General features: G+C 48.0%; 2 protein-coding genes across 2 annotated transcripts; both read left to right on the forward strand.

Annotated features, from left to right (window-relative positions):
• Positions 1-24,616: 24,616 nt before the first annotated feature.
• Positions 24,617-69,562, forward strand: SLC38A5 (solute carrier family 38 member 5). The gene is made up of 15 exons (XM_060252745.1): positions 24,617-24,817; positions 27,260-27,344; positions 29,594-29,709; positions 33,644-33,717; positions 35,523-35,615; positions 36,074-36,155; positions 44,933-45,015; positions 49,835-49,893; positions 51,521-51,664; positions 53,164-53,243; positions 53,875-53,975; positions 57,574-57,698; positions 62,356-62,500; positions 66,353-66,456; positions 67,929-69,562. The coding sequence occupies exons 1-15, from the start codon at positions 24,726-24,728 to the stop codon at positions 68,031-68,033; spliced, it is 1,488 nt and encodes a 495-aa protein (XP_060108728.1). The 5' UTR covers positions 24,617-24,725; the 3' UTR covers positions 68,034-69,562.
• A 7,596-nt stretch (positions 69,563-77,158) lies between these two features.
• On the forward strand, positions 77,159-104,167 carry WAS (WASP actin nucleation promoting factor). Its single transcript, XM_060252455.1, has 12 exons — positions 77,159-77,341; positions 81,086-81,226; positions 87,044-87,130; positions 87,678-87,774; positions 88,607-88,648; positions 89,440-89,490; positions 92,727-92,904; positions 93,076-93,118; positions 94,750-94,903; positions 96,478-96,908; positions 101,839-101,947; positions 104,003-104,167. The coding sequence occupies exons 1-12, from the start codon at positions 77,228-77,230 to the stop codon at positions 104,053-104,055; spliced, it is 1,500 nt and encodes a 499-aa protein (XP_060108438.1). The 5' UTR covers positions 77,159-77,227; the 3' UTR covers positions 104,056-104,167.
• Positions 104,168-112,431: the final 8,264 nt, after the last annotated feature.

Below are 112,431 nucleotides of genomic sequence, written 5' to 3' on the forward strand. Positions count from 1 at the left end.
TGCTGGCTGTGTGTGCAGGCTGGGAAAACCAGGAAGGAAAGCCAGCCTGGGGCCCCTAAAGGCATGGGGGCCCATAGGCCAGTGCCTACTTGGCCTAATTGTTCATCCAGCCCTGGGTTTACGTTGTTGGTGCACCTGGAAGTTGGCAACCCCAGTTGCTTGGCGGAGACTTCCCTCCCCTAGTCGTTTTACTGACTCCAGTTTTTCTGCCTCTTCCACAAAGAGGTGGGGCTGCAGAGCGAAGCCCACCCCAAACAGTCCAGAAAAGAAACCAAAGAGACCTTCCAAGGCCCCAAAGCGTATTTGCATTGGGGGGGGGGAACGGAAGGGCAAACGGGGTTGTGGCCGGCTGCAGCTGGAAGCACTCAGAGCGTTTTCCATGACGAGAATAGTTGCAGCCGCTTCTGGGTTGGCTTGGCAGATGTTTTGCATCCTGGAGCTACAGAAGAGATCCAGGACTCAGCCGCTAAGACCCACAAGAGCTGCTGTTGCCAGGTTAGGACAGTGGATATGTGCTGAGCTTCAGAACAGAAAATGAAAGATTCTAGGTTGAGGTCATCCAGATTCTGAGACCTGCTACAACTTATGCAGATCTGCATGTTTTGCGTGTTTCGTTATGCTCGTTAGGAGGAGAGGCAGGATACCGAAACGTCGCGCAAAAATAATTTGGTATTCTCCAAATGCTGTCAAACTTGCCCTCGCAACCTTAAGGCCTAGAATCTTTCCTCTCTTTTTAAGCACTTTTAATGATTTTGTGCTGACATGGATAGCTCAGACTAGACCAGGAGCCACCTGTGGCTCTTTTGTGTGGCTCTTGAAGCCCCCACCACCCTGTCAGTCAGCTTGGAGAAGGCATTAGTCTCTTTAAAACACTTCTCTGAGCCAAACCAGCCAACAGCTTGGAGAATGCATTTAAAGTTGCTTTCTTTCCACCTCTCCTTCCTTCCGTTCCTTCCTTCCCTCCTTCCTTCCTTCCTACATTTGACATGGATATCTTGTGGCTCTCAAACATCTGACATGTATTCTATGTGGCTCTTGCATTAAGCAAGTTTGGCCACCCCTGGGCTAGACCAATCTTGTCAGGTCTTGGCAGCTAAGCAGGGTCTGCCCTGGCTAGCATTTGGATGGGAGCCCTCCTAGGAATACCAGGGGGGTAACGCAGAGGCAGGCAATGGCAAACCACCTCTGTTCCTCTCTTGGTTTGACCCGCATAGCCCAAACTTCAGTTAAGACAGGGGTGTCGAACTCATTTTTTATGACGGCCAGATCTGACATAAATCAGACCTTGTTGGGCTGGGCCATGTGTGTTTTAAGATTAGGTAGCAGAGTTATAAACTTTATAAAGGACACGAACATACACAATTAAAGATTTTTAAAAAATAAAACATGCTTAAAACATTGGCACTTGTTGGTCAAAGGTGTTTTCTTTTTATTTCTCCCGTGGGATCCAGGGAAGTGGGCAAAGGAAGTCCTGTCTCTTTCCTTCTTTCCCCAGGGGAGCAGGAGGCGGAGGAGCCTCAGCCAATGGAAGGAAGAGAGGCTTGGCTCAGTTCCTCTGCTGTGCGATTGAGAGAGTCTGGCAAAGCCAGCTCTCCCTGTCCCCCTTTCCTCCCCAAGGGAGGAGCCTCAACCAAAGGAGAAAATAGAGCTTTTGCTCTGTAACTCCTGTGTGACTGAGCAAGCCCTGCAAAGCAAACTGTTATGCAGAAAAAAGAAAGAGAAAGGGAGAAGGAAGCAGATAACATCCGGTTGCTCAGGGGCCTGATGGGAGCCCTACAGGGGCCTGATTCAGCCCCTAGGCTGCAGGTTTAACACCCTTGAGTTAATACAAGAAGAGGAAAGTTCCTGTGTCAGGGTGTAGTAATTTGGGAAGAATATGGATGGAGAGACCTGCAGTTCAGCCCCTAAACTGGTCTTATCTGCACATTACAGAATCCTCACAGCTACCACTAGAACTTTGAATCAGACATATGCTTGGTGTTCCATGTTCAGAGCTGAATTCCTGGGTGCATGCTGTTTTTAATTAAAGATGGGCTTAGGCCAGGGGTGTCAAACTCATTTGTTACGAGGGCCGGATCTGACATAAATGAGACCTTGTTGGGCAGGGCCACGTATGTCATAAAATGTAATGCCAGGTAACAGAGATATAAATGACATAAATTTGAAAAAGGTGCTTTCTTTGTATCTCTCTTGTGAGATCCAGGGGACTGGCAAAGGAAGCTCTGGCTCTTTTCCTCCCTCCACAGTGGATGAGGAGGTGGAGGAGCCTCAGAGGCTTGGCTTAGTAGCTCTGCTGTGTGATTGAGAGACCCTGGCAAAGCAAGCTCTCCCTCCCCCCTTCTTCCCCAAGGGAAGACCCTCAGCCAATGGAAAATAGAGGCTTTGCTCTGTAGGATTTTGGGCTATATTAACAATTATGTTAATATAGCCCAAAATTGTATTAATATAGCCCAAAATTGCACTTTCATTTTTGCAAATGCAAAATATTTGGGGGCAGAGCCTGAGAGAGGCTAGGTTTAGGAAGGGGAGGGATCTCCGCAGAGCCTGCCCTTCCAAGCAGCCATAATGTCTGGGAGAACTGATAGTATGTAGATCAATTGTAATGCTGGGGAATCTCCAGGCCTTACCTGGAGGTTGGCATCTTTACTAGATGCCAGCCTGAAACAGTACGTGATGAATGGTACTGAGAGGTCCTGGAGAGCTATGAAGATGGCACTCCTCCCGCCTTCCCCATTGAAGGTTATCAGCAGGACTTTTTTGTAGCAGGAACTCATTTGCATATTAGGCCACACACCCCTGATGGAGCCAATAAGAACATAAGAGAAGCCATGTTGGATCAGGCCAATGGCCAATCCAGCCCAATACTCTGTGTCACACAGTAGCCAAAAAACCAGGTGCCATCAGGAGGTCCATCAGTGGGGCCAGGACACTAGAAGCTCCTGGAGCTAACAGTAGGCCCTGTACTAAGAACCTTGTAAGCTCTTGGAGGATTGGCTACATCAGGGTGTGTGGCCTAATATGCAAAGGAGCTCTTGCTACAAAAAAAAAAAGCCCTGGTTATCAGTCAAAGCAACCAAGATGGACTCCATTCCAACTAGAAGAAGAAGAAGAAGATATTGGATTTATATCCTGCCCTCCACTCCGAAGAGTCTCAGAGTGGCTCACAATCTCCTTTACCTTCCTCCCCCACAGCAAACACCCTGTGAGGTGGGTGGGGCTGGAGAGGGCTCTCACAGCAGCTGCCCTTTCAAGGACAACCTCTGCCAGAGCTATGGCTGACCCAAGGCCATGCTAGCAGGTGCAAGTGGAGGAGTGGGGAATCAAACCCGGTTCTCCCAGATAAGAGTCCGCACACTTAACCATTACACCAAACTGGCTCTCCTAGATTGAAAGAAGTGTAGAAAATTAGCCAGAACTCAATTTTCTTTCCCTGAAGTCGGAACGGTGCCCCCTTCCCGGCCCACTTGGTGCGGGAAGGCGTGAAGTTTGCAGACTTGCCTGGCAAGGTTGTGTCAACAGGTAAAAGCAAATACTTGCAGGCCCCGGCATGACGTGGCCCCGCATTCCGGCACTGGCTTCTTTCTTTTCAAGATTTTGTGAATGATACCAGCCCACGTGACGCCCCCCCCCCCCCCCCCAGCCACACAGGCTTCCCAGTCAGCAGCTAGAAGCCGGGACACCTTACTTGAGTGCATGATCGATGCGTGTTCCAGTTCTGAGAGGAGGAGCTGTGGCTGAGTGGCAGAGCTTCTGCTTGGCGTGCAGGAGTTCCCAGGTTCAATCCCTGCCATCTCCTGCTGAAAAGGACCAGGCAGCAGGGACTGTGGAAGACTTCTGAGATCTTGGAGAGCTGCTGTCTGAGTAGACAATTCTGTCCTTCATGGACCACTGATCCGATTCAGCAGAGGACAGCTTTATGTGTATTTGTGAGTCCATTAAGAGCCCCATGGCGCAGAGTGGTGAAGTTGCAGCACTGCAGTCCAAGCTCTGCTCACAACCTGAGTTCGATCCTGGGAGAAGCTGGGTTCAGGTCACCGGCTCAAGGTTGACTCAGCCTTCCATTCTTCCAAAGTCGGTTAAATGAGGACCCAGTTTGCTGGGGGGAAAGTGTAGATGACTGGGGAAGGCAATGGCAAACCACCCCGTAGAAAGTCTTTCAAGAAAACGTCATGTTGTGACGTCACTCCATGGGTCTTTAACAACCTGGTGCTTGCACAGGGGACTACCTTTACCTTTTCCTACCTAAGATACAGTGCCTGGTTCACATGAAACTCTGGGGGTGAAATATGCCAACTATCTCACTGAAGCACGCCAACTTTCCCTGGCCACCTCGAATATGCAAAACTGCCTAATACTGAATCAGAGCCTTGGTCCATTGAAGTCAGTGTCGTCTACTCAGACTGGCAGTAGCTCTCCAGGGTCTCAGGCTGAGGTCTTTCCCATCACCTTTCCCTATGAAGAAAGGTTAAAACGCTTGGGGCTCTATAGCTTGGAGAAACGTCGACTGAGGGGTGATATGATAGAGGTTTTTACAAGATTATGCACGGGATAGAGAAAGAAGTGCTTTTCTCCCTTTCTCACAATACGAGAACTCGTGGACGTTCCATGAAATTGCTGAGCAGTCGGGTTAGAACGGATAAAAGGAAGTCCTTCTTCACCCAAAGGGTGATTAAAATGTGGAATTCACTGCCACTGGAGGTTGTGGCAGCTGCAAGCATAGCCAGCTTCAAGAGGGGATTGGATAAACATACGTTGTTAGCTGCCCTGAGCCTGTTAGGGGAGCGCAGGATATAAATTTGATCTCTCTCTCGGCTTGGCTTCGCGAACGAAGATTTAAGAAGGGTGCAATAGTCCACGTTTGCTGCAGGCTCGCTGGTGGCTGACAAGACCAATGTGGGACAGGCAGGTCCGGCCACAGCGGCTGCAGGGAAAAGTCTGATTTAGGGTTGGTCCTGTAGCAGTGCGATTCTTCCTCAATCTCCTTTTGTCCTCAAGACCAGCTATGCGTGTGCTCTCAAAGGAAGAGACAGCCTGGTGGATGGTGTGCCTCCATGCTTTGCGATCTGAGGCTAGGTCAGACCACTGGTGATGGTTGATGTGACAGGTGCTAAGGGATTTCTTCAAGGAGTCCTTGTACCTCTTCTTTGGTGCCCCTCTATTTCGATGGCCGGTGGAGAGTTCGCCATACAGGGCAATCTTGGGAAGGCGGTGGTTTTCCATCCTAGAAATATGCCCTGCCCAACGCAGCTGCGTCTTCAACAGCAGTGCCTCGATGCTGGTAACCTCTGCCCGCTTGAGGACTTCAGTGTTGGTCACAAAGTCACTCCAGTGGATGTTGAGGATGGTGCGAAGGCAGCGCTGATGAAAGCGCTCAAGGAGTCGCAGGTGATGACGGTATAAAACCCACGATTCGGAGCCATAGATGAGGGTTGTCATCACAACCGCTTTGTAAACATTGATCTTTGTGCCTTTTTTCAGATGCTTGTTGCTCCACACTCTTTTGTGCAGTCGGCCAAATGCACGGTTTGCCTTTGCCAGCCTGTTGTCAATCTCCTTGTCGATCTTGGCATCTGAGGAGATGATGCACCCCAGGTAGCTGAACTGCTGGACTGTCTTCAGAACTGATTCACCCACAGTGATGCAGGGAGGGTGATAATCTTCCTGGGGTGCAGGCTGGTGGAGAACTTCTGTCTTCTTCAGACTAACTTCTAGGCCGAATAGCTTGGCAGCCTCTGCAAAGCAGGACGTCATATGCTGCAGAGCTGATACCGAGTGGGAGACAAGTGCAGCATCATCAGCAAACAGTAGCTCTCGGATGAGTTTTTCCATTGTCTTGGAGTGTGCCTTTAGTCGCCTCAGGTTGAACAGGCTGCCATCGGTGCGATAGCAGATGTAGACACCATCGTCCTCATCTAGATCTACTGCGGCTCTTTGAAGCATCATGCTAAAGAAGATCGTAAAGAGAGTTGGCGCGAGAACGCAGCCTTGCTTTACACCTGTGCCTATTGGGAAGGGCTCCGAGAGGTCGTTGCAGTGTCTGACTTGGCCTCGCTGGTCTTCGTGTAGCTGGATGATCATGCTGAGGAACCTTGGGGGACATCCTAAACGTTCCAAGATTTGCCACAGGCCTTTCCTGCTAACGGTATCGAAAGCTTTGGTAAGGTCGACAAAAGTCACATACAGAGCCTTGTTCTGTTCCCTGCATTTCTCTTGGAGCTGCCTGAGAACAAATACCATGTCGGTGGTGCTCCTGTTAGCTCTGAAGCCGCACTGGCTCTCTGGGAGGAGTTCTTCTGCAATGGTGGGCACCAGTCTGTTCAGGAGTATTCTGGCAAGGATTTTGCCTGCGATGGAGAGCAGGGTTATCCCCCGGTAGTTGGAGCAGTCTGACTTTTCCCCTTTGTTCTTGTATAGGGTGATGATGATTGCATCGCGAAAGTCCTGTGGTAATTTGCCTTGTTCCCAGCAGGTGACAAGTACTTTGTGAAGTGAGCTATGTAGTACTGTGCCCCCATGCTTCCAGATCTCTGGTGGAATTCCATCAACTCCTGCTGCCTTGCCACTTTTCAGTTGCTTGATGGCTTTAACAGTCTCTTCTAGGGTGGGGATCTCATCCAACTCTGTTTTCACCGGTTGAAGTGGGGTGAGGTGGATTGCTGAATCTTGAACTACGCGGTTGGCACTGAAGAGAACCTGAAAATACTCCGACCACCGGTTCAGTATGGATGCCTTGTCTGTGAGGAGCACTTGGCCGTCTGCACTATGCAAGGGACTCTGAGCCTGATATGATGGGCCATATACTGCCTTCAGGGCTTCGTAGAACCCTCTTAAATCACCAGTGTCTGCACACAGCTGGGTTCTCTCTGCAAGCTTGGTCCACCACTCGTTCTGAATGTCTCGAAGCTTGCGCTGGAGGTTGCTACATGCAGCGCGAAATGTTGCTTTTTTCCCAGGGCAGGAGGGCTGAGCAAGATGTGCTTGGTAGGCAGATCTCTTTTTTGCCAGTAATTCTTGGATCTCTTGATTGTTCTCATCAAACCAGTCCTTGTTCTTCCTTGTGGAGAACCCGAGGACTTCTTCAGAGATCTGCAGGACGGTAGTTTTTAGGTGTTCCCAGAGTGCTTCTGGAGAAGGGTCTGTGGGGCAACTGAGGTCCTCAATTCTTGACTGGAGTTTTGCCTGGAAGGCAGCTTTAGCTTCGGCTGACTGGAGGCTGCCAACCTGAAACTTCCTCCGAGGGATACCTCCTCTCCTGGGTGTGGGTTTAAAGTGAAGACGGAGATTGCAGCGTACAAGACGATGATCCGTATGACATTCTGCGCTGGGCATTACTCGGGTGTGTAAGACATCTCGAAGGTCTCTCTGGCGCACCAGAATGTAGTCGATAAGGTGCCAATGCTTGGACCGTGGGTGCATCCAGGTTGTCTTCAGACTGTTCTTCTGCTGGAAGATAGTGTTGGTGATGGTGAGCTGGTGCTCCATGCAGAATTCTAGCAGGAGGCGCCCGTTGTCATTGCAGTTGCCAATGCCGTGTTTGCCAAGTACTCCTTTCCAGGCTTCCGAGTCTTTACCTACTCTGGCATTGAAGTCGCCAAGGATGATCACCTTGTCCTCTGTAGGGGTCTTCCGTACGAGGTTGCGTAGATCAGCATAGAACTTGTTCTTTTCTGCAGGATCTGCTTGAAGGGTTGGGGCATACACACTGAAGAGTGTTGCATGCTGCTTGTTTTGAAGTGGGAGGCGCATGGACATGATACGATCTGAGTGACCTGTTGGAAGGTTTTCGAGTTTGGAGGCAATGGAGTTCCTGACCATGAAGCCAACGCCAGAAAGGCGGCTCTCAGCCTTTGACTTACCCGACCAGTAGAGGGTATAGCCAGCACCGTGTTCTTGAAGACTACCTTCCTCAGGGAAACGGACCTCACTGAGAGCTGCTATGTCGATATTCAACCTGAGAAGTTCGTGGGCAACTAGAGCAGAGCGTCGTTCAGGGCGTCCACTGCCTACTGTGTCAAGCATGGTTCTGATGTTCCAACACGCAAGCTTTAGTCTTTGCACACTTTGTGAGGCAGGTGCATGCCTTTTCTTTGTTGTTATTTTTCGACCTCAAGTAAGGATGCCCGTTGACCGCGGCTAGCCAACTGGGGTGGGGGAGACGAGCTTTGTTTAGGCCACCTTTTCTAGGCCCCTCTCCGTGTGGAGCAAGCAGTGCTGTCCCTAGATAAGGCTGCTTGGTCGTTCAGGGTGCTGCCGAAAGATGCTTTCGTCTCCGGGTTAGCATCAGGCGACCAATATCCTGAACCGCCTACATGCAGGATCGGGACTGCGGCTTCCAGTGGCACCTTCCACCTGCCGTTTCGCCCCTTGCCTATCGCTGCAGGACTTGATGCGTTGTGGGTTGTGTGTGTGGATATGCCCTTCAGGCCTGCGCAGAGGAATTTTTTAGGTGAAGCGCAGTGTGCGCGGTACTGGCTCCACCCTTTCACCTGGGGGTCATCTGCCATGGCCCAGTAAGCTGGGACGCCGGCAGCGAGTCCTCCAGGTGGTAGGTGTTACATTAACGAGCTCTATCTGCCCGGGTTTGATGTTAGAGTTTTCCTTCTCTTAGGCTGACGAGGTTGGTGGGCCCAGCCTGCCCATCCGGTTATACCGCCGGACAATTCGGTCGCACCATGACGTAGCAAACTCTGTGAAAACGGGGGGGACCAGCGAGAAGGTGTTGGGGGGGTGGGCTCCCTCTGGGAATCCTACCCCCCCCCAGGGAAAGTGCATGCGCAATACATAGCCTCTCCTCTCCCGGTGTAGTGAACGCCGCGTGGTCACTGTCTGGCTATGCCTGGCAGATGGTCACTGCAATGGCCTCTCCTGCATTACTGCATAAATTTGATAAAAATAAATAAAATATGGAGCAGAGGTCCATCCGTGGCTTTTAGCCACAGTGTATTGTTGGAACTCTCTGTCTGGGGCAAGTGATGTTCTATATTCTTGGTGCCTGAAAGGGGCAACAGTGGGAGGGGTTCTAGCGTCCTGGCCCCACTGATGGACCTCCTGATGGCACCTGGTTTTTTTTACTACTGGGTGACACAAAGTGTTGGACTGGATGGGCCATTGGCCTGATCCAACATGGCTTCTTTTATGTTCTTATCACCTACTGCTTGATCCTTTTAATTGGAGATGCTGGAGATTGAACCTGGAACCTTCTGGATGCCAAGCAGACACTCTACCACTGAGCCATGACAATTTTGAAAGCCACAGGAATCCTGCCAGAGAAGAACCTGGGCCTACCCCAATAGAATGATAATACTGACCTACCATACAGGGCCGTTGGAAAGATTTCTGAGATAGGAAGTGTTTCAAACACTATCAGACATGTTGTGCAAATGTCTTACCGTCATGTTCCATTGCTCTCTCAACAATGGGGGAATTTCACCTCTGCTTATTTAAATGTATCACCGTTTCCTATCTCTAAGGCTCAGGAATTGGTATTTTGTTAAATACTGTTTGTTCTCTACGGCCAGTTTGGGAACTGGTGTTTAAGGGCATGTTTGCTTAGCATTTTTCCCAACTGGGGCACATTTGGGAGCACTTTCTCCCAGAATCCTCTACTTAGTCAGCACTTCTTAGTGACAGTGTGGCTAAAGTTGCCAACTCCTGCTTGGAAAATTCCAGGAGATTTGGGGGTGGAGTCTGAAGATGGCAGGGTTTGGGGAAGGGCAGGACATCAGTGGGGTGCAATGCCATAGAATTCACCCTCCCAAGCAGCCATTTTCCCCAGGGGAAGTGATCTCTACAGATTGGAGATGAGATCTCCAGGCTACACCTGGCAGTTGGCATCCCTAGTACATTTGTATGGGAATTGCCGGCCCTTCAGGTATGCTGGCCTCAAGCCATATAGGTCTTGAAAGGTCTTGTGGCTGTTTCTGAGAGAACAGAACCCCCAACATATTTTGTTTGCTCCTTATTTTTTTTAAAAAATACTTCTTTTTAGGGAACTCCCAACAGCCTGTAGCAGTGAGTTCCATCGTCTAATTGAGTGCTGTGTGAGGAAAGTACTTCCTTTTGCTGATTGTAGATCTGAGGCCTAGCGATTTCCTCATATGAGCCTGATGTTTGTTTTTTGTTATTTCAGGGGGTGATTTGACCCTCCCTATGCCAATCAAGATTTTGGAAACTTTAGGGGTTGCCATGTGGGACTATTGCCCAGCAGAGCTTCTGATTGACCACTGGGGATCGGATTGTGCTGGGGTGGCCAAACTGTGGCTCTTTCACACATCTTGTGCGGCTCTTGAAGCCCCCACTGACCCATCAGCCAGCTTGGAGAAGTCATTTGTTTCTTTGAATCACTTCCCCAAGCCAAGCCAGCTGGCAGCAAGAAGGCATTGGTCTCTCTGAATCACTTCCCCAAGCCAACCTGGTTGGCAGCTTGGAGAATGCATTTAAAGTTAAAGTTGCTTTCTTTTCACTTCTCTCCTGCCTCCCACCATCTATTTCCTTCCTTCCTTCCTTCCTTCCTTCCTTCCTTCCTTCCTTCCTTCCTTCCTTCCTTCCTTCCTTCCTTCCTTCCTTCCTTCCTTCCTTCCTTCCTTCCTTCCTTCCTTCCTTCCTCCCTCCCTCCCTCCCTCCCTCCCGTCTTGCAGCTCTCATACATCTAACATTTATTGTATGTGGCTCTTGCATTAATCAAGTTTGGCCACCCCTGGTCTGTGCCAGTTAAAATGCATCCTGTTAAACAGCACTTCTGCCTGAAATGTTGAAGAGTTTCTATTCTATTTATATGTAACCTTGCTCCCTGACATTTTGTGGTTGGCTCCACTTCCCATGGCAGCCATTTTGTGGTTGCACCTACTACTGTGTTAGAATTCCAGATGTCCACAGGTTTAGAAAGGTTGTGGACTTCTGCCCTACAGGAACAAATTCTGACTCTGGTGCCACCTTTAAGACCCACAAACGTTTATTCAAGGGATGAGCTTTCGTGTGCAGGCATGCTTCAATCTTTTGCTGGTCTTAAAGGTGCCACCGGACTCAAAATTTATTCTACTGCTTCAGACCAATGTGGCTGCTCACTTGGATCTATCTGTTCTAGAGGGACCTAGCACTGAAAGGATCGAGCCCCCTCCAGCTGTGTAACACTGTGGGGGAGGAGGGGTGGCCAAACCTGCTTAATGTAAGAACCATATGGAATAAACGGCAGATGTTTGAGAGCCACAAGACATGAAAGTCAGATGTTTGAGAACTGGGAAGAAGAAAGAAAGAAAGAAAGAAAGAAAGAAGAAAGAAAGAAAGAAAGAAAGAAAGAAAGAAAGAAAGAAAGAAAGAAAGAAAGAAAGAAAGAAAGAAAGAAAGAAAGAAAGAAAGAAAGATGAGGAAGGAGAGCTGGAAAGAAATCAACTTTTAATTTTAATGCATTCTCCAAGCTGCCAGCTGGTTTGGCTTGCAGAAGTGGTTGAAAGAGACAAATAAATGCCTTCTCCAAGACAGCTGATAGGGCCGTGGGGCTTCAAGAGCCAAAGAATATGTGTGAAAGAACCACATGTGGCTCCTGAGCTGCAGTTTGGCCACCCCTGATCTAGACATTTGTGGGAGTGCACCCTTACTTGCATCATTCACATGTTGCTGTGTATGTGTTTTTAATTGGGTGTCCTTACCCGAAGAGCAAACAGTAATATCTGAACCGGTCTTTGGCAGTTTGCCCTTTGAGCTTCACGACGGGTCTGAGTGTCGTTTCCTGCTTCCAGGGCCCAAAGTGTCAGCCAGATGGACTCTGACAGACAGCAACAGCCCTCTTGACTGGTTCAGAGGCCCCCAGCACCTGAGGTACAGCAGGGCTTCAATCCAGCCTTGGTTTTCAGTATCTGGGCTCAATGCTGGAAGAACGCTGAAAGGCGTAGCAGAGCAAACAGCATCTCTTACCATGTGCTGGATGCTTTCTCCTCAGTACCAAAAGAGCCACTGCCAAAGCTAATCACTGAGCTGGGATTCCCAGCTGCTCTGGAGGAAAATGTTCCTTTGACAGAGATGTAATCAGTGTTCCCTCTAAGCTGAGTTAGTGTGAGCTGGCTCACAGATTTTTTTGCCTCCAGCTCACACATTTTTATCTTCGCGCAGGAAAAATGGCCCCAGAGCAAGCTAATTTATGCAGTGGCTCACAACTCTAATGTCAGTACCTAACAACTTTAATACCAGTAGCTCACAAAGCAGATTTTTGTGAGGGAACATTGGATGTAATGTGTAGAAATGAAGAAGAGAGGAGAAGATGGGATGTATACCCCGCCTTTCGCTAGCCAAAGGCGTCTCAGTGGCTTACAGTCTCCTTTCTCTTCCCCTCCCCACAACAGACACCCTGTGAGGTAGGTGGGGCTGAAAGAGCTCTGACAGGAACTGCTCTTGAGCAGAACAGCCTTGTGAGAAGTGGCTGACCCAAGGTCACACCAGCAGGTGCATGCGGAGGAGTGGGGAATCAAACCCGTTTCTCCCAGATAAGAGTCCGTACGCTTAACCACTACACCAAACTGGCCCTTTTCCTGGCATGGAAGTAAAGAACATCTCTTGGAAATGTTGTGTGCATAAAGATGTTATCACAGTTTAGTCACATTATAAGACAAGAGTCACTAGAAAAGGAATTCCAGAAACAGTTGAAGGTAGCAGGAAAAGCAAAGACCCAACATGAGTTGGATTGACTCAAGAAAGGAAGCCAGGACCCTCAAGGCTGTGAACGATTAGATGTTTTGAAGGCCATTCATTCATAGGGTTGCCATAAATTGGAAGCTACTTGATGGCACTTCACACACACACACACACAACAGTGTTTTCAACTTGCAGTCGTCTTATGGTGACCAGGTTTTCAAGGCAAGAGACGGACAGAGGTGGTTTGCCATTGCCTGCCTCTGTGTAGCAACCCCAAAATTCCTTGGTGGTCTCTCCTCCAAGTACTAACTGGGGTCAACCCTGCCTAGCTTCTGTGATATGATCACCATCTTCAAATAGTTGAAGGGCTGTCGTATAGAGGATGGTGTGGAATTGTTTTCTGTGGCCCCAGAAGGTTGGAGGACCAGAACCAACGGGTTGAAAAATTAAATCAGAAGAGTTTCTGGCTCAACATTAGGAAGAACTTCCTGACAGTTAGAGCAGTTCCTCAGTGGAACAGGCTTCCTCAGGAGGTGGTGGGCTCTCCTTCCTTGGAGGTTTTTCAACAGAGGCTAGATGGCCATCTGTTGTGTATGTGGACTTCATATTTCATGTTTGTGGGAAGTTCCTGCCTGGTTCATTGGAATCTTAAGAAGAAGAACAAGATATTGGATTTATATCCTTCCCTCCACTCTGAATCTCAGAGTCTCAGAGCGGCTCACAATCTCCTTTACCTTCCTCCCCCACAACAGACACCCTGTGAGGTGGGTGGGGCTGAGAGGACTCTCACAGCAGCTGCCCTTTCAAGGACAACCTCTGCCAGAGCTATGGCTGACCCAAGGCCATTCCAGCAGCTGCAAGTGGAGGAGTGGGGAATCAAACCCGGTTCTCCCAGATAAGAGTCTGCGCACTTAACCACTACACCAAACTGGCTCTCATCATTAGGTCATCATTAGTCATTAAGGACCAAGCTTGGGGACTTGGGAACAATGGGAAGTAGGATCCAAATCCCGCACCCCACCCCCCAGCTGCCAGCCGCCTGCTGGTTCAAATGACCTATATAGTTGGCCTAGTACTGCAGTCTTAGTTTAACCGTTACCATGCTGTAACTGAATAAAGAGCTTTGATTCACTGCAACCGAGCCTCTTCATATATCGAACCCACTATTTAACGCCATCTGACAGCAATGCTAATCCTGTGAATTTAGGGGGAGGTATTTGAATTTCCTGCATTGTGCAGGGGGTTGGATTAGATGACCCTGGAGGTCCCTTCCAACTCTCTGATTCTATATGATGAGATCCCTTTAAGCCACTGTTAGAGAAAGGACATTTTTCTCTAGACCAGTTGATTTATGTACTTAATTTATAACCCATCTGCCTTCCTCAGTGGGGGCCCAACATTGCTTTTGGCCTTCTCCTCTCCTCCATTGGGGAGAGACGGTGGCTCAGTGGTAGAGCATCTGCTTGGTAAGCAGAAAGCCCCAGGTTCAATCCCTGGCATCTCCATCTAAAAAGGGTCCAGGCAAGTAGGCGTGAAAAACCTCCGCTTGAGACCCTGGAGAGTCGCTGCCAGAGTAGACAATACTGACTGATGGACTGAGCATCTGATTCTGTAGAAGGCAGCTTCATATGTTCATTTTATCTTCACAACAACCATGTCAGGTGGCTTAGGCTGAGAGTGCGTGACTGGCCAAAGTCCACCCAACCAACTTCCATGGCAGAGTGGGGGTTTGAACCTGCCTCTCCTAGCCGAACCACCGGCCTACCTCACGCTGGCTTCTCACATTTGGCAAGCCTGATTGTGGGGATGTGCCATGTCTGCCCAGGCTCCCCATTGGAAGGTGTGACATTCTGATTTAGGAGCCTTCGACAGCATGTGGAAAGAAAACGGAGCACGCCATCTGGGTAGCTGGAGGTCTCCCAGGATTAGAACTGTTCTCCCAACAACAGTTCCCCTAGAGAAAATGGCTGCTTTGGAGGGTGGACTCTGCGGCATTATGCCCTGTTGACAGGGCCAGCCCTGCCATTTGGCAAACTAGGCTATTGCCTAGGGTGCCTGCCTTCTGTGGGCGCCGAATTGGGAACCCCCGTGTGACTGTTGATGTTATCAGTGTGGGGGGTGTGTGCGTGTGCCAGAAGTTAGCTTTGCATAGGGTGCCAGACAGTCTAGGAGAGGGGTAGCCAAACTTGCTTAACATAAGAGCCGCACAGAATAAACTTCAGATGTTTGAGAGCCGCAAAACACGAACATCAGATGTCTGAGAGCCGGGAGGCAGGAAGGAAGGAAGGAAAATAGATGGGGGAGGGAGAAGAAGGTAGAAACAAAGCAACTTTAAATGCATTCTCCAAACCACTGTCTGGGTTGGCTTGGATAAATGATTTAAGAGAGAAATCCAAGCAGGCTGATGGGGCGGTGGGGGCTTCAAGAGCCACACAATATGTGTGAAAGAGTCACATGTGGCTCCCGAGCCGCAGTTTGGCCACCCCTGGTCTAGGATCTGGCTGAGGTACCTCCTCTCCCTAAACCCCACCTTTCCCAAGCATTGCCCCCAAATCTCCAGGAGTTTCCCAGCCTGGAGTTGGTAATGTCAGACTAGCAATGGAGGTTCATACTCTTGGCCTTTGTTTCTTCCCAAGTGCTCCTCCTGCGGGAGTGTCTTGGGAACAGATTCCCTGAGACCGCAGCAGCAGCCGGCCAGCCGGCCTCACCTTTTCACCACCTCCCGCAGACACGCCTGAGCTCGGACCACGCCCTTTCCAGCGTGGCAAAAATAGAAACGCTGGGCAGAAGAAGCGGCGAAAGAAATAGGCCAGGAGTCATGGCTGCCTTCGTCTCGAATTATCTCTAGATCTTACTTTCTTTCCGGAGACTGCAGGAGGACTGGGAAGTCCTGGCTCCCGGCCCACCTTCCCAAGCCCAGCGAGTTTCATTCAGCTGCCAGAGCCGGGGTGTTTGCCATTGTCTGTGGGAACTTAACTTTGAGCAAAGGATGTGGTTACAGATCAAGGCACTAACCTGGCTTCTCCGGCTGCGCCCAGCCCTAGGAATTTTTTCCCAGGTGCATGTAAACGGGTTAACCCTTCTGTTTTTAAGTTCCAGGGATTCCAGTTTTGTTTCTAGAAAAACAAAAGAGTGTTCCCTTTTTGCAGGAGGATTCCTGTACTTTTACCAGCAGTATTTTTATCTAATTCATTGTGAGTTTTTTTATTTAAAAAAAAAAAGAAAAGATGAGGAAAAGGGGAAAATATAAGGGAGGGGGGAAATATAAATTCATCAATCATTTTCAAATATTATTAGTAGTTACATACAACAAGTAAAACCAACTGTTCTAGCAAAAATACATATTTCAAATGCGAGAGCAGATAGTAAAACATTATTACAATATTCTGAGGTAAATTCTCTCTTTAAAAGAATAAACAAGAACATTCTGAGTTGCAATATTCTATCAAAAATAAAAATGACATCTTTTTCTGTCAGACGAATTCCTGTACTAAATTTAAACCGTCCTAAAAACCTAAATATTGTCTTAATCATTTAACAATTTCAAATGTAAGAGCAGATAGTAAAACATCATTATTACAGTATTTTGAGGTGAATTTACTGATTTAATTCATTTATACTCTGTCTTTCTCCCCAGCGGAGAACCAAAGCGACTTAACGTCATTTCCTTCTCCTCCATTTTATCCTTACAACAGCCTAGGGTTGCCAGGTCCGAACTGGCTGCCAGTGCGGGAAGCATCTTGTGCACACAAAGTGCACGCAGCATGATGATGTCACTCAGAAACAATGTCCTTGCATCAGGCACATTGCGTGTGGGACACTCTAGCAATTGGGGGGAAACTCTATGTTACCACTGAGGGGTTTTTTACCTAATTGCTAGAGCGTCCCATGTGCAACCTGCCCAATGTGATGATGTCACTTCTGTCACGTTGAACCCCAACAGCCCCACAGGAGGCTGGCAACCCTACCTGGGGACAGGACTCCCAGGAAGAGCAGCAGGGTGGAGTCAGAGAATAAAATCCCCCCATCCCATTTGTCTATAAAAATTTCCTATGCGATCCAGCTCTAGGACTTTCCAGTATGGAGCTCAAATATATGTGAGACCAGCCCAACCTTTTCTGGCATTGCCAGCTGACTGATTTAACACCTGCTGTATGAGCAGAAAATACTAATTTATACAGAGAGTGATTAAAATGCAGAATTCGCTGCCAGGGGATGTAGTGATCGCCTTTAAAAGGGGATTAGATAGATTAGTGGAGGATATCTCTCAATAGCTACTAGCCGTGGTGTGACTAAAGGGAACCTCCACATTCAGAAGTATCCCAGAGTCAGGAGGTAATATCAGGGGAAGGCCTCGTCCTCTATGCTCTGATGTTGGCCCTCCAGAGGAACTGGTTGGCCACTGTGAGAGAGGATGCTGGACATGATGGACTATTTGTCTGATCCAAAGGGTTCTTCTGATGTTCTTATAAAGACCTCGGCCTCTCTGCCCTGTTGTTGGCCCTCCGGAGAAACTGACTGGCCACTGTGTGAGACAGGATGCTGGATTGGATTGACCACTGGTCTGCTCCAGCAGGGCTCTTCTGATGTTCTTATGAAGGCCTCAGCCTCTGTGCTTTGTCGTTGGCCCTTCAGAAGAACTGGTTGGCCACTGTGTGAGAAAGGATGCTGGACTAGATGGACCACTGATCCGATCCAGCAGGGTTCTTTTGGTGTTCTTATGAAGGCCTCAGCCTCTGTGCTTTGTTGTTGGCCCTTCAGAAGAACTGGCTGGTCCCTGTGTGAGACAGGATGCTGGACTAAATGGACCACGGGTCTGATCCAGCTGGGCTCTTCTGATGTTCTTAACTGTTTTTCTGATGCTGATCTAAATGAACAGAATTGAGATTCCTTATTCCTAATTCAGCAATTTCATGGAGCAAGGACTTAGGGTTGCCAGCCTCCAGGTGGGGCCTGGCGATCTCCCCCTTTTACAGCTGATCTCCATATGCTTTGAAGGGTGGACTTTGTGGCATTGTACCATGCTGAGGCCCCTCCCCTCCCCAAACCCCACTCTCTCCCAGATCCTCTCCCAAAGTCTCCAGGTATTTTCCAACACAGACCTGCCAACTCTATAGGGCATCTCTCATTAAAGCCTCTTTATCAGGGAATTTCTTCAACAAAAACTTCAAAGGGAGACTCCAGCCTAACCGGGCTAAAATGAGAACTTATCAGTCATCTTGATTCTGTTCGTTTAGGCCTCCGTCCAACCTACATCCAAACAATCAGTTCCTATCACATGGCAACTATTAGTGTGACATTTGTCGGAGGATTGTTTTAAATTATCACCGGCTGCTGTTAATGGTGGATGATCAGTTAGCTTTGAAGTTGCAGTTAGCTTTTAAGTAGTAATCACAAGTTAGGATTGCCTTACTTAACCTTGTCCCTTTCGCTGACTCTTTAATACCAGTTTGAGTGGCTGCAATTTTCGGGGTGGGAGGGTGGGTGGATTTTTATTTTTATTTATTTACTTTAGATTTATATGCCACCCACTCCGCGAATGGACTCTGGGCGGCTAACAATCATGGCAAAAACAATTCCTATTACAATTATAAAAGAATAAAAAAACATATACAAACTATTTGAAAACGACATTATTAGGGGCTATAAAAAGATTTCATAACAAAGGCGGTTTCGCCATATCTCAGTTCTCTGTTCCTTTGCTACTCTATTAGCGGTCTTACAGATGATATTGTTCAGCGACGTGACAGTGGCATCCTCCTCCCACGTTAGTTGTTGTAGGCTGTCAAAAAAGTTCGGTTTTGCAGGCCCTGTGGAATTGGGAGAGGTCCCGCAGGGCTCTCATGGTCTCTGGGAGAGCATTCCATAACATCGGTGCTGCCACTGAGAAGGCCCTAGCCTGAGTAGAGCTTAGTCTGGCCTCTCTTGGTCTAGGGATGGATAACAGATTTTGACCTGCTGAACGCAGTACTCTCTGGGGTATATATGGGGAAAGGCCGTCCCTTAGATAGGAAGGTCCTCGGCCATATAGGTCTACAGTCTGTAGAATTGTTGTAATTCCAGGAGATCCCCAGGCCCCACCTGGAGACTTTCAATTCCTTGGAGAATGAGTGTGTGTGTAAAAGATAGATGCAGGTGGGTTACCATATTGATCTGAAGCGACAGAACAGGATGGCCAAACTTGCTGAATGTGAGAGCCACATAGAATAAAAGTCAGATGTTGAAGAGCTGCAGGACATGAACATCAGATGTTTGAGAGCCATAGGACAAGGAAGGCAGGAAGATAAGGAGGAGGGAGGGAGGGAGAGGTGGAAAGAAAGCAACTTTAACTTTAAATGCCTTCTCCAAGCTGCCAGCTGGCTTGGCTCGGAGAAGTGATTTAAAGAGACAGATGCCTTCTCCAAGCCAGCCAACAGGGCAGTGTGTGAAAGAGCCACATGCGGCTCCTGAGCTCCCGTTTGGCCACCCCTGCAGCAGAACAAAGTTTGAGTCCAGCGGTACCTTTAAGACCACCACAGATTAATTCTGGGTATAAGCTTTTGTGTGCATGCACCCAAAAGCTTGTAGCCAGAATTAGACCTTGTTGGACTTAAAGGTGCCGCTGGACTCAAACTTTGTGCATGGAAAAAAATCTTATTAAATCTAATTATACTCCTGTAGGGAAAATGAAAGCCCTACTCAAGGAAACATGGGTCTATAAGGGCAGAGCTTAGGGTTGCCAATCCCCAGGTGAAGGCAGAGGATCCCCCGGGTTGGAGACCCTCTCCCCCATTTCAGGGTCATCAGAAAGTGGAGGGAGGAGGGAAATGTCTCCTGGGCACTCCATTATTCCCTATGAAGACTGATTCCCATAGGGTATAATGGGAAATTGATTTGTGGGTATTTGGGGCTCTGGGGAGGCTGTTTTTTGAGGTAGAGGCACCAAAGCTGAAGCTTAGCCTCCCCCCAGGATGCCCTTCAAGTTTCAGAAGGATTAAACTAGGGGGTTTATGAGTCCCAAAAGAAGGTGCCCCTATCCTTCATTATTTCCAATGGAGGGAAGGCATTCAAAAGGAGTGCGATCCCTTGAAATGTGATGGCCAGAACTCCCTTTGGAGTTCAATTATGCTTGTCACAATCTTGCTCCTGGCTCCACCCCTAAAGTCCTCAGATATTTCTTGAATTGGACTTGGCAACCCTAGCAGAACGTGTCTAATTATTCCGGGCACTGGGTATCCAAATGCAGCTTCAGTGCATTGGCCGGGGGGCGGGGTGGGGGCGGAGACATTCCTTACATCTTAAGTAACCAATGAGAAGGGATAGGTGTGGAAAAAAAGCAGGTTCAACCTTGCTCAGCTGGAGGCAATAGCTTCAATTGCAGATGACAGTAGAGGAGCAAGGTTAAGAGAAGGACTGCTCTCTCCTCATCAGGGCTTTTTTTGTAGCAGGAACTCCTTTGAATATTAGGCCACACCCTTCTAATGTAGCCAATCCTCCAAGAGCTGACAGGGCTCTTAGTGCAGGGCCTACTGTAAGCTCCAAGAGGATAGGCTATTTCAGAGGGGTGTGACCTAATATGCAAAGGAGTTCCTGCTACAAAAAAAGCCCTGCTTGTCCAAGAAAGAATTGCCCACTGACCGTTACATCCCTACCCAGTCTTTGCCAATGTTCTATTAACAGCCGTTTGATCTGCGGCCATCTGGGAAGGGAAATGTTTTTTACGGCATGAAGACGAGCATTATCACCTTCTACAGTTTGTGCATTAAGTGACTGTTAAAGGCAGCTGGGTTGAGAAGCTGGCAACTTTAGATATGCCCAGCTTGGGGGCATTGCAGAATGTAGATATGCCTAGTGTTACCAGCGCTAGGTTGGGAAGTGCCTGGAAATTTTGGGGGTGGAGCATGGAGAGGGAGGATTTGGGGAGGGGCAGGACCTCATAGAGTCCAGGGTGGAATTCTAGCACGAGTTCTTTTGCATATTAGGCCACACACCCCTGATGTGGCCAATCCCCCAAGAGCTTACAAGGCTCTTTTTTGTAAGCTCTTGGTGGATTGGCTACATCAGGCAGGTGTGGCCTAAAATGCAAAGGAGCTCCCGCTAGAATTCCACCCCTGCATAGAGACCATGTTCCAGAGTAGCCATTGTCTTTAGGGGAATCTGTTGTCTTGAGATTAGGTCTAATGCTGGGAAATCTCCAGCTGCCCAAACTAGAGGCTGTGTAAATATGCTCACTCTTCACCATTCCAGTAGCAGTCTTCAGCAACCCTGTATTAGATTTGAATCATGGAAATTTAGGCTCATTTTTGTTATTCCCTGGGCGTCAATTTCTGTTATTTCCTTTTTCTACTCCAAGTGTTGTCAGCTTCCATTGCAGTGTTGTCAATCTTTGCATTGCTTGCCTTTCCCCTTATATCTCCACAATGAGAGTGGGCTACAGGGCCTTTTTTAAATGCCTGAAAAAGCCCTCCATTTGCTTGGATAGGAGGAATGATGGTTTGGGAGTGAGTAAGTCAATAAGGAAGGAAGTAAAATTCAGGGAAATCTGTTGTGTGAATGCTCCATCGTCACTACAATTGCAGCCCCCAGTGTCAATGAAAGCTACATGGAGAATGTTGTGTCTAAGCTGCCCAGATATACCTTGGGAGCAATGTTTCCTCTAAGGTGCAGAGTCTTGTGAGCGAATATTCTACTTTGTGATCTACCGGTATTAAAGTTGTGAGCTACCGGCATAAAAGTTGTGAGCTGCTGCATAAATTAGTGGGCTCTGGGGTCGTCCTTCCTGAGCCATGATGAAAATGTGTGAGCTAGAGCTAAAAATCTGTGAGCTAGCTCACGTTAACTCAGCTTAGCGGGAACATAGGGAGCTCCCAGAGATATTTTCCACTTAATTCTCAGCAGGCCCGGGGCTAGGGATGCCTGCGCCCCTAGGCCTAACCCTAGGCTTCCCAACCCCCCCGCCCTGCCGGGGGCCCCTGGATTAGCAGCCTCATCCCCCGCTCTCCAAAAATGTGGAAGCGGGGGAGGGTGGGGGGTGGGGGTGGGGAAATGGCGTGGCGTCTCTTTCCTTTCCTGCCTTTCTCCCTTGCAGGCTTTAGGCTTCTCCCTTCCTACGGGTTGCAAAGACCCGCCCACCGCCGGCCTACTATTCGCTCCAGTCCGGCCTCCCTTCGCGAGGTGCATGCTGGGACTCGTAGTCCTTGCGTCCTCTCCGGCTGCCACAGGCGTCTCCTTGGGGAGTCTGGCCAGCGAAGGGGGGGGGGAGCTCCGCCCCCAGAGGACCATGTGCGTTTCTACCTCCGGAGGCTTCAGTCACTGATTGAAAGGCTTCCTCTTGGGATGGGGTGTCTGTGTTACTTTGAAGAAGTTGGCAGCAACTCATGAGTAGAGAGGCCAATCCCCCTTCAGTGTTGCCAGAAATGGGGTTGCCAGAAAGTACTCTGCTGAGTACTTCATTATTCTCTATGTGGAGATCGATTCTCATAGGGTATAATGGGGAATTGATCTGGAGGTTTTGGGGGCTCTGGGGATGCTGTTTTTTGAGTTAGAGGCACCAAATTTTCAGTATAGTATCTAGTGACTCTCCCCAAAGTATCCCCCAAGTTTCAAAATGATTGGACCATGGGGTCCAATTCTATGAGCCCCAAAAGAAGGTGCCCCTATCCTTCATTATTTCCTATGGAAGGGAGACATTTAAAAAGGTGTGCGGTCCCTTTAAATGTGATGGCCAGAACTCCCTTGGAGTTCAATTATGCTTGCCACACCCCGATGTCTCCTGGCTCCACCCCCAAAGTCTCCTGGCTCCACCCCCAAAGTCTCCTGGCTCCACCCCCAAAGTCCCAGGTATTTCTTGAATTGGACTTGGCAACCCTACCTAACCCGCTTCTCCGCCTGCCATTGGTATTTGTGTCCATGTGCACCGATGACATCACAATGACGTCACTGTCACCCCACCCCCCAACTTTGCCAAGGCCTCCCGAGCCTCAGGAGACCCTGGCAAAGTCCGGCAAGGCAGCAGGTGCGCTTGCAGTGTGCTCGCTGCTCCGCCCCCCACTTTGCCACAGCCTCCCGAACTCGGCAAAAGATGGCAGTGGCGCAGGGCGTGGTAAGAGGGAGTGTCTCGTGGCACCCTAAGCAGCTGTCTACTTGGCCTACTCCCACACGTCAGCCCTGATTCTCAGGCATTGTCTGCATCAGGACTGAAGTGTGCAAGGAAAAGGGATTGAAGCCCCCTTCCGGAGCTGAGGGAGGGAAAGCAGCATAGTACGGCCCGATCTTATAAAATCTTGGAAGCTAAGTAGAGCCAATGGTTTGTATTTGGAGGGGAGCCCTCCAAGTAAGACTGCAGAGGAAGGCAAGGGCCAGCCACCTCTTCTTTCTCACTTGCCTTGAAAGCCCTTGCTGGGATCAGTCAACACTAGTTTGACAGTACTTAACACACACACACCCTGAGCTGACCTGAAATGGCCCCAGGTAGCCCTTATATCCCTCATGGGGAAAACTTCCAGGTGTGCTAAGTAGACTACGTGTAAGTTTCTGTCAGTTCACTTCTGATTTCAAAGCCTGTTTGGGCAAAATAAGAAGATGTTTTTGAATGACATAGAGCAGAGATGTCAGACATGCCGAATCAGGCCCCAAGAAGGCTCCTATCAGGCCCGCAAGCAACTGGTTGTCGTCTGCTTCCTTCTCGCTCTCGCTTGCTTCCTTCTTTGTAACAGCTTGCTTTGCAAGGCTTGCTCAATCGCACAGGAGCTACCGAGCAAAACCTTTATTTTCTCCATTGGCTGAGGCTCCTCCCTTGGGGAGGAAGAGCGGGAGGCAGAGCTTGCTTTGCCAGGCTCTCTCAATCACACAGTAGAGCTACTCAGCTAAGCCTCTCTTCCTTCTATTGGCTCAGGCTCCCCTCCCTCTGGTCCCCTGGGGAAGGAAGGAAAGAGCTTCCTTTGCCCACTTCCCTGGATCCCATGGGAGAAATACAAAGAAAACACCTTTTAAGTCCGAGTGCTAATGTTTTAAGGTTTTTTTTTTATGTTTGTGCCTTTTATAAAGTTTATATCTCTGCTACCTAATTTTAAATAGGTATATGGCCCGGCCCAGTATGGCCCAGCCTGACAAGGTCTCATTTATGTCAGATCCATCCCTCATAACAAATGAGTTTGACACCCCTGACATAGAGATTGGGTATATAACCTAAGCTGGAAACTCAGGAGGCTGATGGGGGACTTCAAAGGGTAAAATCTAAGGGTGGGGAAAGGGTAACACCTGCCTGCTGATTTTCCCTGAACCCCCCCCCCTCTCCTGTGGAAAGATAGGACTGAGTGACAGAATAGGCTGTACTGGACTAGATGTACTGAAGGATCGGGTGTCAAGATGACTGAAATGTTAGGGTTTGTGCTTTCTGTGCAGACAAAAAACCCGACCTGTTTTGTCCCCATTCCCTCACTTCTCCCCTCGCTATTGGCTCTGGGCCACCCAGGTACTGAACTCCACCCTCTCCCACCCTTAATTTTTTAAAAAGCCTGAATTTAGAAAACGGGATAATTTATGCAAAGTGAATAGAACCGATTGGCGCCTTCGGTTGAATGCCATTTTGGCTTTTCCTTGTGGCACCGTTTCAGTGTAGAGGGGTAGGCCGAGAGGTTCTCAAGGAGTTCCATGCGGAGCACGTGCTGGGATGTTAGACTGTGCGAAAACTCCAGACAGGGTAACATGCTCGCTCTTGTGTGGAGGGCGGGTGGGAGGGTGGACCGGGTAACATCCGTCCTCACCCATGTTCTGTCAGGACAGACTTTCCCTCAGGCATGAGGTAGGAATCACTGCCAGTTCCTTGGCATGCACTGAACTCAACTAAATTCGGGAGCAGTGCAGTGCAGTACCGTGCAGCCCCCCTCCCCCCAAGTCCACACCCAACCCCAGCTGGGAGTCAAACGTGCGGGTTTCTCGATTCCAAGAACCACCCTCGTTTCAGCCTTCTGTGATTCTTTGCAAACGACTTTTTCTACTCTGTGTCCTCCAGGTGCGCCACTGATCCAAGCGCCTCGCTGTTGCCGCCGCTTGCCACGTGATTTGAACCCCCCTGCGGTTGCGTACACACAGACCCAACGAGCAAACCCCACGCCCCCAAGATGGAGATGCAGAAAATGGGAGAAGAGGATTGCACTGAGCGCCTCAATGGGACCATACCTGAGAGCGAAAAGGCAGTCACGCTGGAAGATGGGTGAGTCTCGGAGGATAACGATGGGAATGGGAATGGGCGGCGTGGGAAAAAGAGGCGTGCCCGTCTAAGGAGCGGCGAGGGGAGGATGCAAAAGAGGAATTTGGTTTAGGAAGTCTGAAAGTTGTTGGATGGTCTCCATTTCTCCAAGAAGAGGACAGTTTTGGGACAGCCTTTAAGGCAGGGGTGTCGAACTCATTTGTTATGAGGGCCGGATCTGACATAAATGAGGCCTTGTCGGGCCGGGCCATGTCGGGTTGGACTGAGCCATGTTTGGCCGGGCTATGTGTGTACCTATTTAAGATTAGGTAGCAGAGATATAAATTTTATAAAGAACACAGACAAACACAAATATATATACATTTCAGTAACTTAAAACATGCTTAAAATGTTCGCACTTATTGGTCTTAAAGATGCTTTCTTTGTATTTCTCCCATCGGATCCAGGGAACTGGGCAAAGGAAACTCTGGCTCTTTCCTTCCTTCCCCAGGGGGCTGGGGCGGGGGAGGAGCCTCAGCCAAAATAAGGAAGAGAGGCTTCGCTCAGTAGCTCTGCTGTGCAATTGAGGGAGCCTGAGAAAGCAAGCTATTCCTTCCTCCCCAAGGGAGGAGCCTCAGCCAGTGGAGAAAACAGAGGTTTTGCTCTGCAGCTCTTGTGTGATTGAGCAAGCCTTGCAAAGCAAGCTGTGATGCAGAAGGAAGCAAGCGAGAGGGAGAAGGATTGGAGACCTCCTGGGGCCTGATTCGGCTCCCGAACTGCATGTTTGACACCCCTGCTTTAAGGGGTTGGCATCCTTGTGAGGATGGAGCACTGGAGGCCCCAAGATGCTCTGAAAATCGAAATTCGAGTCCAGTAGAACCTTAAAAAGCCGCAGCGTTTTCCAGGGTGGAAGCTTTCCTGAGTGAAAGCTCGCTGCCATAAACTTTGTTTTACTAATTGACCAAATTTTGTTCTAGTGCTGCAGACTAACAGCGACGGCCCAGGCTAGCCCGATCAAATTAGATTTCGTCAGCTAAGCAGGGTCGGCCCTAGGTTAGTACTTGGAGGGGAGACCACCAAGGACGTCCAGGGTCGCTCCGAAAACGAAGGCAAGGGCAAACCACCTCTGCTCGTCTCTTGCCTTGAAAACCTTAGCAGGGATGTCAAACTCATTTGTTTTGAGGGCCAGATCAGACATAAATGAGACCTTGTCAGGCCAGGCTATGTGTGTACAATTGAAGATTTAAAAAAAAAAAACACCTTAAAATAAAAAATGCATAAAACTAGAGATGATTACAATGCAATTTTAACAACTATTAGACTCGGCTGAATACAATTCGTCGTTTGTAACAGCATGCATCTAAGCACCTAAATTCTCAGCTAAAGTGCTTAGTGCAACAAAGTGCTTGCAGGATAAAGTGCCTGTGCAATTTCGTGCAATATCTTACAACAAAGTTTCTTTTTTCTGAAGACTCCTCCACGTCCCTCTGACGGAGCCCGGAGCCGGCAGGACGCTTGTCGCACCGTTTCCAATCTCTTTATCAAAGAGGGATAGCCAAAGTTTTTATCTCATGACAACACTCTTGACAAGAACTAGAGCATGTACAAGCGCACACAAATCTTTCCAGTGGCACAAACTGGTTCATGAGCAAAAATTTGATGCAAACTTGGGCTGGTTCAGATTCTGAACCAATGTTCGGGGAAGGTGCCTTCCCTGAAAATTTACCAGAATTTTGTCCAGTTTGGCTTTCGGGCCTTTTAAACCTGACAGCTGAGTAGTGCGGGTCTGCAATTCACCTATTAGGTTTAAATGGCTGTGAGTCATTTCAGCGCTCCATTTTGCTTTCCCCCTCTTCAAAGTGGGGGGAAGTGAAACGAACCACTAAAATGGCTCACAGCCATTTAAACCTAACAGTGCAGCAAGTCCTAACAGCTGATGGGCGGAATTGCTGCACAGTTAGGAGAAGAAGATAATGGATTTATATCCCACCTTATATTCTAAATCTCAAAGTGGCTGACAATCTCCTTTACCTTCTTTCCCCACAACAGACACCCTGTGAGGTGAGTGGGGCTGAGAGAGCTCTTACAGCAGCTGCCCTTTCAAGAGCAAAGCTTGCGAGAGCTATGGCTAACCCAAGGCCATTCCAGCAGCTGCAAGTGGAGGAGTGGGGAATCAAAACCCGGTTCTCCCAGATAAGAGTCTGCGCACTTAACCACTACACCAAACTGGCTTGCATGGTGCTGATTGGTTGACGGTTAGGTTTAAATGGCTGTGAGCTTGCCACAGCCTGGAGAAAGGGGGATCTGATTTGGTTGGTTCGGTTTCAGGCATTTTTTGCTCAATTCAGGATTCAGTTTGGGAATCACCCCGAACTGAATTTTTTGGGTTCATGCCCATTCCTAAGAGTAACGGTTGTGACTGAGGAGGAGCTGTGTCTGCCACGCTGACCCCGTTTCTCTTTTCAGCTACGAGGGAGAGGAGTCTGCCATGATGGAACAGGAAGAGTTCCTGCCCCACATTGCCGCCAAGAAACTGAGCCAGTTCACTGATGTAAGTGGTCATGGAGTCCAGATTTCCCCATCCTCTCCTGGATAGAATCCTTGGCTCCCAAACGTCTCTGGGGGATTTGCTTTCCTGGAACTCCAGCAGACAGCGGTTCGCTATCCCCTTCTTGGTTGTATACAGCCCAGCCTCCAGTTTTATGGGGTTGGCAAAGACCTAGTATGGAGCAACAGAGGTATCACTGCCTCTATCTTCTATTCCTGTCTTGTTGTGGTGCCACAGCTTCCATTTGGCCTCATTCTGATGATCTTGGGTACTAAGCGCTAGAGCATGCGGTCGACAGATGGTCACTGAAAGTGTCTTCTGTTGGACACTGTCATTTGGGTTGCAGACTGGGGAAGAGGGGAAGCTGTCCTGGATTTTCTCCCATTTCAAATGCAGAAACTAGTATGCCATGAAAAGTTTCCAGGGAGTAGCCGTTTTGGTCTGCAGTAGAAAAGCTAGATTCAAATCCAATAGCACCTTAGAGCTGTACACGATTTTTGGGGTAGGAGCTTTTGAGAGTCAACACTCCCTTCATCAGATGTCATGGAAGAAGCTTAAATTCATATCCTTCTGTTTGATAGGACAGCTTTATATTGTCAAGGGATTTTATTGTACCAGAGAGCAGGGGTGGAATTCTAGCAGGAGCTCCTTTGCATATTAGGCCACACATCCCTGATGTAGCCAATCCTCCAAGAGGTTACAAAAAAGAACCTTGTAAGCTCTTGGAAGATTGTCTACATCAGGGGTGTGTGGCCTAATATGCAACGGAGCTCCTGCTAGAATTCCACCCCTGCCAGGAGAGTATTCAAATATGTGCCTACCTGCCCCACAATCTTTAAATGGTTCGTCCATTCTCCTTCTAGTGGACTTCAGTCCCTTAAGTCAAGCTGTAACTCTCTGCCTTTCGCTTTTGTGATTGTGATTTGATTTTTGTTTGCAATTTCTCCTGAAATCTTTGATAATTTCTCCTTTCTCCTCCATGCCTTTCTTGTTAATCTCCGCCTTTTGCATGCTGACTGTTTCCCCTTTTGCTCTTTCCGCATTCTTATATCGGCTTGTGTTTTCCTTTTGTTTTGGGGCTTCTATCTCCAGTTCTGCCTCTGTTTTGCTCCCTCTAGGGGTCAACTCGATATTATATCTGTTTATGCCCAGCATCTCTCCCTGCAGGTCTAAACTTGTAGTTTTTTATGCTGGACATAAGGCGGTGTAATATCGAAGTGGCCACTAGAGGGAGCAAAACAGGCGCAGAACAGAAAAAAAAACACCCCCAAAGCAACAGGAACACACAAGCCAGGAAAATGAGATTGTGGAAAAGCCCACAGACTGCTGTAGTGCTTTAGATGGTGGAATCAGCTCCCTATGGAGATCCGGGCCCTACCTGAGTTACTACCATTTTTTAGGGTCTGCAAGATGGAGCTATTCCACTGGGCTTCTGGTTGAGGCAGCGGATGCCCTGCTCCAGCCACTATTCCATCAGTTGGCCTCCCTTTTTGTGACATCATGCTTTACAGCCTTATTATGGTGCTGAATTTTATTATTAGTACCATCACTTTTCTTGGGCCCAAAACTGCTGTATGTTGTGAAATGTGCCCTTCATGCTGCTGATGCACTTTATTTCATTCTATTGCTCTATTGTTTTGGTTTTTATTGTATTGTTTTACATTTAAATTGTAGGTTTTTATGGTTCAATTTATGTTGTAATCCGCACTGAGCCTGTTATGGGAAAGGGCGGAATATTTATTTTGTACTTTCTCCCCCCCTCCCCAATATTGTGCAGCAATTACAAGTCTGCTGCAGAATGTAATTGCAGGAGCATTGCAGGGTCCTATTGGACAGCGCCTGTGAGGCAGATAAAAACCCAGCTGCCTGCTCCCGTGACCTTTTTCCAAGTGTCCCTTTATTTCAGGGTGTTGAACTCCAACTCTATCTATCTATCTATCTATCTATCTATCTATCTATCTATCTATCTATCTATCTATCTATCTATCTATCTATCTATCTATCAATCATCTATCTATCTATCTATCTATCTATCTACCTACCTACCTACCTACCTACCTACCTACCTACCTACCTATCTCAGTTGGACCTAGTTTGACATCACCATTCCTCCTCAGGTTAATGCTTCAGATTTCCCTCCTTCCTCCCATGCCTCCCAATTCCCGCCCCTTTTTCTTTCCTGCTGATGCTCCTCCCCCCTCACTGTGTTCCCTGACCTGTCTTTTGTCTCTTCCCCATGCCCTGGCTTGCAGTTCGAAGGGAAGACTTCGTTTGGGATGTCCGTCTTCAACCTGAGCAATGCCATCATGGGCAGCGGCATCCTAGGCTTGGCTTATGCCATGAGCACCACCGGGATCGTCCTCTTTGTGTGAGTGTCATGCCCAGGAACCTCTTCCTGGGAGAGCCAGTTTCAAAGCGTTGGGCTGCCTTGGATCGGATTTGAGGTTGGGGCCTGGAGAATCCAAACATCTAAATGAGGCGTCCCTAACCCTCGTGAGCCTGTGGGCACCTTTGGGATTCTGAAAAGGGGCAGTGGGCACTTTTGCAAAGTGTCTTCCACAGGGTGCGAACCCAACCACAAAATGTCGGGGAGTGAGGTTATGCATAAATCCAGGCCACATTTTGGGCAGGAGCTCACAGGAGCAGAGCTCCGGAACCTCTAAATTTGATGGTGCTCTTTCTTTCTTACCCCCCCCCCCCACCCACACAATACTTGCTTCTGGGCTCTATTGTTCAAACCCCCTGTGAGAATTTTGCTGAACTCTTAAGACTGGACAAACTTTCTAATATTCTCCCCCACAAAAAAGGGAATATAACCAAAACATAGAAAGCAGAGAGATGGAAATCTTCATCATGCCACTGTGGCTACATGGGAGAAAGTAATTTAAAAAGTATGATGGGAGGAAGGTTTTCTGATGACAATTCTAAATCAAGAAGCATTTTAAGGTAGATGCTGAACTGATATCTGTGAATAAACAATTTTATTAGTAACATATGGTAGTAGAACTATAACTACAACTTATAAAAAGCTTAATATATATTAAGAAAAAGACCATCATTCTACCCCACATCTTACTTTCTCCCACCCCTCCCCCAATTACTTGACCCCCGCCAGTGTTATTTTCTTTAAAAAAACAGATATTAAAGGTACCCTTAACTATCAAGAAAAAAAAACGAAACAAAAAAGAAACATAGGGAAGAAGAACCCCCTTCAAGAATTGTATTGTTATCTTAAAAATCTTAATCCTCAAAAATTGTCCAATGTCCTTTTATTTTCCACTCTTTCTCTACATATCTTCTGAATTTCTTCCACTCTTGGTTAAAAAGTTCTAAATCACAGTCTCTTAATTTTCTTGTTAATTTGTCCATTTCACTCCATGACATAACTTTCATAATCCAGTCCCATTTTTCTGGTATTTTTTCTTGCTTCCACAACTGCGCATACAATGTCCTAGCAGCTGAGAGCAAGTACCATATTAATGTTCTATCTTCTTTTGGAAATTTTTCCATTTGTAATCCCAGCAGAAAAGTCTCTGCCTCTTTATTGAATTCATATCCCAGGATCTTAGATATCTCTTGTTGAATCATTTGCCAAAACATTTTAGCTCTTTCACAAGTCCACCACATATGGTAGAAAGAACCTTCATGCTTTTTACATTTCCAGCACCTATCTGGCATCTTATTGTTCATCTTTGCTAATTTTTTTGGAGTCATATACCATCTATACATCATCTTAAAACAGTTCTCTTTAATACTATGACATGTTGCGAGTTTCATGGAATTTTTCCACAGATATTCCCAAGATTCCATCTTTATTTCTTTATTTACATTAATTGCCCATTTTATCATTTGAGATTTCACTACTTCATCTTCTGTAGCCCATTGTAAAAGTAATTTGTACACTTTTGAAATTAATTTCTCATTATCTCCAAGCAGAACTCTTTCCATTTCTGTTTGTTCTTTCCTTATTCCTTCAGCTTTGATATCATTCTCCATCAAACTTTTTATTTGTTGCATTTGAAACCAATCATATTTATAGTTTAGTTCTTCTGCAGTTTTCAATTCTATTTTCCCGCTTTGTATTTTTAGTAACTGGTTGTATGATAGTTGTTTTTCCTTGACTGTTTTGGCCGTTAACTTTATCACTTCAGCCGGCACTATCCATAAAGGTCTCCTCTCATCACCATATTTCTTGTACTTTATCCACACATTTAATAAGCTACTCCTTATATAATGGTGAGAGAAAAGACCGTCCATCTTCTTTTTTCCATAGTACAAATATGCATGCCAGCCGAATTTTTTTCCATGGCCTTCTAACATTAGAAGTTTTTTATTTAATAACGTTATCCATTCTTTTAACCATACTAAACAAATTGCTTCATGATACAGTTTCAAATCTGGTAATTGGAATCCACCTCTCTCTTTCGCATCTATCAGGACTTTCATTTTAATTCTAGGTTTCCTCCCGGCCCACACGAATTCCGAAATTTTTCTTCGCCATTTATCAAATTGCTTAGCATCTTTCACAATGGGGATGGTTTGAAACAGATACATAATCCTTGGTAAAATATTCATTTTTACTGCAGCTATTCTACCCAACAGTGACAAATTGAGCTTGTTCCACTTTAGCATATCTTCTTCTATTTTACGCCATAGCTTTTCATAATTGTTCTTAAACAAATCAATATTTTTCATTGTTATCTCTACCCCTAGGTATTTTACCTTAGAGGTAACTTCACAACCCGTTAGTCTTTGTAGTTCTTGTTGTCTATTTTTCTGCATATTCTTACATAAGATTTTTGATTTTTCTTTGTTTATATAAAGTCCCGCCAACTCCCCAAACTCTTGTATTCTCATTAACAACAAAGGTGTAACTTGTAAAGGATTTTCATTTATAAACATTATATCATCTGCAAATGCTCTGTATTTATAGGTAAATCCTTTTATTTGTAGTCCTTCTAAATCTTTTTCTTCTTGAATCTGCATTAGTAAAATTTCAAGAGTCATTATAAACAGCAATGGCGAAAGCGGGCAGCCTTGTCTGGTACCTTTACTAATTTTCATTTCATCTGTAAGATCTGCGTTGATGCACAGCCTTGCACTTTGTTCAGAATATATTGCCTTTATCATTCTTATAAAACTTTCTCCAAGCTCCATTTTTTCCATCACTGCAAACATAAAGTCCCAATTTAAATTGTCAAATGCTTTTTCTGCATCCGCAAAGAATAGCGCTACTTCCTTTTCTGGATGTCTTTCATAATATTCTACAATATTTACAACAGTTCTAATATTGTCTCTTATTTGTCTTTTGGGAAGAAAACCGGCTTGGTCCTCTTTTATAAAATTTATCAAATATTGCTTAAGACGTTCTGCCAGAATTCTTGTAAATATTTTATAATCATTGTTCAAGATGCTGAACTGATATCATTCAATGAAATTGCTGAGCAGTCAGGTTAAAACGGATAAAAGGAAGTACTTCTTCACCCAAAGGGTGATTAACATGTGGAATTCACTGCCACAGGAGGTGGTGGTGGCTACAGGCATAGCCAGCTTCAAGAGGGGATTGGATAAAAATATGGAGCAGAGGTCTATCAGTGGCTATTAGCCACAGTGTGTATATATATAAATGTGTGTGTGTGTATATGTACACACACACACATATATTGACCACTGTGTGACACAGAGTGTTGGACTGGATGAGCCATTGGCCTGATCCAACATGGCTTCTCTTATGTTCTTATGTTCTTAGTACACCTTCCGGTGATGTCAGGGGTGTGTGGCATATGCAAATGAGTTGTGCTAATGAACTCTGACATCTCTTTTTCTGCGAAATGACTGCTGCATAAGTCTCATAGTAACCCTCAAACATTTCAGGCAGAAGCTCGGTTTAGCCTTTTCATCTGCACCGCCAGTCAGAAGCCTAACTGGGGAGGGACAGTGGCTTAGTGGTAGAACATCTACTTGGTAAGCAGAAGTTCCCAGGTTCAATCCCCGGCATCTCCAACTAAAAAGGGTCCAGGCAAGTAGATGTGAAAAACTTCAGCTTGAGACCTTGGAGAGCCGCTGCCAGTCCGAGTAGACAGTACTGACTTTGATGGACTGAAGGTCTGATTCAGTAGAAGGCGGCTTCATATGTTCAAAAACCCTACATAGCCCCGCCCATTTTCTAAAAGCCCTTTGGAAGCACTAGGAAACGTGTTGGCGCTCACGGGCACCACGCTGGGGACTCCTGCTCTAGACTACGGGCCTGTTTCTGGCAGAGGGGTTCGGGGCTGATGCCACATTTGTCCTCCTTTCCCCAGGGTGCTTCTGATCAGCATCGCTTTGCTCTCCGCCTATTCCATTCACCTGCTGCTGGCGTGCGCCGGAGTCGTGGGTAAGTCGGGAACTCCAATTTGTGAATGGCTCTCGGCATCGCCACAGCGGGTGGCGTGAAGCCCAAATGATATATTCTGGTTGTGGGGAGTGGGAGCAGGAGCAGGAGCAGGAGAAGTTTACTGCTGGGCAATGCATATATTTTATATTTTATTGTATATGTATATGTATGTGTGTGTGTGTGTGTGTGTGTGTATGTATATATATATATGGAGAGAGAGAGAGAGATTAGATAGATGATAGATAGATAGATGATAGATAGATAGATAGATAGATAGATAGATAGATAGATAGATAGATAGGAGGTAGGTAGGTAGGTAGATAGGTAGGTAGGTAGGTAGGTAGGTAGGTAGATAGATAGATAGATGATTGATAGATAGATAGATAGATAGATAGATAGATAGATAGATAGATAGGAGGTAGGTAGGTAGGTAGGTAGATAGATAGATAGATAGATAGATAGATAGATAGATAGATAGATAGATAGATAGATGATTGATAGATAGATAGATAGATAGATAGATAGATTGATAGATGATTGATAGAGATAGATAGATAGATAGATAGATAGATAGATAGATAGATAGATAGATAGATAGATAGATAGATAGATAGATAGATTATAGATAGATAGATTGATTATAGATAGATAGATGATAGATAGATGATAGATAGATAGATAGATAGATAGATAGATAGATAGATAGATAGATAGATAGATAGATAGATAGATGATAGATAGATGATAGATAGATAGATAGATGATAGATAGATAGATAGATAGATAGATAGATAGATAGATAGATAGATAGATAGATAGATAGATAGATAGATAGATAGATAGATAGATAGATAGATATGGTCCAGTAAAGGCTGCAGATCAGGGTTGGTAGCTGTGTTCAGTGCTGGATTAAACCCTGTGGAGGCCCCTAGGCAATTGAAATCTTGGGGGCCTCGGTGCAGATTATCTCCTAATGCATGCAGGCTGGGAGGGCTACAAGCAGGGGGGAAACCGGGGGGGGGCCCCTAAAGACTTGGGGGCCCATAGTTCGGTGGCCTGTTTGTTAATCCGGCCCTGCCCGTGTTTGTCTGTAGCAGTAGAAAAGAGCACCAGAAAAGACTAAAGAAATTGCTGGCAGGGATGAGCTTTCGTGAGTCACTGCTCACTTCTTCAGATATCTAGATTTCTGTTCTCTGTGGCCAAATGTGTTGCCTTCACGGAGACAGATCAAGAGGGGTAGCCGAGTTAGTCATTCTGCAGCAGGAGAAAAGAGTGAGAGTCCAGGAGCAACTTAAAGACTTAACAATATTTGTGGCAGGGGAGAGGATCTTTTGAGAGCCACTGTGCTCTGTTGCACTATAGTAAAGGGATATGCTTTGTATGGTATGCACAGACTTTTTGTGGGTTTCGTTGTTCTAGTGTTGCCAGTGGCGAAAAAAGGGGGGTTTCAAAATCTCCTTTCCCAGAGACCAAACTGGGATGAAGGCACACACCATGTGTGGCAATCCCTCTTTTGAGCCACGTCAGATTCTCTATATACGCAAGAAGAGCCCCTCCTGCCTTACAGGGTGTCTGTTGTGGGGAAGGGAAGGTGATTGTAGGCCACTCCGAGATTCCTTTGAGTAGCGAAGGGCGGGGTATAAAACGAACTCTTCTTATTCTACTAGCCGGGGCCACCCCCAGCTCAGCTTCTGAGATTCGACAAGACCAGGCTAGGCTGAACTGTCCACGTCAAGGCCAAGAATTCATAGGTGATGATTGAAATGACTTCCAAGATAACATTGCGTTCTCTCTGTCTCATCTAGGAATCAGAGCTTATGAACAGCTGGGATTCAGGGCGTTCGGCCACGGGGGCAAGGTGGTGGCTGCTGTAATCATCTCAGTGCACAACATCGGAGGCAAGGAATTTTTCTTTTTACTGACAGATCGCTTTTCTCTGCCGCGTCCAAGAGGGGGAAAAGGCGGGGCTGCTGTCCTTTGAAGTTTAAAAAAATATATTGCAAGGCAGGGGTGGAATTCTAGCAGGAGCTAGAAGTGGAATTCCAACAGAAGCTCCTTTGCGTATTAGGCCACACACCCCTGATGTAGCCAGTCCTCCAAGAGCTTACAAAAAAGAGCCTTGTAAGCTCTTGGAGGATTGGCTACATCAGGGGTGTGTGGCCTAATATGCAAAGGAGCTTCTGTTGGAATTCCACTTCTGTTTCAAGGTAGCAAACTGCGCCTATGAAGTTTACTTGCACAGACGAGCTTTCCTTGGCAGAATGTACTGTAGTCCCATTCATCCATCTCTCCACACCGACAGCCCAAAAAAGGGAATTTGGACAATCCTAACAGCTTTCTTTTTTTTCTCCCACAGCCATGTCCAGTTACTTATTCATTGTTAAATCTGAGCTGCCTCTTGTGATTCAAACATTCTTAGGACTGAAGGAGCGCACCGGGTAAGCAGAACTTCTTCCGTTTCGATTCCTGGCTTCCCATAGATTTTTTTTATAAAAGAAACAATAACGCCAAAAGAAAGGAAACCACCAGTGTTGCCGACCTCCAGGGCTTTTTTTGTAGCAGGAACTCCTTTGCGTATTAGGCCACACACCCCTGATGTAGCCAATCCTCCAAGACAGGGGTGGCCAAACTTGCTTAACATAAGAACCACACAGAATAAACATCAGATGTTTGAGAGCCACAAGACATGGAGGGAGGGAGAGAAGCAAATAGATACTGTGAAGGGAGAGGTGGAAAGAAAGCAACTTTAACTTTAAATGAATTCTCTAAGACACCAGATGATTTGACTGGGAGAAGTGATTTACCAAGAGAAATGCCTTCTCAGCCAGCCGACAGAGTGGTGGGGGCTTCGAAAGCCCCCGCAGTTCCACAGGTCCTGTAAAACTGAGTTATTTAAACTTGCCTTTAGAGGCTGAAGGGAGGCAGCTATTACCCCACAGCACTGATAATCCCACTGAACCACCATAAGTGAAGCAAGATCATTCAGAGCAATTAGAAACGCACATCTTGGTCTTAAATGATTGTAAACTGTATTGGTTGATTTTATTGCGTAATCTGTTTTTAATGTTTTTATGGTTAATCTGCTGTTGTTAGCCGTCCTGAGCCCGTCCGGGGAGGGCAGGATATAAATTTGATAAAATAAAATAAATAAAATGTGTGAAAGAGCCACATGTGGCTTCCAAGCCGCAGTTTGGCCACCCCTGCTCCAAGACTTAAGGGGCTCTTCGTTCAGGACCTACTGTAAACTCCAGGAGGATTGGCTACATCGGGGGGGGCGTGGCCTAATAGGCAAAGGAGCTCTTGCTACAAAAAAGGATTACTGAAGGAGGATAGGGAAATGGCTGAAAAGCTAAATGAATTTTTTGCCTCCGTCTTCACTGTAGAAGACGAGAACTTTTTGCCCGCCCCAGAACCACTAATTTTGGAAGGGGTGTTGAAAGACCTGAGTCAGATTGAGGTGACAAATGAGGAGGTCCTACAACTGATAGACAAATTAAAAACTAATAAGTCACCGGGTCCGGATGGCATACATCCGAGAGTTCTGAAGGAACTCAAAGTTGAACTTGTGGATCTTCTAACAAAAATCTGTAATCTTTCATTGAAATCTGCCTCCGTTCCTGAGGACTGGAAGGTAGCAAATGTCACCCCCATCTTTAAAAAAGGTTCCAGAGGAGATCCGGGAAACTACAGGCCAGTCAGTCTGACTTCAATACCGGGAAAGTTGGTAGAAACCATTATCAAGGACAGAATGAGTAGGCACATTGATGAACACGGGTTATTGAGGAAGACTCAGCATGGGTTCTGCAAGGGAAGATCTTGCCTCACTAACCTGTTGCATTTCTTTGAGGGGGTGAACAAACATGTGGACAAAGGAGACCCGATAGATGTTGTTTACCTTGACTTCCAGAAAGCTTTTGATAAAGTTCCTCATCAAAGGCTCCTTAGAAAGCTTGAGAATCATGGAGTAAAAGGACAGGTCCTCTTGTGGATCAAAAACTGGCTGAGTAATAGGAAGCAGAGAGTGAGTATAAATGGGCAGTCTTCGCAGTGGAGGACGGTAAGCAGTGGGGTGCCGCAGGGCTCGGTACTCGGTCCCATGCTTTTTAACTTGTTCATAAATGATTTAGAGTTCGGAGTGAGCAGTGAAGTGGCCAAGTTTGCGGATGACACTAAATTGTTCAGGGTGGTGAGAACCAGAGAGGATTGTGAGGAACTCCAAAGGGATCTGTTGAGGCTGGGTGAGTGGGCGTCAACGTGGCAGATGCGGTTCAATGTGGCCAAGTGCAAAGTAATGCACATTGGGGCTAAGAATCCCAGCTACAAATACAAGTTGATGGGGTGTGAACTGGCAGAGACTGATCAAGAGAGAGATCTTGGGGTCATGATAGATAACTCACTGAAAGTGTCAAGACAGTGTGCGTTTGCAATAAAAAAGGCCAATGCCATGCTGGGAATTATTAGGAAGGGAATTGAAAACAAATCAGCCAGTATCATAATGCCCCTGTATAAATCGATGGTGCGGTCTCATTTGGAGTACTGTGTGCAGTTCTGGTCGCCGCACCTCAAAAAGGATATTATAGCTTTAGAGAAGGTGCAGAGAAGGGCAACTAGAATGATTAAAGGGCTGGAGCACTTTCCCTATGAAGAAAGGTTGAAACGCTTGGGACTCTTTAGCTTGGAGAAACGTCGACTGCGGGGTGACATGATAGAGGTTTACAAGATAATGCATGGAATGGAGAAAGTAGAGAAAGAAGTACTTTTCTCCCTTTCTCACAATACAAGAACTCGTGGGCATTCGATGAAATTGCTGAGCAGACAGGTTAAGACGGATAAAAGGAAGTACTTCTTCACCCAAAGGGTGATTAACATGTGGAATTCACTGCCACAGGAGGTGGTGGCGGCCACAAGTATAGCCACCTTCAAGAGGGGTTTAGATAAAAATATGGAGCACAGGTCCATCAGTGGCTATTAGCCACAGTGTATGGAGCACAGGTCCACCAGTGGCTATTAGCCACAGTGTATGTGTGTATATAACATTTTTTGCCACTGTGTGACACAGAGTGTTGGACTTGATGGGCCGTTGGCCTGATCCAACATGGCTTCTCTTATGTTCTTATGTTCTCTTAAAAAAAGCCCTGCCGACCACCATGCAGCACCTGCAGATCTTCCACCATAACAGTTGATCTCCAGATGACCAAGATCAGAACATGAGAACAAAAGAGAAGCCATGTTGGATCAGGCCAATGGCCCATCCAGTCCAACACTCTGTGTCACATAAGAACATAAGAGAAGCCATGTTGGATCAGGCCAATGGCCCATCCAGTCCAACACTCTGTGTCACATAAGAGAAGCCATGTTGGATCAGGCCAATGGCACATCCAGTCCCACACTCTGTGTCACACAGTGCCCCAAACCCAGGGGCGATCAGGAGGTCCACAAGCAGGACCAGAACTCCAGAAGCTCCTCCCCACTGTTGCCCCCCAAGCACCAAGAATACAGAGCATCACTGCCCCAGACATAAAACCATAAGAGAAGCCATGCTGGGTCAAGTCAGCAGCCCATCCAGTCCAACAATCTGCCACACAGTGGTCAAAACCCAGGTGCCATCAGGAAGTCCACCAGCAGGGCCAGAATTCCAGAAGCCCCCCCCCCCCCGTTAACCCCCGCAAGCACCAAGAATACAGAGCATCACTGCCCCAGACATAGTGTTCCAGATGTGGACCTTGTGGCTAATAGCTACTGATGGACCTTTGCTCCATACGTTTTTCCAGTCCCCTCTTGAAGCTGTCTAGGCTTGTAGCCGCCACTTTCTGCAGCAATCAGTGACCCCTGGAGAAAATGGCTGCTTTGGAGGGTGGACTCTGTGGCATTATACCTCACTGAGGTCCCTCCCCTCCCCAAGTCCCACCCTTCACAGGCTCCACCCCCAAATATACAGGAATTTGCCAACCCAGATCTGGCAACCTTATCTCTAACAGAAACTCGTTGCTGTCTAACCTTTCCTCAAGTGGCACCACAGTAGTTAATTTATCCATTTCCCCTGCCTCAAACACTTTCCTTAGCCTTGGGTGATTTCCAGTTCATACTCATCAAACACGTTGACAGTTACAAATAGATTTTCAATTAAAGCCTTATGTTTAATATACAGAGTCAGTAAAAACATCCAAGAATAGCACCGTAAGGTCAGCTGGGAAGTTACTTTGGTCGTTTTGTTGACAATTTTAAGAACCTGAACCCGTCGGCCTTCCCCTGTGGAGCCAGGGGAAAGCCATAGTGACCAGGAATGAAACTGGAGAGGGTCTATAGGAGGGAAGGCCTGTCCCTCCATTCCACCCTTACCCTTTGGCCTTCCCTCCAAGCCAGCTCTCCTGCGATGCTTTCAAAGTAGTTTTATGGAGAGAAACAGCTGTTCTTTCTGGCTCAGTTTCCTTTCTAAAAATGGATACGTTTGGGGCTCTCTGCCCTATTCACATGCCTCCCTTGCTGAGGAGAATTCTGGACCCACGCCACTGCTCTCCGCTGCTCAACAGTGTCACAAATGTCCACACAGAAATGGTGAGAAGGAAGGGGAGCTTTTCCCTCACAAATTGCCGTAACTTCTCCCCTGTTTATACCTGAGTTCAAGCTGACTGCACTTTACATAGCAGTGTGTAAACATTAGATTGATGGCCATTTCTGCACTCCACGGTAAAGTAAACACCGATCTGGAATCCTCACAGGGGTAAAATAGGGTCAGTTCTTGGATATAATGAGAGTCCACCCTTCACCATAGAGTCCACCCTCTAAAGCAGCCATTTCTTCTGGGGAACTTACCTTGGCCGCTTGGATATCAGCTGTAATAGCAGGAGATCTCCAGGTGCCCCCTTGATGTTGGCAACCCTAGGGCAAAAACAGCTGTGGAGAGGAGTTTGAGAGGGAAAAACAGCAAATATGAGGGGAATTAAATACCCACTGTCTCCTACCATTTCTCCATTGCCAACTGCTTCCTCTAGATGACTTTTTTTTCCCTTTAGAAAGTTTCTTTTGTGGAACCTTTCAATATTCTGTGAAGAGCCACACATGCCAAGGCAGCCATTTTGTGATTGGACCTGCCCACATGGAAGCCATTTTGTGGTGGCACCCCAATTCCCTTTAACCAAAATTCTCAAAGTGCTTGCTGGTTGGGTTAATTCTGCTTTCTCAGCTATTTAAAAATAAATGACTAATATTTAAGATTTTGGCCTCAGGAGCTAGAGAGCTTGGCTCTTTCCTGAGGCTGTCTCATGGAGTAGCAGCACGTATCCATGAGTGAGATAGATGTGTATAAAAGTGAAGAAGCCAGGCCAGCTCATGACTGGTTCTCACTCCTGATATTTGCAAGGCCTCTTGTGAGTATGCATACAAAAAAGATGCCCACATAAGGAAAAGAAAAGTGTTTTCGAGTTCTAAGAGATAAAGATAGTCCACGTTTAAGGTTACATCGTAATGTCCTGGCTTTGCCTGAGCATATATGAAGCCCTAGCTGCTAGATGGTGCCAAATCTGTTATGTAGCCAGATTACTTGAGAGGAGGTCAGTTTGCCCAGTAAAATAGCCTTCCAGACCCCAGATTCTTTTTGTCAGTGGAACAGTTTCCTCAAAGAATACAAGAATTAACCATCCCTGATAGAGATAGAGCCTCCACAGAGAATCACTGGTGTCCGGAAGGGTATTTTTCAAAATTCAAAACAACTGCTAACACAAAGATAGATCCAGGTGGGTAGCCATGTTGGTTTGAAGCAACAGAATAAAGTTAGAATCCAGTGGCGCCTTTAAGACCAACAAAATTTTATTCAAGATTTGAGCTTTTGTGTGCACGCATGCTTCTTCACACAAAAGCTCATACCTTGAATAAAACCAGGGCTTTTTTTTTTAGCAGGAACGCACAGGAATGCAATTCCGACTGGCTTGGTGTCAGGGTTGTGTGGCCTAATATGCAAATGAGTTCCTGCTGGGCTTTTTCCACACACAAAAGGCCCTGTGCAAAACAATGGTGACACCAGGAGATGTGGCCTAATATGAAAATGAGTTCCTGTTGGGCTTTTTCTACAGAAAAGCCCAAGTGCCACTGGACTCTAACTTTATTCAACTGCTAACACTGTTTTTATTCCCCTTTGCCTAGAGCAACAATAGCTCACTTCTTCATCCTTTCTTGACTCTGAGGAGAGGTGGCAGAAGTATACAGTGAAGGGCTCTAGGACTCCATAGTGTTATGCAGTAGTGTCACCAAAAAATAGAACTCAGGATGTGGGCCTGTTGGGAACACTGTTGCGTGTGTTGAGGCAAAAGGCCCTGCCTCAGACACAGGGGTCAGTGGAGAGTTTCTCTCTCCATCCCAGCAGTGTCTCAGTAGTATCTGCCTTTTTCTTAGTACTACAAGCTGCTTTTAATTCCTGTGTGGTACAGCAGGGGTCCCCAGGACTTTTCAGTCGGCAGTCACCTTTGACATTTTGATAGAAGGTGGTGAATCCCTCCCCCAAAACAGTTACTTCAGGAGGCGGAGCCTTTTTTGAGCAGGAATGTCATTCCGGCTGGCTTGGCATCAGGGGTGTGCGGCCTAATATGCAAATGAGTTCCTGCTCGGGTTTTTCTACAAAAAATCCCACCGTGAAACAATGATGGTGTCAGGGGTGTGTGGCCTAATATGCAAATAAGTTCCTGCTGGGCTTTTTCTACCAAATAACTCTCTCTCTCTCTCTCTCTCTCTCTCTATTTGTCTGTCTGCCTGCCTGCCATCAAGTTAGCCCCTAGTTTCTGGAGTTTTTTCAGAGGTGGTTTGCAATTGCCTGCCTCTGCGTCACGACCCTGGTATTCCTTGGAGGTCAGGCCCAGCGCTCAGGGTTACTGCACCCCAGGCCGAACCCTGCTCTTCCACCCTCCCGCAATGACATCACTGTCCGGCCCTCCCTCCCCCGACTTCGCCAAAGCTTCCTGAGCCTCAGGAGGCCTCGGCAAAGTCCAGAAAGCAGCAGGTGCGCTCAGAGCCAGGCTCTGAGTGCGCTCGCTGCCACACACCCTGACTTTGCTAAGGACGCCCGAGCCTCGGAAAGCCTCGGGGAAGTCAGGACGGCAGTGGGCACGGGGCATGAGGAGAGGGGGCACTTCTGGCACCCTAGGCCATGTGGCGCCTTAGGCGGCCACCTACTAAGCCTACTCCCACGCACCGGCCCTTTTGGAGGTCTCCCATCCAAATACTTGCCAGGGCTGACCCTACTTAGCTTCCTGACGAGATCAGACTTACCCGGGCTATGCAGGTCGGGGCACTCTTCTGAGCTTTTTGATTCTCTTTTGAGTAAGTAAGTAAGTAAAATTTTATTTGTATCCCGCCCTCCCCCGCCGAAGCAGGCTCAGGGTGGCTAACAACACAATGACCAATGGTACCTTAATAAATAGAACAGTAATAAACAACACAATGACCAATGGTACATTAATAAAACAATTACATTAAGAACATTAAAATTGAGCATTAATTTTAACCTTAAAAACCAGTTAGAGCATTATTTAAAGCAAACCATAACATTATCATTGACGCTATATTCTAGTTAATGCTGATGGCGGATATTTCTTCGTTGTAGAATTATAATTCAGCTGTTCATAAAAGCTAATTTAAAGAGGGTGGTCTTGCAGGCCCTGCGGAACTGATCAAGGTTCCGCAGGGCCCGCACCTCCTCTGGGAGTTGGTTCCAAAGATATGGGGCCGCAGCCGAAAAGGCCCGTGTGCGAGTGTTCTGTAGTTTAATTTCTCTTCGCCCAGGGGTAGTCAGTCTGTTTTTTCCTACTGACCTCAGTGCTCTCTGGGGCTCATACGGGGAGAGACGGTCCTTCAGGTAGGCCGGTCCTCGGCCATATAGGGCTTTAAAGGTAATAACCAGCACTTTGTACTGGACCCGGTATACAATCGGTAACCAGTGCAGCTCGCGTAGCCCCGGCCGTATATGTTCCCATCTTGGGAGACCAAGCAACAGCCTGGCCGCCGCGTTCTGCACTAGTTGTAACTTCCGGGTCCGGCACAGAGGCAGCCCCATGTAGAGGGCGTTACAGTAGTCCAATCGTGAGGTGACCGTCGCATGGATCACCGTTGCTAGGTCCCGACGCTCCAGGAAAGGGGCCAACTGCCTCGCCCGCCTCAGATGGAAGAATGCTGACTTGGCAGTGGCTGTTATCTGGGCCTCCATTGATAATGAAGGCTCCAGCAAGACACCCAGACTCTTCACCCGCTGCGCCGCCTTTAGCTGCACACCGTCGAAGGTTGGGAGAGATATTTCCCCTCCTGGAGCGCCGCGACCCACACAGAGAACCTCTGTCTTTGCTGGGTTTAACTTCAGCCCACTCAGTCTAAGCCACGTTGCGATAGCCCGTAACGCCCGATCCAGGTTTCCCGGGGCGGAGGCGGGCTGGCCGTCCATTAGCAGATAGAGCTGGGTGTCATCTGCATATTGATGGCAACCCAGCCCAAACCTCCTGGCAATCTGGGCAAGGGGGCGCATATAGATGTTAAATAACATCGGGGAGAGGACTGCTCCCTGAGGCACCCCGCAATCTAGTGTGCGCCTCTGGGATCGTTCACCCCCAATCGCCACCCTTTGTCCCCGACCCATGAGGAAGGAGGAGAGCCATTGTAAAGCGGACCCCCTAACCCCAATGTCGGCGAGGCAGTGGATCAGTAGCCGATGGTCGACCGTATCAAATGCAGCCGACAGATCTAATAACATCAGCACCGCTACACCGCCTCGATCCAGTTGCCGTTGGAGGTCATCTGCCAAGGCGACCAAGACCGTCTCCGTCCCGTGACCCGGTCGGAAGCCGGACTGGCACGGGTCTAGGACAGAAGCGTCATCTAGAAATCTCTGTAGCTGCAACGCCACTGCCCTCTCAATAATTTTACCTAAAAATGGCAAATTAGACACCGGTCGGTAGTTCGCCAATCAAAAATTACTCCTCTGAGCTTTGTCAGTAAAGCTGCAGTCCTGTTTTTAATTGAACCATTCATTAATAGAAGGAGGTTCTGTTCATAAGTACAGATTTATCCTTTTTTGTGGTACAATTTGACCATACAATCCCACGAACATATCCATGGGAGTAAGCCCCATTAAAGACACCTGAGTAGGATTTCCCGGGTTGACCTACGTAGCGCTCTGTCCCCTTTCACATCTCTTGGCTGTCATGACCTTGATCTGGTTGGTTTGTTTGTTTTGCAGCGAGTGGTTCATGGAAGGGAACGTTTTGATCATCATTGTCAGCGTTTGTGTCATCTTGCCCTTAGCGCTGATGAAACATCTGGGTAAGTGGTAATGCCCTCACGACTGAGCATAGCTTGGAGAAGCAATATCGGACCGAGAAGGGATTTGCATATTTGTGCAGACGCATGCAGGTGTTTGCCTGTTGTCATGTATTTATATCCCAGTAGGGTAGTTGGCCTTCCAGCTAAGAGTTCATGGCTGTGTTTGTAAATTTTTTGCTGTTGGTTGGCACCAGTGTTCCCTCTAAGCTGAGTTGGCGTGAGCTAGCTCACAGATTTTTAGCCTCCAGCTCACACATTTTTGTCTTAGCTCAGGATGACCCCAGAGCACACTAATTTATGCAGCAGCTCACAACTTTAATGCCAGTAGCTCACAACTTTAATACCAGTAGCTCACAAAGAATTTTTGCTCACAAGCAATGTTTCCTCTAAGCTGAGTTGGGGTGAACTAGCTCACAGATTTTTAGCCTCCAGCTCACACATTTTTGTCTTAGCTCAGGATGACCCCAGAGCACAATAATTTATGCAGGAGTTCACAACTTTAATGCCAGTAGCTCACAACTTTGATACCAGTAGCTCACAAAGTAGAATTTTTGCTCACAAGCAATGTTTCCTCTAAGCTGAGTTGGCGTGAGCTAGCTCACAGATTTTTAGCCTCCACGTTTTTGTCTTTGCTCAGGAAAAATAGCCCCAGAGCACACTAATTTATGAAGTAAAACAACTTTAGTGCCAGTAGCTCACAACTTTAATACCAGTAGCTCGCAAAGTAGAATTTTCGCTCACGAGACTCTGCAGCTTAGAGGGAACATTGGTTGGCACCTCTTGGCTGCCCCCTGTTGGAGACCCGGGGTAAGGCCTTGATGCGCACTGTTCATAAAGTTAGCTGCTTCCTGGAATCACCCCTTTCTGAGCAGTGCCTGGAAATTCGTTGTGAGTGGAAGAGTACACATCACCTCCCTTCACAGAGCATTTATCTACCATTAGGGGTGGGTGTTCTGGCTCTGCTCCCATGCCGTTATCAAGAATCTGGCACACACACACACAAAGGAAGCGGGAAGTAAAAGAGTGGAGAAAACTAGGGCCATCCCTAGACTTTCTGGCAACCTAGGCAAGGCTAACTTCTGGCACTCCCCCCTGCACTGATAATGTCACATGGGGGGTGCCCAATTTGGTGCCCCCAGAAGGCCGGCGCCCTAAGCACACCTAGTTTGCCTAGTGGCAGCACCAGCCCTGGCGAAAGCATTGTCTGCTCAAGGCACTGACAATTAAGGTAGATCCAAGTGGGCAGCTGTGTTGGTCTGAAGCAGTAGAACAAATTAGGAGTCAAGTGGCACCTTTAAGACCAACTTAGTTTTATTCAGAACTAGGGTTGCCAATCCCCAGGTGGGGGCAGGGAATCCCCCGGTTTGGAGGCCCTCCCCCGGCTTCAGGGTCATCAGAAAGCGGGGGGAGGGGAGGGAAATGTCTTTCTGTCTTCTGGGAACTCTATTATTCCTTATGGAGATTTATTCCCATAGAAAAGCATGGAGAATTGATCCGTGGGTATCTGGGGCTCAGGGGGGGCTGTTTTGGGGGGTAGAGGCACCAAATTTTCAGTATAGCATCTAGTGCCTCTCCCCAAAATAACCCCCAATTCTATGAGCCCCAAAAGAAGGTGCCCCTATCCTTCATTATTTCCTATGGAAGGAAGGAATTGAAAAGGTGTGCCGTCCCTTTAAATGTGATGGCCAGAACGTCCTTTGGATTTCAATTATGATTGTCACAGCCTTGATCTTGGCTCCACCCCTAATGTCTCCTGGCTCCACCCCCAAAGTCCCCAGATATTTCTTGAATGGGACTTGGCAACCCTATTCAGAACATAAGCTTTCGTGTGCTCTAAGCACACTTCATCAGACCATCGTGTACTTAGAGCACGTGAAAGCTTACATTCTGAATCAAACTAAATTGGTCTTAAAGTTGCAACTTGACTCCTACTTTGACCATTAAGGTGTTACAGTCACAGGAGTATACATTTCTGTGGCACCAGGTTGTGCCAGAACCAATGTGCTGAAATTATATCAAAGGAGTTTTCTCTTTTGAGGCTAATATGAGGAAGAACTTCCAGACAGAGCAGTTCCTCAGTGGGAAAGGTTTCCTCCGGAGGTGGTGGCCTCTCCTTCCTTTTCAACAGAGGCTAGATGGCCACCTGACAGCCATGCTGATTCTCTGAACTTAGGCAGATCGTGAGAGGGAGGGCAGGAAGGGCCGCATCAGTGCTTAGTTCTCATGGCCCTTTCTTTGCACACCCAGGGAAATGCTGATCGCCACTCTGGGTGTCAGGAAGCAATTTTTCTCCAGGTCAATTTGGCCAGGGATCCTGGAGGATTTTGTTTTTTGCCATCTTCTGGGGGTCACTGGGCATATGGGGAGTGGAGAGGCATTTGTGACTTTCCTGCATTGTGCAGGGGGTTGGACTAGATGACCCTGGAGGTCCCTTCCGACTCGGATTCTATTATTCTAAGTAAAGAAGGAAGTGGGATTTTGCTTCTTAGCCTGGGTAACAGACTAATACTAATTAATTAATTATCGTATGGCATTGTATACTAATTAATTAATTATCGTATGGCATTGTGTGCGGAATAGCCAGGAGATCCAGCGATTGTCTGGCAGCCTTGAGTTATGCTACTGGTAAGCTAGACTGGTTTTCAGGGGCTGAGAGAGCTCTGAAAGAACTGTGACTGGCCCAAGACCACCCAGCTCTACACTGTATACCGATGCAGAGGAGACAAGGCCGTCTGGCCTGTTCCCACCTATTTGCATCCAGACCCGTAGTCACAGGGAGTCTGGCAGGGGCCGGCCGCTCCACCCAAACCCACTTCCACTTGTATGGCCCTTCCTTTCCCTGCCTCTGCTCTCCCCTCGCTCTTGCTTCCCCTGTTTTTGCCTCCCCGGCTCTCCCCACCACCCATTTTTGCCTCCCCCTCTCTCCCTGTAGCCCGTTTTCGCTGCCCCCACTCTCCCCACTTCTCTTGCTGCCCCGTTTTTGCCTCCCCCCTCTCCCCGCTGCTCTTGCTGCCCCGTTTTCGCCTCCTCCGCTCTCCCCGATGCTCTTGCTGCCCTGTTTTTGCCTCCCCCGCTCTCCCCGCTACTCTTGCTGCCCTGTTTTCGCCTCCCCTGCTCTCCCCGCTGCTCTTGCTGCCCTGTTTTTGCCTCTCCCACTGCTCTTGCTGCCTTGTTTTTGCCTCCCCCGCTCTCCCCGCTACTCTTGCTGCCCCGTTTTCGCCTCCTCCGCTCTCCCCGCTGCTCTTGCTGCCCTGTTTTCGCCTCCTCTGCTCTCCCCGCTACTCTTGCTGCCCCGTTTTCGCCTCCTCCGCTCTCCCCGCTGCTCTTGCTGCCCTGTTTTTGCCTCCCCCGCTCTCCCCGCTACTCTTGCTGCCCTGTTTTCGCCTCCCCTGCTCTCCCCGCTACTCTTGCTGCCCCGTTTTTGCCTCCCCCGCTCTCCCCGCTGCTCTTGCTGCCCCGTTTTCGCCTCCTCCGCTCTCCCCGCTGCTCTTGCTGCCCTGTTTTCGCCTCCTCCGCTCTCCCCGCTGCTCTTGCTGCCCTGTTTTTGCCTCCCCCGCTACTCTTGCTGCCCTGTTTTCGCCTCCCCTGCTCTCCCCGCTGCTCTTGGTACCCCATTTTTGCCCCCCCACTCTCCCCGTTGCTCTCCCCACCCTTGCTGCCACCACCACTCTCCTTTTTAATTTACTTTTAAAATGTGTGACATCATTTTGGGCCCCAGGGCCCCCCCCACCTAAAATTTTCTGACTACGAGCCTGTAACTTAGTTTGAGTGGCTGTGCTCTCTCTCTTATTGTGGCAAGAAGGCCTCTGAGTGTGCCACAAAGGAAATGAAGAGGGAGTATTAGAAAGAAGAGAGAGGCTGAAAGAGAGAGAGAACCATTTTTCACTCCACCTTGCTAAGGGACCCCGACACAGATGGCCCAGGCTGGCCCTGGTTTTGACTTGGATAGGAAATCCTAGGTTGCTACAAAGAGGCAGGCAATGGCGAACCACCTCTGTTCATCTTTTGCTTTGACTTGAAATGCGCAGGCTAGCCAGTCTTCTCAGCTCTTGGAAGCTAAGCAGGGTTGGCCCTGGTCAGTATTTGGATGGGGGGTAAGGCGGGGATTCCCACACCAGAAGGTTCCCAACCCGCCAGCCCACATTGGGCCTGCCGTAGGAACCTCCCCCGACATCATCAGCAGGAAGTGACATCATCACGATGGTGCATGGCGGTCGCTCTAGGCATTCCTGGGGAAACTCTATGGTTTTCATAGGTACCATAGAATTTCCCCCTCCCAAAAGGCTAGAGCGTCCGGGAAAACCATAGAGTTTTCCCGGAAACGCCTAGAGTGGCTGCGAGTGACATCGTTGGCACTATGACATCACTTCTGGGCGACATCATTACATCGCGCAAGCAAGTCCCCTGCCGGGGAAGGCGAGACTTGGCAACCCCAAGGTTGCTATGCAGAGGCAGGCAATGGCAAACCATCTCTGTTTGCCCTACTTAGCCCAATCTCATCAGCTCTCAGAAGCTAAGTTTGCCCTGGTTTGTCCTTGAACAGAAAACCTGCAAGGAAGTCCATGGCTGCTACACAGAGGCGGTCAATGGCAAACCAACTCTGAACGTCACTTGCCTTGAAAACCCTGTGGGGTCACCCTAAGAGACATGCCACAAATTAGCGATCAGAGCCACTATTTGGCATTCTGTCCTCAGAATGGGAATGCTCGAGATTAGCCCTTCGGACAAGAGTATAAACTAGCAGGCTCGCTGAATATCTTTCAGCGAATTCCATATGAAAGCTTGACGGCTCTCTTTCTTTGCTTCCTTCTCCCTACAGGCTATCTAGGCTACACCAGCGGACTTTCGCTCACCTGTATGTTTTTCTTTCTTGTCTCGGTGAGTCGACGTGGAATTTCAACCCCACTCCCTGAGCTGTTTCTCTCAAGTAGAACTGTACATTCCCTCCCCCAAATTCCTGGACTTTATGGCAGATAAAAGTTCCTCAGCCTTTCCAGACTTTATAGTGGATTAATGTTCCCAAACCTGTAATGGAATTAATTTATTTCATTTGAACCCTGCCTTTCTTCCCAATGGGAACCAAAAGCTGCTTACATCATTCTCCTCTCCTCCGTTTTATCCTCACAAAAACACTGTCAGGTAGGTTTAGGTAGAGTATTTGTAGGGGTCGTTTTGTAGAAAAATAGGTGGTGGAGCTCATTACATAACTCAGTAGCACATGCCACTCCCCACCAGCCAAAAGCAACCTGACGCAAGAAAGGAGAGCCTTGGGTGAACAAGGCCTGCTTGGGCTGGCCAGAGATCCAGCCAGCCCAAACAGGCCTCGCTCACCTGGGGCTCTCCTTGCTCCCCCCCAGTCAAAAGATCAGCAAGCCACCCACCACCCAAAACCACATAAGAAGTGGAAAAGGGGTGGGGCGGGCTTCTCTAGGGGTTGATGAGGGCTGCTGGGGGCGTGGCAAAGCTCCTGGTGGCTGGCTGGCTGCCCGCTCTCCTAATCCAGGGATTGTTCTGCAGCTGCAGCTACTATTCAATGGACAAGGTAGGTAGGTGGGGAGGAGGAGGGAGAACCCTCAGAAAGGTTCAGGAGCTGCGCTCCTGTGAGCTCCTGCTGAATTCAAGGCCTGAGTATTTGTAACTGGCCCAAAGCTTCTGTGGCGGAGTCTAGGGCTTTTTTTTGTAGCAGGAACTCCTTTGCATATTAGGCCACACCCCCTGATGTAGCCAGGAGCTTTTCTTACAGAGCCTTCTGTGAGCTCCAGGAGGATTGGCTACATCAGGGGTGTGTGGCCTAATATCCAAAGGAGTTCCTGCTACAAAAAAAGCCCTGAGTACATTAACCACTCTTCCATACTATCCAGTGTGTATAATACAGTGTAATGGCCCAGTTTAGCCTGATCTCATAAGATCTAGGAAGCAAAGCGGGGTTGCTAACGTCTGATTCCATTGCCTGGGAGAGTTGTCTCTCTCTCTCTCCAGCCTCCCTCCCTTCTGCCGCCTGAGAATCCTGTGAAATGGAAGAAAAGTAGGTCTTAAAATGCCAGCTCTGGATATTCCTGAATATATCAGATTACCGGTATTCCAGAAAACCTGAATATTGCTCTAGGTGTCTGAATACATACCCTGACTTGGATGGCCCAGTCTTGTCAGATCTTGGAAGTTATGCAGGGTCAGCCCTGGTTAGAATTTGAAGGAGAGACTCCCAAGGAAGTCCAGGGTTGCTACGCAGAGGCAGGCAAGGGCAAACTACAGTCGCCTGCCTTGAAAGCCCTACAGGGTGGCCATGAGTCAGCAGCAAATTGACAACAATGTCCACCACCACCAGTGTAACATAATGTGATGAAACAGAACAGAAATGGCTCCTGCCAGTGTTCTCCTTTCAGCACCAATATTATAGTAATTGGGGGGGGGGGGAAAGTAGAATGTAGGTGGGAGTTGTTTCTCCAGTCTTCTGCTCTTCCTTTTCGGATCCTGACGCTCAGTGTCTTTCATTCCCTTCCCAAAGGTGATCTACAAGAAATTCCAGATCACCTGCTCCTTCAATGGGACGCACTACGAAGAGGCCCCCATCTACTATAATGGACACAACACCACCACTGAGCACGAAGATGACGTCTGCGTGGCCAAGATCTTCACTGGCAGCTCCGAGGTTAGCATGATGGGTCCTTGAAGTCTTCTGTGGGCAGCGCAGTGAATTTAAGAGATTCTTAAATTCACTGTGTTTCCGGCTCAACATTAGGAAGAACTTCCTGACCGTTAGAGCAGTTCCTCAGTGGAACAGGCTTCCTTGGAAGGTGGTGGGCTCTCCTTCCTTGGAGGTTTTTCAACAGAGGCTGGATGGCCATCTGACAGCAATGAGGATCCTGTGAATTTAGGGGGAGGTATTTGTGGGTTTCCTGCATTGTGCAGGGGGTTGGACTTGATGACCCTGGAGGTCCCTTCCAACTCTAGGATTCTATGATTCTTGAGGAGAAGAGGCATTCAAAGGGCGAACTTAGAGATGAACTTGTAAATGTTTGTAGGAATCTATATCAAATGGATAGCCTAAATGTTGAATACATCTGACATCTCCACTCCAGAGTTTATAGATTTTAAATCGTTAGATGTCGATGTGGACGTTAAATGCTCCAGTTAACAGTGGGCCAAATAATGCAGAATTCGAATGAAGCTGCTGCGTGGGAAATGAGTGTCCCGGAGGACCCCACGGAACCTTTGAGGAATTACTAATTCAGCCCTTCATGGATGTTTGTGCAAACATTAGGTATCAGAATTTTGGAATGAGATGAAGATTATTTTTTTCCATAAAACAGAGCCCCATGTTGGTTGAATTTATACCTGTATCCTTACTAAGCCATGGGGACTTTGACATGGCAGTGATTGTTGAGAGTTTTATTGTTGTTGCTGCAATTGCTGATTAAACAGAGCTACAACAGGGCTTCCTCTTGGGAGGGGGGTTCCCCCAAATTTTCCCTGCTCCCCAGTCCTTGAGTGCCTATTCATCCCCTCCCATTCCAGGGGGGGTGGCAGCAGCTTTCAAGGACAACCTCTGCCAGAGCTATGGCCAACCCAAGGCCATTCCAACAACTGTAAGTGGAGGAGGGGGGAATCAAACCCGGTTCTCCCAGATAAGAGTCCACCCACTTAACCACCACACCAAACTGGCTCTCAGAAGTTGCTCAGGAGCACCACGATACTGTGTGGAAACATGGTGGGGGGAGCCCCTTTTCGATCATCTCCAATGCCAAATGAAAACCTAGTATAGAAGCAATCCATGAATAAGTTGTACCTAATTGTGTTAGCTAGGGGTTCAATTAGAGCAAACAGAACTTCTGATAAAGGACAATCTTGTCTAGTCCCATGATTTAGATTAATAGGAGATGAGAGTACCGTATTGATCCGCTGAAAGGCTCTAGGTTTGTTCTATACTGTTTTCCCCCCATTCAAAAAAATGTCCCTGTAGATTCTCGATGTGATGTTTTCTTTTCTGTGATCTGCAACTAGTGCTTGTACTTCTAAATAACTGATAAAAGCAATATTTGTTACCAGAAGAAAACAATGTATGCTAGGCATGCTGTTTCTAGCCCAAGACTTTGGGCAGCACGCAGCAGTCAGCGCCAAGCACAGACTGATCTTTCCTTTCTTTTGCAGACGGCCTATGCCATTCCCATTTTGGCATTTGCCTTCGTCTGCCATCCAGAGGTGCTTCCCATTTACACAGAGCTGCGCAGGTGAGTAAACTGTGCAAGAAGGTTAAAAAGGCAGAGGCTTCCCTGGTTTGTTTGTTTTTTTAAATGTGGAGCTTTTTTGGTAGCAGGAACTCCTTTGCATAGTAGGCCGCCCCCCCTGATGTAGCCAATCCCGCAAGAACTTATAGAGCTCTTATTACAGGGTCAGCTGTAAGCTCCAGGAAGGCTGGCTACATCAGGGGGTGCGGCCTAACAGGGCTTTCTTTGTAGGAGGAACTCCTTTGCCTATTAAGCCACCCCCCCCCCCCGATGTAGCCAATCCTCCTGGAGCTTACAGTAGACCCTGTAATAAGAACCCCGTAAGCTCTTGGAAGATTGGCTACATCAGGGGTGTGTGGCCTAATAGGAAAAGGAGTTCCTGCTACAAAAAAAGCCCCGAAAAAAAAATGTATTAGAAAAAAATCTTGACCTGGGTCACCCGGGCTAGCCTGATCTCATCATAGTGACCCTGGACTTCCTTGGTGGTCTCCCATCCAGATAGTAACCAGGGCTGACCCTGCCTAGCTCCCCAGAGGTGACGAGATCAGGCTAGCCTAGGCTATCCAGCTCAAGGGGTGGGGCCTGGGCGGTTATAATTGTATAACAATATATCCCTGCTCTGTCTGTGTCTCAGGGCCTCTAAGCGTCGGATGCAGAACGTAGCCAACGTCTCCATCCTGGCCATGTTTATCATGTACCTGCTGACAGCCATCTTTGGCTACCTCACCTTTTACGGTAAGGGACAAAACGCTCATCAGGTGAGAGTACAGGGTACAATCTCATTCTTCTTCTTACACAGGAATAGAGAGAAAATTCTTGTTAACATCTCCTCAGCTACTAAAATTATACAGTTTTACTGCTTTATTTCCTCCCAGGGTCCCATAAATCTTAGGCAATGCTCTTTTGTTATCTGTGGTACCTAGGTTGCCAGCAGTGTTCCCTCTAAGGTGAGTTAGCGTGGGCTTTCTTTGCAATTTTGTGCTGTGATGTATTTCGGCGGAGTGGAGCTAAAGCGGTTTCACTTTTGCAGCATTTATGGCCAATTGAAGCTCCTTGCAAATAAAGGGTTGATGCTTTGAGCCAGCTTGTCTCTGCTGAATAGATCTGAGAAATGGTGCCTAGTGAGTACTCCGACCTGGAAACCCACAGCCAAAGCAGGATATTACACTGGAGAGCCATTGTCAATCTGAGTAGGGAGGGGAGAAGCTTGCAACGCCCAGCTGTTTCACATTTTCCGAGGGACAGAGCATTTTATATTTTTAGTTTCTGCTACGATCCTTGTGCCTTTTCTTCATGTCTTATTTTTAAAATTGCATTTTAAAACAAAATATCACAAGAGCTTTAAGCTAACATTTTTTTTTTAGAAATATGTTGCATTTAGCAGAGTAACATAGAGAAAACTACAAAGTAGCCAGGCACATGGCTTTAAAACAAAGAAAGTTTACTTTACTAGTGAGGGAAAGGAATGACTGGGAGTTCTAAGAAAACAGCAAAGGATTCAATATCCTATTGGACTCCTTAACTTGACTCTCTTCAGTCTTAACTGCAATTGCATGGAGATCTGAGGACTTAAGACAAAGGGCCATAAAAGTAACCTAATGCTTTCCCCTCAGTTGCTGTTATTGTTCAGTCGCACAGTCGAGTCCAACTCTTTGCGACCCCATGGACCAAGTCACGCCAGGCCCTCCTGTCTTCCACCGTTCTGCTCAAATTCATGTTTGCTTTCCTAGCATCAGGATCTTTTCCAGGGAGAGCCAGTTTGGTTTAGTGGTGAAGTGTGTGGACTCTTATCTGGGAGAGCCAGGTTTGATTCCCCACTCCTCCACTTGCACCTGCTGGAATGGCCTTGGGTCAGCCATAGTTCTGGCAGAAGTTGTCCTTGAAAGGGCAGCTGCTGTGAGAGCCCTCTCCAGCCCCACTCACCTCACAGGGTGTCTGTTGTGGGGGAGGAAGGTAAAGGAGATCGTGAGCCGCTCTGAGACTCTTCGGAGTGGAGGGCGGGATATAAATCCAATATCTTCATCTACCTCACAGGGTGTCTGTTGTGGGAGGGGGGAAGGTAAAGGAGACTGTGAGCCGCTCTGAGACTCTTCGGAGTGGAGGGCGGGATATAAATCCAATATCTTCATCTACCTCACAGGGTGTCTGTTGTGGGGGAGGAAGGGAAAGGAGATTGTGAGCCGCTCTGAGACTCTTCGGAGTGGAGGGCGGGATATAAATCCAATATCTTCATCTACCTCACAGGGTGTCTGTTGTGGGGGAGGAAGGGAAAGGAGATTGTGAGCCGCTCTGAGACTCTTCGGAGTGGAGGGCGGGATATAAATCCAATATCTTCATCTACCTCACAGGGTGTCTGTTGTGGGAGGGGGGAAGGTAAAGGAGACTGTGAGCCGCTCTGAGACTCTTCGGAGTGGAGGGCGGGATATAAATCCAATATCTTCATCTACCTCACAGGGTGTCTGTTGTGGGGGAGGAAGGTAAAGGAGATTGTGAGCCGCTCTGAGACTCTTCGGAGTGGAGGGCGGGATATAAATCCAATATCTTCATCTACCTCACAGGGTGTCTGTTGTGGGGGAGGAAGGGAAAGGAGATTGTGAGCCGCTCTGAGACTCTTCGGAGTGGAGGGCGGGATATAAATCCAATATCTTCATCTACCTCACAGGGTGTCTGTTGTGGGAGGGGGGAAGGTAAAGGAGACTGTGAGCCGCTCTGAGACTCTTCGGAGTGGAGGGCGGGATATAAATCCAATATCTTCATCTACCTCACAGGGTGTCTGTTGTGGGGGAGGAAGGTAAAGGAGATTGTGAGCCGCTCTGAGACTCTTCGGAGTGGAGGGCGGGATATAAATCCAATATCTTCATCTACCTCACAGGGTGTCTGTTGTGGGGGAGGAAGGTAAAGGAGATTGTGAGCCGCTCTGAGACTCTTCAGAGTGGAGGGCGGGATATAAATCCAATATCTTCTTCTTCTTCCCTTCTCATTTGGTGCCCAAAGTATTTGAGCTCAGACCACCACCCAAATGTATTGATTAGCCAGTTAGGGCTTTTCCTTACAGGTCACTATGCATATTAACACCTAGCCTCTGGCGCGAAGTACGTGCAGACGTTCTCATCGGTCCTACCACCGACTGGCTAAACATCAGCATGCATAAACAAACAACTAATTAACTCATGACGACAGGAAGTGACATTGCCAAAAACCCAGCAATTTTAAGTTGAGAAAATAATATCATCAGTTGTGCTTGTGTCCTTTGTAAAGTTTATATCTCCGCTCTCTAGCATTGCATTTTATGACACGCATAGTTTGGCCCCACAAAGTCCCATTTGTGTCACATCTGGCCCTCGTAACAAATGAGTTCAACACACCTGCTCTAGGAATCCCATTGATCTCTACAATCATTGTTATAGAGATTTGTGGGGTTCCTAGAGCATCACAGAGCCCCGTGGCGCAGAGTGTTAAAGCTGCAGTACTGCTGTCCTAAGCTCTGCTCACGAAGTGCGTTCGATCCCCGGCGGAAGCTGGGTTTTCAGGTAGCCAGCTCAAGGTTGACTCAGCCTTCCATCCTTCCGAGGTCGGTAAAATGGGTATCCAGCTTGCTGGGGGGGGGGGGCGGGCAGGAAGCGTAGATGACTGGGGAAGGCAATGGCAAGGAAAGAAAAGGTCCCCTGTGCAAGCACCAGTCGTTTCCAACTCTGGGGTGACGTCGTATCACGATGTTTTCACAGCAGACGTTTTACAGGGTGGTTTGGCACAGAGCATTAAAGCTGAAGTACTAAGCTCTGCTCATGACCTGAGTTCAATCCCCGTTGAAAGCTGGGTTTTCAGGTAGCCAGCTTGAGGTTGACTCAGCCTTCCATCCTTCCGAGGTTGGTAAAATGAGTACCCAGCTTGCTGGGGGGAAAGCGTAGATGACTGGGGAAGGCAATGGCAAACCACCCTGTAAAAAGTCTGCCGTGAAAACGTTGTGAAAGCAACGTCACCCCAGAATCGGAAATGACTGATGCTTGCACAGGGGACCTTTCCTTTCCTTACCTTTCCTAGAGCATCACAGGCTGCTGGGTCTGAGGATATCATTTCTGGATTTTCACCTGGAAATTATGTCACGGCATCAGCAACACCGTTTCCCAGGGCTCCGACCTCGGAAGGCTCCTGGGGTTGCAAGCGATGAACTGGCAACTCTAGTGGTGCCTCGTTTTTTTGGCTACAGAGGGCAAAGAGGGGAGGGAAGGGAAGACGACTAGTTTAAAGATCCAGGCGTTCCTTCCTCTTCACTCAAGGGCCAAATTCCCTTCTCTCTTCAGTGTTCAGATGTGTCTGTTCTGCTTTCTGGCAGGTAATGTGGAAGCTGAGATGCTGCACACTTACATCCAAGTAGACCCTCTGGACCAGCTTATCCTCTGTGTGCGGCTGGCTGTGCTGCTTGCAGTGACGCTCACAGTGCCCGTGGTTCTGTTCCCGGTAAGAGGCGGTTCTTCTCTTTCCCCCGTGTGTCGTGCTGAATGGCTTTTCCTGGCAATGGCATTTGTGTCCCAAGCTACAGAGAGCCAGTTTGGTGTAGTAGTTAAGTGCGGACTCTTTATTTGGGAGAACCGGGTTTGATTCCCCACTCCTCCACATGCAGCTGCTGGAACAGCCATGGGTCAGCTGTAGCTCTCGCAGAGCTGTCCTTGAAAGGGCAGCTACTGGGAGAGCTCTCTCAGGCCTACCCACCTCACAGGGTGTCTGTTGTGGGGGGCGGGGGGAAGGAATAGGAGATTGTCAGCCACTCTGAGATTCAGAGTGTAGAGCAGGGTATAATTCCAATATCATCTTCTCCTTCTCCTCCTCATCCTCCTTTTCCTTCTCCTTCTCCTCCTCCTCTTCCTTCTCCTTTTCCTTTTCCTTTTCCTCCTCTTCCTCCTCCTTCTCCTTCCTCCTTCTTCCTTCCTCCTCCTCCTCCAGAGCACTCACACAGTCAACCTTCCTCTCCTTTCCTCTCCTGGAGAGCTAGTTTGGTGTAGTGGTTATGTGTGCGGACTCTTATCTGGGAGAACCGGGTTTGATTCCCCACTCCTCCACTTGCACCTGCTGAGATGGCCTTGGGTCAGCCATAGCTCTGGCAGAGGTTGTCCTTGAAAGGGCAGCTGCTGTGAGAGCCCTCTCCAGCCCCACCCACCTCACAGGGTGTCTGTTGTGGGGGAGGAAGATAAAGGAGATTGTGAGCCGCTCTGAGACTCTTCGGAGTGGAGGGCGGGATATAAATCCAATATTTTCATCTTCTTCTTCTTCTTTCTTAGTCTCATCCCACAGTTAGTGGTACATCTGGGACCCATAATCTTTGGTGGTCGTAGCCTCCACACTTTTACATGGAAGGAGGGGTGGCATGATAAATAAGACTGCAGTACATGGGTAGTCCTTTAAAGCAGGGGTCCCCAACCCCTGGGGCACGGACCAGTACTGGTCCGTGGCCTGTTAGCAACCGGGCCGTGAGTTGTATAATTATTTCATTATATATTACAAGAGAGCCAGTAGTGGTTAAGTGTGCGGACTCTTATCTGGGAGACCCAGGTTTGATTCCCCACTCCTCCACTTGCACCTGCTGGGATGGTCTTGGGTCAGCCATAACTCTTGCAGAGGTTGTCCTTGAAAGGAAAGCTGCTGTGAGAGCCCTCTCAGCCCCACCCACCTCACAGGGTGTCTGTTGTAGGGGAGGAAGAGAGCCTGTTTGGTGTAGTGGTGAAGTGCCTGGACTCTTATCTGGGAGAACCGGGTTTGATTCCCCACTCCTCCACTTGCACCTGCTAGCATAGCCTTGGGTCAGCCATAGCCCTGGCAGAGGTTGTCCTTGAAACGGCAGCTGCTGTGAGAGCCTTCTCAGCCTCACCCACCTCACAGGGTGTCTGTTGTGGGGGGAGAAGATATGGGAGATTGTAAACCGCTCTGAGTCTCTGATTCAGGGAGAAGGGTGGGGTATAAATCTCCAATTCTTCTTCTTCTGAAGTGCACAATTGTATCATCCCAAAACCATCCTCCCCCCCTCTCCCAGCCGTCAATGGAAAAACTGTCTTCCACAAAACCAGTTCCTGGTGCAAAAAAGGTTGGGGACCACTGCTTTAGAGTACTCTAAAGAGCTGCACACAGAATACAGTGTGGGTGGCAACCAAAACATTGTAAAATCAAAGTTAATTTTTTCAGATTTCTCAGAACTCTCCATCAGTAGGCTTGCCAACCTGCAGGTGGGTATATCGAACAACGCAAAATTGTGGCTAAATAACGAACAAAAATTCACACTCTGTTTTTAAACAATAACTCTCAATGTTTGAAAAAACACTTCATTGAAAATTACTCAAGCGGAATGAAGCTTTAAAATGTGCAGTATGAAATTCTAATGGATAAATCCACAAAGGAAAGAAAATAGGAAGTTTCTCTACACAGCACTTTTCTGAGCACTGGCACTTTAATTCGAGCGGCAGAAGTGTCTTTTAGCGCCTGAAGTCGGAAACTGACATGCATGTTTAAAAGAGACTTTAAAATTCAACTCTTGATCTCACGTTACTGGAAAATGAATTTTGGGATTTTCTATGTTTAGTGTTTTGCTTAATATGAATTGCTGTTAAATATAATTTTCAATGAAGTGTTTTTTCAAACATTGAGAGTTATTGTTTAAAAATAGAGTGTGAATTTTTGTTCATTATTTAGCCACAATTTTGTGTTGTTCGATATACCCCTCATTGTGGTGCTCTAGGGCTCCTAACCTGCAGGTGGAGCCTGGAGATCTCCCAGAATTCCAGTTGATTTCCAGACTACAGAGAACAGTTCCCTGGAGAAAGTGGCTGCTTTGGAGGGTGGACTCTATGACATTGTACCCGTCTGAAGTAGCCCCAAAATCTCCAGGAATTTCCCAACCAAGTGCTGGCAACCTAACCTTATCCATCAGGCTGTTGTACAAAATAATAAGAATAAGGAGATGACCATCATGCCAGTTTTCCTAGAAGTCTCAAGAAACACCTGGACACTCGGGGCCTTGAGCAAATAACACCGGCTCGGTTCTGGAAGACAGTGTTGCCCGGAACAGTTAAGAATCTTGCAAAGATACCTTTGCAGTTCCCAAGAATTTGGCTGAATCTCAAATTGCAGAACACCATCTAGCAGTCAAATATCTGACTGTGATTTCATCATCATCATCGTGAGAAGGATGAGGAGAGAAAAACATATTTAGATGCATAATACATCTGGTAGATAACTCACTGAAAATGTCGAGACAGTGTGCGATTGCAATAAAAAGGGCCAACGCCATGCTGGAAATTAACTAGGAAGGGAATTGAAAACAAATCAGCCAGTATCATAATGCCCCTATATAAATCGATGGCGTGGTCTCATTTGGAGTACTGTGTACAGTTCTGGTCACCACACCTCAAAAAGGTTATTATAGCATTGGAAAAAGTGCAGAAAAGGGCAACTAGAGCGATTAAAGGGTTGGAACACTTTCCCTGGGAAGAAAGGTTAAAACACTTGGGGCTATTTAGCTTGGAGAAACTTTGACTGAGGGGTGGACATGATAGAGGTTTACAAGATTATGCATGGGATAGAGAACGCAGAGAAAGAAGTCCTTTTCTCCCTTTCTCACAATACGACAACTCGTGGACATTCAATGAAATTGCTGAGCAGTCGGGTTAGAACGGATAAAAGGAAGTATTTCTTCACCCAAAGGGTGATTCATGGAATTCACTGCCACAGGAGGTGGTGGCGGCTACAAGTATAGACAGCTTCAAGAGGGGACGGGATAAGCATATGGAGCAGAGGTCCATCAGTGGCTGTTAGCCACAGCGTATTGTTAGAACTCTCTGTCTGGTGCAGTGATGCTCTGTATTCTGGGTACTTATGGGGGGCACAGTGGGAGGGCTTCTAGCCCCACTGATGAACCTCCTGATGGCACCTGGTTTTTTTGCCCACTGTGTGACACAGAGTGTTGGACGGGATGGGCCATTGGCGTGACCCAACATGGCTTCTCTTATGTTCTTATGTGACACAGAGTGTTGGACTGGAGGGGCCATTGACCTGATCCAACATGGCTTCTCTTATGTTCTTCTGTGACACAGAGTGTTGGACTGGATGGGCCATTGGCCTGATCCAACATGGCTTCTCTTATGTTCTTATGTGACACAGAGTGTTGGACTGGATGGGCCACTGGCCTGATCCAAGATGGCTTCTCTTATGTTCTTATGTGACACAGAGTGTTGGACTGGATGGGCCATTGGCCTGATCCAACATGGCTTCTCTTATGTTCTAGTTCTGGCTGCACTGGTGGACCTCCTAATGGCACCTGGGTTTTGGCCTGATCCAACATGGCTTCTCTTACATTCTTATGATGGAGGGACCCCCAGGCTTGGATCCATGAAAAGATTTCCATGAGTACCATGGTCCTTGCACAAGCAGAACTGCGGGAAGGAGTTTTCCGCCAGCCCTTTGCAATAAGTTAAACACAATGCATCCTGTGACATTTTTCTGCTTGCGCAAAACGTTGGGCAAGCAGTTTTTGAGCATTCTTAGACACAGGAAAGAAAGCACCAGGTGTTGCGGAAGCTCTTGCATAAGGCAGTCTGGTGATGTTCCTGGATCCAAGCCCCCATCTGCACTTTGTAAAGTCTTAAAAATGCAACACAGAGTAGAACATGTTACAGCACACCCCTATCTGGAGACCAACCTGCCTGCATCCTCTTCCTTGTAGCATCCAGGGAGGTCAGGCATCTCAGACATACCAGGTACAGCAGAGGGGAGGTGGGAAGGGATCAACTGGGTCTGAGCTTTCAGTTGTACTCTATGATAACATGGCTGCCTCGTATCCTGACAGAAAGCTACTTCTCTGCAGGGGTGGAATTCTAGCAGGAACTCCTTTGCATATTAGGCCACACCTCCCTGATGTAGCCAATCCTCCAAGAGCTTATGAAGCTCTTTTTTGCAAGCTCTTGGAGGATTGGCTACACCAGGGGTGTGTGGCCCTAATATGCCAAGGAGCTCCTGCTAGAATTCCACCCCCGCTTCTCTGTATATTTCTGCTAGCAGCACCAGCATTTGGGCAGTGGATGGGGGAATCTGTTTTGCCAGTTATCGGCTCACAGATGCTTGCCCTCTCTAGATCCGCCGGGCCATCCAGCAACTGCTTTTCCCCAAGAAGGACTTCAGCTGGCTCCGTCACATCGCCATCGCCACCTGCCTCCTCGTGTTGGTCAACATCCTTGTCATCTTCGTGCCGAACATCAAGGACATCTTCGGAGTGATTGGTAAGCGCGCTGCATTCCTGGTTATGTAGTCTTTATTTATTTAGGTTCTTCATTAAGCAGCTTACTAAAAAAAAAAAAAATTCCTGGGATATTTTTCATTTAAATAAATAATACCAAGAGCAGAAAGCAAAAATATACAGCTAATTCCTGGGCTGGCCCTAGATCTCGTGGGTAGTTGTCTTGCGGCCGGGGGCCAAAAGCCCTTTAACTCTTGTGCTTTAGTTTGCACCTCTGGCCATGCCCAGCTTTTGAAGTACCTACAGTGAAGAAGTGTAACAGAAGCTCGGCGTAGATGTTATATCTGAAGAAGTGAGTAGTGACTCATGAAAGCTTCTCCGCTGCCACAAATCTTGTTAGTCTCAGATGCCGTCAGACACTTGCACTTTTCTACTGCTACAGGCAGAATAACACAGCTACCCGTCTTGTAATACCGGTTGGCAGAAATGTCCCTGAACCTCCCCTGCTGGCTAGCTTAATGGTCCTAAACCACCTTAACTTAAGAGTAGCTCAGATGAGTAACCTCCTCGTCAGTGCCAGCCCTAGGGCGCATGGCACCCCAGGCAGGCTTCCTGGCCGCTGCCCTCCCCCTGTTGCCACCGCCTCCCTCCCTCAGAGAAGCTCAATGAGGCTGGGCCCTACTGGGTCCGAGGCAGCCAGCATCTGTGCATTTTTCGAAGAGACCGCTGGAGCCTTGTAAGCTCTTGTAGGATTGGCTTGTAAGACTTACAATAGCGTACAATCCGAGAGAGGTCACTATAATGGGTAACGCAACAAGAAACGCAAGCTAGTGACCAATTTACGAAGAAGTATGTAGAAACCAGTCCAAATGTCCAAAACATGTATATTCAAGTCCCAAAGTAGTGTGGTGACAAGCCAGTCGATTAAGTACTTGTTTCTTTCCAGTCTTCATCAGACCTGGGGCCACTAACAAAAGAAAATATTATGCAAAAATATCAGAAGGACATTCAGACGCCACCAACCCTCTTCCAGTGAAAAAATATATCACACTTACATATTGATTCAATTATATAGATTCTTTACACAATTTTCAAAAAAGAGGGACGCAGAGCGTCTCCAGCAGCGATTTCACATCGGCTACAGCTCAGTATGTGGCTTCTTGTGGCTTGTCACCACACTACTTTGGGGCTTGAATGTACATGTTTTGGACATTTGGACTGATTTCTATATATTTCTTAGTACACAGCAATTTTTGTTGTGCTGCCCATTATAGTGACCTCTATGTTAGACTTACAAAAGCGGCTAACTGGATAAACTCCTCTCTGCCATCATTAGAATATTGCCTTCAGAAATTACGGGAACTGTTTGTAATCAATAAGGTAGCTCGCAACTCATTGGAATTGAATTTAGAGCAGTATGGAGGATGTGCTATTTCTGTTGGGTTTCCTTTAATATCATATTTAACGGAAGATGGCATTGTACCTCAGAATTCATTTTACAGAAAACCGATTTATTTTTAATTTGGAGTTATTTTGTCTACTCTGCACAACTGACTTTTAGACCTTGTACTTTTGTTTTCAACATGAGATTGATCTTGTCTGTGTGAACTGTACGGACATGCCATGGTTGTAATTGTAAGCATTAAATCAAGTTTGTTAAAAAAAAATCTTTTTTAATTTAAAAAAAAAGCTCTGCACCTCCTTTTCGCCCCATTTTATTTATTTATTACTTTAGTTTTCTATCCCGCCCTCTCCACAAGCAGACTCAGGGGGGCTAACAGTCAATTTAAAAACAATTTAAGGCTACAATTTAATACCATAAAATAACAATTAAAACAAATTTCGTGGTGCTACTCAAAATTTCAGTATAGGCAGGATCATAACATTCTTTCTTTTGACGGTGATCCTGTGGTGATCCTAATTCCTCATGAGTGATGCCGCCCAGCAGTGCAGGGTGGCCCGTGACTCAAAAGGCCAGAACACCTTGATGACATCTGACCAGGGTTGCCAATCCCCAGGTGGGAGCAGGGGATCTCCCGATTTGGAGGCCCTCCCCCCGCTTCAGGGTCGTCAGAAAGCGGGGGGAGGGGAGGGAAATGTCTGCTGGGAACTCATGATTCCCTAAGGAGGCCTATTCCCATAGAAAATAATGGAGAATTGATCTGGGGCTCTGGGGGCCCTGTTTTTTGAGGTAGAAGCACCAGATTTTCAGTATAGTATCCAGTGGCTCTCCCCAATATACTCCCTAAGTTTCAAAAATATTGGACTAGGGGGTCCAATTCTATGAGCCCCCCAAAGAAGGTGCCCCTATCCTTCATTATTTTCTATGGAAGGAAGGCATTTAAAAGGTGTGTGGTCCCTTGAAATGTGATGGCCAGAACTCCCTTTGGAGTTCAATTATGCTTGTCACACCCTTGCTCCTGGCTCCACCCCCAAAGTCTCCTGGCCCCACCCCCAAAGTCCCCAGATATTTCATGAGTTGGATTTGGCAACCCTACATCTGACTCGTGTTCTTCGTGTGCAGACTCTTATCTGGGAGAACCGGGTTTGATTCCCCACTCCTCCACTTGCAGCTGCTGGAATGGTCTTGGGTCAGCCATAGCTCTCGCAGGAGTTGTCATAAGAACATAAGAGAAGCCATATTGGATCAGGCCAATGGCCCATCTAGTCCAACACTCTGTGTCACATAAGAACCTAAGAGAAGCCATGTTGGATCAGGCCAATGGTCCATCCAGTCCAACACTCTGTGTCACATAAGAACATAAGAGAAGCCATGTTGGATCAGGCCAATGGCCCATCGAGTCCAACACTCTGTGTCACATAAGAACCTAAGAGAAGCCATGTTGGATCAGGCCAATGGTCCATCCAGTCCAACACTCTGTGTCACATAAGAACATAAGAGAAGCCATGTTGGATCAGGCCAATGGTCCATCCAGTCCAACACGCTGTGTCACATAAGAACATAAGAGAAGCCATATTGGATCAGGCCAATGGCCCATCTAGTCCAACACTCTGTGTCACATAAGAACCTAAGAGAAGCCATGTTGGATCAGGCCAATGGTCCATCCAGTCCAACACTCTGTGTCACATAAGAACATAAGAGAAGCCATGTTGGACCAGGCCAATGGCCCATCCAGTCCAACACTCTGTATCACACAGTGGCCAATATATATATATATATATATATATATATATATATATATATATATACATACACACACAAAATTTATACACACACACACACACACATACACACACACACACACACTGTGGCTAATAGCCACTGATGGACCTCTGCTCCATATTTTTATCCAATCCCCTCTTAAAGCTGGCTATGCTTGTGGCTGCCACCACCTCCTGTGGCAGTGAATTCCACATGTTAATCACCCGTTGGGTGAAGAAGGACTTCTTTTTATCCGTTTTAACCTGACTGCTCAGCAATTTCATTGAATGCCCACGAGTTCTTGTATTGTGAGAAAGGGAGAAAAGGACTTCTTTCTCTACTTTCTCCATCCCATGCGTAATCTTGTAGACCTCTATCATGTCACCCCACAGTCGACATTTCTCCTTGAAACGTTTCTCCTTGAGACGTTTCTGTCCTTGAAACGGCAGCTGCTGTGAGAGCCCTCTCAGCCCCACCCACCTCACAGGGTGTTTGTTGTGGGGGGAGAAGATATTGGAGATTGTAAGCTGCTTTGATTCAGAGAGAAGGGCGGGGTATAAATCTGCAGTCTTCTTCTTGAAAGGGCAGCTGCTGGGAGAGCCCTCACAGCCCCACCCACCTTACAGGGTGTCTGTTGTGGGGGGAGAAGATATAGGAGACTGTGGGTCGCTCTGAGTCTGATTCAGAGAGAAGGGCAGGGTATAAATCTGCAATTCTTCTTTTTTTCCTCAGGAGCAACATCCGCCCCCAGCCTCATCTTCATCCTTCCCAGCATCTTCTACATCCGTCTCGTCCCCAGTGAGAAAGAGTCACTGCTCTCCAAATCTAAAATCCAGGTAACCAGATGCTGTGGAGAGGATGGCCACGTGATAGGACTCAGTGCCAAAGGAGGGGCCATGGGTCGGTGGTAGAGCATCTGTTTTAAGGGGAGGTGCCATGGCTCAGTGGAAGAGCCTCTGTTTGGCATGCAGGTCCCAGGTTCAATCCCCGGCATCTCCAGTTAAAAGGAATAGGAAGGAGGTGATGAGAAAAACCACAACCTGAGACCCTGGCTCAGTGGTAGAACATCTGCTTGGGATGCAGAAGGTCCTGGGTTCAATCCCCGGCATCTCCAATTAAAAGGAAGGAGGTGATGGGAAAGGCCTCCGCCTGAGACCCTGGAGAGCTGCTGCCGGTCTGAATACTGACCTTGATGGACTGGTGGCCTGATTCAGTATCCGGCAGCTTCGTATGCAGCTGGGAAGGCAAAGCGAAGCAAAATGTAGGTTGGCCACAATTCCCCCAGCACTTGGTTGAAAAGAAATGGACGATATGAATTGGGCTGCCCCCCTGCTTGGTTCTTTTCAGGGATTTTTTTGGAGCAGGAACTCCTTTGCATATTAGGCCACACACCCCTGATGTAGCCAATCCTCCAAGAGCTTACAGGGAGTACAGGGCCTACTATAAGCTCCAGGAGGATTGGCTACATCAGGGGTGTGTGGCCTAATAGAGCCAGTTTGGTGTAGTTGTTAAGTGTGCAGACTGTTATCTGAGAGAACCAGGTTTTATTCCCCACTCCTTCACTTGCAGCTGCTGGAATGGCCTTGGGTCAGCCATAGCTCTGGCAGAGGTTGTCCTTGAAAGGGCAGCTGCTGTGAGAGCCCTCTCAGCCCCACCCACCTCACAGGGTGTCTGTTGTGGGGAAGAAGATAAAGGAGATTGTGAACCGCTCTGAAACTCTGAGATTCAGAGTGGAGGGCGGGATATAAATCCAATATCTCCTTCTTCTTCTAATATGCAAAGGAGTTCCTGCTACACAAAAACTCCTGGTTCTTTTTAAGCCTGCAGTAGAATGTGAGTTCAGTTGGAACCATGGAAAAATAAAACCAACGCTGTAGTGGCAGCTACGGCTGAAACATTATTTTAATCTGCCCAGCCAATCAGATTCCCAGCAGCCAATAAGCAGCCCTACTGGGCGGGAGTCTACCTAGCCACACCCACTTTTAAAAGCCATTTGGCAGGCACCGACAAAGGGGATGGCAGGCACTGTGGGTTTTTGAGATCCCTGCACTCTTGGGTCATAATCAGTGTTCCCTTTAGGCTGCAGAGTCTTGTGAGCTATAAAGTGGTGAGCTCCTCCATCAATTATTGAGTTCTGCGGTCATCCTTCCTGAGCTAAGACAAAAATGTGTGAGCTGGAGGCTAAAAATCTGTGAGCTAGCTCACACTAAATCAGCTTAGAGGGAACACTGGTCATGATCCGTATTTAGAGAACCGCCGGTGTAAACACTGCACTTCAGGTGTCCTTGTTTCTTCTTCCCTCCCCCAGGCTGCCTGTTTTGCCGCCCTCGGCTTCATTTTCATGGTGATGAGTCTCAGTTTCATCGTCGCTGACTGGGTCACGACAGGAAAGAGCAGCGTCGGGGGGCACTAACCCCCCCTTGCCCCCCCAAGAGACACAGTGGTTCCATCCAGGAAGAACCCCTTCAGTGCCGGGGAGAGGGCATCGTCGCCTTCCGTTTACCCTCGTTCATCCTGGAGACGCCGCAACTCTTCGCTGTGGGGGAAGTCTCGAACGGCACCCTGTCTCGCCATGGCGATTCCAAAAGTGGGTCTGGAACGGCACCCGGGGCCTTCTCTGGAGGCTCCGGCGACCATGAAACAGCTCATCAGAAGACTGGCTACCCCATTGCCATGGATGCAGCATTCTCTCTCCCCATTGGTTGGCTTTGGTGCTACGATCACAGGGTCGACCAGCAAGTGCTTTCATCCTCTGCGGTAACCACGGAGCGTGCCTCAGTTTTCTCTCATCCCTGGCAATATGATACCGTTGCCACGTTGCTTGTCTCGACAGAACTGTGTGGGTTTTGTGTACTGTCCAGTGCCGTAGGATGGTCTGTCAACACTTGCTCTTCTCTTTCCTGTTCTGGAGAGAATCCCTGGCCGGTCCTACCTTATTTTCTGTTTCTGTAGTAATAATGCCTGGCTGCCTTGAAGGCGGCCTGTCTCCTTCTTGCCGTTTGGCATGGAAGCAGGGCTCTAACCTTGCTGTTACCTCAGCCCTAGCCTCCATCTGTTTGTCCTTACCCCCCTGTCTGGTAGCAGACGGGGACCACAATGCCAATTGTGCCTCGGGGTAGTCGCACCCCCAAGACAGGGAATGACCTAAGACAACAGTGCCCCCTAGTGGGCAATGTAATTTATTTGTTGAAGAACAACGTTTGAGTCCAGTGGTGTCTTTAAGACCAATACATTTAATTCTAGGTATAAGCCAGAGGTGTTCAAACTTGCTTAATGTAAGAGTCACGTAGAATAAACATCAGATGTTTGATACCCGCAAGACAGGGAGAGAGGAAGGGAAGGAAGCAAATGCATGGGGGGAGGGAAGGAGAGGTGGAAAGGAAGCAACTTTAAATGCATTCTCCAAGCTGCAAACTGGCTTGGCTTGGAAAATTTAATTTAATTTAATTTTTCAGTTTATACCCTGCCCTATCCCGCAAGCAGGCTCTGGGCGGCTTACAAGATTAAAAAAACCTTACAAAACATCAAACAAACTTTAAAGAGATAAATGCCTTCTCCAAGCCATCTGACAGAGTGGGGGGGTGCTTTGAGAGCCCCACAATATGTGTGAAAGAGCCACATGTGGCTCCCGAGCTACAGTTTGGCCACCCCTAGTATAACCTTTTGCATGCGCACACACTTCATCACACAGACAGTGTGCGTGCACAAGAAAGCGTATACCCGGAATTAGACTTCGTTGTTCTTAAATGTTGCTGGACTCCAACTTTGTTCTGTTGCCTCAGAACAACACGGCTACCCACCTGAATCTAATTTATTTCTTAGCACTTAATTTGGACCTGGCTACCAGACCAAAGACAACAGCACAAACACCCTGGGGCCCACACAATCCTCATCAGGATTCCTGGTTTCCTCTAAGAGAGAAGAGAGGCCTGGGGTGTTCAATCAGGGGGAGGGTGGGCAGGCTCTGTTCTCAGTTCTGGGAGGGGAAAAGGGTCCCACAGATTACAGAAGGAACTAAACAAGTGGGGAATGCAGATGTCTTGCTGGAGAGTCCTTTATTTTGTCCTGTCGAATTGAGATTAGATCTCTCTTGGAGCCACCTGGAAAAAAGCTTCCTTCTAGCTACACTACGGCACTTCCTTTTTGTCCTGAGACAGAGCGGACGACTATCCCGATAGCACTTTGGCATGGGGGCTTCCCTTATCGGCCCCCATGCCGTCCAGAGACCAGATTCAGTCCTGTTTAACGAACGTGACTCGGGTTGCCTAGGCGGGGGTGTCTCTAACCGAAGGGCCTCCAGCCTTTTTCGAGCCCACGATCTCGTTTGGTAAACTCACACGGCAACAAAATGGCTGCTGCAAAATGGCCGCTGCGTGAGGCAGAGCCGGCTTCAGAACGTTTGCTACAGCTTCGCATCAGTCACAGTGAGGATCCTCATGCCGTTGCTGCCAAAGCAACATTTTTTAAAAATGTGCTGAACCAATCAAATTTTCAGTAGTCCGTTAGAAGCCTTGCTGGGCAAAAGCCCTACCCACTTCTTAAAAACACTTGGCAGGTGCCAGAAAAGGTTTTGGCACCATGTTGGGGACCCTTGCTCTAACCCTTCTATTGTAAAATAATTATTTCGATGAGCACGAATTGGTCAGGCGTCTGTGCCCTGAGGAGTATGGAGTTCCTCAGCCCTGCCCAGGTTTATCCGGAAACTACCTCAGCACAACCAGCTGCAGTAGGGCGTTATCAGCAGGGAGTTAGCCGTCCCCTCACAAAGCACAGCGTAATTGTAAGAGTAAGGCCTGAAATCTTGCCCTGGTTTGGACCAGCTGTGGGTGGGCTGGTGACTTATCAACAGGTTCCTGGGCACGAATCACACAGGCCTCAGCCTCTTTTCAGATTTTCTGCCCTCTCTAAACTGAGTTGAGCGGTTTGGGAGGCAAAAATGGCCGAAGGGAGAGCTTCCTGTTCTCCGCCACACCATCTGTTCCCGCTTCTCAAAACAGGGTTGCCAATCCCCAGGTGCGGGCAGGGGATTCTCTGGTTTGGAGTCCCTCCCTCTTCTTCAGGGTCATCAGAAAATGGGGGGGGGGGGAGAAATGTCTGCTGGGCACTCCATTATTCCCTATGGAGACTGATTCCCATAGGGTATCATGGAGAATTGATCTGCAGGTATCTGGGGCTCTGTGGGGACTGTGTTTGAGGTAGAGGCACCAAATTTGTAGCATAGCATCCGATGCTTCTCCTCAAAACATCTTCCAAGTTTCAAAAAGATTGGAACATGGGGTCCAGTTCTATGAGCCCCAAAAGAAGGTGCCCCTATCTTTCATTATTTCCAATGAAAGGAAGACATTTAAAAGGTGTGCTGTTCTTTTAAATGTGACAGCCAGAATTCCCTTTGGAGTTCAGTTATGCTTGTCACAACCTTGCTCCTGGCTCCACCCCCAAAGCTTCCTGGCTCCACCCCAATGTCTTCTGGCTCCGCCCCCAAAGCAACCCTATCTCAAAAACAGTCTGAGAGGGCTACAAAACCACACCAGACACAAGGCCCATTCACATGAAGCTGCAGCCACATTCTCATTTAAGGGAGTCAAATGGAAGGTGTAGTTAGGGCTGCCAACCTCCAGGTGGGGTCTGGAGATCTCCTGGAATTACACCTGATCTCCAGATGACAGAGATCAGTTCCCTTGGAGAAAATGCCTGCTTTGGAGAGGTAGACTCCTTGGCATTATACTCCCCACCAAGGGTGGAATTCTGGTGGGAGCTCCTTTGCATATTAGGCCACACACCCCTGATGTAGCCAATCCTCCAAGAGCTTACAAAAAAAGAGCCTTGTAAGCTCTTGGAAGATTGGCTACATCGGGGGGGGGGTGTGTGGCCTAATATGCAAAGGAACTCCTGCTAGGATTCCACCTTTCCTCCCCACTGAGGTCCTTCCTTCCCCAGGACCCCACAATCTCTGTGAATTCCCCCACTGGGAATTAGTAACCCTAGGTGAAATGGAGGGGCACCCATTAATTGGAGCAAAGGGGAGAGCCATCTGAGCCTAAACGTGTCTCTCCGAGCATAACACAGCAAATCCAGATCTCTGTTCCCGTATTTTTTCCACTCATCTCTTTTTCCCAAAATGTATTACACCAATTGCTTTCATGATTTCTATCTCACCATCCATGACCCAGGAAGGGCTTCACCGATTAAAGAAACCAGATGGCCACTCTCGGAGACTCCAGAGCTGCCTCTGGCGTACGTGCTTTTCCCTAGAGCTCGATCCGTGGAGCTGCGTCTGTGCCTCTCTGACCAATTTCCCACTAGCCTCGCCTCGGTCTCACTCTCCTCTTCTCAGTGGGGCTTTCGCACAAGCCGCCCCAAGGCTGCAACTCGCTCCGCCTCTTTCGAGCAGCAAACAAGATCCTCTAAAAACCAGTTTCTGTTTGCCGCGCGAAAAAGGCGGATCGAGTTGCAGCCTTGGGGCAGATAGTGTGAAATCCGACGGAAGCCCCGCGGAGAAGAGGAGCATGAGAGCGGCATAAAGCTAGTGGGACACCGGTATCTGTATGTGATTCTTGTTACCAATTGGCATGATTACCATGGCATGATCCGGGGTTCTTGGTGCGGGACGGCCTGTTACAAGAGATAGCATGAAAGGACCCCCAATGGACAATGTTTTCATTTGGTTCGTTTGACACACTGCCTGCTGATTAGACTCACTTCCTGTTCACCGGTTTTTCGATGATCAGTTCGAGTTTCCGTCGATCTGTTCGTGGCTGCTCGTAAGAACAGAAGAGAAGCCATGCTGGACCAGGCCAACAGCCCATCCAGTCCAACCAAAACCCAGGTGCTATTGGGAGGTGCGCTGGTGAGGCCACGCTGCTTCACAGCAGGAACTCATTTGCATATTAGGCAACACCTCCTGACTCCCCACTGTTTCACACAGGGCTTTTTTTGTAGAAAAAGCCCAGCAAGAGCTCATTTGCATATCAGGCCACACCCCCTGATGCCAAGCCAGCCGGAACTGCGTTCCTGCTCCAAAAAAATCCCCCTGCTTCACCATATTCCTATGTGGTTCAGCATCACTGGCCTAGACTTATTTGAATTTTACTGCCCCCTTCCTTGCTGCGTTAGTTCTCTGTTTTTAGCAGGCAGCTGTTAAATAGACCTGTTAAATTAATCGCAGATCATATAAATCTCTCATCAATAAAGGCTGTCAATAAAAATCCTATCCTCTGTGTTCATCTGAGCAGCCCCTAGAAATGCTAACGGCTGCTTATCGACTTGAGTTAGCAATATCTTTGACCATGCACAGTTTTGGGGGGGAAACTGATGCAAATCTATTTGGCTGGTGTTTGTGGCTGTTTGACATGAACAGAACAGGCTCTTGTCAGATCAGTACCTCCATAACAAAGTATGTTTGACCAGGGCTTTTTTTTGTGGCAGGAACTCCTTTGCCTATTAGGCCACACCCCCCATGATGTAGCCAATCCTCCAGGAACTTGCAGGGCTCTTCATACAGGGCCTACTATCAGCTCCAGGGGGATTGGCTACATCAGGGGTTGTGGCCTAATATGCAAATGAGCTCTCCTAGAATTCCACCCCTGCATATTAGGCCACACACCCCTGATGTAGCAAATCCTCCAAGAGCTTACAGGGCTCTTAGTACAGGGCCCACTGTCAGCTCCAGGAAGATTGGCTGCATCAGGGGTTGTGGCCTAATATGCAAATGAGCTCTCCTAGAATTCCACCCCTGCATATTAGGCCACACACCCCTGATGTAGCCAATCCTCCAAGAGCTTACAGGGCTCTTCGTACAGGGCCTACTGTCAGCTCCTGGAGGATTGGCTACATCAGGGGGTGGGGCCTAATATGCAAAGGAGCTCCTGCCACAGAAAAAGCCCTGGGTTTGACCATTGGGCACCATGACAATTACAGCATCCCTAATTGTAAATAGAAGCAGTGGGAGTCCCAGGTGAAAGAGCTGGCAGAGTGACAATCTGGGACGGATGTCGCGTTTCTCCAGTAGATCGGCCACACACGCCCCTCTTGCCCACCCATTCAGGTTTTCCCAACTTGGCGGACATATTTCACAAACACATTTCCTCCGTTCCTTTCTCTCCCCCACCTAAAGTGGCCTCAGTTCTCTCGTTCTCTTCGGTCTGTGAACAACCTCAGGATAGCTTCGCATGTATACTCAAGGGCTCTGATTCTGCTTGGGGTGGGGGCTTGGGTTTCAGGGAGGAGGGAACACAGATTCCAAATGTGAAGTCGATGTAAGGACACAGTATTTGTACAATGTTGGAATTCAATAAAAGAAAAACCTGCTGACTCAGGAAAGCTTTTGCCTGTAAAATCTTTGTTGGGATTGGAGATGCTATTGGGCTCAAATTTTAGTTTTTGGGTTTTTTTAGTTTATTGTCTTTTAATTGCATCCCGCCCTCCCTGCCGAAGTAGGCTCAGGGGGGTTTTGTTCTGCTGACCTACCAGGGCTTTTTTTATAGCAGGAACTCCTTTGCATATTAGCCAATCCTCCAAGAGCTTACAGGGCTCTTCTTACAGGGCCTACTATAAGCTTGGGGAGGATTGGCTACATCAGAGGGGTGTAGCCTGATATGCAAAGGAGTTCCTGCTACAAAAAAAAAGCCCTGTGACCTACAGTGGAGAGACTAGTATGCTGTTAGTTAGTTATTTCTTAAATGTAATGGATCGCCCCATCCTGGCCAGATGAAATGTATCTTGTGAACTCCCCATTAGCGTCTTATCAATTCCTACTGTTCCATCATGGTGGGGAGGGGGCAGTCCGGAAAAGTGAGGTGCCAGCCGCTGTCCTTACTCAAAAGCCTGGCAGAACATCTCTAGTTACAGGCCCTGCAAAATTGCCCCTTGGCAATGCAGAGCCTATTCACTAGCTAGGTTTAATGTGCTACCATCTGCAATACTTCTCGGAAGACTCCATAAAGCTCCCTATGTGAACAGATTGTGCCCTTGTGCATGACCAAAAATAGAAACTTTTGAACAGGGGTGTCAAAAATGCAGCCTGGGGGCCGAATCAGGCCCCGGAGGGCTCTTATCAGGCCATCTGCTTCCTTCTTCTCTGCTTCCTTCTGCATCACAGCTTGCTTTGCAAGGTTTGCTCAATCGCACAGGAGCTACAGAGCAAAACCTCTATTTTCTCCATTGGCTGAGGTTCCTCCCTTGGGGAGGAAAGGGGGAAGCCAGAGCTTGTTTCTCCAGGTTCTCTTAATCACACAGCAGAGCTACTGAGCCAAGCCTCTCTGCCTTCTATTGGCTGAGGCTACTCCCCCTCTCCCTGTCCCCTGAGGAAGGAAGGAAAGAGCCAGAGCTTCCTTTGCCCAGTTCCCTGGATCCCATGAGAGAAATACAAAAAAAGCACCTTTAAGTCCAAAGAGTCCTAATGTTTTCAGCATGTTTTAAGATTTTTTAAAATATATATTTGTGTCCTTTATAAAGTTTACGTCTCTGCTACCTAATCTTAAATAGGTACATACATGGCCTGGCCCGACATGGCCTGGCCAAACCCGATATGACCCGGCCCAACAAGGTCTAATTTATGTCAGATCTGGCCCTCATGAGTTCGACACCCCTGCTTTAGAACATTCTCATAATTTGTACTTTTCATTCTGACCTGCATCCCAGAGTCACTGGTCCCTGTTTGAGTAAACAAACAGGGAAGCCCAACAAATGTAAAATTGCCTTCTTGCTGTCGACTCAGAATCAATCGGTGATTGAAACTGTTACAGAATTTTTGTATCCAGCGTCTAGGAGGCGCCCCATGTATTTGCAAATTGCCAATTGATGGATGGACTGGTTCCTTGTCAGGTTGGATCTTATGCCAATAAAGGTTATTGAAAAGATTCTGCAGGGCTCTCGTGTCGGCTGGCAGAGAGTTCCAAAAGGTTGGGGCCAGGACCGAAAAAGCCCTGCCCCTCGTCGAGGAGAGCTGGACCTCTTTAGGGCCGGGGATCACCAATAAGTTATTACCAGCTGACCGTAACGCTCTTCCAGGGACATAGCGGAGGAGGCAGTCCTAGAGATATATCAGCCCACATTCAACATTCCTATAGGGTTCCCAGCTTTTATCTATTTATTTTAAAAGTAAGTCTCTAACCTTTTCCCTTGTGAAAATATAATAGGGTTGCCAGCCTAAGAGCTGCTCAAGAATCTGTTATATCTTTATTGTCCTTTTCCACTTTGATATTACATCTGAAGAATTTAAAAATGTTTCAGTGGTGTGTTGGTACATTCAAATTTTAGTGCAGGTTTTTTTTTTTTTTTTTAACACTTGTCTTCATGGAGGGAAAAGAGGAGAGGAAGTGGTTGATAATGACTGTCCAGTCATCAAAAAAGTGGGCTGGGAGTCAGCAGGAGAAAGAAAACCAAGCGAAACATTACGTATGAGGGAAACGGTTACTCGAAATTGTCTTCCAGGAAAAGATTGGGCTAAAAGTGGTCTCAAAGGAAAAAACGGGAAGGACTCGATGCAAAAACCAAAGGCTAAAAAATGCGTGCAAAAATCAGAGGATCAAATGAAGCAGTAAGAGAGCAAAAGCAACAGGAAAAAAACAACAACAATATTTCTAACTGAGGGGAAAACAGCTGAGTGGAGGAGAAGATTTTGTAGGTTAATGGTTTGAGTGCAAGACTCGGATCTGAAGAACCCAGTTTCAGATCCCCCTGCTGGTCATATGGTGGCCGTCTCCAGGCTGAGAAATTTCTAGTGATCTAGTTTAAGAGCCAAGGGGAGGCAGGGTTTGGACAAAGGAGGGCATAATGCCACAAAGTCCAGTCTCCAAAGCCGCCATTTTCTCCAGGGGAATTGATCTCTGTAGTCTGGAGACAAGTTGTAACCATGCCTTGAATTCAGCAGGAGCTCACAGGAGCACAGCTCCTGAACCTTTCTGAAATCAATCTGATATTAGCACATATTGAAATAATGGAATTCTTTGCCATAAAATATAGTGATGGCTTAAACGGCGTCAGAAGATCACACACATTTTGAGCCAGTTTGGTGTAGTGGTTAAGTGCATGAGCTCTTTTCTGGGAGAACCAGGTTTTATTCCCCACTCCTCCACTTGCACCTGCTGGAATGGCCTTGGGTCAGCCATAGCTCTCAGAAGAGGTGTCCTTGAAAAGGCAGCTTCTGAGAGAGCTCTCTCAGCCCCACCTACCTCACAGGGTGTTTGTTGTGGGGGAAGAAGATAAAGGAGATTGTAAGCTGCTCTGACACTCTGATTCAGAGAGAAGGGTGGGGTATAAATCTACAGTCTTCTTGTTTTCAGGAGTTTAATCATGTAATGTTTTCAGGAGTTTCATTTCGAGCGCAAAAAAAATCTCAGGGCTAAAAATTTTAATTTCTCCTGGCTGGATTAGGTTGTTGGTTCAGGATACAACCCAGGCCTGGTCCCTGTTTACTCCTCTGTCTCATCAGGGTTGGGTGCTACTGGGATTTCGAAGCTGGCAGGGAACCCAGCTCTTTCTTTCTAACTCTGTCTCGGTGGTTTCTGAGCTTCCTGTTGAAAAGCCCTCGCAAACACGGAAGTTCCCCACAGTTGAGATTGTGGAGTGGAGACAGAAAGCCCCTGAATAATCGGACGGGGGCCAAAGATGAGCCGAAGGGCCAAGCCAGGAGCCCGGGGGCAGCCTGACAACATGCCCTCCTCCTTACTCAAGGACCACGAGAACCAGCAGGTCTTCGAACTCTTGGGCAGGAAGTGCACGGTAATTCGGTCACTGTCAGGGGAAACAAAGCCTCGGTAGGACCTCGAGGTTTACCTGGGCGCTGGGGGGACAAGGGGCGGCAGGAAGGGTGGAGCTTGCAACTGGAGTACTGGCTAGTTGTGGGTTGAGATGTCTGAGCTGGCATCTCCATACCCTGTTGTGGGGCACCTGCTGGAGCCTAAAACTTGTGGTGAGGCCTGCTGCCTCTGACCGCCCCCCCCCCACATCTCCCTTGCCACCTGTCTAGGATTGCCAGCCTTCAGGTATGGTCTGGAGATCTCCCAATTTTACAACTGATCTCCAGCTGACAGAGATCAGCTCCCCTGGAGAGAATGGCTGCTTTGACAGGCGGACTCTATGGCATTGGACCATGCTGAGGCCTGGTACCAAACCCCGCCCTCTGCCAGATCCACCCTCAAAGTCTCCAAGTATTTTCCAACACAGACCTGGCAACCCTACTCTGTACCCACGCTCCCAGTCTCCCATAATTATTGAGGAATGGCATGTTGGTGGTATATCGTCCTGGCACCTCAATGGATGCATTGGCCAGTGCTGTTGGGGGAAGGGTGTGTAGGTGGGGCAGGCAACTAAGTGTGTGAGGTGGGAGGGCTGGCGAGTGGGAGAAAGAAGTATGGGCAGGTGTGTGTGTGTGTGGGGGGGTCCTAGCAGTGGGCAGATGCCTCCCCCCAGGCACCATCTGCTCAGGACCCCCAAAACCTGGAACTGGCTCTTTCAGATGAATAGAGTTTGGTTTGGAAGGGAGAGACCAGGTGCCAGGAGAAAAGTTGTTTTGAGGGTAAATGCTATGAAGTGATGGTTACTGTTCAGATCGGGGTTGAGCTAGGGAGGGAAGGCAGTATGATAGAGCCTGACAGGGTTGTACGGCTGCCAAGTTCCCGCCAGTGACGGGGGATCTCCCACTTTGGTGGGCCCTAGCCAGCTGGCAGGGATGAGGCCACCAGGTGGATCCCCCCAAGAGTCCCGTTGCTGTGCAGTGTATGCAGCACCTGGAAGTGACATATCGCGCCAGGCACATCGCACAGGGATGCTCTAGGACTTTGTAGGGAACTCGATGGTTTTGACCAGGGACGGTTTAGCAATTTGGCAGAAAACTCCATAGTATCATGAAGTTTCCCCAAAATTGCTAGAGTGTCTCCATGTGAAACCATAGAGTTTTCTGCAAATTCCTAGAGCATCGCCTGGTGCAATATGTCAGTTCTGAGGCATGTCATCGCACAATGCAAGTCCCCTGCCAGCAAATTTCAAGTTTCACGTTTATTTAAGTTTATATCCCGCCCTTCCCACCGAGGTGGCTCAGGGCGGCTCACAACACATAAAAATCTAACACAATTTGAATTTAAAACATTTACACAGTTAAAACAATAAAATAATGAAACATATAGCGGCGGTCTATCAAACCATGGGGGACTTGACAACCCTTTAGGTCTCCCAATTTTAAAAGTATGATGTACAAAATTATATCACCTCAGCATCTACCTTAAAATGCTTCTTGAATTAGAATTGTCCTAATAAAACCTCACATAATACTTTCAAAACCTTCCGGTGGTGTCAGGGGTGTGTGGCATATGCAAATGAGTTATGCAAATCAGTTGTGCTAATGAGCTCCGGCATCCCTTTTTCAACAAAATGTCCTGATTGTAATGGCAGGAAATATACAGACACCACCTGAAGGTTAGCAACCCTATGGCCATAGGATAATGCTGGTTTAAGAAATGACCTCGATTGGGTTGGTTGAAAAACCGATCAAGTGGCAACTCTGGAAGAGTGACGCGTTTGACCAACATGTCTTTAAAATCCTCCATCTTTGTGACAGTCGTGGCTGAGGGCATCTGACTAGAAACCTGATGTGTGAAGGGGGAGTCCAGCAGCTCACAGCTTCTACGCTGCTTCATTTGCAGGAAATGGGGAAGGGAAGGAAAAAAAACAACAAAACCACTTCCCCAAAAGGGCTCGGGCAGTGATGACATACAGCAAGAACCAGGTTGGAGTCACTAGTCACAACCACCCCCAGTCCTGTTGTAAAAATAAGCTGCCTCATACAGGGTCGGGACCCGAAGGCCATTTCCTTCATTGTTAACCAGGGTTGCCAACTTCCAAGTGGTTACTTGGCAACACAAGTAAGCACTTGGAGAATCTAGACCTGGGGTGTCAAACTCATTTGTTATGAGGGCCGGATCTGACATAAATGAGACTTGGTTGGGCCGGGCTGTGTCAGGCCAGGCCATGTGTGTACCTATTTAAGATTAGGTAGCAGAGATATAAACTTTTTTAAAGGATACAGACAAACACGACTAAAGATTTAACACCTTGAAATAAAACATGCTCAAAACATTAGCACTTGTTGGTCTTAAAGGTGCTTTCTTTGTATTTCTCCCATGGGATCCAGGGAACTGGGCAAAGGAAGCTCTGGCTCTTTCTCTCCCTCCTCAGGGGACCAGGAAGGGGAGGAGCCTCAAACAATAGAGAAAATAGAGGTTTTGTTCTACAGCTCCTGTGCAATTGAGAGAACCTTGTAAAGCAAGATGAGATGCAGAAGGAAGCAAGAGAGAGGGAGAAGGAAGCAGGCAAGAGCCAGTTGCTCGGGGGCCTGATAGGAGCCTTCCGGGGGCCTAATTTGGCCCCTGGGCCACATGTTTGACACCCCTGACCTAGACTGCCAGCCTCATCAGATGGACTGATGCGACTAAGATATAAAAGTTTTTTGAGCAGTGGTTCCAGATTTAATAAGGGTGATTGGAAGAAGGGAGAGCCTCTTGCAACGTGTTGACATCAAACCCGGGAGGCGTGTCATCACCAGTCTATGCTATGTGCAAGAAAAAATGCCAGTGGGAATTGACCAGAGTTTTGGAAATTGATTAGAGTCTCTTATATGGACTTCTATCATTGTAAACTCAGTTGTAAACGTACATTATGGCTTTGGGATAAGTAACCTTGCATACATGGAGTGTATGAACGTGCGAATATGATGACACGTTAATATAAGCAAGGCTGATTCTGCACGAACCTTGCTCCGCACCAGGCTTCCGTTTCTCTCCAGAGCAAGCTAGCAATTTTGCACCAGCTGCTCCGCACTGCCATTTTGTGCAGGGAAAACTCATGATTTGCCACGCCGCAGTGTAAACCAGTGTAAAAAGAACGTAAGCTCTTGGAGGATTGGCTACATCAGGGGTATGCAGCCTAATATCCAAAGGAGCTCCTGCTAGAATTCCACCCCTGCAAAGGCCCATAACACTTGCACATCTTACTGCAGATTTTCAGAGAATCTTACTGCAGATTTTCTAGACTTTGGAGTCTATGCCTGCCGTACACACCATTCTTTTTCTGGTGGCGTACTTATTCCGCAGCTACAATTTTTAAAAATGCACATCCATTTAAATTCTCATCGTTCAGGTTTTGTGCATGCGTTTTAGTGTCAGTTTGTTGCATGAAAGGGAACAGAAAGGAATTCAGGCAAAGGGGGAGAAAACCCACTGAAACGGAGAAGCAGCTGCAAAACCCCGTTTCCCATACTGACAAGCACTAGGGGATTCTCAGCTGAGTTATAGGCTGCTGCGAAAAATGGGAAAGAGTCACATGATCTCATTATATGGGAGAACATGTTGTGTTCATGATTAAGTGCTTATGAAGTTCCACAGTTCGCAGAACATTTTAATGGTTCACTTCCTCCCTTTGTGGCCTGCGCCCAGGGAGACCCGTAACGTACACCTTGTTCTTTCCTCCTAGACCATGGTGACCACGGTCGCCCAGCTGTTCTTGGCCTTGCCCCCGAACAGCAGGATCTGGTCCAAGCAAGGTTGTGGAGTCCTGTGCTTTGTGAAGGACAATCCCAAGCGTTCGTACTTCATCCGCTTCTACGACCTGAAGGTACCAGCCTCCATTCCGACCTGGCCCTGTGTCCCATCTCCAGTAGAGCTGGCCAAGTCTAACTCACAAAAATACCTGGGGACTTTGGGGGGTGGGGCCAGGAGACTTGCCCATTCCCTAAAATAAATAAATAAATAAAAAATACAGCAATGCAAATTCCCCTTAATACAGTCTTCATTTCCTCAGCAGCTGGCTGCACTTCCACTCTCTCTTTCACGTACACACACACACATACAAAAAGCAGCCATTTTAGTGTCAGTTTGTTGCATGAAAGGGAACAGAAAGGAATTCAGGCAAAGGGGGAGAAAACCCCTTTGCAGTTTGGAAGCAAACATGTTGTGGTCTCACTGGGGCAATTTATTCACCCATTCACTCTGCAAACCAGAAATAGACTGACTGGGCTGCTTCCCTTCCTCCTTCCCACGTTTTGGCAGCTCATCCCTCCCCTGTGCAGCCTAGCTGAAGATTTAAAGGCACACACGCCTTTCAAAGAGCAAACTGTTCCAGTGTCTTCTTAAGTCTTCCGAGGTTGGAAGGCACATGGAGGCTGTTGGGGCGGGGCTTCCCCCCCACCAGCCAGCTGACTAGGGGTGGGAAAGAGCCTGCCAAATCTGTAGATCCCCCGCTGGTACCTGGGGATCGGCAAGCCTAATCTCCAGCCTAGCTCTTTGTTCACTAATGTGACGTAGTGCCGCCATTTTGTATTTCTATGTTCTCATGCAAGGCACTGCTCAGTTTGAAACTAAATGGAATCTTTGATGGAATGACAGAAATAGATTGAAACACTTTGGACTCAAGATGGGTAGCCGTGTTAGTCTGTCTGTAGCAGTAGACAAGAGCAAGAGTCCCAGGGTTGCCAGCCTCCAGGAGAGGCCTGGGGATCTCCTGCTTTTACAGCTGATCTCCAGCTGGCAGAGATCAGCCCCTCTGGAGAAAATGGCTGCTTTGAAGGGTGGACCCTATGACATTGTACCCTGCTGAGGCCCATCCCCTCCCCAAACACCGCCCTCTCCCGGCTCCACCCCCAAAGTCTCCAGGTATTTTCCAACCCAGACCTGGCAACCCTAAAGAGTCCAGGAGCACAGAGCACCTTAAAGAATAACAAAAATTGTGGCAGGGCAGAAGCTTTCGTGAGTCACTGCTCTGAAGCATCTGAAGAAGTGAGCAGTCATGGAAGCACCTCCCGTGTCACAAGTTTTGTTGGTCTTTAAGGTGCTACTGGACTCTTGCTGTTTTCTACTACTTCAATGTACAATTTAAGAACAGTGTCGTTGCCAGGTGTGTCCTGGCAACCGGCAAGGGATGTCTATGTCTATGTCATTTCTGATGTGATCTGAAAGTGACATCATCATTCAGCAGCATTAGGGCAACATTTGACCTGGAAGTGAAGCAGGCCTTGAATTCAGCAGGAGCTCACGGGAGGGTAGCTCCTGAACCTTTCTGAGGTAGGGTTGCCAAGCCTAATTCAAGAAATATCTGGGGACTTTAGGGGTGGGGCCAGGAGCAAGGTTGCGACAAGCATAATTGAACTCCAAGGGTGTTCTGGCCATCACATTTCAAGGGACCGCACAGCTTTTAAATGCCTTCCCTCAATTGGAAATAATAAAGGATAGGGGCACCTTCTTATGGGGCTCATAGAATTGGACCCCCCTGGTCCAATCCTTTTGAAACTTGGAGGGTGTTCTGAGGGGAGGCCCAGGATGCTGCGCTGCAAATTTGGTGCCTCTACCTCAAAACACAGCCCCCCCCCCAGAGCCCCAGATACCTGCAGATCAATTATCCATTATTCCCTATGGGAATCGATCTCCATAGGGAATAATGGATTGCCTGGCAGACATTTCCCTTCCCTTCCCCCGCTTTCTGATGACCCTAAAGCAGGGGGAGGGCCTCCAAACCGGGGGATCTCCTGCCCCCAACTAGGGATTAGCAAACACTAGAAATAAACCACTGCGTTTTTGTGTTGCAAATAAATGCTTAAACAATTTCTTTCATAGTGATGCAATTATATTATTATCATCACAAACCAAAATTCATTAAATGCCCATAGAAAAATCAAAAAGTTATTTCACACCACTCTTGTAAGGTAGTACTTTCAAAATCAGAATGTTATTTCACATCACTCTTGTAAGGTAGGACTTTTACAGTCCACTGTCTCAGTTCTCCTTTGCTTGGAAGACGTCGACAGCACCACGCTTGTAGTGCTGTCCTCCTATGGGTAGCAGACTGAAGTCTGACGGGTGCGGCGGCTACACAGGTCCTAGGTTCAGTTCTGTGTTTCGTTCACCTTCCACTGGCTGCTTTGCTTTTAACTTTGGAACTTTAGCATAAATAAAATAATCATTTACCATACAAATCATAACAAGGCATAACAAATATTTCTGACACAAACCAAACAATGGGTACCCCGCGCTAAAGGCAATTGCTCACACATTACAATACAATGTTACTTTGCAGTTTGCAGGAATGGTTCTCAAACACAACTGATTCTCAAGCAGCATACATACTTCTATACAGCTGTATCCAATTTACACTTAAACTGATATACACACATATAATTTTTATGCCATTTTTAAACAAATCCAGACAAATCCAGTGAGGCATTCAGACCCCGGAGGAACATGGTCTGGAATTTATGAATAAAAAAGGCTTCCTTTTGCAACAGGATTTTAGAAACATTCTCTATATTACATTGATGCCCTTTATAAGCATACACCACTGCACACTGTATCTCATCACATGAGTGTCCAAATTCAGTACACGGCTGGACACATGAAGCTGCCTTCTACTGAATCAGACTCTCTTTGGTCCATCAAAGTCAGTCTTGTCTACTCAGACTAGCAGCAGCTCTCCAAGGTCTCAAGCTGAGGTTTTTCACACGTATTTGCCTGGACCCTTTTGAGTTGGAGATGCCGGGGATTGAACCTGGGACCTTCTGCTTATCAAGCAGATGCTCTACCACTGAGCCAGGGTCTCAAGCTGAGGTTTTTCACACCTAATTGCCTGGACCCTTTTGAGTTGGAGATGCTGGAGATTGAACCTGGGACCTTCTGCTTATCAAGCAAATGCTCTACCACTGAGCCACAGCCCCATTCATGGCTCTCCAGGGTCTCAAGCTGAGGTTTTTCACACCTATTTGCCTGGACCCTTTTGAGTTGGAGATGCCGGGGATTGAACCTGGGACCTTCTGCTTACCAAGCAGATACTCTACCACTGAGCCACCGTCCCTCCTCTAATATTCCCTGACGTATGCGACTTATGTTCCAAAAAACATGCTCTCAAATTGTGCATACTTGAACCGACATAATGCCTGGAACATGGACACCTTAAAATATAAATTATTCTTGAGGTCGTGCAGGTACTTAGATGAGTCGATCGCCAAGTAAAGCCATTTAGGGTAAATTTCTTAATCTCAATAGTATTTTCGCAGGTTGAACAATTTCTGCATTTAAAATGGCCCCTTGGTCTGTCCTGCATAGGAGGAACCTTTACACACATGTCTGATTTTATTAATATGTCCCTCGGTGTTCTGCATTTCTTCCAGCCAATCATGGGAAAAGAAGCACACCCACGAAGCTCGTCTATCATGTTCCAATGCCTTCGCAAACACGGAAGGCATTGTCACATGATAGACGAGCTTCCCGGGTGTGCTTCTTTTCCCATGATTGGCTGGAAGAAATGCAGAACACCGAGGGACATATTAATAAAATCAGACATGTGTGTAAAGGTTCCTCCTATGCAGGACAGACCAAGGGGCCATTTTAAACGCAGAAATCGTTCGATCTGTGAAAATACCTATAGGAGGAATCCTACAAGTGTGGTACTGTCTACGTTTTTCAAGCAAAGGAGAACTGAGACAGTGGCCTGTAAAGTCCTACCTTACTAGAGTGATGTGAAATAACATTCTGATTTTTGGAAGTACTACCTTACAAGAGTGGTGTGAAATAACTTTTTGATTTTTCTATGGACATTTAATGAATGTTGGTTTGTGACGATGATAATGTAATTGCATCATTATGAAAGAAATTGTTTAAGCATTTATTTGCAACATAAAAACGCAGTGGTTTATTTATGGTGTTTGGTAATTAGTACACTTCAGTTTGCCCAACTAGAGATTGGCAACGCTATTCCGAGGTTCCCCCTCTTCCTCCCCACCTCCCCACATTCTCCATTGAATTGTAGGTGCAGCTGTATAACAATCCCTGGATGAGCTCCACCACCTATTTTTCTACAAAATGACCCCTGAAATGAAGTCATCGCGTTGGTTACATTGGGGAGACACTCTGGTATTTAGGGGGAAATCTCTATGTTAAATTTGACTTCTACCATGGAGCTTTTGCCCAAATACCAGACTGTCGCCCCGACATCACCAACATGATGACTTCACTTCCAGGTCAAGTCTGAAATATGTAGCAGCAACATTGACTGGGCCGCACTATTTTGGGGGGTAAGTTCCCCCCCACCCCCGCTGGCCAGCTGATTGGCAGTGGGGTGGGGGGCTGGTGGGGGGTACCCCTGCCTCCCCCAGGTGGTACTTAAGAACCACAAAATTTTAGCACTATCCACTAACTGTGCATTATGTACCTAAATAAACCTCATGTTTTTGTTGCCTAGGGAAGGCCACAAAAACATTTACTGAGCTAGGGTTACCCTGTCAAATTCAAGAAATATCAGGGGACTTTGAGGGTGGAGCCAGAAGACATTGGAAGTGGAGCCAGGAGCAAGGTTGTGACAAGCATCACTGAACTCCAAAGGGAGTTCTGGCCATCACATTTAAAGGGACTGCACACCTTTTAAATGCCTTCCCTCCGTTGGAAGTAACGAAGGAGAGGGGCACCTTCTTTGGGGGCTCATAGAACTGGATCCCCTGGTCCGATATTTTTGAAATCTGGAGGATATTTTGAGAGGCATTGGATGCTGTGCAGCAAATTTGATGCCTCTACCTCAAAAACAGCTCCCCCAGAGCCCCAGATACCCACAGATCAATTATCCATTATGCCCTATGGAAACTGGTCTCCTTAGGCCCCTAGGAAAATCTGTCTCCCTAGGCCCCTAGGGAGCGCTCAGCAAATTGACCCACAAGTATCTGGGGCTCTGGGGGAGGGCTGTTTTTTGAGGCAGAGGCCCAAATTTTCAACATGGCATCTGGTCCCTCTCTTCAACCCCCCCCCCCTCAAATTTCAAAAGGATTGGACCAGAGGGTCCAATTCTATGAGCCCCAAAAGAAGGTGCCCCTATCCTTCATTATTTCCAATGGAGGGAAGGCATTTAAAAGGCGTGCAATCCCTTTAAATGTGATGGTCAGAACTCCCTTTGGAGTTCAATTATGCTTGTTGCAACCTTGCTCCTGGTTCCACCCCCAAAGTCTCCTGGCTGCACTCCCAACTCCTCAAATATTTCTTGAATTGGACCTGTATTGTACTGGGAGTTAAAACTATCTGTCATATCCTACACATAGAAACAGATGGACAAAACAAACTATGAACCAGGGGTCCCTAACACTGTGTCTGGGATCACCATGGCACCCACCAAATGTTTTTAGAAAGTGGGTGGGGCCAGATGGGTTTTTTGCTCAGGAAGGTTTTTAATTGGCTACTGGAGATTTGATTGGCTGTATGACTGAAGGTAAGCTGTGGCAGCCGTTTTGTGGCCGGCTCTAGCAGCAGCCATTTTGTGGTTGGCTTCACCTCCTCTGTCAGCCATTTTGTGACTGCACCCACCACACTGTGTCAGGATTGCAAAGGTGCCTGCAGGCTCAAAAAAGTTGGGGACTTCTACTACAAGCTAACAGGAGTCCATATGACTAACTGTGTATTGCAGGATAGGAAGATGATCTGGGAGCAGGAACTGTACAACCAGCTGGTCTACACTACCATCACCTCTTATTTCCACACTTTCCAAGGAGACGTGAGTACTGGGGTTGGGGGCATATGTGAACATGTGTATAGGAAGATGGCACTGGAAGGGGAGGCATGGCCAGCTAAAAGAACAGGGTTGGGTAGGGTTGCCAAGTCCCCTGCGGCCTCCGGCGGGGGGTTGGTTTTTATGTGCGCCGGCCACTACCTATTGCACCATAGAGCTTTCCCTCCCAAAATGCTAGAGCGTCCGGGAAAACCATAGAGTTTTCCCGGAAACGCCTAGAGCGGCCGGTGCGCAACATCGCCAGCGCAATGACATCACTCACGGGTGACGTCATCACGCGAGCGATGTCAGGGGAGGTTCTCCCTGCCAGCCCAATGTGGACCAGCGGGTTGGGAACCTCCCGGGCGGGAGAACCCCTACCCGGCCTGGGGACTTGGCAGCCCTACGGTTGGGTTATGTCACTACTGGGTCCAGTGTCTACTACCAGCATTATCCCTGTCTTGAACTGTAATGGGGGAGCTGGAAATGTACGGCACTGTGGGGGGACAGCAGAGCTCCTTTAGCTACAACCCTGTGTTCTGGTTCCTTACAGGAATGCCAAGTGGGGCTCAACTTTGCCGATGAGGACGAGGCCCTTGACTTTCAGCAAACAGTGGAAGAAAAGGTGCAGAAGAGGAGCCAGAGGATAGGTAAGCTAAAGCTCAGGTGAGGAAGGAGACGGACACCTGGCTGGGGGGGGGGCATATGCTTCTAATGAGTTATGCTAGTGAGCTTCAGCACCTATTTTTCTACAAAACGACCCCTGCATAAAAGGGAAAAAAATCTGAGAAACAGGAGCATAGGAGTGCTCACTTCTACGTGGCTATTTGCCTAGGCTCAGATACTATGAAAAACATGCTTTTCACCCCATAAATCTCTAGTGCTCCCTCGGTAAGTGTTAAATCTGGGACAGGACTTCTCACCATTAGGAGAAATTGAGTGTACGTACCAAAGGCCTGAACACTATTCCCCGAGGTCGTTTTGTAGAAAAATAGGTGGTGGAGGTTATTAGCATAGCTCATTAGCATATGCTGCCCCCCCCCCACTAGCCAAAAGCAACCTAGCACAAGAAAGGAGAGCCCCAGGCAAGTAAGGCCTGCTTGGGCTGGCTAGAGATCCAGCCAGCCCAAGCAGGCCTCTCCTGGGGCTCTCCGGGGCTGCCCAGTCCCCACAGTCAAAAGGTCAGCAAGCTACCCACCACCCAAAACCACATAAGAAGTGGAGAAAGGGTGGTGTGGATTTCTCCAGGGGTTAATGAGGGCTGCTGGGGGTGTGGCAAAACTCCTGGTGGCTGTCTGTTTGTCCGCTCTCCTAATCCAGGGATTGTTATGCAGCTGCAGCTACTATTCAATGGATAAGGTAGGTAGGTGGGGAGGAGGAGGGGGAACCCTCATAAAGGTTCAGGAGCTGTGCTCCTGTGAGCTCCGGCTGGATTCAAGGCCTGATTATTCCCATCTTCATAAACCTCTCCCTTTGTTACAGAAAAAAGAGAACTACCCCCTCCACCACCTCCAGTCAACGAAGGTATACTTTCTTCCTGTTATCTCACACTTAGAGTCATCAAGTCTGTCTTGGGAAATTCCTAAAGATTGGGAGGCAGTATCAGGGGGAGGATATACCATAGAGTCTAGGAGAAACAGACATCCTAGAGTGACATCACATCCTGCTGAGCTCTCTACTCTCCCCAAACTCTGCTCTTCCCTGATACTGCCAGAAACGTGTAGCAGTTGAGAGTGACATAATCTAATCTGGAGAACCAGATTTGATTCTCCACTCCTCCACATGAAGCTTATAAGGTGATCTTGGACCAGTCACAGTTCTGTCAGAAATCTCTCATCTACACCTACCTCACACAGTGTCTGTTGAGAAGAGAGGAAAGGAATGTGATTGTAAGCCACCTTGTGACACTTTAAGATAGAGAAAGGTGGGTTACTAAAAAAACTTTTCTTCTTCTTTCTTAAGCTGCCATTTCACAAGGAGAACTGAAAAACATGAATGAACATATTAAAAACAGTACACACTGTACCTTTAAGCAAGGCTTTTATTGAGCAGGAATGCAGTTCCGGCTGGCTTGGCATCAGGATTTGTGGCCTAATATGCAAATGAGTTCCTGTTGGGCTTTTTCTAAAAAAAAAAGCTCTGTGTGAAATAATGATTACATCAGAGGGTGTGGCTCAATATGTAAATGAGTTCCCTGCTAGGCTTTTTCTACAAAAAAAAGCCTTGCCTTTAAGCAATAACATTTAACATTGCACTTTGGTTTCGCCTTTGTTTTTGAACTCCCCGCTAATGGCTGGTCTCTTTGCCTCTGTTAGAAAGAAGAGTAACTCTTCCTCGGAGCCCACCTTCTGGAAGTAACTCAAATGGTAAGCTGCCTGTAGATCTGGGTGATGCACAGGGGAACCTTCATATCCACTGGCACTAAACCTCTGAATCTCAGAGGTTGTTGGCCCTCCAGAGGAACTGGTTGGATACTGTGTGAAACAGGATGCTGGACTAGATGGACCACCAGTCAGATCCAGCAGAGCTCTTCCGATGTTTTTCTGAAGGTCTCAACCTCTGTACCTTGTTGTTGACCCTCCAGAGGAACTGGTTGGCCACTGTGTGAGAGAGGATGCTGGACTAGATGGACCTCTGGTCTGATCCAGCAGGGCTCTTCTGGTGTTCTTATGAAGGACTCAACCTCTATACCTTGTTGTCGGCCCTTCAAAAGAACTGGCTGGCCGCTGTGTGAGACAGGATGCTGGACTAGATGGACCACTGGTCAGATCCAGCAGAGCTCTTCCGATGTTTTTCTGAAGGTCTCAACCTCTGTACCTTGTTGTTGACCCTCCAGAGGAACTGGTTGGCCACTGTGTGAGAGAGGATGCTGGACTAGGTGGACCTCTGGTCTGATCCAGCAGGGCTCTTCTGGTGTTCTTATGAAGGACTCAACCTCTATACCTTGTTGTCGGCCCTTCAAAAGAACTGGCTGGCCGCTGTGTGAGACAGGATGCTGGACTAGATGGACCACTGGTCAGATCCAGCAGAGCTCTTCTGATGTTCTTTTGAAGGCCTCAACCTCTATACCTTGTTGCTGGCCCTCCAGAGGAACTGGCTGGCCACTGTATGAGACAGGTTGCTGGACTAGACAGACCACTAGTCAAATCCAGAGGGGCTCTTCTTATGTAGGCCTCGAACTTTCTGCCCTGTTGTTGGTCTCCAGAGGAACTGGTTGGTTACTGTGTGAGATGGGATGCTGCACACTCACACACACACACACAAAATGCAAAAAAAAAAAAAAAATACCAAAAGAAGAAGATATGACTAAGGTAACAAACAGTGATTTCCTGCCATTGGCAGTCTCTGTAAGCATCTGTTAAAATGTCTGCTGGGTCCTCCCGATCACATCTTTGTGCTTCATGAGAGACATGATACTTTTTTACAAAAGGAAAATGGGACTGTATTCATACAGCTATAGGAGTTGTTTGTTCTGTCGTCACTGGATCCATATGGTATCTTCATGTGAGGCTTGGGAGGTGAGGTGGTGTCGGGATAACAGTAAGGAACAGTAAGGTTTGGAGAGGGACGATGGCTCAGTGGTAGAGCATCTGCTTGGTAAGCAGAAGGTGCCAGGTTCAATCCCCGGCATCTCCAACTAAAAAGGGTCCAGGCAAATAGGCATGAAAAACCTCAGCTTGAGACCCTGGAGAGCTGCTGCCAGTCTAAGTAGACAATACTGACTTTGATGGGCTGAGGCTCTGATTCAGTAGAAGGCAGCTTCATATGTTCATAGGGGAGGGACAGTGGCTCAGTGGTAGAGCATCTGCTTGGTAAGCAGAAGGTCCCCGGTTCAATCCCCGGCATCTCCAACTAAAAAGGGTCCAGGCAAATAGGCATGAAAAACCTCAGCTTGAGACCCTGGAGAGCTGCTGCCAGTTTGAGTAGACAATACTGACTTTGATGGGCCAAGGGTCTGATTCAGTATAAGGCAGCTTCATATGTTCATAGGGGAGGGACAGTGGCTCAGTGGTAGAGCATCTACTTGGTAAGCAGAAGGTGCCAGGTTCAATCCCCGGCATCTCCAATTAAAAAAGGGTCCAGGCAAGTAGGTGAGAAAAACCTCAGCTTGAGACCCTGGAGAGCTGCCGCCAGTCTGAGTAGACAATACGGACTTTGGGGAGGGACGGTGGCTCAGTGGTAGAGCATCTGCTTGGGAAGCAGAATGTCCCAGGTTCAATCCCTGGCATCTCCAACTAAAAAGGGTCCAGGCAAATAGGCATGAAAAACCTCAGCTTGAGACCCTGGAGAGCGGCTGCCAGTCTAAGTAGAGAAGACTGACTTTGATGGGCCGAGGGTCTGATTCAGTAGAAGGCAGCTTCATATGTCCATATGAAAAATTGTCAAACACGTTTGAGTTTTACCCTGCTTTTTTTTTTTTGGGGGGGCAGAACTTGTAGCCCTGACCTGGATAGCCCAGGCAAGCCTGACCTCATCAGATCTTGGAAGCTAAGTAGGGCCGGCCCTGACAAGTACTTGGATGGGAGACTTACAAGGAATACCAGGATCAGGATGCAGGGGTAGGCAATAGCAAGCCACCTCTCTGAAATGACCAAGCCCCAGTAGGGGTCGCCAGAAGTCAACCATGACTTCCAGACATGCACATGCAAACATACAGGCTCACACAAAAATACTCACCAATTTAAAAAAAAAATCGAGGAGGGGGAAATGTGAACTCCAGTACTAGACAAAGGGAGAGCACCGCCTCCAAAACTAAATAAAAGGATATTTAAAAGAGGAAGGAAGGGAACCAAAAAGATTCATGAGGTAGCAGGCATTGCTTCGTGGGAAGGAGGGTGGGTTTCCTTGCATTTTGTTCAGCACCTCATTTCAAGGCTTTTTTTTTTGTAGCAGGAACTCCTTTGCCTATTAGGCCACACACCCCTGATGGAGCCAATCCTCCTGGAGCACAAAAGATTTGTGGATGTTCTCTCCCCTCATTGGTGGATCTGTATAATATGGCATGTAAAAGGAAGATACAAATGATCCTAAGGGACCATACACATCTGGGCCATTTGCTTTTTGAGATCTTACCGTCAGGTAGACGATATAGAGTGTTGAAGGCTAGGACAAACAGATTTAAGGACAGTTTCTATCCAAGTGCTGTGGTTAGGTTAAATGCAGGGTTATGAAGGATTATCTGTTTTAGATGTATTTAATGGTTTAAATGGTTTTATGAATGTTTAATGGTTTTATGAATGTTTATTTAATGGTTTAAATGGTTTTAATGGTTTTATGAATGTTTATCCGTTTTAGATGTATTTAAATGGTTTTAATGGTTTAAATGGTTTAATGGTTTCAGATGTATTTAAATGGTTTATGAATATGTGTGTTTGATGTGTTGGTATGTTTGTGGAAGAGCACCTCATTTCGTTGCTCTCTTTTTGTTGAGAACAATGACAATAAATTCATCTATCTATCTATCTATCTATCTTACAGGGCTCTTAGTACAGGGCCTACTGTAAGCTCCAGGAGGATTAGCTACATCAGGGAGGTGTGGCCTAATACGCAAAGGAGTTCCTTCTACAAAAAAAAGCCCTGCCTCATTTTATGTTCACACCAGGGCCTAGCAGGCAGCCAAGTTCCCCATCATCGGCTCCAACCCTGGCAACGGTTGACATCCAGAATCCGGATATCACCTTTTCCCGTTACCGTGGGCTCCCTGTTCCTACAGCATCAGAAAAAAAGAAGGGGAAAAAGAAGATTTCGAAGGCCGACATTGGAGCTCCCAGTGGGTTCAAGTGAGTTTCTCCAGTAGAGGGAGCTATGGAGAGGACGGAGAACTAAATGGAGCACAGCCTCTCTAGGCAGCGCTGCTCAAATCCGTCTCCATGATAGGAAGACAAGTGGACGCGGCTGGCTGTCAGTCGAGCGTCTTCGCTCAATGGATCTCTCCTGTGATTCCTTTCCAGGCATATTCAGCACATCGGTTGGGATCCCAACAGTGGATTTGATGTATGTACCCACAGGGTTTAATCAGAAGACTTGACACAAAGTAGGGTTGCCAGCCTCCAGGTGGGGCCTGGAGATCTCCTGCTTTTACACCTCATCTCCAGCTGGCAGAGATCAGCTCCCCTGGAGAAAACGGCTGCTTTGAAGGGTGGACTCTGGCATTATGCCATGCTGAGGCCCCTCCCCTCCCCAAGCCCCACCCTCTCCTGGATCCACCCCCAAAGTCTCCAGGTATTTTCCGACACAGACCTGGCAACCCTAACACAGAAAGAGTGAAAGCATGGGGAGGGAATTATTTTTGGATCTTGAAAAGGTGTGAGATGAGACTTAATATTTCTGGAGTCCAAACAAATTCACAGGCTTCCAGTCACCGGGAGGGAATACAAGCAAACCGATACTGTGATATCCTGGCTAGCACATGTAGTAAAACTTTTATCAAGAATACTTTCATCAAAACTCTTACAAATCTTTTTGTCACATCATAAAGAAGTTTTCAAGCTTTTTGTAGGGAGCATTTCGCCAGTAATATTCAGAAGGCTTTTGCACCTGTTAAAGGAGAGGTTGCTCCTAGATTAAAGCACTTAAGTGATAAAAAGAGAGAGAGCATTCTGCCAGCAAAATAGCATTTTGCCACCTAAATTCACAAGGCTTTTGCATCTGGTTAGGTTCAGAATTGGCTTGCTCCATATAAACTTCAACACTTAAATGGCACTGAGAGGATGCTAATTCTGAAGGAAATAAAGAGGTTGCAGAGAACTAGAGTTGCCAAGTCCAATGCAACCCCGGGCAGGAGACTGCTCTCGCACATGCTTTGCACACATGGCGCAATGACGACTCCTGTGAGTGGCGTCATTGCGCCAGTGATGTTGCACGCCGGCTGCTCTAGGTGTTTCCGGGAAAACTATGGTTTCCCCCGGACGCTCTAGCATTTTGGGAGGTAAAAACTCTATGATACCTATTATACCATAGAGTTTTCCCTCCCAAAATGCTAGAGCATCCGGGAAAACCATAGAGTTTTCCCGGAAACGCCTAGAGCGACTGGCACGATGCCGCCGGCGCGATGATGTCACTCATCATGCTGGTGACGTCAGGGGAGGTGCCTCCCACTGGCCCAATGTGGGCTGGCAGATTGGGAACCTCCCAAGTGGGAGAACCCCCGCCCGGCCTTGGGGGCTTGGTAGCCTTACAGAGAAAATTTTGCCAGCCAAATTCAGAAGGCTTTTGCATCTGTTTAGAGAAGAAGTTAAGGACTGGCTTGCTCCCAATACACATGCTGAATTGTACAAGAGGCTAATAACTTTGAAATATATAGCGATATCCCTGAGGAAGATTTTGATGAAATGAGTCTATATCCGGGTGCTCATTGGAATGGACTTTTCTTTGCAATATTGTAATGTTGTCCTTCTTTATAACATGACACAAGATTTGTAAGATTCTTCATAAAAGTATTCTTGATAAAAGTTTTAATAATTGTGTTAGCCAGCGTATCACAGTGTCTGTCTGTTTGTATTTCCTCTATTATGAACTGTGATCCCATGGTTGTTGTTTAGTCACTGGGAGGGAGCGCGGCCCTTGCATTGCGTCTTGCAGCCTGAACGCCCACCTATCCGCTCATGCCGATATTTCTGTTTCAGCTGAATAACTTAGATCCTGATTTGAAGACGCTTTTCGCCCGTGCGGGAATCAGCGAGGCCCAGCTGACTGATGCGGAGACCTCCAAGATTATCTATGATTTCATTGAAGGCCAAGGAGGGCTGGAGGCTGTGAAGGAGGAGCTAAGAAGGCAGGGTGAGCCACTGGGACTGGGCTGGCCCTACTACCAGGCAAACTAGGCAATCGCCTAGGGCGCTGGCCTTCTGTGGGGGCGCCGAATTGGGTGCCCCCATGTGACTTGGTGACGTTATCAGTGCAGGGGGGGGGTGAGCACCAGAAGTTAGCCTTGCCTAGGGTGCCAGACAGTCTAGGGCCAGCCTTGGGGACTAGAGGATGTCTGTGATGTCTGGTACCCCCCTGGGCCTTTCAATAGGGGAACTTTAAGAGGGGAATGGATAAGTATATGGAGCAGTGGTCCATCAGTGGCTATTAGCCACAGCGTGTTGTTGGAACTCTCTGTCCAGGGAAGTGATGCTCTGTATTCTTGGTGCTTGGGGGAGGGGGTGGGAACAGAGAGGGCTTCTAGTGTCCTGGACCTCCTGATGGCACCTGTTTTTTTGGCCACTGTGTGACAAAGAGTGTTGGACTGGATGCAGTGTTCCCTGTAAACTGAATTAGTGTGAGCTGGCTCACAGATTTTTAGCCTCCAGCTCACACATTTTTGTCTTAGCTCCGGAAGGATGACCCCAGAGCACGATAATTTATGCCGTAGTTCACAACTTTAATGCCAGTAGCCCACAACTTTAATTCCAGTAGCTCATAAAGTAGAATTTTTGCTCACAAGACTCTACAGCTTAAAGGGAACATTGACTGGATGGGCCATTGGCCTGATCCAACATGGCTTCTCTTATGTTCTAAATACCACCACTCCAGCTGCTAAGTGGTTTGCCCCCATAGGCTTCTTATTTAGCATTTAGAAGTCTTGTTTAGAATTGGAATTTGAATGCACCGATTTGAGGGCAAGCCATGCAAGATGCCAGATAGCTTAGGTCAGGAGTCCCCAACCCTTGTGAGACTGTGGGTAGCTTTGGAATTCTGACACGACGCAGTGGGTGCAGCCATTAAATGGCTGTCATAAAAACGGCTGTCTCAGGAGGCCAAGCCTCCCACAAAATGGCTGCTGCAGTTTACCTCCACTCACACAGTGAGGATCCTTGGACTGTGGTGGCAGCTGCTGCCAAAGCAATATTTAAACCTCTGCACAGCCAATCAAACCTCCAGTGGCCAATCAGAAGTCTTGCTGGGCAAAAGCCCCACCTGGCCTCACCCCTTTCTAAAATACTTGGCAGGCATGAGGAAAGATGCCAGTGGGCATCATCTTGGGAATCCCAGCCTTAGGTGTTAACTGGGCTTTATTTTGTAGAAAAAGCCCAGCAGGAACTAATTTGCATATTAGGCCACACCCCTTGATGCCAAGGCAGGCATAACTGCATTCCTGCTCAAAAAAAGCCCTGGATGTTAAAAAGGGGCTTTTTTGTAACAGGAACTCCTTTGCATATTAGGCTACACCCCCCTGATGTAGCCAATCATCCAAGAGCTTTATGGGGCCCTTCGTACAAGGCCTACTGTAAGCTCTTGGAGGATTGGCCGCATCAGGGGGTTTGGCCTAATATGCAAAGGAGCTCTTGCTACAAAAAAAAGCCCTGTTAATATATACCGATTGTCATCCATGAAATGAGATCTGAGTGCTCCTATTTGTTTGTTTTCAGGTCCGACGCATCCCCCACCCCCACCCCCGAATCGATCTGGTCCCCTGCCCCCACCACCTGGACATTCCCGAACGGGGCCTCTACCACCCGTCCCAGGCCTGCCACCTGGTGCCCCACCCATATCGAACAGGGGAGCTGTCCCACCACCCCCTCAACCCAGTCGGGTGCCTCCCAACTCTCAGTGGGGACCTCCCCCCTCGGTCCCTCGCTCCACCCGTCCTCCGCCACCTCCTTCTGGGTCAGTCCCACCACCGCCTCCTCCCCCACCACTTCCCCCACCTCTCTTCCAGAATTCTGGACCGTGTCCTCCACCTCCTCCCCTCCCTGGAGCTTTTGGTTCCACAGGAACACCTCCTCCTCCTCCTCCTCCTGCCGCCTCAGGGCGTGGTGCATTGTTGGATCAAATACGTCAAGGAATACAACTCAATAAGGTGAGACACATTGGGGGGGGGTGTCTCAGGGGATGGATAGTGCTGCATGAGGTGAGTCCAACTGTCTTATTCAGGGTTGGGGAGGGGTCATCTTTCCAGGGTTAGGCTGGCTAAGAGTAGGGGTCCCCAACCTTTTTGAGCCTATGGGTGCTTTGGGAATTCTGACACAGCATGGTGAGCACAGCCACAAAATGGCTGCCGCAGGAGGCGGAACCAGCCACAAAATGGCTGCTGCAGTTTACATTCAGTCGCACAGGAAAAGTCTTGTGCTATTAGGGTTGCCAGATCCAACTCAAAGAGATATCTGGGGGCTTTGAGGGTGGAGCCAGGAGCATGGTTGTGACAAGCATGATTGAACTTTGAAGGGAGTTCTAGCCGTCATATTTAAAGGGACCGTGCTCCTTTTAAATCCCTTCCCTCCATTGGAAATAATGACGGATAGGGGCACTTGGGACTCATAGAATTGGACTCCCTGGTCCAAACTTTTTGAAACTTGGAGGGTGTTTTCAGGAGAGGCACAGGATGCTATGCTGAAAATTTGGTGACTCTACCTAAAAAAAAAACAGCTCCTCCCAGAGCCCCAGATACCCTTGGATGCATTCTCCATTATACCCTATGGGGACTAGTCTCCATAGGGTATAACAGAGTCCTCCCCACTTTCTCATAACCCTGAAGTGGAGGGAGGGCCTCCAAAGCAGAGGATCCCCTGCCTCCAACTGTGATATATTGTTGTTCCAATAAGCTATGGCACTTTATTATACAAGCACTTTTTTGCACTAAGCACTTTTTCAATGAAATACTTTTCTGTGAAGTGTTATATTTGTGCTTTGGTTTATTTTGTTATGAATGCAAATGATAGTTTCACCCAGACAATTTGTTATTTGAAAATAGTGTGTGAAGACCACAGGATTAAAAAAAAAAGTTTTGGGAAAAAGGTTTTCTAAACTTAGTTATATTGCTTTTGTTATTTTGTCACGGTTTTTTTTCCTGTTCTCAATAGGGTTGCCAATCCCCAGGTGGGGGCAGGGGATCCCCCGGTTTGGAGGCCCTCCCCCCGCTTCAGGGTCATCAGAAAGCCGGGGGAGGGGAGGGAAATGTCTGCTGGGTACTCATGATTCCCTATGGAGACTTATACCCATAGGAAATAATGGAGAATTGATCCGCGGGTATCTGTGGCTCTGCAGGCCTTGTTTGTTGAGGCAGAGGCACCAAATTTTCAGTATAGCATCCAGTGTCACTCCCCCAAATACCCCCCAGGTTTCAAAAGATTGGACCAGGGGGTCCAATTCTATGAGCCCCCAAAGAAGGTGACCCTATCCTTCATTATTTCCTATGGAAGGAAGGCATTGAAAAAGTGTGCCGTCCCTTGAAATGTGATGACCAGAACTCCCTTTGGAGTTCAATTATGATTGTCATACCCTTGCTCCTGGCTCCACCCCCAATGTCTCCCGGCTCCACCCCCAAAGTCCTCAGATATTTCTTGAATTGGACTTGGCAACCCTAGTTTTCAACCTTTCTGTGATTCTCCTTATCTGTATTGTGTCCAGCTGGGGATTGGCAACCCTATGTGCTATGCTGGCAGCCGCTGCCAAAGCCACGTCGTTTAAAAAATCTGCGCGATCAAATCTCCGACAGCTAAGAGCCCCACCTGGCACCAGCCACTTTCTAGAAATGCCTGGCAGGGACTGGAAATGACTGTCGAAAAGGATTTCTGCGAAATCAGATGGTGCCCGTGAGGCAATGCTTCAGATGAGCTGGCCTGTGTTTAGCCCTGCAGTGAGATACAGGCTTGGACAGACAGCGCAGAACGGCTTGTACTTGCCCTGCAGCTTAAAGGTTGGGTCCACACAGTCAAGACAGTCCTTTGCCATTTGTAACGATGGCAGACCCAAGTAGCATACAGGTCTTACGTGGTACTGGATGGAAGGGAATTTTCTCTGACAATCGAACTACTTTGTTTATTATTTGGTATTTGTGTGCAGGGCTTTTTTTTGCAGGAACGCCTTTGCACATTAGGCCACACATCCCTGATGTAGTCAATCCTCAAAGAGTTTACAGGGCTCTTCTTATAGGGCCTACTGTAAGCTCCAGGAGGATTGGCTACATCAGGGGGTGTGGCCTAATATGCAAAGGAGCTCTCCTAGAATTCCACCCCTGCATATTAGGCCACACATCCCTGATGTAGCCAATCCTCAAAGAGCTTACAGGGCTCTTCTTATAGGGCCTACTGTAAGCTCCAGGAGGATTGGCTCCATCAGGGGGCGTGGCCTAATATGCAAAGGAGCTCTCCTAGAATTCCACCCCTGCATATTAGGCCACACATCCCTGATGTAGTCAATCCTCAAAGAGCTTACAGGGCTCTTCTTATAGGGCCTACTGTAAGCTCCAGGAGGATTGGCTGCATCAGGGGTGTGTGGCCTAATAGGCAAAGAAGTCCCTGCTACAAAAACAAAAACAAAAACGCTGTTTGTGTACCTGGAAGTCACGTCAACCTCTGGGGGCCTGGCAGATATTCAGAGAGGTAGCTGAATAGAGCATCTTCAACTGGTATTTCAAGGAAGTCTCCCATCCAAGTACTAACCACAGTCAACCCCTACTTAGCTTCTGAGATCAGACAAAATCAGGATTAACTGGACTATCCAGCTCAGGGGACAATAGAAGTGCTTGATGGGGCAGATATCTGAGCAGTATTGAAATCCATTCGTCTCTGTAGACTGAGTTGCCAGAAAAGTGGGTACCATTTAGGAACAAAACATTAAGGGAAAGTAACTGAAAGATAGTTTGAAAAAAATGGATCCATAGCCGAGTGAACTGCTACTGCTAAAAATAAGTGCTCATAGAAGGACTTTGTGGTACAGCCAGAAGACTTTGGGGATGGAGCAAGGAGCAAGGGTGTGACAAGCATGATTGAACTTCAAAGGGAGTTCTAGCCATCACATTTAAAGAGACCGCAAGCTTTTTAAATGCCTTCCCTCCATTTGGAAGTAATGAAGGATAGGGACACTTTCTTTTGAGGCTCACAGAATTGAACCTCCTGGTCTGTTCTTTTTGAAACTTGGGAGGTGTTTTGATGAGAGGCACCGAATGCTATGTTGAAAATTTGGTGCCTCTACCTCCAAAAACAGCACACACACACCCCGGAACCAGATACCCATGAATAAATTCTCCATTATAACCTATGGGAATTGGTCTCCCGGCCTAGGGTATAAGGGAGTGCCCAGCAGACATTTCCCTCCCCCCCCCCCGGCCTGGCGCTAGAGGTTCTAGTGCTCCAGGATGAACCCTGCTCCCCCGCCCCCCCAAGTGAAATGACATCATCAGGGTGCGTGAAGTTCAAGCGCTTGGCCCACCCCTGTGCTCCGGCCCTCTCCTGCTTCAAAGGGAGCTGGAAAGACCTCTTCCTGGCTTTCTCTGAAGTGGGAGAGGGCCGGGCACAGGGCAGGCCAAGCCGCACCTGAATGGCTTGCTGCCACGCCCCCTCCCGACTCCGGAAGCCTCGGTGAGGTCAGGAAAGCAGCAGGCGCGCTCACAGCCAGACTCTGAACGTGCTCGCTGCCATGCCCCCCGACTTCACCAAGGCTCCGGAAGCCTCAGCAAGGTCGGGGAGGCAGTGGGCACACCACGTGAGAAGAGGAGCCTCCTGACACCTCTAGGCAGGCGGTGCCCCAGGCCACTGCCTACTTGGCCTACTCCCACGTGCTGGCCCTGATCCTCCCAATAGGGTTGCCACGTCCTCTTCATCGCGCGCGCAATGAAATAATGTCACCCGGAAGTGACGCCATTAAAATGGCGGTGCACCGTGTGCAGCCGCTCTAGGCGTTTCCAGGAAAACTCTGGTTTTTCCAGATGCTCTAGCCATTTGGGAGGTTAAAACTCTATGGCACCTATTGTATAGGCTTCCCAACCCTCCCGCCCTGGTGGGAGACCCCAGGATTTCCAGCCTCTTCCCCCGCTCCCCAAAAAAACGGAAGCGGGGGGAGGGGGGAAAAAGGCCCCAAGGAGCGTGGCGAGCCGCCCCATCTCGGAGCACGCTGCACTGCTGCCGCCTCTTCTCCGCTTCACCGTAGCTGCTCCTCCGAGATGGGCTCAGGCTGAGCCCATCTCGGAGGAGCAGCTAAGATGAAGCGGAGAAGAGGCGGCAGCTGCACAGCGGCGTCGCCTGCTCCGCTCCGCCTCTGAGGTGAAATCAGAGAAGGGGAGGGTGGAGGGAAGGAAGGCATTTAAAAAGTTGTGAGGTCCCTTTAATTGTGATGGACAGAACTCCCTTTGGAGTTCAATTGTGCTTGTCACACCCTTGCTCCTAGCTCCACCCCAGTGTCTCCTGGCTCCACCCCCAAAGTCTCCTGGCTCCACCCCCAAAGTCCCCAGATATTTCTGGAATTGGACTTGGCAACCCTACTATTGTACCATAGAGTTTTACCTCCAATATGGCTAGTGTGTCCAGGAAAAACATAGAGTTTTCCCAGAAACGCCTAGAGCGGCCCCACACGGGCGCCGCCATTTTGATGATGTCACTTCCGGGTGACGCCATCACACCAGCGATGCAGAGGGACGTTTCTCCTGCCGGCCGAATGTGGGCCGGCGGGTTGAAAACCTCCCAGGCAGGAGATTCCCCGCCCGAACCGGGGGCTTGGCAGCCCTAAGGCAGGTGGTGCCCTAGGTCACTGCCTACTTGGCCTACTCCCACGTGCTGGGTCCTGCTCCCCCCACCCTCTTTCTGATAACCCTGAAGCAGGGGGAGGGCCTCCCTGTCCCCAAGTGTAAACTGGCAACCCTAGGCTAGCTCCATCTCCTGTGGCAGCCATTTTGTTGCTGCACCCACCATGCCGTGTCAGAATTCCACACGTGACTGCAGGCTCAGAAAGGTTTGGGGACTCTGATCTAAGAAGAAGTCAAAGGACCCCACTTACGGCTTCTCCGTTCATTTCAGACGCCTGATGTGTTGGACAGCCCACCTCCACCTGCCCAAAGCGAGGAAGGCCTGGTTGGGGCTCTCATGTGTGTGATGCAGAAGAGATGCAAGGTCATCCACTCCTCAGGTGAGTGGGGCTGATCTGCCACTGTCAGAGAAAACAAAAGTGAGGTAGTACAGAAGGTGATTGTGCATTGATGGTGGTAGTGGGAAGATGCAATAAACTCCTGAGAGCCAGTTGGGTGTAGTGGTTAAGTGCACAGACTCTTATCTGGGAGAACTGGGTTTGATTCCCCGCTCCTCCACTTGCAGCTGCTGGAATGGCCTCGGGTCAGCCATAGCTGTCGTAGGAATTGTCCTTGAAAGGGCAGCTGCTGTAAGAGCTCTCTCAGCCCCACAGGATGTCTGTTGTGGGGGAGGGGGAAAGGTAAAGAGATTGTAACCACTCTGAGACTCTGAGATTCAGCGTATAGGGCGGGATATAAATCCAATATCTTCTTCTTCCTTGAGCTCGCTAACTGAATTAAAAAAGGACTCAAACACAATTCAGAAGGCAAACTTCCATGGCAGTGTGCTGGCAATTCAATTTTTCTTCAGAAACAGAAAATGATGATTAAATGTCATGGGTAGGGTTGCCAAGTCCCCACCGGCTACCAGTGGGGGACTTTTTTTCGCACCCACAGCATGATGATGTCACCTGGAAGTGACGTATGATGCCGGGAACGTTGTGTGGGGACTCTCTAGGACTTTGGGGGAAAACTCTATGGTTTTGTACAGGGACACTCTAGCAATTTTTGGGGGGGGACTCTATGGTGCCATAGAGTTTCCCCCAAATTGCTAGAGCCGCCCCATGCAAAACCATAGGAAACCCCCCCCCCAATTCCTAGAGTGTCCCCATGTGACTTGCCCAACACAATAACATCACTTCTGCGTGACATCATTGCACCATGTGCCACCACGCATGACGGGGCTCTTTGGGGATGGGGTCCCCCTGTCGGCTCGCTCCGTATCAGTGGGTTGGGGGCTCTGAAACTGGGGAAAGTCCCACCCCCTGTGGGAGTTTGGGAAGCCTAGTCATTGGTTTTACAAGGCAGTAGGCGGTCAGGGGTGGCTTGCCATTTCCTGCCTCTGCATAGCAACCCTGGGCTTCCTTAGTGGTCTCCCATCCAACCCTGCTTAGCTTCTCTCTGATGACCGTAAGGTGGTCTGGGCTATTCGAGCTACTGTTTGGAAATACATACTGATTCCTTTTGAAAGTCCAAGTATAGCGCCGTGAATCACCAACCTTTTCCTCATACTTAGAAGCAAGTCTAGTTTGAACTAGGGGAACTGTGCTTGAGTCACTTTCCAGTTGTGTGGAATTTTGCCCTCTGAACGTCTGGAGAAATTGCATTTGAGTCAGAGGATTAAATATTCCTGCCCTCCATGGTCCTTTCCTGATCAAATCAGCATTGCTTGCACAGGGTGGTCTCACACACGGTGGCGTGGATTGAACAACACCCACCAACAGGGTAATCCCAGACCTCCCGGACTAACGTCTCCTTTGGCAGTAACGGCCCAGTGCAAGTTGAAATCTCTTGTCCGTCACAACTTCAGTGGAACAGGCTTCCTCCTTGGAGTGTTTTGAAACAGAGGCTGGATGGCCTTCTGACAGCAATGCTGATTCTGTGAACTTCGGCAGTTCATGGGAAGGAGGGCAGGAAGGGTTGCATCAGTGCTTCCTTCTCATGGCTCTTTCTTACATGCCCAGAGAAATGCTGATTGGCACTTTGGGGGTCAGGCAGCAAATTTTCTCCAGGCCCTTCTGGCCTTTTTTGTAGAAAAAGCCCAGCAGGAACTCATTTGCACATTAGGCCATGCCCTCTGATGCCAAGCCAGCCAGAACTGTGTTCCTCTGCCTTCCTGTTCAAAAAAAGACCTGTTTTTTACCATCTTCTGGGCATGGAAAAGGGGTCACTGGGTGTGTGTGTGTGGGGGGGGGAGAGGTATTTGTGATTTTCCTGCATTGTGCAGGGGGTTGCACTAGATGACCCTTCCAGCTCTATGATTCTGTGACTTTGGAGGTCTGGACGTACCCAGAATGTGTGTTCATCCCTATGGAACCCTCCTTGCAAGGGTGCTCCAGGGAGCCTTCTGACTTAGCTCCTGCCTGCATTTTTGACTTGTTCTTCTGCATCCACAGACGACGATGAAGATAATGGAGTCGACGATGATGATGATGAATGGGATGACTGAGGATGTCCGGCACTGGAAGTCCCGTTTCTGCAAACCGGCTGTTGCCTGAATTCCTGTAGGCATTTCAGTGTGTTGCTCTTTTGTCACCAGCACCCCACAACCCGCTTCCCTACACCATTCCAGCAGTCCGTACAGACTCTCTGAGTTCTAGTGGCTTTTTCTCTTCGGTGCACCTGGATGCCTTTGCTGGTTTTAAAGTGCAAGGCTGTAATCCTAACTCTTTTCACACCTTTGTTCTTGAAAATTCCAAAGATAATCTTCCGCTTCTAACTTTCTAAAGGTCATATTATCTTTCAGCCAACCCCTTCATCGCCTTTTCTTTCTCCTCGCCATATAATCATGAGGGTTTTTTCTCTCTATTTTTAAGCAGTTCCCTTTCTGAGGCCAACGCACAGGTAGGAAGAACAGAGGAACGTAAAGTGAAGCCCCTGTCACAGAAAACAACCTGTGCTTTGTTAACTCATGCAGAAATCCTAGCTGTCTGGATCCTTGGCACCTTTCTTTTTTTCCCTTAAGAACGTTTTCTCTTGCTTTGGCCATGGGAAAAAAGCAATCTCCAAGCTTTCAAATGGGGATTACCTGTTTGCCTTCAGACCTGGCTAAATGCTTCGATTGTGGCGCAATCCAAAAGGGAAGAAGCCATGGAACCTTTCGATCGTGTTCGGTTTGTGCCATCCTAGAGAAATATGTGCTGTCCAGGGAAAGTGTGAAAAAAGTGGGGATTCCTCTGCTGCTAACATTTTTGTGTGCCATCAGGGCGCCTTGAAAAGCACTGATCTTGCTCGTACGGGAGCAGCAGTAGCAGAAGAAGCGGAAAGCCTCTGCAGCGGCTGGAGAAGAGTCACGAGGGGAAGAAAGTTATGGGGTCTGTGTGACCACGGGGGACTACGGTTGCCAAGTCCAATTCAAGAAATATCTGCGGACTTTGGGGGTGGAGCCAGGACACATTGAGGATGGAGCCAGGACACATTGGGGGTGGAGCCAGCAGCAAGGCTGGGACAAGCATAATTGAACTCTAAAGGGAGTTCTGGCCATCACATTTAAAGGGACCACACAGCTTGCCTCCATTGGGAATAATGGATAGGGGCACCTTCTTTTGGGGCACAGGAACACAGTTGATGTCAAGGGGTGTGGCTTAATATGTAAATGAGTTCCTGCTGGGCTTTTTCTGCAAAAAAGCCCTATCATCTCTCTCCCCCCCTCTCCCTCTCTCTCATATTTCTTTCTGTCTATCTATCCTGAAAATTTACTTAACAGGCTTCTTCAAAGGATTCTGTTAGCCTTTCGACATTCCTTCAATAAACAGCTGAAAAATAACAGATCCCCCTGAAGAAGGCTGTTGGTGAAGCGTGTAGGGAATTTTCAGCTGAGTAATAAAATGCATTTTTCCTTTACTTGCATCATTGGCTTTGGCATTTTTTAATCTCTCAAATTGCACGGTTGCCAGGCCCCTGGAGGAGCCTGAAGGTCTCTTGGAATTACAATTATAGAGATCAGTTCCCTTGGAGAAAAATGGCTGCCTTAGAGGGTAGACCCGAGGGCATCACAGTCCTACTGAATTCTCTTCCTTCCCCAGGTTCCACCTCTCAATCTCAAGGAATCTCCTAACCTGGCATTTTTTTGGCCATCAAATAACAGCTGACTTGTGGCAACCCCTGTGCGGTTTTTAGGGTTGCCAAGTCCCCCCGCGATCCGGTACCATGGAGTTTTCCTCCCAAATTGCTAGAGTGTCCAGGAAAACCGTAGAGTTTCCCCAGATGCTCCTAGAGTGGCCAGAGGGCGATGTCACTTCTGAGTGACATCATGTCAGCGATGTCAGGGGAGGATCCCCCACCAGCCCAATGTGGGCCAGTGGGTTGGGAACCTCCAGGACGGGAGAACCCCCACCCGGCCCAGGAACTTGACAGCCCTACTGGTTTTCAAGGCAAGAGATGTTCAGAGGTGGTTTGCCATTGCCTGCCTCCATGTCACAACGCTAGTATTCCTTGGTGGTCTCCAGCATTCCCTGTATGCCAAGTTCCTATGAGCTAGCTCACAGTTTTTTAGCCTCTGACTCACACATTTTTGTCTTAGCTCAGCCTGCTCAGGCAGGATGGCCCCTGAGCACACTAATTGAACAGCTCGCAAAGCAGAATTTTTGCTCACAGCTTAGAGGGAATGTTGGTGGTCTCCCATCCAAATACTAGCCAGGGTTGGCCCTCCTTAGCTTCTGAGAGATCTGATGAGATCGGGATAGCTTGGGCTATCCAGGTCAGGGAGTAAGCATTCTTAGACCAATGTCCCACAAGACCTTTAATCCTGGTTTAGGGTTGCCAGGCTGACATTCTACACTAAATTCATAGAGTCCCGTGCTGGATTAAACCCTGCGGAGGCCCCTATGCAGTCAAAATCTTGCAAATTATCTTAGAGTCTGAGCGCCTGCCCCACCACCCATGGCCTCCACTGCAGCCTGCAGGGACCTTCTAAAAAGCCCCTTTTACTGAACTGCAGAGAGGCAGAGAGAGGCAAACTGGGAGATGATGCCAGCATCAGCAAGTCAGGCAAAGAACAGCTCAGTTGCTGGTTGCACATGCAGGCTGGGGGGGCTGCAAGCAGGGGGAAAATGGGGGGGGGAGCTGGTCCGGGGCCCCTAAAGGCATGGGAGCCCACAGGACAGTGCCTACTTGGCCTAATTGTTAATCCACCTCTGACAGAGTCATAGAGTTGGTTTCTCGGATTCTCTAATAATAGTGTAGACTGTCAGTTTGGGGACAGGGCTAAACCAGGATTAAAAGTCTGGTGCAAAAATGGTCCTAATTATATGTTTGCCTCTGGTTCTCATGGAAGATCCTTTGTAAGGTTATCACTGGTGGGGGGAGGGAGGGATAAGGTTGCCTCATCCTGGTTGGGAAACTCCTGGAAATTTGGAGGTGGAGCCTGGGGAATGCAGGGGCCTCAGTGGAGTTCAGTGCCACAGAGTCTGCTCTCCAAAGCACCCATTTTCTCCAGAGGAACTGATCTCTGTAGTCTGAGGATGAGCTGTAATTCTGGGGGGGGGGGGGGGGTCCCTAGGCCCCACCTGGAGGCTGGCATCCCTACCCCTTTGCTATGAGGCTTCCATTTTCTTCTATCCCATCATAGCAGGCATGGAGAAATGGACCCTCCAGTGACTCTATAGTATTCATATGAGTATGTAGCTCTTGCACTGCCCACGCTCTCTGCATCTACAGGGGCAAAAGGAGAGCAAGCAAAGAAAAACAAACGCTAGGGGATAAGGGCAGCTGGGTCATGCAGGTCAGCGGAGGAATGAGGTAAGGTCATCCCAAGTAGCTCAACGGGTCATCAGCAGGGTTTTAAAATAATTCTTGAAGGTTTTCCAAAAAAGAGATTAACCCAGGTGTGGCCAAACTTGCTTAACGTAAGAGCCACATAGAATAAAAACCAGGTGTTTGAGAGTCACAAGGCATGAGCATCAGATGTTTGAGAGCTGGAAGGAAGGAAGGAAGGAAGGAAGGAAGGAAGGAAGGAAGGAAGGAAGGAAGGAAGGAAGGAAGGAAGGAAGGAAGGAAGGAAGGAAGGCAGTTGGGGGAGGGAGGAGAGAGGGAGAGGTGGAGAGAAAGCAACTTTAAATGCATTCTCCAAACCACTGGCTGGCTTGGCTTGGCGAATTGATTTAAAGAGACAAATGACTTCTCTAAGCCGGCCAACAGGGTGTTGGGGGCTTCGAGAGTCACACAATATGTGTGAAAGAGCCACATGTGGCTCCCGAGCCACAGTTTGGCCATCCCTGGATCAGCCAATAACAAATAAATCTTAGCAGCACAGTCTATGTGTGTTCCAGTGGCTGGCCAAGCACCAATTTTCCAAGGGATTTTTAATGAAAAGCGTGGTTCATAGTCAGGCCTTTAGAGATGCCCAAGGAGACACATGGGGATGATTCCTTAGGCATTCATTGCTGCTGCAGAGGCATCTGGAGTGACAACAGGGCTTCCACAAGGGGGTGGTGGGGAGGGGGCAGAACACACATGAAGCTGCCTTATGCTGAATCAGGCCATTGGCCCATTGAGACGAGTGCTGTCTGTTCAGACTGACAGTGGCTCTCCAGGGTGTCAGATAGAATCACCTGCAGCCTGGTACTTTCAACGGGAGATGCCAGCTTTAACAAAACCACAGACGTTTCTATAGTACCTAGTAGTTGTGAATAAAAACTTGTAGATTTCCAGGTACTCAGTAAAAGCAGTTATCTCCTGCCATCCTTTCTCTGTCCTGATGTCCTTTTCCTCTGGCTGAGCAGGCAACAGGGCAGTGGGAAAGTTTTCTCTCCTTGAAAACGTCCTATGAAGAACAAAGCAGGAGTCAAGTTGCACCTTTAAGACCAACCAATTTTTATTTAGAACGTAAGCTTTCGTGTGCTCTTAAGCACACTTCACCAGACGAGGAATCCAGCACAGTGAGCAAAGCCATACAGAGCTGAGCAGAGCCATACAGAGCTGGTAGGCAGTGGCCCAGAATGCAACATGGTACAGATTTAAGAACCAATGACATTGAAGTAAAATTATCTGGTAGGCGGTGGTTTAGAATGTCAAATGATACAATGACAGAATAGTAAAATTAACAAACTGAGCAAACCTTTGATCTGAGTAGCATGAGCATGCGAAAGCAACGAAACAGCAGTATGCAGTAAAATTAACAAATTTAGCAAACTTTTGATCTGAGTAGCATGCGCATGGAGCATTATCCTATGAAGAAGTTAGAATTTCCCATCTGGAGGAGCTGCGAGATCTTCATTGGACTAGCACCACCTCCTGGTCTGAAGACTTCTGATTTTACAATGGAGAGAGAATTAGCCCACCACCACAGGCTGTCTGTGTCTTTGGAGAATGACAGAATGTTTCGTACATGATTCACACACGGCAGAGTACATTGGTTGGGTGGGGGGACCCCATCTGGTGTAAAAGTCAGAAGTCAGTGGTGGGTTCTCCTCAGTTCCCCTATATGCAGAACCTATCCAGACAGGCATTATCGAATATGGGAAATGGGGTTTCAGCTCTCAGTCCCACCCTCATGTGTTTAGGTCAGGTTGGACCACTGTTTGGCCCTTTGGGGAAACCCACATGTTCCCTGGAATACTGATGAGTTATGTCCAGGGCTTTGTTAGAAGAAGAAGACTGTAGATTTATATTGCACCCTTCTCTCTGAATCAGAGTCTCAGAGTGACTTACAATCTCCTTTATCTTCTTCCCCAACAATAGACACCCTGTGAGGTAGGTGGGGCTCTCCCAGAAGCTGCCCTTTCAAAGACAGCTCTGCGAGAGCTATGGCTGACCCAAGGCCATTCCAGCAGGTGCAAGTGGAGGAGTGGGGAATCAAACCCGGTTCTACAAGATAAGAGTCCACACACTTAACCACTACACCAAACTGGCTCTCAAAAAGCCCAGCACACTTAACTACTACACTAAACCCAGCACACTTAACCACTATACCGCACACTTAATCACTACACCAAACTGGCTCTCAAAAAGCCCAGCAGGAACTCATTTGCGATTAGGCCACACCCCCTGACATCACCATTGTTTCACACAGGGCTTTTTTGTAGAAAAGGCCCAGCAGGAACTCATTTGCATATTAAGCCACACCCCCTGATGCCAAGCCAGCCAGAACTGTGTTCCTGGGCGTTCCTGTTCAAAAAAAGCCCTGGTTTATCAGTGAGCTGAGTCCATCCCAGAGGTGTTTCAAGTTGGCAAATGGCATGGAGAAGCCTCTCACCATCCCAGTCCACCATCAACATCATCATCATTACAATCGAAAGATCAGCCAACAGCTTTAGCTGCAGTTTCCATACATACATACATAAAACTAATATACAATTCATAGCCCTACAGGTATAATTATTTATAAAAGTTCTTAAAAGACTTGAAATATCTATTTTCTTAATTGTCCCAGTCCAAATCAAGCACTTCTCACAAAGGAACTGAGGAGATTCACACAAGGTGGGGACCCCAGATGCCGCATGTGTAATTGGTAGCAGCCACACACTCATAAGAATATAAAAGAAGCCATGTTGGATCAGGCCCAGTCCAACACATGCTTAATTTTGGATCCACTTTCAACGCACTTTGCAACCGGATTTAACTGTGTGAAATGGCACAATCCACTTGCACTTGATAGCAAAAGTGCATTCATAGTGTGCTATTCAACACATGTATTCGTGGTGCTTGGGGGGCAACAGTGTGAGGCTTCTAGAGTTCTGCCCCCTCTCGTGTACCTCCTGACCAATGTGCTGAATAATGCACTATCAATGTACTTCAGCTGTCGTTTGCAAGCGGATTGTGCCGTTTCGCTCAGTAAAATCCAGTTGCAAAGCGCGTTGGAAGTGGATCCAAAATTAAGCATGTGTGAAACTGCCCATAATAATAGTGCTCCATCTATACCTTGTGGCTAATAGTCACTGATGGACCTCTGCTCCATATCTTTAGCCAATCCTCTCTTGAAACTGTCTATGCTTGTAGCATAGTCAGCATGTGGGAATAGGCCATGTAGGTGACTGACTAGGGTGTTGTATGGCCTAGGGAGCCCCCTTCCCACATGTCAGCCGGCATAGCATTGTCTCTTTCTCCCACCCAAGACCTGGGTGGAGGAAAGAGGTGGCTCGGCCTCACTCCCAGCCTGCCTCCCCTGCGAGGGAAGGCAGCCTGAGAGCCAGGTAGAGGCCCACTGCCACCTCTTTCCCCAGCCCAAGACGCGGGTGGAGGAAAGAGAAGGCACTGTGGTGACCCCCTCCCCACCATTTAAATACCCTCACCAATCAGCTGATTGGTGGGGGTCTTTAAATGAAAGGGGGGAGGCAGATCAACTGCTTTTGTCGCTTCTCTGCCTAGTGGAGAGGTGGCAGAAGCAGCCCCGCCTCCGCCCCTTTTAGAGACCCCCCCCATGGGATGGGAGATGGGGGGCACGTGTGGGGCGGCAAAAACCCCAGTGCTGCCCCTGCTTGTAGCCACTACCGCTTCCTGCAGCGGTGAATTCCACGTGTTAATTACTTTTGGGGTGAAGGAGCTCCTTATAGTAGTATCTTTTTAAAAAATCACTTTAACTTCTAACTTCCCCTTCCCACGGTTATACAAAAAAGCCCCCACCAGAATTAAAAATGGAGGTTTTGAATCTTCCCTGTAGGATCAAGAGCCAGATGTAGGTTAACCATTTAAACTGGGGACTTCCCTTTTAGCACGGGCTCCCTGCTCATTCTCAGTAGCACCCTTCCCACCTGTTTTTTCAAAAATCTGTTTCCTGTCAAAAAGCGAGACCAATTTGTTTCTGCACATGCTCTGGGCCAGGTTTCATGGGGTTGCCAACTCCAGGTTGAGAAATTCCTGGAGATTTTGGGGGTGTAGCTTGGGGAGAGTGGGGTTTTAGGAGCAGAAGGATCTCAGGAGGGTGCAAAGCAGCCATTTCCTCCAGGGGAACTGATCTCTGTAGACTGGACATAGTTGAAATTCCAGATCTTGAGGCCCTACTAGAAGCTTGCCAGCAGGGCTGGATTAACAATTAGGCCAAGTAGGCACTGGCCTATGAGCCCCCATGCCTTTAGGGGCCCCGGGCTGGCTTTCCCCCCTGCTTGCAGCCTTCCCAGCCTGCACGCGCAGCCAGCAACTGAGCCACTCTTTGCCCAACTTGCCTGGTGAGGCTGCTGGTGTTGTTGACAAGTTTGCCTCTCTCTGCCTCTCCCCCGTAGCTTTGTCAAAGGGGCTTTTGAGAAGGTGCTTGCAGGCTGCAGCGGGGGCCATGGGTGGTGGAGCGGGCACTCAGACTCTGAGACAATTTGCAAGGGGCCTGGCCCCCAAAATCTCAACTGCATAGGGGCCTCCACAGGGTTTAATCCAGCACTGGTTGGCAGCACTATTTGGGAGTAAGCTGAAACACGGTTGGCCTTGCTTTGTATTAAATCTGGGTAAGGTTCCAGTTAGGTTCCTTCACACGCCACCAGGGAATAGAGATCTTGCACCTACTCACTGCCCTGAGATGTTACAATCACGTTAGAATATTAAAATGTGGAATTCGCTGCAATCATGTACAGGAGTTTCAAACTCATCTGTTATGAGGATCTTCACCTTGTCGGCTGGGCCATGAATGTCATAAAATGTAATGCCAGGTAGGGGAGATATACACTTTATAAAAGACACAAACATACACACAGCCTAATCCACCTCACTGGCCTATTGAGCCTCAACCAACAGAGGGAAGAGAGGCATGGCTCAGTAGCTCTGCTGTGCAATTGAGAGCCTGGCAAAGTTAGCTCTCCTTCCCCCACAAGGGAGGAGCTTTGCTCTGTAGCTCCTATGCGATTGAGCAAGTCTGGCAAAGCAAGTTGTGATGCAGAAGGAAGCGAGAGAGGAAGAAGGA

This window comes from Heteronotia binoei, chromosome 13, assembly GCF_032191835.1.
Source record: "Heteronotia binoei isolate CCM8104 ecotype False Entrance Well chromosome 13, APGP_CSIRO_Hbin_v1, whole genome shotgun sequence".
In the NCBI taxonomy this organism is placed as follows: Eukaryota; Metazoa; Chordata; class Lepidosauria; order Squamata; family Gekkonidae; genus Heteronotia; species Heteronotia binoei.

Bases quoted from the DNA above. Each gene is read 5' to 3' on its own strand.
- SLC38A5 (XM_060252745.1), top strand. From the start codon at position 24,726: ATGGAGATGCAGAAAATGGGAGAAGAGGATTGCACTGAGCGCCTCAAT. The intron at 51,665-53,163 runs GTTAGCATGATG...TTTCTTTTGCAG, and splicing joins TCTTCACTGGCAGCTCCGAG to ACGGCCTATGCCATTCCCAT. The intron at 57,699-62,355 runs GTAAGAGGCGGT...TGCCCTCTCTAG, and splicing joins TGCCCGTGGTTCTGTTCCCG to ATCCGCCGGGCCATCCAGCA.
- WAS (XM_060252455.1), top strand. From the start codon at position 77,228: ATGAGCCGAAGGGCCAAGCCAGGAGCCCGGGGGCAGCCTGACAACATG. The intron at 87,131-87,677 runs GTGAGTACTGGG...GGTTCCTTACAG, and splicing joins TCCACACTTTCCAAGGAGAC to GAATGCCAAGTGGGGCTCAA. The intron at 89,491-92,726 runs GTAAGCTGCCTG...TGTTCACACCAG, and splicing joins TTCTGGAAGTAACTCAAATG to GGCCTAGCAGGCAGCCAAGT.